This window comes from Diadema setosum, chromosome 19, assembly GCF_964275005.1.
Source record: "Diadema setosum chromosome 19, eeDiaSeto1, whole genome shotgun sequence".
Classification (NCBI taxonomy): Eukaryota; Metazoa; Echinodermata; class Echinoidea; order Diadematoida; family Diadematidae; genus Diadema; species Diadema setosum.
Genome location: NC_092703.1, coordinates 20,934,052 through 21,076,348, shown reverse-complemented (window position 1 = coordinate 21,076,348; position 142,297 = coordinate 20,934,052). Strand labels below are relative to the sequence as shown.

Here is a 142,297-nt window from a genome sequence, read left to right as displayed (position 1 = left end):
AGGATATGACAGAATAAGTATTATTTTTTTTTGAAAAAAAATATACATCAAAATAATAGTTGACCCTTTATTATATATTTTTATTTGTCTATTACGTCCGGTGTGTGCCCAGATTCTTGAAAAATTGCCAGAGTTATACCATTATTAAAAAAGATGACCTTTCGTTGGTATCAAATCATCGCCCCATATCAATTCTGTCTGCTATATCCAAAATTTTAGAAAACATTTTTTTATTCATAATGAATCAAAAGTACATGTATAATGTGTTATCACCTCATAAGTCATCCATTGGTTTTTGCATATGAACATAGTAGTCCAAGAGTATTAGGTCAAAATAGGCTTAAACCTGGACATTTCTGGTAACAAGCCGATTTTTTTTTTTTTTCAGGATAGGTCCAGAAATATGTCTAGAATAATGTACTAAAAGTCCTCATAAATCCTCCTTGAGCGTTTTCTGCAATCCAAGATGGCGTCCAAAATGGTCGCCATTTCCTGAATATCTTTATTACCTTTCAACCAGGCAACCCAATACAGAATTTAAGTGTCTAAACATATCATGTTTTGAAACATGAAGAACTCAATAAAATACATATTAAGAGATGTTGACTCACACAAGTTCCGTAATCCAAGACGGCGTCCAAAATGGCAGCCATTTCCTGAATACCTTTATTACCTTTCAACCAGGTAACCCAAATACAAAATTTACATGTCTGAATATATGTTTTGAAGCATGGAGAACACAATAAGATATATATCAAGCACGCAAGTACCGATAAAACCGCTCGAACTTTTCCTAGCATGCAAAATGGCGTGTAAAATGGCCGGCAATAACAATTTTATCTCACAATTATGTAAATACATATCAGTATATTATGATTAACATATGATTTTTCATCCGAAAAATATTCAAAACCCTTTTTATTGAAAATAGTTCTTATGTGTAAAGTATACAAATTGAAAGATTTGAATGTTAAAATCAACGAGTGTGTCCTTGTCAACATTTCACCATTAGTGTTGTTGCTAAACAGACAGCCTATACTAAAAGGCGATATTTTTTACCAGGTGGTCTATTTTTGTCACCTCAAGCACATGAGATGAACATTTAGTGCTAGCCTCTTTCTTTTTTTTAACCAACGCATTTGATGTCTACCATGAGGTGAGTTCCATTTGAAACTATCAATTATCACTTAGGAAGTAAAAACGATTCTTTTTGGTATCTGTATACTACATACATGTTCAAAATAAGTGTCTACATGTGCTACAAAATAATGTGCAATTTATCACATGACAGTGAATTTCTGTGTTGCAGTCTATTACTCCACCTAAAAACATAGTGATTGAATTATTTCATTCATGTCATGTAGATGAGATAAATAATAGATAGAAATCAGAGAATATGACACTCGTAGTTATTGGTACATGGAGAAGGGATACTCCCCTCCCACACGAGGGATTTTTCTTTTAGACTTGAAGATGAAACATGGTAGTGCACACGTTTGGTAAAATATTGAATTGTTTCCATCAAAGAGTAAGAAAAATATAAAGTGGGGTATTCAGAGAAACGGGCAACGGGAGGGTATGGAAGGGGGATCACCCCCCCCCCCCCCCGCACATGAGGGAGATTTTGCATTTTCAGACTTGATATTCAGACATCTGATGCACCCTACTGGTGAAATATTGGATTTTTGTTTCCATCAGAAAGGAACAAAAATATATATATATATTCATGGATGTGTGCGGTGGTATTGCCCTCTCCCACACAAGGGAGATTTTCGTATTTTCAAACTTGAAATTCAGAGATCTGGTGCACCCCTTTGGTGAAATATTCGATATTTGTTCTCTGTTTTAAAAAGAAAAAGGAAAATAATATTCAGCATAGTGTCGGGGAGGGGGGGGGAATGTGGGAGGAGAATATTCCTTCCCATACGATGGAAATTTTGGCATTTTCCAACTTGAAACTCAAAGATTTAGCGCACTCTTTTGGTGAAATATTTGTTTTGTGTTTATATCATAAAAGTAAGAAAATATATATTAACGGAAATATGCGGGGGTGTAGGAGGTGATGCACCCTCCCACAAGAGGGAGATTTTTTTTTTTTTTCAGACCTGAAAATCTCGGGTTTTATGGTGCACATTGTTGATGAAATACTAGATTTTTGTTTCTATTAAAAGTAGAATAATAAAGACTAGTATATTAAAGGCAATGAGCTGGTGGAAGATGTGGGAGGGGAAACCCCTTTCCACTGGAGGGAGTTCTTGCATTTTTTATGATCGTCATTAAACGGCATGGTGCACCCTTGGTGTTAGATTGACAAAATTCTCCATCCTCAAAGACTAGATAATTCATAGTCTCAGTATCCCCAACCCCTCTAAAACGAGAGAGCTTTTACACTTGAATTGAAATAAAAATGATTACATAATTTTCACATATTTGATGGAATATTTGGGAATTGTTAATCAAAGGGGTACTTACTTATATCGGGAAACTGAGCGGCGGAAGGGTTAGGAAGGGCATATCACCCTCCAGTATGAGGGAACTTTAGCATTTTGTAAGTGAAAGATCTGGTGCACACTTTTTAATGACATATTCGGAAATTTGTCAATCTCAAAAGTGAACAAAGTCTATGGAAAGGGGCCGAGCGAGGGACGTTTTGCATTTTTATGATTGCAATTCAACGATAAAGTGTGTATACTTCAGATTGAATATTTGGTCAATAAGGATTGTACAGGCCACCCCCTCCCTTCCCCAAGAGCGGGGTGGGGGGGGGGGGGGATAAATCCAACTCAACCCATACCCATGTTGTGCACATTTAAGGTTAAGATTCCGTTGGACCTTCTGAGTTTTTGAATCTCTAACATTATATTGATTTTATTTGTCTTTTGAAACAGGCTAAAAACAGCAATGTGTTGATTAAAAAAAATGGCGGCCATTTTGGAAACTATTTGGTTTTCGGGAAGAACTCGCGTGGTTTTATTGGTACTTACGTGCTTCGTGAGCTCTGAATAAGTATTTTATTGGGTTCCTTAATGTCTCAAAATATAATTAGACATTTAAGTGAGTATTAGGGATATTTAGTTGCAGGGTTATGAGAACAACAGGAAATGGCCGCCATTTTGGACACCATTTTGGATTTCTGAAAGTGCTTAAGCGCTTTATGTGTGTTTCAAAATCTCTGAAAAAGTATTCTATTTGGTTCCTTGTGACTCAAAACGTATATTTCGACATCTGAAGTGTGTACAGGTGAAATCTTCTTGCAAAGTTCTGAGAAAAAAAAAGGGGAATGGCGGCCATTTTGGACACCATCTTGGCTTGCAGAAAACGCTCAAAGAGGATTTATGAGGACTTTAAGTATGTTATTCTAGACACATTCCTGAGCTATCCTGAAAAAAAAAAAAAATCAGCTTGTTACCAGAAATGTCAAGGTTAAAACTAATACTCTTGGCCTATAGTTTCCGTGTATAATATCGATATTATCATACTGTTGTATTGTAATGTATCAATAGGCAATAAGGTCTGACATTGCCACTAAAATCGATTCATCAACCAATTATTCCATTTAAGGTGAAAATTTGTGTTATTTTGTTGCAACCCGTAATCTCAGTATTGTAATTATTTTCTTATAGCCCTTATCTGGATAATGCAACCATGCATGTGCTTCCTGGATTGTCGTAATTATTCGCCCACATATATGCCAATACACTTTACAGAGTTCAAGTGAATACAATATATCATAGAACTAGCATAAAACAATCAACGAAAGTGCTTTGCGTTATCGCACTAATTTAGATGTGATGATGACATAATATTACGATCAAGAATGTAAGATAGAAACAAGGAAAGATTCACATTTAGCTGTAGGTGACAAAAAAAAAACCCAACAACACCCGAGTATAGAATGATGCAGAAATGCATCGTAGGTAGGTAGATCATTATAGGTTCCAATTTCAATGCACAAGACTCAAATTTACGAACATATTGTGCAATCGATGAGTCCATCATCGCCACCTTGTTTAGTACATTAAACTTTAGATCTTTTTCTCTCAGTATATTACGCAATTGATTCCGTAGTTTCTGGTCACATTAACAAGGCAATAATATCCCCGTCCTATAGGACCACGCGGAGTGCACCACGGCTGTAAGACACAGAAATGTGATCAACAGAATTTTTTGAATTTTTCATATTGTGTACTTCCCTCTATAATCACTTGAGTTTTATGACAATGTATAATCATCGTAAGGTCATGCAATTATTGTACACTCTTTTCATCTTACGTATAGTTTTACCAACCTTATTTTTTTTGTTACCAAAAAAGTGATGTCTATCTATGCTTTTGTTGAAAAATGAACATAAATTGAATTGAATTGATCAGAAGCTGTAAATTGCATCAGATCCTCATCCTGCCTGTTTCCTGTGACCTTCCAGAGACGTCTACGTATTACCACAAAGGTACATATATTTTTTTTTACAATACCACGCATTTACATATCTTGTATAATACCACAAATTTACATATCGTGTATAAATATATACATGGAGAAATATAGACATCTTGATAATGTACAATATTGACACCGGGTCATGGTTTGGTGAACGCTGTGCCACTGTCCCATCGACGATGATGATGGCCGCTTCAACGTCGCGTGCTTTTGCAGACGACATGATGGCGGGAAGACAGGCGAAGGATATGAATATTGTTTGACGCCACGTATAGGCCTACCTGTCGTTAGTCTAATTACATATGGAATAACAATATGTAACGGTGATTAATAAGCCACTTTTCCTTCTTGACAACACGAATTAAGGTGAGCTCGAGGTATAGTAATATCTGTATAGAATATTGTTTCATGAAGGTCAAGATTATGTATTGCCATGTTCAGGCCGATGACGTTCGTTATTCCGAAGGTTCGTTAATCGAAAGATGAAATAAGTTTCGTTTTTCCGAAGGTTGTTTTTCCCGAATCACACAAATTCCGTATACCTGTAGGTTTTCGTTAATCCGAAAATAGAGTTCGTTTATCCGAACATTAAACTTGTAATGTACTTCCAAAGGAAAATGAATAAAAGTACTTACTAAGGTACCATCGGAATTACGAACCTCATTTCTTTTTCGGATTATAGAAACCTTCGGAATAACGAACATTATTTAATGTTCGGAGTTACGATCTTCGTCACAACAAACCTTCAGAATGACAAATAAATATAACCGTTGAGGCTGGTCCTTTCTAAGAGTAGAGTCAGTCGCAATGTTCACCACTCCTTGTAACTTATAAACAGTAAATTTACAAATTAGGTCTCATAATTAGCTTTTTTTTTTTGGCATTGGTGCTGAATCTTCCGATAAGATGGGGTGAAATATTCTCAATCATTAATCGAGAGTTTTGTCGTTCTCAAGCGCCTCATAATTATGAACTTAAAAACCGATTCTTGAATGTATACTGACATGACATTTTAGAACTGTATGCCTCCTGTTTCTCTCTGAAATTAGAAAATTATCGAAAGTCCAATGATTCTGTTCACATGTGATAGATGCAATTAGTTCCATCTAGCCTTTCTCCACTGTAACAAGATATGGAGTGAAAGTGACCATATGTGAGAATAATTATCTGCAGCAAAAATTTCCCAACGACTTGATGGGTTAGGCATTACAAATCCATTTCTTGGCTGTCCATTAGTGAAACATGCCGGGGAAACATGTTCCTGCCAAGAGGTATATAGTGAAAGTACAGTTGGAGGGAAACACAAATAGTCCCTTTCAAGCAGAATGGGGTGAATGGATCTACGACTGTACATGCAAAAACACAAGGTGGTATCACACGGCACAAATATTATAATTCTCCTCTTGTAAAGCAAACAAATATAGAAGAAAAAAAAGATCTTGTGATTAAAAAAAAAAGAAGAATATATGTGAACAGACAGTCTTGTAATTATCCTAAGCAGCTGTGGTGAAATTCATTTTGTGTTCAGTTTGTTTTACAACATTCAGTAGTTCAAAAGACGATCAATGTATTCATGTGCACCAGGCGATAAAATGCGTGGTATAATCTAGGCTAAGTCAACGGTGGCGCTATTCATGTAGATTTATCATTGATTGGCTGTCTTTCACTTCAATTCAATTCAAAGCTTTTATTTTCACTTCTTTCAACAGAATGTACAAAAAGTATAAATTCGACATGCATTTGAAGGAATGATACATAGATAGCAAAGAATAACATGTACTTGTCAGTAGTCATTACAAAGTGAGGCATTTTTCATACAAACATATTTATACATTCTGCGAAAAAAGTGGAGGTACCCACTCAAAAGACTGTGCTTGTACTATGTGGGCACCTCACAGGGAAAAAGTAGGTGGTATAGCTTGACTACATGCGTGCGGGAAATGAGAAAAGAAGGGGGAGGGAGAAAGAGGGAACAGAAATAGAAGGAATTAAAAGAGACGAGACAACTAAAAATAAAAAGCGTATAATCGATACATTAAAGATCAAGCCCACAGAGACTATTAGCCATAGTAGAAGTGTATAGAGCGTTGAAAGCGACGGAGAAAGTGACAAAATGGAATTGCTGATAGCGGAACTTATTATCTGTTCTGTGAAGGCACGTATAAAAGTATACAAATTCGCAATAAAAGAAGCATGGGATGTGATGTGGAATGCCCCGAAAGATGCGACCTAACATGCCTAAGAAGAATCAATAGCATCGTGCTTACAAAATAAGACCTACATACTTCAAAAAGCAACAAACAAACAAACAAACAAACAAACAAACAAACAAACAAACTTAAATAGTTTCTTTCTGTTACATTATAAGACTTAAGGAGGAACGATTTCAATTAAACGAATGCTGTGACGGAGCATTTTTTATATGTGGACTGAGGGAGTTCCATGAATCTTGGACCTGTATAGATAAATGTCTGCTGAGCTAACACAATTCTAAGCAGGGGCAAATGAAATTCATTTGACTGTCTAGTTGGATAACTATGGTATGTCAGGTTACGAGGAAACATGGAATCAAATATAAGCGGGAGACAGTTATTATTATAACTATACATAAATTGTCCTAAATGAAATAAAAACAAATCTTTAATTTTCAAAATCTTATTTTCAAAAAACAAAGAAGCTGTATGAGAGCAAGGACCGGCATTACAAATGATTCGAAGTGCCTTCTTTTGTAACAGTAAACCCTATCCAATAGTCTTTTATGCGTGTTTCCCCATGCTAAAATTCCGTAATTTAGATAAGGTAATATCAAAGACAAATACAGTATGAATTATGAGTGTTGGGGAAGAAACAACTAAGCTTATTGTTAACGCCTATAGTGTATTACGTGAAATGATTTTACAAACATTATCTCTGTGAAATTTCCAGGAAAGTTTATTATCTTCTGTAATTCCAAGAAATTTTGTATATGAAACACTTTCTAAAGCAGTGTCATCAAAATAAATATCCATATTCAAATTATCTAGATTGTTACTAAAAACATATACTTGGTTTTATTGATATTCAGGGACAGCTTATTAGCTCGTATCCAATCACGTAAATTTTGTAACTCAGAATTTACTGTGTGCACAACATTTATTTGGGTCTTCATGTGAAAAAAAAAAAAACATATTTGAGTCATCGGCGAAAAGTATGAATGAAAACACTTGGGAGGAAGCACAAAAATAATTAATATAAACAATAAACAACAGCGGGCCCAATAAACTACCTTGTGGCACGCCACAATTAAATTCTTTCATATCAGAGTTATAATTGTTTATAGAAACATATTGTTTACGATCAGTTAGATACCACTCCAAGGCCTTCCCATGTATACCAAAGTGGGACAACTTATAGAGCAATATATTATGATTTAGAGTGTCGAAGACCTTGGAGAAGTCCAGGAAGATACCAATCAAATGAGAGTGATTATCTAAAGCATGTGCTACTTTATCAACAAAATTCAAAATGCATGAGAGGTGCTATGCTTTTCTCGGAAACCAAACTGGGAGTTTGTTAGAACACAATGCGTCTTCAAAAAATTCGTTGTTCTTTTATATATAATTTTCTCTAGGATCTTTGATAAACAAGATAATAAAGAAATAGGTCTATAATTACTTAAGTTATCTCCATTCTAAAATATAGGAATAACTTTGGCTATTTTCATTTGCTCCGGAAACTGACCATCTAACATTGACAAATTAAAGATATATACCAAAGGATCCACAATAGAATATATATCTTGGGTTTAATTATGACATTACGGTGTATTCTTTACATAATAATAAACAAGCATACCGCTGTCCATATTGTTACAAACGATATTTCCAGATTACTGATAACAGACCAATCCTCGTCATTTGTCCCTCGGGATTTCAGTGCATGATGATGGGTACATAACGTGGCTAAATTATCCCTCCGAAATGGACTACTGACTTATCACAACAGACTGTCCTTTGCCACGTATAAGCAAACATAAGGTTTGAATATTTTCACGATATAGGTAGACTTATCACTTTGCTACTGTAAAAATTCTTTTTAACCCACAACACCGAAAACGGCGAGTCAACTTCCACAGCTCGGCGCGCACGCGTCGATTCATGCAGGAGTACACCAAGGGATCTAGAACAGCGTTGCAGTATCCCAGCCACATGGTGAACACGCCAAACCAGTGATCTTTGCTGACCCGGATGTAATCTAAGTGGAACAGGAGGTATGGCGTCCAGCATAGGATGTTAGTGAAGACGAGGACAGCCCCTGTAGGGATGACGGTATTATCAACGAATAGTTGGACCTCTTATCGTGTAGACTTTTTAGAGACGTAAAATTTACGTTGAGTAAAATCTCAATAGCTTAACATTTTTTTTTCACATTCGTCCATGCCGAACTTATGAAAAAACAGGAAACAAGTAAACTGGGTGTCTGAAGCTGACCCTTCTTAATGTAGTCATAGCAGAATGAACATGAAAAGATATATTTTAAAAAAGAAGAAGTTTGCTAAAGATAAATGTGATTCCCGATGGGAGGGGAGCACTGCGTGATAATGTTCGTTGACCAATTTCCTGTCGTTATAATAGTTATTTGTCTTTGAAGCTCTTATATGCAGAACACCGCAAACCCCCCCCCCACCAAAACAAACAAACAAACAAACAGATGGTGGGTATATACAAATTGTATATATTCCCTCATCTTTACTTCATTTCATCTACGTTGCGCTCATTCGTCTTGCTTATAATTATTCTCACCCACTCTTGCAACCCGACTATGAGCCCGGTGGCGTCGACGTTGGATCCTCCTTGAATCTGCTTTTCTCTTTGCTGTGACGTGTGGCACAGGAACATCTTCCTCTTTGTTGCCATGGTGATCTGCCTCAACATCGTCGAAGGATGGATCATCTTTGGATGCACGCGTTGGCGTTTCCATCTGATCAATTGTCTGTGAGACATAAACAGATACAACATGTGACAAAATCATAAAGAGCACTTGGCAAACGGTATTGTAGTCACCAAAGTACGATACTGACGATCGAGATAAGCTTAAGAAAGAGATGCGAAGAAGAGAACGCGAGACTCGGGAGTCGGGTGGTTTTGACCCTCTATTTCATAACCCAGGGAGCAGAGGAAAAGGAAGACATTAACATAAGTGTACATGCTCAAGAGTTATGTTCAGTAAATAAGCATCGTTTAGATTTGGACATGTTCTGACACTACCCTTGTCATATAGCTAATAGCAATCATGCTCATGTGAGATTAGAATGACAGTCCTGAGAACATTTAATGAACCGAAACTTGTACTGACTGAATTCCCATGCATAACTTGATCCCTGGATTGTTACTGAAGTGGGGGTCATAATTTAGGTTAAGGATTTTATTATCATATCGGCCTTGTAAAGGAAGCAAGTACGCTGCGCTCTTTCATAACGCTGTAGAAAGTGAAAATACAGTGTATTTTATATTTTCTTTATATTTTCCTTTTTCTTTCCACTATTGTGACATCACGAACTGTTGCGGTCTTATCCAGCGATGGCGTTGCGTGTAGTTAGCCGAAACTTCACATGACACAACTTCTGGACAGTTTGTCTGATTGTCCTCAAACATCACTAATGTGTTGTTTATCAGTATTTTCTGCATTCCCTGTATTCATTTGGGGTAAATTTAGCCTTAACTCTGCCAGGATTTACTAAAGAATTCATGTAGGTTATACCTGACTGCGTGACCGGTCTACATCAGCGGAAGGAACGCTAGAATTTAGAGTGAAAGTGGACCTTGTAACATCGTGGCTGTTGAGACGTATCCCCTCTCTCCTCAAGTGAATGGTGATAACGGCATAGAAAACGATGAGTGAGGGAACGATTATGCCATAATTCAGCACCACGCAGCCGATTTGAAATCCCTTGTTAGTCCAGATTGGCGTACAGTGTTTGGTGTACATGTTGTATCTAAACTCGCTTAGCCAGCCCGTTATTGGTATGGTAGCCACGAGAAAGCCCACTGCCCACGACATGCCGATCATGATGCCGATGCGAAGTCGTTTTGGCGGGGATCGACGCGACGAACAGACGATAATGAGGAATCGATCGAAGGCGATAGAGAATATCAGTGGGAAATTGGTGAATGAAAATCCAGTCGAGAGAAAACCATTAGCCTGCAGAATATAAGCGACAATGACATCGGTAAACGTATTTATGAGCGATACTCTTATGTTCTTACATTTATCAACAGGTTATAGTAACAGACAATTTCCCCTTGGTCTTCAGATCGACAAAGACTCATGTAGGACACGCCGAAAAGTTGTCCTTTTTGTAATTGATGGAGGGTGGATAGACAGCAAAATGAAAGAAAAATGGACAGAGGTTGCTTACAATTGGTTATCGTTGAAGAGGGGAAAGAATGAACGTGGTTTCAATTTGTCGGGAGTGTGTGGATAAAAGCAAAGACAAAACAAAACAAAAACGAAACAAAATCAAAACAAGGTGGAAGACATTACAAGGTGGAAGACAAACTTTCAGGCTATGAAAGGGCACAATCCTCGATGTCAGTATACAAAATTGGCAAACTTACCGAACTATCTGAAGTATTGAATATAACGGATAAACAAATCGTTGACTAACTCCCTAAAAAGATTGAGGGAACTTTCTATCTGGATAGACTGGTGGTTATGGTCTGTTGCGACATGGATTGTCGCCCCTACACGGATTGTCGCCTCCTGCTCGGGGCGACAATCCGTGACGGGCGTTGGCGGCACGGATTGTCGCCTGGCGACAATCCGTGTAGGGGGCTGGCGGCACAGATTGTCGCCCGCCCTCGAAGCACATTTTGCTGGGTAATATCGTTCTGGACATAATCATTGAAATACTAACACATAACTTACATGGCTACATCCATGCAAACATGCCATGTAAAAAGTCATGGTGAGGTTTCAAGGAAGTGTGTATGTGCGCGTGCACATGATAATTTAGTGTCCGTTTGTGCGTGTGTGTGTGTGTGTGTGATATGGAAGAATGTGTTTATTATGTCAGTTTTTTTGCGTATGTGTTTTTTAGCTGCGCGTGGGGAGGGATAACTAGTAAGCTGTTGCTGGCATAAACGTTGATATTGATTTTATCAGCAGCTTTGAATTTGATGAGTTTGTTTGGCAGATTTGTATAATTATGAATTCGGAGTGGAGCTTGCGTGCGGGCAGATGCTGCTTTTCTGCATACGGTCCATTATGTCTTATTTATCAACATTGGGAAATCGTTTCATCAGGAAGGAATGTGGTATCGGTTCGGGTGTGCGTCGGTATGTGGGAAGGGGGTTACATTTCGTTACTGCAAAAGTTTGTTACTCTGAAGGCTCATTCGTCCGAAGGCTCATTCGTCCGAAGGCTCATTATTCCGAAGGTTCGTTATTCCGAATTTCATTTTTGGATCAACGAACCTCTAGGTATAGGGAATTGTGTGTTTCGGATATTAAAATGAAGCCTCGGAAAAAACGAAACTTCGGAATAACGGAACCTTCGTGTGTGTGTGTGTGTGTGTGTGTGTGTGTGTGTGTGTGTGTGTGTGTATGTATTTGGGTTGGTGAATGTGGGTGTGGGATGATTTAGGTTTTGTTTAATCAGGGGTTGGTGGGTTGGGGATTGGATTTGAAGAAGGATAGTTATAAATGGTATGACAGATGTCGGTAGGATTTAATATTTAGGATACATGTAGGCCCTAGATTTGTTTCGGATGGGGAGGGGAAGGGGTGGTCGGGTTTTTTATGACTGATTTCATTCTAGATTCGTGTAATGTATCTGTGTTTTTTTTATGTATATGCCCTTGTAAGTAAGAAGGTGTTACATGATCCAAACCAATGTATTCAAGGAATATAGGTTTGGTAGGGCCCTACATGTCAAAACTTTCTCGTGAAGAAATTGTTAGTAGGGTTGGTCTATAATCGAGTTATCTATGTTGAAGTGAGATTATTTGTGGTATAAATTGACACATGGATTTGCTTTTGTTTCGAATTGCCATTTGTAACTTTTTTTGTTCATGTTGCACCCAGAATGGGTCGATTTATGAATGATTTGAATGAAATCAATAAATATCAAGGAAAAAAGTGTTGAGTTGGAGTAGCGCCGCTATATTCCACATACACACGTAAGCATACAGGCACACGTATACACACAGACAAACAAACCACTCCCACTATGACCACCACACATGCACAGTTTCTACATATTGTATTATTATACTCCACACACACACACATACACACACACACTTACACACACACACACACACACACACACACACACACAACAAATCATACACATCACATATCATGCAGCTCACACACACCCACACACGCACACACACACACACACACACACACACACACACACATACGCATAACTTACCAGTCATACCCATCCCACCAAAGCTTAACACCGGAGGAACCACCCCGAGCCCGGGGCGACAATCTGTGACGGGGCGACAATCCGTGTCGCAACAATTTTTTTGCCAACACGGATTGTCGCCTTCGAGGTCAAAAACTGGGAACTGCACAAGCGTCACGGATTGTCGCCAGGCGACAATCCGTGTAGGGGGCGACAATCCGTGCCGCCAGCGCCCGTCACGGATTGTCGCCCCGAGCAGGAGGCGACAATCCGTGTAGGGGCGACAATCCGTGTCGCAACAACGTATGTATTAGCGGTGTGCAATGGCAGTTCGTTTGTGCTAATTAATCAAGTAACGATTGACAATTTTTTACGGCGTGTGGAAATTATTCGCTCATACATAAAGCATGCCAAACCTATTCTGGGACAAAGAATAGTGGTATGGACGTTCTAGTTTATAAGACTGATGGAAGAAAATGACTGCAGGGAAAAATGAACAAAGACAAATAACATTTGGGGAGGGTACCTCCCTCGTATGTATTTTCTCTCGGTCTCTCTCTCGCCTAGCCCGCCTCACCGCTGATATCTGGTTGACACACCCATACTATTTTTAGATCAACGCTGGTGTGAATTCTTTAAACACGTGCTCATACACTCTGAAGGCGTTTGTATTGCCACATACATACGTGTAGGGGGCGACAATCCGTGCCGCCAGCGCCCGTCACGGATTGTCGCCCCGAGCAGGATCATGAGGCGACAATCCGTGTCGCAACATGGTCACTAAAAAGGAAAATGCTCATATAGGTCGGGAAAATGGCTTGATATTTCCTTTTCTCTGGATTTGCATTGTTTTGTTTTGGTGCCATTATGTTGAGACGCAAAAACCACTCTCGGTAAGCGATGACAGAAGAAAAGGATGTTGCATTGATGGAGAACAGTAGCAAACGAACCTCTTTACGCCATAATAATACAATAGATTTTATAGACCAACATAGTAGGTCCTGTACATTGAAAAAGCTTGGATAAGATGTGCACTTATCGATGGGTTTCGATACGAGGGTATCTCAAAACTAGTCATCATTTCCACTTCAAATGCAATCCGTCAAAAAAAAAAAAAAAAAAAACAAAAAAAACAAACATTTCCGAGTAATGGAACATACGGCGCGGGAAATATCCAAAGAACGATATATCACACATGAGACCTTTATGATTATGAAATTGTATTTCCTGAGTTTCCTGTGCGGGTTGACTGACAACACCATGTTACGACACATTTTGGTACATGGCACATTTTGGTAAATTACCAAAATGTGCAGTTACCAAAATGTGCCGTAACTATGTTACGGCACCAAAATGTGCAGGACATTGACGTCACATTTTGGTAACTTTCTGCCCCTCCACAATCATCACAAAAACAAATTGTAAGTGCAGTTGGTTTTTGTCCCCGGCACCGAATGAGTTCGACAGCCTAAAGGCCGTGTCACACCTTTCCAGGAAAGCTAAGCGGGCTTGTTACGAGTAAGGTTTTCCCAGCACGCAGGAAAATATATCTCACCCGTAGTTGCCCGGAGCTGCGCACACAAGTCCGATTTACCCGCAGCCAAATTTTGAGCAGCACCTCGCAGGCAACTCCCACGAAGGTACTTCGCAGTCCCCGTATGCGGTCAGCGCGGCCAAGATAATGACATTCTATCATTTCTGTTGGACTTCTGCCATTCCTTCAGATGAATTTCTGAGTTGTCAGCCCCCACGCGCCTGGCACGCAGGTCACACAGAATACCCACAAGAAGAACATAAGTAGCACGCATCCAGCAAGTAAGACACATATGTACAACTCGCGCAAATCCTTGTCCGCCCTCAGAAATTGTCCGGTATGCTGGAAAATCCTCACACGCAACAAGCCCGCGTAGCTTGCCCGGAAAGGCTACGGGTGAAAAAAGAAAGGATTTGCGTGCGCATCTCCGGGCGACTACGGGTGAGATACGTGCTAGGCACTGTTACGTGCAGGTCATCTGTGGGGACCTCTGGGTAGTAAAAATTATTCTTCGCAAGTCGCACGCAAGGCTTGCCCGGAAAGATGTGACACGGCCTGTAAGGCGAGATACGCGCCTGTAATGCCGTGTCACACCTTTCTGATCGAGCTACGCGGGCTAGTTGCGAGTAGGGATTTTTTTCAGCACGCAGGAAAATTTTCTGCGGGCGGACAAGAATGTTTACGAGTTTCGCACTTGTGTCTTATTTGTTAGACGCGTGCTACTTACCTTCTACTTGCGTGTATTCCGATTGACCTGCGTGAGAACTTTGAAACCGATCCGTTTTCTGTTACGAGCGACTTACGGGTACTGCGAAGTACCTGCGTTGGAGTTGCCTGCAAGGTGCTGCCGGTAAGGGTCTCCTACTGGTGTTCTGCGTGTACCCCCGCAACTCACTCGGAACATATTTTGAACATGCCCAAGGCCTTGTCATACCGTATCTGGGGAAGTTTGACTTGCGGGGAAGCAAATTTGCTACTCGGAGTTATCCGCAGTTGGTCCGCACCTGACAGCACCTAGCGCGTATCTCGCCTGTATTTGCCCGGTGGAGCGCACGCAAGTCCGATTTACCCGCAGATAAGTTTACAGCATGACCAAAACTTTTTCCGGGTGAGTCGTGGGAATTGCCCGCAGAGGTACACCCAGAACGCCAGTATGGTAAAGGAGGCCCTTAGCGGCAGCACCTCGCAGGCAACTCCACGCATGTATTTCGCAGTCCCCGTATGCGGCCAAATTAATGACATTCGGTGGTACCTCTGTCATTCCATCAGAGGAATTCCTTCACTGAGTTGTCAGCCCCTCGCACCTTCCACGCAGGTCACACAGCATACCCGCGTGAAAAAGAATCGCAATAGCTTACTCGAGCCTTCAGTTCGGTGAGCTAAATAAGTGTCTTGCCTATCTTTACTGCTGCAGCAGGACCATATCACCTTAACTCCTTTGAACGTATTATCAATCTCAAGCCCATCCATGGGTTTTTAGTTCAGTTACCAAAATGTGCAGATTGTCCAAAATGTGCAGGCAAATCCACTTTAACTGCACATTTTGGTAACAGTTGATCCCGTCAGGTATATGTGCACTATCGGCACATTTTGGTAATTTACCAAAATGTGCCGATTTACCAAAATGTGCCGTAACACACCACCGTAATTTACACTGACACTCCATCATGGTACGTGGTGCAGTCTTACAGTCTTTGGAACGCCCCGACATCGTGTTGTTCAAACTCTAAAGATTGTTTACAATGTTGAATGTCATTCTGTCGAAGCAAGACAGTCCTTATGTTTATAATGCTGATAATTATGATTATATTAAAACAACATGCCTCGTTCAGCGTAGTTCAAATGTTTGTGACAATTAAATTTGTTACATGCAAGGCAGAGCTTTCCTTTTCGTCCTCACACGTTTGTACCAGAAATTGGTTTTGGTCTCCATAATACACGCATTTACCTCTAGAGTGAATGAGCTTTGCTGCTTTATCGCCGTTATTATTCCATTATTATGATTATGAACTGTGTACCCAGCAATTGCACGTACCAAATATGCGATCTTGGTTGACTGTTTATGTCGGCTCAAAGCACATGCATTAAGTACACGCTGTCAAAACAACCCATATGCAATGACATGAATGCCATCAAAACAGACACAGACGTAAACGCTCAGATACAGAGTCACAGTCAACAAACACACTTGTTTACATTGAGCTGTATAATCATATAACTCGACACCTTATGACTCGTAAGGGTTTTATAGTGCGGGAAGTACAGTCAGAAATATATATATATATATATATCATGTAGTGTACTCGTGAGGGAATGCAATTTGAGTTTTGATGTCCATATATTTTGAGCAACATTTGTATTGCAGTGTATCTACACAGTGATTGAAAGGATCCGGATAACTCTCTCCTTTTTCTATCATCGATCGTCCACCAACTTAAAAATTAGGATACAGTTTCGTTTCATTCTTCGGAATACGCTAACCACTTCTTCCAATAACATTTCCCATGCACGTTCGTTAAAGGGAAAATCAGTCCAAATATAAGTTAGTCTGATAAGAAGGAGTAAAATATTATACGAATTCAACGGTATAATTTTTATCGAAATTGGATGAAAAATAAGGAAGTTATGACATTTTAAAGTTTCGCTATTTTTCCGGGAAACAGTTCTAGAACGGTCCATATGAATACGCAAATGGAAAGGTGAGCATGTCATCGCCCCACAACTTACCATATACTTAGTAGTTTGTACATAAAATTGTGAAATTTCCAGTTTTTCATTCGAACGCAATCCACACCCGAGGCTCAAATTCTCGTACATCTTACTGATCACTATTCTGAAGTTATTCGACCAGGAATAACAATCATATTTCAGACTTCAGTGACAGAAACATTGAATTATCGTCATTTCTTTCTCTTTTTTTTTTTTTTTTTTTTTTTTGGTACACGATCGATGGAAAATTGTAAGGGTGTGACATGGTTAGCTCACACATTTGCATATTCATATACACTGTACAAGAGCTGTTTTGCAGAAATTAGTAAAACTTCAAAATGTCATAACTTTCTTATTTTTCACTCGATTTCAGTCAAATTTTTACCAATGAACTCGTAAGATTTTACTCTTTTTTATTAGACTAACTTATATTTGGACTGGATTTCCCCTTTAAAGTTGCAGTGCGCACGCGATCCCCCATTCAGTTAACCCTGTCTGTGTCAGAGAATTGCTTTGGACTGTGTGTACAATGCCATTAGTTGGTGTTTGTTTTTTTCTGTGCCATTTTATACGGCATTCAAAGCACACAGCGGGTTAATAAGCCGGGTGTTTCTGAAGTTAACGCAAATGTTGCAAATGATTGCAAACCCCTTGCCTGAAAATATTTCAGCTGCTGCTTTTCAAATCTTTCTTGCATGGACGTATAGATCGGACATTAATTTCTGCTGTTCTAAGTGAGCGAAATCCGCTGGTTCATCAGGTCATTTTGTAAAAGTGTTTTCCATGCAATACATGTACAGTTCTATAAGTCATTCTGAATGCAGCTAGATTTGATGATACAAGTATAACACATCCATATCCGATATCTCCCTTGTAATCGCTTATGCAAAAATGGTTACCGGGGTTCAACTCCTAAAAGGAACGATACAACTCCTCAATGTGTGCCGTTGAGTCAAAGACACCACCACCCTCGTTTGTAGTGTGTTGAGCCTGCATGCTTATAGGAGACATACTTAGTAATTAGTGGGAAGTGTAATGTCAACATAATTATAGTAAATAATGTACCATGCAAAGGCTAGATAATCAATGGTAAACTACTATGTTCAGCAACAAAGTGTTTTGAATTGTGATGCAACAGCTGATGCATGCCTATTTGTATTGATGCGCACAAACATTCTATATCTTCTACTCCAACAATCATGCGGTTACCATGACTACGCCACCTGAAATCGTGTCTGATAAACGCCAGTTGTTGTCGCCAATTACATGTAGATGCTGATCATTTTCTTGCCTTAAAGTGAACATGCGATTATTGTGCATTTGCGTTTGTTGCATTTTATTTTGTTTCGTTTCAGTTTTTGCCAACCTACAAAAACATTGCCTTTGGAGCTTGTAAGCAAGCCATCGAAAATTAACACACACACACACACACGCACGCACACGCGCGCAAACACACACACACATACACACACATCCATCCATTCAAATGACGAGCTGCCTATCCTATCATGACAAATTACTACTTCACCTAATTGCACCCCTTTGAAGAGAAATACTTTTTGTTTATAATACATGTACATCATCAAAACAAACTGAAGGCGATGTTATAAGTTTTCTCGGAAACTCTTCTGAAGAGGAAAAGTATTTCCGCCAAAAGAGATTTGAAGAGGACAATAACCATGAGGTCATCTTGTGGTCAGTCGGACCAGTACAAAGCCCTATGGAGTAAATTATTGTATATGACTGAATATACAAGGCACGTATGTTGTCATGATAGCTATCATTGTACCAAAACAAAAATCAAGCAAATACTTTCCAAGGTATACAACACGTTCACATTTTACTTTTACAAATTGAGTAAGGGCACGTGTCATCTCATTTTCCATTCCCCTAAGGGTATACAGCGGAGTGTGTTATTTAAGTGATAACTTTGTAGTTGTTCTTGTTGTTATTACCTGGCATACTGCCCTGTGTGACTTCAGGAATCTTCCTTCGTCGAAGATAGACGCCATGGAGAACGTCATGCTTGCCAGAGCCACGCCCAGATCCGCCACGGCGAGGTTTAACATCAGCAGATTGTGCAGGTTTTGTCTCAGGCTGCGCGTGCGCAGTATGACGAAGATCGTCACGGAATTGAAGAACAGCGCACAGAGAATGATTACTGATAAACTGTGAAAGAAATTGTAATAATGCAACGTGATTAGACTCTAGTCGGTTTCCGGACAAAAACGTCACTGAGGCTTTCGTATACAACATGTGAATGCGTCTTACTTTCCTTTCTTGATCGAGAGGAACTCAAATACTTTCGATACGAGGAGTTTACAATTGTTTATTGCAATGCATAAAAATCTCCAATGTCTTGAACTGGTCATCGAAACATCTAGCATTACGGAGACGTATCACTGTAGGAAAAGAGAGACTGAGGATTAAAGGGTATAGGAAATGGGGAGCGGGATGGTGATGGAGAGGGAAGGGTGGAAATTAATGGATATGAATATACGATATTATAATATTCATGCTTGTTACCGATCTATCGTGAAAATCAGGACACGGCTAGACAGCACTTACAGATCGACGCGAGAAGTTACAGTGGAGAGGCGACATAGAACGAGCAGGAGTAGTTAATTGTTAAATAAAATAAATCTATTCAAAGCCAGCCTCACATCCCATCGAAATTGTCGATTTTGCCACAATGCATTCTGTCTAAAGGTAACTTTAGCAATGAAACATGTTCCACTCTGGATGGGCAGTTAGTGAATCAATCTTAATAAAAATTCAGGGTATGAGACTATAACTCATTGCCCACGTCTTACAGAAAACCTCATTCGATTTGCTTCAGTGGTCAAAGAGAAATACGGAATTTTGTAGAGGATATCGGGAATCTCTTCTGTCCAAGTTCTGTCTATTGTTCACAAACAAGATCATCGAAATGCTAAACTCGGAAGAATCCGATTCGTGACATGCTTTACAACAATCCACATTTCTCTGTGACCGCTTAACCAAATTGAATGAGGTTTTCTGCAAAATAGAACTAAGATGTTATACCTTAAGACTCTGAAGTAGCACGTACACAGGTTGATCATAATAGGTGTTATTAATTCGAAAATCTGATTGTAATTTTGGGGGCGACTTACTGCAGTATGTCCCCCAAAAATTACAATAAGATTTTCGCATTGATAATGCCCAATATGATTAAATTTTTCAAATGCGACTTCAGGGTCTTGAAATATAACATTTTAGCTCTATTTTGCAGAAATCCCCATTCGATTTGGTTAAGCGGTCACAGAGAAATGTGGATTGTTGTAAAGGATGTCATGAATCAGATTCTTCCGAGTTTAGCATTTCGATGATCTTGTGTGTGAACAATAGACAGAACTTGGACAGAAGAGATTCCCGACATCCTCTACAAAATTCAGTATTTCTCTTTGACCACTGAAGCAAATCGAATGGGGTTTTCTGTAAGATGTGGGCAATGAGTTATAGTTTCATACCCTGAATTTTTATTAGGTGATCCGAGAATCCTCTCGGATCACCTTCTGTATCTGTACGGATTCTTTGTTGGTTCTTCTTCTTCTTCTTCTTCTTCTTTATTTCTGGACAAAATTTGTGTAGAGGTTAGCTCAGAAAGTCCTCTTCCTATCAATTTCAAAATTATACCATATATGTATCATGTCCCAAAGACGACAGATCTAATGTATAATAGTGATCAGTCGACCGTGACGTCACTGTGACGTCATTATATGAAAACACATTCTCAATCATATCTCACTAATGGAATAGAGTTTTTCAATGAAATTTACGTCACATATATTTCAAGTTATGTGCATTCTACTCATATTCTCAAAATTGATATTTTCTCTTAAAACGTGCGCGTACGCGCGCGTTGAAATATTTGTATGCTCAAATCGAGCTCAAATTCTTTTTGCACACGTTTCAGACCATTTGCAGCATTTTTTGAAAAATTGAAAAAATTGGACGGACGCGTACGCGCGCGCACATATACGCACGTACAGCTCATATGCAACAGAAATTTCCCGATTTTTTACATTTATCGGATGTCTGAAAAGTCAAGGAACATTTCTAGCAAGTTTCAAGTCAATCCGACTCAATATGACGTCATACGGGACTGTCAAAGTTGAAATTCCGCGCGCGCGTCAATGGCGATATACAGTACAACAATGCCCAAAAACCGCCAATTTTAAATCCGATTTTACTCGTCAGGATGGACGGTGACCCCCCATTTTCTTTACATATTCTGAAAGCTGATGAGTTGTACATGTCAGTTTATGGGTTGGCGATACTGAAAAAGTGATTAAAAGATATCAAATTTCTTAATAAAGTAAAAAAAGTAAATTTTCAAAATGACGTCATCAATTTTCAAGTTTACTTGGGCGTATCTCACTTATCCTCTGCCAATTTTCACTCAGATTTCAGTATGTTGTAGCTTATTAAATGTTCTTTCATTAATGTAATAACAACATTTTGATTGGATGGCGGCATCACCTCGTAAAAATGGATTAAAAGTAATCTTGTCAAATTTGACCAGTTTACGTGTTATCTCTATGGGAGAGCAGTTTTTCTGGCAGTGAAAATTGACATGACTATCTTTTTCGAGCATTAGCTCACTTATGCTTCGGTGAATTTTTCCCAGATTTTAGTATGTTGTAGCTGAGACTTTGGGCTATCGTAAGTGTGCTCTCCATTTTTTCATACGAGGCCGGCATCACGTCGAAAAACTTGGTTGAAAATGGCACGTGGCTTCGATGCAGCGTCATTTTGCTTCATACACAGGGCCTATGGAGCATGAAATAGGTCATTGCATAGCGCATCCGACTCGTAATCCTAAGGTCCCTGGTTCGAGCCTCACCCTTGCCAATATTTTTTTATTTTTTTTTCCAAACTCTTTTTTCTTCTTTTTCTTTATTTAGTCTTAATCTCCCTTCCTAACTTTATCTTTTTCTGATTTTTTAATGCTTCTCCTTCAAATTTCTATAAAATAACATAATTTTTTCTTTATTTTTCTTTCTTTCTACTACATTCTGTATAATAGATGAAGAACAACAATGGTTATCAATCCCATTTTTTGCACATGTTTAGTTCATGTCACGTACATTATTTCATAAAATAACAACTTCTTGATCGGACACCATCTTGGGTATGTAAATTAGGGTCAAAGGTCATAAATGTTTCATCCTGTATCTTGGTGAATACATGTCCTATCTTTACCATATTTTGCACACGTAAAGACCATGTTACAAGGATCATTTCACAAAATAACCACTTTTTGCTCAGATGCCATCTTGGCTGTGCAAAGTGGGGTCAAAGGTCATATGTACTTCTTCCTGTATCTTCGTTATGACGTGTTATCTGTATGGGAGGGAATTTTTCTAGATGTGAAAATTGACATGATTGTCTTTATCGACGACTAGCTCACTTACCCTTCGGTGAATTTCTTCCAGATTTTAGTATGTTGTAGCCAATTTAATACTCTTTAAGTTTTGTTCATCAAAATTTTAATCGGATGATGTCTTCACCTCGTGAAAATGGATATAATGTAACCTTGTCAAATTTAACCAGTTTACGTGTTATCTCTATGGGAGGGAATTTTTCTGGAAATGAAAATTGACATGACGGTCTTTATCGAGCACTAGCTCACTTACTCCTCGGTGAATTTCTCCCAGATTTTAATATGTTGTAGCTGAGACTTTGGGCTATCGTCGGTATTCGCTCAATCTTTTCATACGACGCCGAGATCACGTCAAAAAACTTGGTTGAAATCAAACTTATCTTCGATGTATTGAGATATTTCTTTCTTTCTGCAACTTTCTTTGCAATAACTCTAGAAAAACAGCCCCTATCACCCCCATATTTTACACATGTTTAGTTTATGTCACGTACATTATTTCATAAAATAATAACTACTTGATCAGACACCATCTTGGGTATGTAAATTAGGGTCAAAGGTCATAAATGTTTCAACCTGTATCTTGGTGAATACATGTCCTATCTTTCCAATATTTTGCACACGCAAAGACCATGTTACAAGAATCATTTCACAAAATAACCACTTTTTGCTCAGATGCCATCTTGGCTGTGCAAAGTTGGGTCAATGGTCAAATGTACTTCATTCTGTATCTTCGTTATAGTTTATACCAGGGAGGTACCTCCCTGGTTTATACCGAATTTGGTACCAAAGATGGTAGACCTGACTCTCTTTTGTAAATGAGAATCCAAATATCACACGGCCAATGTCTCTAAACACAGATGAAACCTATATGGTCATGCCTATTGCGATCAGGACTCGAATCATTGATTAAAAAAAAAAAAAAATCGGATCACCTAATTTGTCAGTCTTGACAAATTCCGAGTCTAGTTAAGATTGATTCACTATTTTTAAAGATATCATTGCGGAGGGCCCCGTTGTATTTTTTTTTGGGACATACTGTACAGTATCACAAGATTTTTTTTTTTATTATTTTTTATAATTTGATTTTATTTATTGGTTCCTGCATTATCGAATTGTACATGCACATGTACATGTGTACACTGTACACACATTTACCATACAACATTATTTACAAAAGTACTTTTGTCTCCACTGGCTTACAATGTGTATCCACAAGACGTATCAGATATACAAATAATACGAAGGGCTTGATTTGCTTGCTGCTCTTATACATAATGCATGTAGAAAAAAAAAAAAGAAAGGAAGGAGGGATTGATTGCCTATAAGAGAAAAGGGAAAGAGAGGTCGGTTTGCTTTCGGTTTACACAAAGTTATATCGCCTGGATCACTGATCAGCAACGCATGGCAACATATTTTCTCACCCGGGTATAACAATGAACAGCATTGTGTGCCAGCATGATCGTGGTTGGTTACATACTTACGTATTAAAAGATTAATTGTGGCGATATTTCCACGAAAGAATTTCATGTACAGCACACTTACAATATAGAAATCGCTGATATCCAAAGAGCAACATCGCTTTTACAGCTTTCTTGACAAAGCACGTCGACTTTATATTTCGAATATCACATGGAAGCGAGTTCCAAACATCGAGTCCGGTGTGCCTGTATTTCAGAGCCATCACCGTTTTAGGATTATCATGTAAATGAAATTTATCAGATTGTCTTGTTGGATAAGAGTGTATGTCATTGTTTAAATGAAACAGTGAGAAGGAAAATGAGGAGGACAACTGGCCGTTGCGTAAGCGAAACATGAAAAGTGAGTTTTGCAATAATGATGATAATAATAATAATAATAATAATAATAATAATAATAATAATAATAATATAATAATAATAGTAATAATAATAATAATAATAATAATAATAATAATAATAATAATAATAAAATAATAATAATAATAATATTAATAATATTAATGTCACTTACCTTGAGTGTGTTTAATTCTGTGAACAAAGGATCTGAGTCGTCCTGATAACCTGAGCTAGTGCATTTACGGCGTATGGCTTTCTTTTGTAGAATATACTGTCAATATATGACTTTTTGTCGCAATAAATTTGTTGCAATATGAGATGTATACGACAATATCAAGGAGTAGAGCACAACTTCTTCTTTTGACCAGAAATCTATCATATATCTATATCAGCATCAACGCTCTAAAATGTCTGGGGCCAATCTAGATCATGGTATAGATACATTTCGATGATAAATTAATGTGCTCAGCAGGCTAAAATCTATTAATATTTATTTGAATCTGCGTGATTTCACTCCAGTAAACCAAATTGAACAGTTGTATCTGGAATTCTAGACCAGCAACGATAATATATCATTATGAGTTTTTATCTCTCTGACAGTATTATATACTTTTAATAATCCGAACACGATGTTACGTGTTGTCAAGCCAATTAACATTCGAATATACGGGTTGCATTTTGTGAAGAGATCTTACCTCAGTGCCTGTAAGAGTTTATTGGTCTCATCACCCTCACCAGAAGTCGGCATACCGAGTGTGACTACAGCCATTGAACTAAGCATGTTTCTTTCTAGAAACACGATCGCGTTATGAAAGAGGAAAGTCCGAGGACAATGAAAGCACGCAGATTGATATCAGAGATACGACATGCCATAAAACATATAGGCCAACACTTGAAAATGAGTGATGTTGTGGTTATAGAATAGAATCATATACTAGTACTGGTTTCAGGGACTCATGTGCGTGATAACGCAGTGCCTTGGCATATCGTAGAACAGGGGGAGCGGCAGCGGGTGGGGGGAGGGCTGCCCTTCTCCCCCACCCATTCCCCACCCCCCCCCCCAAAAAAAAAGAAAGAAAGAAAGAAAGAAAGAAAACTACACGCACATACAAACGTTTTGGCCAAAGTGATATTTGAAATGAAAATACAACACAAGAGGGATACTAAAACAAAAATCCACAATTAAAGCAAAGATTTCCCTGAAGTTCTGTACATAATACCTCTGTGGAACTCACCAACCCGTGCTAGAGGTTTTTGTACTCTTACTGAAGATACTATATTACAAACCTAGTGCATATTAATATATAGGAAAATAAAATGATTGGCCATCACATTACTTTTTTTTCTAGAGGTTCTATGTGCAAATTAAGCAGTGACGAGTTGTGATACCTGATGAGAATGGTATCAGCACAGCTGATGATGATTCTGTAACATCTATAAGTAGTTCGTCATACATTACACAAGTATAATAGTGAATGGTCACGAGTGCAATGGTACGAGATTTCGCACGAGGCGCTCTATTCAACGAGGCGAAGCCGAGTTGAATGTGCGCCTCATCTTTCACCGAGTGCGAAATCTCGTTCCATTGCACGAGTAAAGACCATACACTATTTGATTTATACAACGTCCAAGTAGATCTTTTTGGTCTAAGTAGGCCTAGAAGTCTATATATGTATGAAAAATATAGCTATACTTACATGTGTATCCACTGCGATTCTCTTTCTGGCTTGTGCAATCAGTGTAGATACAGGTCACAGCTATACTAGCGCTCATACACGTACACTAGCACTACGTAGGCCTACGTACGCGCATGCATGTACCGCACACGGTCTGCGCTAGCTGCACAATAATTTCTCGAACCGTGGAATAGAACGAAAAAATCGAACCAAGTTGCACGCAAAAATAGAACCAAAATTGCACGGCGCGTTGAATGGAGTACTTATTTAATATCACGTCACCAACAATCCTCCAATCAAATTACAAGGATCTACTTGGACGTTGTGTAAAAACATTTATGTGGTTTGATGACAGTTTCTTTATAAAACCTTTCATTTTCATTTCCGCACATATCTGGCTATTCATGAGGGCAAAAATAAGCATTCAGGCTTAGTATAATGGCATTGGTTTAGTGGATGCACTGGTTGCACGACATCATGATATTCTTGACGGAGCCATTATATATATATATATAATCTTCCTCTATAGAGGAAATATACGTCTGAAAACGAGATATCTTATAAGGGGAATTTGTTCCAAAGGGAAAATTTTTTATTCCCCTTAAGGTTTTGACAATGTTTTTCAAAGCCTTATATATCACTGATCTGGGTCCTCAGGAATACTCCACAGCAGGGAACAGATGGCATGATTGAGGGTTGTACCATCGATACAATTTAGGGGAGATTGACAGGGATGAAATACAATGTATGCACAAATTTTCCCGAGTGTATGTGTTTGTGTGAGGAAGAGGGAACACCCCTCCCCAACCTCATATTGATACACCCCACCCCACTCCCATTAAACTTTAGTTCTAGGCCTGTTGAAGCAGAAAGGGAAACCATGAGGAAAAGAGAATATTTTATGGATACCGAGGTTCACCGATCGGGTCTTTTACTTTGCCGCGCATGCGTGCCTACAGACGTCAAAACCCGCCGAATTTGGTGGTGCTACGAGTGTGGGCGCTGTTCATTTCGCCGGAGGGTCGCTCGCGCTCCGAGGTACTCAGGTGCCATACAGGTGACAGGTGCGGTACGGCGCGGTGGTGCTCGATACAAAATTGCCACACTCAACAACATGTGCTTTGATTTTACTGCCGTTTTCACGTACGTAGGGCCTACACTGTACATTCGTCGTCCACTACAAACGGCTTAGCTGTACCAACTAGCGGCTGTCAAGGTGTAAACGCGTTTAGGGTAAGAGCTTTTACGTTATTTCGCTAACAGAGGTGTAGATCTATTTATGATGTTTCAATATGATGCTGTGGGATTGCAAATACTATGTTTACTATCCCATCTTGAGTGTAATTAGACCTACATTCGAGAAATGCATTTTTCGTGTATACCCAAGGTGACGTTAGTCCCACACGTAGAGAATTATAGTAGTTGTCATTTATCGAGTTTACTCTATTTGGGCAACAAACTCCAACGCAACTGAACAAGATCTCCAAAGAACGGTGGTAGATGTACGACTGGCTTTTTTATGTAATTTTAGACGTGTGGTCTTGATGAAATTGAAAATGGAGTGGTAGGGTCCTACATGATTATGTGCATGCATGCTAGAATTTCTGCAATTCTCTGTTTTGCAGCCTTCCACAAAAAGAACTCGGTAAACTGCAACGTCTTCAGAATTGTACCGCTACTAGGCGCTAGATTACATACTTTCAAGAAGATTTACTACCCCAATACTTCGGTCCCTACACTGGCTTCCTGTAGAAAAACGTATTAACTTCAAGATTCTTCTTCTTGTTTACCGTACATTGCACAAATTTGCCCCTGTCTAGGCTACTTTCAAAATACTCTTCATCTTTACCAACCACCACGTAATCTCCGTTCATCAAACTCGCTAAAATTACAGGTACCTCAAATCAAGCATGATTGTGGGGGGGGGGGGGTTGGGCTTTTTCATATATGGACCCAAAACTTTGGAATGGCCTACCAAAATCTCTTAGAGAAGCATCTTCCATTGATGGTTTCAAAAGGAATCTCAAGACACATATTTTCAATTTAAATTGACAATATTGTACAGTAGGGGAGCAGAGACAAAATCGCAGGTTCCTGCGTATTCGCAGAAACCTGCATATATGCAGGCGATTTTAGAGGTTTTTCGCTCTAAAAACCTGCGAATTCGCAGGTTGCGTTCCGATTACAGCCTCTTGCGGCCAGGCGTTTCATCAGAGGTTTCCGAAAATGGCACCATCCGAAGCAGCGCCTAACGTTGCCTTAGATGCGAAATTTATAGAAAATTCTGGTGTTGCGTTTTCTTTTAAATCGCCGATAAGTGAAAAATGTGTAATCGATCGAAAATGACGTCATCGTAATACAAGCCCAGTCATGTGACCAGAGCACGTGACACACAAAACCTGCGAATTCGCAGGTCGACCTCATGGAGGGGAATGTTATTACCGCCAGTGATCAGACTGCAATGGGGGTATACATTTCAACTCCCCCAGGAAGGTTATCTTGTCTTCTGTGGTCTGGGCTGTCTGAGGATTTAAATACGTGAAAGCTGTTTCTGCTTATATAGATCTTGGTGAAAAAGTTAACTTAAGCGACTATGCGACCTTCAGACCTTGGCGTTGATTGTGTAGCACCCTGCAATGTTATGACTGCCGTTTTACATGTATTATACTGAGTAGGTCATGTAATCTACTAGTAGATGCGTCAAAGCGACCATCCGCATGCAGGTGTACTATACCATGGAGTAGCTCCATGACTGTACACAGATTCTCCATGTAGTTTTAGCAGACCATGGAGGTAAACAAACACTGTCTCGCTATGCATCATGGAGCTCCATGCGTGCGTGATGAACACCATGTAATTTCATACTCTGCAGCTCCATGTCTGTATAATAGTATGCTGATACTTGATGTACATTGTATATACAATGAGTTAAAAATCGATTCAAGAAACCGAGTCGATTATTGCTCATTAAATTGCTTGAAACTTTGATGATTTGCGCTCATATTAGCTGTAAAAGCTAATTTTTATTGTAATGTTATCATTTTGCCCTGAGCTTGGGATTGTTTTATATTTATATTTTTGTATGTAGATGTATTATATCATTCCTATAAATTATGTAACTATGTTTGCGTGAAAGGGACATAGCTTATGTACTAGGCCTACTGTTTTGGATCACTTATGTTGTATATCATTTTCATTATGTATTGTTTCATGATATATCTACATTTTGTTTGTGAATATATTTAACATAAACAAGTTGCCCAAAAATTGCATGTTACATCAACACCGAACTTGAACTCATGATTCCCAATCTAACTGCCCCCCCCCCCTGCATACGGCCATGCTCACAAATATGTTCTTATTATAGCAACACAAAAATGAACATACACTGACAGTATACAGTGACACGGCACAAACACGTATATTATCCATATTCCACACACACACCCACCCATACACAAAGCGTCTGTACAAAAATGGAAATGAAGACGATGTAAAACGGCAAGATGAGAATAACAGTAGTAAGAACAATAAAAACAGAACATGAAGAAGGAAACGAGGAAGAGGAGGAAGATGACGGTGAAAAGACGGGAAGTTCGAATAATAATAGAACACCACTCTTAGAAAAAACAACAACAAAAAACTCCCTGAACCGTTGGGGGGGGGGGGGGCGGATGATTGTACATGCCATCCCCCACTCTGTCAGTTGGGGGATTCATCCCCCATCCCTCTCCTGTCTACGCGCCTGATATTACGATAACAATGTCTAGTCAGTCACACAGATTCAATACGTCATTATAATCTACAGAGAATGCAGGCACATTTAAACAATCGGTAACTAGAAACATGCAGCATATTTATTTATCAAATAATACAAAGTCACATTTCAGAGATACAAACAAGACATTGGGAATGGCCTCCATTTATGCATATCCACCCCTAAAGCCAATATAGGGCCTACGCTTATTTAAAAAATGAACCTCTTTGTCCTTTGACAAAATTCCTCCGAAAACCATGCATTTGATTTCTCAATTTATCAATATTAAGTGATAATTTATTATTCTTAAACCAATTTGATACATTTGGTAACTCTGCATTAAGTGTGGATACTAACGTTTCTATATTATCGTGGGAATAAAAAATATTCGTGTCATCGGCATATAATATAAATCATAATATAGACGACGAATTAACAATAATTATTGATATATAACAAAAAGAGAAGGGGACCTAATATTGAGCCCTGGGGCACACCACATTTTATCGGTAAAAAATTTGACGACATGTCATTATGTACAACATATTGCTGTCTACATGATAAATAATCCCTAAACCACGAGAGTGCAACACCGCGAACACCATAAAACTGTAACTTTTTAAGTAAAATATCATGTTGTAACGTATCAAACGCCTTAGATAAATCCATAAAAACTCCTATAACATGTTTTCCATTTGCCATTGCGTTTGTAATTTGATCATACAACTGGACCAAAGCCAAATCTGTAGAATAATTCTTTCGGAAACCATATTGATGTAAATTCAAAACTGCTACTGTTACTGTGTCACATGCTGTCAAACATCATCGAACACACTTGCTGTATCCTCAGGAAATAGACCCCCTAGGTCCTGAATAATAATAAAAAAAAAATATATATATGTATTCCTTATTTCAGTTAAATACACCTTAATCACAATTTCAGGACTGCCCTGATTCCGCCAATTAGAAAAACATCACAGTTTCATGTATGAACAGAGAAAGCCTCCTTCAATGACTTTCTCTTTGATTTCCAAGAGAAACTATGACTCACTCAAAATATTTCCCAACACCCCGAAAGAGAGGAAGCAGTGTTCAAGACACACGACACCAGATCCAATTTTGATGCCATGCAGAACAGTCATCTTGAACATCTCCTTCTATGTATTCATTTCCAGGTAAGAAATTACAATTTCTACCCCATTTCTCATTTATCTTTTGTTGTAACTATTAACCAATGATGTTATCATATATCTATGTTGAGGTGAATGAGTACCGGTATTCGGCAAATGGATATATTGCCAATTTATTGATATTTGATTGAGTGTGTTTAATTCTATATACCAGCATCTCTGGAATGTTCATTATTACTAATATATGTACACTCCTTCTGTTAAATAATAATTGTTTTACTGTTGCTAGTGTTCATTATCAATATCATACTGATATATGTAAGTGATAATTGTGGTGTTGATAGTTTGATAATTAGATATTATGTGAAATTAATTAATATAATGTAAGTGGAATGAGATTCAATATGCGAGTGGGAACACAGCCTAGATTGCTATTTGTAACTAGATGTATTACAAGGCCGAGTTCACATTGTAGTTCACATCCTGGGAGAAGTGAGAGAAATGATGAGTAATGGCCTGTCGGCCATGAAGTGAGTTGTGGTCAAGCACTCCTGGCTGAGCAACAAGGGACCGCCTCAGAATGCTTTACTGTGTAGAGTGGAGAAGTGTCCAGTTAGCGCATTTACATGTTAGTTTCACTTTTGCCTGAAAGAAGGGACCTTCTCATATGATCTGGCAGCCGGTCCAGAGAATGGAATGTGTGTGGTTGCTGTGGCCTAGGATGTTATCAAGACTACGGAGAAGAAAATGAGAGAGAGAGAACCTTTAGTGTAGTAGGCATTATGAAGCTTGTATACGTCCAGTTCTCTCCTCTTACCCTCTCTCTCCTTTTCTCTTTCTCTTCTTTGTATCCCTCGCCCTCCTTTTCTCTTCCTCTTCTCCCACTCCATCGATATCTCCCTCTTTCGCACTCTCTCTTTTCCTCTCCCCCTTTCTCTCCTTTTCTCTCTATACATCTCCCTTGGCACTCTTCCCATAACGACCGCTGTGACTACGTACGTGTATTTGTTTAGGATAGTAGAAATCGTGTATAATATCACTCATCTAAAGTTTAGTATATTATTTGGAGTGCATAGATACAGCTGACATGTAGGCACGGATGATAAAATCAGGACATTATTATGTTTTCCTCTGATCATGTAAAGGTCGATGTAAACTGTTTTGATGCATCAGTTATCAAAGTAAAGTGTTATTTCATTATTATCATCATCATCAATGAGTTATATAAGATAAGCAGTGAATATGAAGGAGAGTTATGGTGTATGTTGTCAGTTATATTGCAAAGGATCATTAGATTAACGATAAGTAATTTTGATAATTTATGATACAAGGTACAAAGCCAAATCGGAATATAGGCATACAGTTTGCCCCGATCACAACTTAGTGTTAATATTACAATGAGTTGTTACATAACGAATTTAGCTTGAGTGACAACTAATTATGCCGTTCCCACGAGTTTGTGTAATGACTATCAAGGTATTAGTGTTATAAATGCAATTAGGCGTTAAAAGTTCAAGCTATGACGACATTCAGTTAGTTTAGGAATATATGTGTTTCAAATCTTGAATTAGAACTACCCTGTTGCATATTAATGGATATTATATATTATGTCATTCCTTCAGTTGATTTTAATAAACCAGATCCAATTTTGATGCCATGCAGACCAGTCGTCTTGACCATCTCCTTCTATTAATTTCCAGATCTGGCAATTCAAGCCCATCCACGGCCGGGCGGGCGTAACACAATCCTAATGAGAAGTGCGAGCAGTGAAGTACAGTTGTACTTTCATTGGCATAGAACGTGCAAAAATGGGAGTTTGAGCCTGTCACCTTCATCTGTGTGATGCAAGTTTGAAATTCGAGGGGGGGGGGGGGGCATGGTCCCCCCCCCCCCAATCGCCGCCAATGGACATCAATATTTACATTAACATTTTTCACAATTTTATGGAGGGGGCCTATACATTACCCAATCTATAGCTAATAGTACTTGTCGGCCTGCAGAGACACACAAGCTGCAATATGGAAAACTCTTGTAGTGGTAGTAAATCCACACACATACATGTAGCAGAAACAATACCAAATGCGAACCGTTATGTTTAAAAATGCTGACGTAACACTGGCACTACATCAAAACAGCAAATTTGGTAATATTTGCTTGATTTGGTAACAAACTGACATAAACTGACATAACTGATCTTTGTTGTGGTGACTTTTGCGCCCTCTCAGTACACAAAATCATTTTGACAAATTCATACTGTAAATGTTTGAAAAACATGAATTTGTGAAATTTGACGTAACAATGACATCGTGTCAATGTCACGTCAAACGAAGCATGTTACAATAGTCCGACAAGACACATGCGCATGTCAAAAAAAAAAAAATAAAAAAAAAATGAAATTTCTTGCACACCCAAAGGTGCTTCGTACATGAAATAAGTGATACTTTCAGGGTTCTTGCCAGGAATTTCTTCACGCTTGTCGGCACTAATTCGCGCTGTTCTGGGGGTGGGCGGAAGCCTTCGCTAATGCTCGATACAACATAGATAAATCGCCGCTAAAATGCCACTAAATGCGACATTTTCACGGAGATGTAATGAACGTTGTGAGGGGCATATTCTCACAGAAACAATGCAGAAACTCCATACCTTTTGTTGGCGGCAGTTCCTAAATAATAAATGAAAGAGAAGTAGGTGCCGATGGTGAAGGTTCCGATTTCTTTTAGGCCTTTCCTGATTCACTGTCTCTGCATCGCAACAACGCGCGCCGTGTATATCCGTAGGCCCGAATTCTCAAAGCTGGAATAACTATTCCATGGAATAGTTATTCCGGGGAATAAGTTATTCCACCTTTGACAATAGATTCCGGGGATTAATCGCGTCATTTTACGTCACGAGGGCCTGATTTGCATAAGAGGCGTAATAAATCGGCGGAATAAGGGTGTAATAAAGTTATTCCACCTTTGAGAATTTGGGCCGTAGTGTTTTTGCTTTCTCGCTCGCCGTCTGCTCGACCACGTGGTAGGCCTATTGCATGCAGATGCGCGAGAAGCGATCGAGAACTTTCGGGACATCGTTGCCCTTTCCTTTCTGGGTATACTGCGGTAGTTTGGCCGTGACATCAAAGAGATACCATACAAAAATGTAATGATGGTCATTATTCCGAAGGTTTGTTTGATCATAAAATGAAACGATTCATTACTGAGTACTTCGAAGGTTTGTAATCGAAAACAACAACAACACCAAGGGTCGGTACTACAGATGAATGTTCAAAATAAACAAAACTGATTTCGTTCGGAGTTTAACAAATATTTTTTCTTAATTATTTTCCGATCAACGAACCTTCAGAAAGGAATCTATCATCTATCATCGTTACTGTTTCGGAATAACAAACCTTCAGAGTAAGAAAACTAACCGTTTTGGCCGTTGTTGTATTCCGAAATTATACTGGCAGAACGTTCGAAATAACAAAACTGATATCGTTTGGATATAAACGAATATTATTTTCTCCTTTATCATTTTTCGATTAACGATCATTCAGAATTAAGAATGTAGAGTATTATTTTACCATTATTCTTTCGGAGTAACAAACCCTCAGAGAACGAAAATTGTAACCGTTTTGGGGCCGTCGTTTTATTCCGTAATTATACTGGCAGAACGTTCGAAATAACAAAACTGATTTCGTTTGAAAATAAACGAAAATTTCTTCTTTATAGTTTTCCGATTAACGGTCGTTCAGAATAAGAATCTAAAGTATTTTATCATCATTATTCTTTTGGAGGAACGAACCTTCAGAGTAAAAGAAAACTGTAACCGTTTTGGGGCCGTCGTTTTATTCCGAAATTTCACTGGCAGAACGTTCGAAATAACTTAAACTGATTTCGTTATGAAATGAACGGCCGTTTTTTCTTAATCATTTTTGGATGAACGAACCTTCAGAATAAAGAATCTAGCATCATTTTATCATTAATCTGTCGGAGTAACGAACCCTCAGAGTAAGAAAACTGCAACTGTTTTTGGGCATGATTTTCTTAATCATTTTTGGATTAACGAACCTTCAGAATAAAGAATCTACAATGTATTATTTCATCATTGCTATTTCTGTCGGAGTAACAGACCCTTAGAGTACGAAAACACGCTGTTTTGTGCCGTCGTTTTATTCCGAAATTTCACTGGTAGAACGTTCGAAATAACAAAACCGATTTCGTTGTGAAATGAACGGACATTTTTTCTCAATCATTTTTGGATTATCGAACCTTCAGAATAAAGAATCTATAGTATTATTTTATCATTAATCTGTCGGAGTAACGAACCCTCAGAGTAAGAATACTGCAACTGTTTTTGGGCAGTCGTTTTATTCCGAAATTTCACTGGCAAAACGCTCGAAATGACGCACTGACTTCGTTTTGAAATTTACGGACATTTTTCTTTATTTAATTGTCGGTTAACGAACCTTCAGAATAAAGAATCTACGATGTATTATTTTATCATTGCTATTTCTGTCGGATTAACAGACCCTTAGAGTACGAAAACACGCTGTTTTGTGCCGTCATTTTATTCCGAAATTTCACTGACAGAACGTTCGAAATGACAACTGATTTCGTTTTGAAATTTAAGGACATATTTTTTTTCTTTATTTTCTTTCGGTTAACGATCCTTCAGAATATAGAATCTAGTACTATTTCATTACTATTTTTTTTTTTTTTCCTGTCGGAGTAACGAACCCTCAGAGTAAGAAAACTGTTACTGTTTCATTCCGAAATTTCACTGGCAGAACGTTCGAAACAACAAAACTGATTTTGTTTGGAAATTAACGGACATTGTTTCTTTATTATTGTCCGATTAACGAACCTTCAGAATAATAAGGAATGTAGTATTATTCTATTACTATTTCGGAACAAACCCTCAGGGTAAACCCGTTTGGGGCATCGCTTTATTTAGAAATTTCACTGGCAGCGAACTGAACACAGGCTAACCAAACTGCTTTTGTGAATGTGAAAAACATTGTTAACTTTCACTAAACCAAGAACTGATCTGGAAAGAGAAAAATTCACGTGTTCACGAAAATCAAAACTGCGTCACAATATATGATATACATGTATATATGCCTATGTAGGCCGTCATTGCTAAACGGGAGAAGAACATTTCGCTCTCTCCCGCAAAAGAAAAAAAAAAATTTAAAAGAAATGCTCGGCAGTTAAGAGCATGAAGAGTCAAAATAATATTTTTTTACATTACTTGAAAAACCAAACATTCTTTATTTTAAATTAAAAAAAAAAAAACTATTATATATAGATAAAGAATGTATGGTTCTTCACGTCAAAGCGTGGGCCTCTGCGTGCGGTATCCATTATTAATTTTACGCGGGAAAAGCGTAGCTCCTTGAAGCAAGAGCATGATAAAAAAAAAAAAGAATAAACGCAGACACACACTGATGCTGGTGTAGAGAAAAACAAAGACAGCTTGCTCAAAAGATGCTTCCTTTTTTCATTTTATTTTCTCCCCAGTCATTCCTATCGTTCTACTCCCATGAACCCCTGCCACGCACGGACGATGAACAAAACAAAATATTACCGACGCTGCACTAAAAAAAAAAAGAAAGAAACACGTGTTCGAAGCAAATTATCTACACTTTTCAAGTTGAACAAATTGATGTTCGTAATGAAGAATTAAAAAAAAAACACACACGACCACAGGCAGTGGGGAAACTTGATATCATAGCTTGTAGAAATTTCCACGAGATTTCCACGAAAGCAAGGTGTCAGATAAAGGAATGCCGCGCGTACTTGGCCACCTTGCTTCAGTGGTCGTAAATATAGCGTGTAAATAGCATGTAAACCAACTGGGAACATTGATGAATAATTTATCCATTTATTTTCTGCCCATGAAGGCCCCCTATAGGACCCACCTGTTCAAGCCAGAAGCACGTGGAGCATTGCGTGCGTTGAACTTGAAAGACCATTATGACAGAATTACTATAAATGTCGACCCGGAGAAGGAAAATGGAATATTCACGAATGACGTTTACAAATCCATGGAAAGTGAAAAGGCTCAAATGGAACGCATGGCTTTTTAAATAAATAATGATAATAAAAAAATAACCCGCTGAAACTACCAAAAAAAAAATAACAATTTGCATTTGCTTACTCCAACGCACGTTCTTTTTTTTGACGAAAGATGGAGTTAATTTTCTCTCTGCGGCAATGCTTTGAACGCATCTAATTTTGCGTCATTGCCGATGGCCAGCTTCCTAAAGAATTGATACGAATTCTTTCAAATATACAAAACAAAGTCTAAAAATCTTGGATCCTGGCGGTGAATTCCGGTGGTATTATAAATCCTGCTCACTATCAAAATTTAATCATATTCTGTTTTACCTACCAATTTACTGTTCCTGAAAATTTCATCCTAATCTGTTCCCAAATGTTCACATATTTTGCGAATAGAGAGACAGACCAGGCAGATAAACGAACAAACAAACCAAAGCAGTAAAAAAAAAAAAAAAAAAAAAAAAAAAAAAAAAAAAATACAACCTTTGGCGGAGGGGGGCGTGCATTTCTATTATCGTTTGTTTTTGCGTAACCCGACAACAAGCGTGACAACAAGCGAGCACGTGTCAGCCTTCCTCTAGCCTCCCTCGGCCTCCGACCCTCTTTCCGTCCTCTCTCTCCCTCTCACAATACCGTCGTACACACAGGCGGCTGTGCTGAAGAAGAAGATGTTGAAAGGAGCAGCAGTTTACAAGCGTAACAAGCGTCAACATCTAGCTTCTTTTCTAGCCAGATTATAAAAGAGTAAAAAAGGCGAGAAATTGGTCCGAACTTAGCTCGTCAAGCAAGTTCACACGTGCATGGTGTTACCCTTGTCGGCAAGTTTTACCCTTGTCGGCAATTATTTCTTCAAACCGCACGCTTGTCGGCGCCGACAAGGGTGATATGTACTATGTACAGTGTACGCTGGTGAGATCCCTGACTTTTGATGATACAGTGTCATTTCACACCTTTGACTCCTCGATCGTGTGTCCCAACCTGACGAAATGACCCATATACTATGTACACTCTAGTTCTCTAGGCATTATCTATACAGGGAGGTGGAAACCTCCCTGATCTATATAAGCAGAAACAGCTTTCACAGACAGCCAATAAAAATAGATTACATGACCAGACCACAGAAGACAAGATAAACGGTGTCAATCAATTAACCTTCCTGGGGGAGTTGAAATGTATACCCCCATTGCAGTCTGATCGCTGGCGGTAATAACATTCCCCTCCATGAGGTCGACCTGCGAATTCGCAGGTTTTGTGTGTCACGTGCTCTGGTCACATGACTGGGCTTGTCTTACGATGACGTTATTTTCGATCGATTACACATTTTTCACTTATCGGCGATTTAAAAGAAAACGCAACACCAGAATTTTCTATAAATTTCGCATCTAAGGCAACGTTAGGCGCTGCTTCGGATGGTGCCATTTTCGGAAACCTCTGATGAAACGCCTGGCCGCAAGAGGCTGTAATCGGAACGCAACCTGCGAATTCGCAGGTTTTTAGAGCGAAAAACCTCTAAAATCGCCTGCATATATGCAGGTTTCTGCGAATACGCAGGAACCTGCGATTTTGTCTCTGCTCCCCTACTGTTGTATACCTGTATGTAGTATGTGTACGTGTATAGGCCTATTGTTTGTTGGTTTATTGTCTTATTATTTTTTTGTGATACTGTTGTAACGTGACACAATATGTACTCTGTTCTATAGCGCCTTGAGTATCTTTTTTAGATAGAAATGTGCACTTTATAAGAGTCTCACTATTATTATTATTAATTGTCTAGAATTTTATAGAATTAAAATACTATAGAGTTTTCTATTCTAGATATCTCTAAGATCTAATTAGCGATTTAGTAATTTACATGTTATGAACTTACGTGATCTGTCTAACCCTACATGTATTTTGTTCATTTCCGTTTTTGGGTAGGGCTGGGGAGAGGTGAGGGGGTCTACAATTACAAAAGCGAGTGAGGTAATTTATCAAATTAATAGAGGTCTATTCGCACGTAGATGCGTGTGTGGAATTTCAACTTGGACAGAGGGGCATTACCTTGTTATTTGTCAAGCTTGCAATGGATATCATCACTGGATGTATCAAGAATCCAAATCAATCCCAAAAAGTGCATATTCATGATGCTTACACGCTGTGCGGATGAAAACAAGCAGACGGATGCGCACGCACAGAAATTTTTGAAGCACTTAAATAGTTTGAAACGTATAGATCTAGTCTACAGAAAATCGGTCAGGAAAATTTGGATGCGTATGCTTGCGTCATGATAGCCTGACCGATAAGCTCTGTACGAAAAGATCAGATGACATTTGAACTTTATCACATGGCCACTGGAAATTATAAAGTTATGAAATTTTAATAGTCATGAAGATATGATCATTTGACGTTATGCAATATCACATAATGGCACCTAGATGATGCCACAGCAAAGTTAACGTTACGAAAAGTTTCCTTTATCTGGATGTTGATATGAGACGATGACTGAAAATTTCAGGTTAATTTGTGAAGTCATTCTTGAGATATAGCATTCACAAAATCTGTAAGAAAGAAAGAAGATTTAAAAAAAAAAGACATTGGTACTGCACAGATAAAAAAGATGATACACTGATAGCGTAGTACCTGATAATAGATCTATACACTGTAAACATACATGTAAAGTCAGGGTCAAGGCTGCCAACTTTGATTGAGAGTTTACAGTGAGATGCTGTGAGGGAGCAATGTGACCACAGTGAGAGCTTTTACAGTTTTGTGTATTAAATGGTGCATATATAGTGCATGCTTTCTAGTTCGAGGGCGAGATTGGATGAGCAACAGCATTAATTTCATGCTGATTGCTTTAGAGTGGCAGCACTGCCAAGTAATTGTGTAAAGTAACATTTACAAAGACACTTCCACCTTGTGTTGGACATACACTTTGAATTCTTGATCATAGCCCCATCCTGGGTAAAAATGGAAAACTGTAGATTTGTGGTTCACTAATGATTTGAAGATCAGGGGATTATACCAACATCTTTGATGTGTTTGAAGTAAAGAAACTTGTACCATTTCAGATTGTGCACCTTGGTGAATTTCCGCCATGAGCGACAAAGTCCTTGTGATTGGAAGCGGAGGGCGTGAGCACTGCCTGGCATGGAAGTTGGCTCAGTCTGCATCGGTCGCCCAGGTGATGGTCGCCCCTGGCAATGCCGGAACAGCCAACTGTGGCAAGATTAGCAGCATGGGTAAATGTTGATGTTGCTGTACTTTGCTTTGCTGTAAACTTGTGATGACCTCATCCTTGAGCCACTGACTGCAAGTTGATGTCAGCCTCAGATGAAACTGAAAGCATTCTCTCTTTTTTTTTTAATGTATACTGTATTTTTTGAGAAGATACAGAAATATGAGTGAAAATTTGTATTTAGAGAGTGACTGTCCCTTTTCAGGTAAATGTGGATGTGATCATCAAATCAATGATAATACTCTTACACAACTCGGAAGGGAAGTCTCAAATTCTCCGTCTTTGACATTGTCGGCTCAATTCACCCTTCTGGATTGTGATTTTGTAAGATGTAGCTAATTGCTTCAAAAACGGTACAGTCAGAATGGCATAATGTCAGTAAAACAGGATGTTCCAGATGAGTCTAGAATGAGCAGCACAGGTCGGTGTATTGAACCACTTTGCATTGTATGTTATCTTCATGATATGTCATTTTCACCATGTTTGTGTCGGTCAATACAATGCTTGGTCGGTACTTTCAATGCCCTGTTATACCTGGTATGATGTACATTTGCAACTCCTAATCTGTAATCTTATTGCTTTCCTGTGCGACTTCCTCAGGCACTGATGTACCTGTTAGCGACTTCCCGGCGCTGGCTGAGTGGTGCAAGAAGCAAGGTGTCAACCTGGTTGTGGTGGGGCCTGAGGCTCCCCTCGCTGCTGGTATAGCCGATGCCCTGGGAGAGGCGGGCGTGGCCTGCTTCGGACCGTCGAGGGCAGCAGCAGAGATAGAGTCCAGTAAGGTCTTTGCCAAGGGCTTCATGGACAGGTATAAGATCCCCACAGCAAGATGGGAAAGCTTCACTGAGGTTGAACAGGCCTGTCAACACATCAACACGTGAGTCAGTTTTGTTAAACACATGAGTCAGTTTTGGTGGCTGTTCTTCCTCCTCTGAGTCTTGAGTGGCGAGTGTGAATACTGCTTTTAAGTTCTTAATTGTACTGTACCATATGTCCCAAAAAAAAATTTCAACGGGACCCTCCGCAATGATAACTTTAAAGGACAAGTCCACCTTCATATACATAAGGATTGAGAGAATGCAGCAATATTAGTAGAACACATCAGTGAAAGTTTGAGGAAAATTGGACAATCCGTTCAAAAGTTACGAATATTTGAAGTATCTGCGTAGTCACTACTGGAAGAGAAGACTACTACAGTGTATGATGTCACATGCGTACAACTATATAAGGAATATAAAAAGAGAATTTCACAAAACTTTACTTTTTGAATAAAGTGCACATTTCTTCGACTTGCTACTGACGTATGTTAAGGGTAATATTATTCCCCCTGCCTTCTGAAAGAGAGAAGTCGAGTGTTCTTTTGTTATGCGAGAAAAATGGAAATATGTTGAATTTTCTTTATTCTTTCTTTGTATCGTTGTACTCATGTGACATCACCAGTTATAGTAGTCTTTTCATCCAGCCGTGACTGAGCAGAAACTTCAAAAATTCATAGCTTTTTAACGGATTGTCTAATTTTGCTCAAACTCTCACTGAAGTGTTCTACTAATATTGCTGCATTCACTCAACCCACATGTCTATGAAGGTGAACTTGTCCTTTAAAAATAGTGAATCATTCCAAATACAATTTCAGGGTACGAAACTGTAACTCATTGCCCGCACCTTACAGAAAACCCCATTCGATTTGCTTCAGTGGTCAAAGAGAAATAAGGAATTTTGGAGAGCATGTCAGGAATCTCTTCCCTCCAAGTTCTGTCTATTGTGTTCACACACAAGAGCATCCAAGTGCTAAACTTGGAAGAATCAGACTCATTCGACATGCTTTACAACAATCCACATTTCTTTTTGACTGCTTAACCAAACTGAATGGGGCTTTCTGCAAAATAGAGCTAAGATGTTATATTTCAAGACCCTGAAGTAGCATTTAGACAATTTAATCACATTGGATGTTATCAATGCGAAAATCTGATTGTAATTTTTTGGGGGACATACTGTATAGTGGTAACAAATTGTGCTGAAATTAATGCAATAAAGATAAGATGCCCTTGTGAATCAATACAGACTCCCTGTGTTCTAGGAATCTGGTCCTACGTGAGCTGATGTTTGTTCATTTTTCTTGCCCTTGACTATCTCATTCTAGAGCACCCTACAAGGCATTTGTGGTAAAAGCTAGTGGGCTGGCAGCAGGGAAGGGTGTGGTGGTAGCCACCTGCCAGGAAGAAGCCTGTGAAGCTGTGAAGAACATCCTCCAGGTGAGTTATTTCAACAACAACAACAACAACAACAACAACAACAACAACAACAACAACAACAACAACAACAACAACAACAACAACAACAACAACAACAACAGCAACAGCAACAGCAGCAACAACAACAACAACAACAACAACAACAACAACAACAATGCAGAACATAGCAAAACAAAAATGTGCATAGAATGTGTGACAGGAAGACCTGAGGTTTTTTCACTGTGCGCGATAGATTCTCCACAGTGTTCCAGATTTCTTTACACAAAAGGGACTCGAGAGAGAGTGATAGTAATATCAGATGTAAAGAAGATGTGTAGTATTTCTGTTTTTAATTGGAAGAAACTTCCGTGTTGTGCTAGTATCTCATTCATTGGGGAATCATGACACTCATGTAGTTGAATGGAAATTTGCTTTGTTATATTCTTTGACGTATGCATTTCCACTTCATAACTTTTTGTTTGTTTTGACTAAATGTCATGCTTCTCTGTAAGAATTTATTGTATGTTTAGTGTCTTGGAATCTATGCCCTGTGAGCAGTGCTTCTATGTAGATTCCTCATATTCGTATTCACATGTAGTCATTCTCTTATTTGAATATTGACAGTTTGTACATCCAATTCTTGATATGTGTTTAAGTTACTTGTTAAATTTGGTATATGGAGCCATAAAAACAAACAAAGAAAACCAAACATTTCTGTTGACCTTGAAACCATTCTGCTTCCCAACTTGAGGTTACTTACTTCCTCACTTAGTCTCGAGTCAAAGTTTGAAATCAAGACCTTGACTATCAAAAAAAAAAAGTTTTTTTGTCATGCGTGGTCGCATAGTGAAACATTCATGGATGTTGTCATCAGACGTGAACTTGGAGGGCATCAGCTGTAGTGCCGTATTAGAATAATCATTTAAATTTGATGCAAGTTTGCAAGGCATGATGTTTTTGGTGATACTCCAACAAATGCCAGTAGGGAGAGGAAAGTAGGGTTGTGTGTTGTAATAAATTTTTCAGTTCAGTGCTTATGAATTGTACGCTCTTCTATGCATTCCAGATCTGTTTATTATGAATATGTGTGACATGTCCATTACCGGTTAAACTCATCAATCGTATATCTTCTTCTTTTTTTTTTTTCTGCTCAGGACAAAGTATTTGGGACAGCTGGTGAAAGTGTGGTCATTGAGGAACTCTTGGAAGGAGAAGAAGTTTCTGTGAGTATGCAGTTTAAAGGGAAAATGCAGTCCAAATATAAGGTAATCTGATTTTTAAAAAAAAAAAAAAAAAAGTAAAATCTTAACAAGTTCGATGGTAAAAATTTGACTGAAATCGGATGAAAAATAAGGAAGTTATGACATTTTGAAGTTTTGCTAATTTCTGCAAAACAGTTCTTGTACAGTGGATATGAATATTCAAATGAGTGAGCTAACCTTGTCATAACCTCACAATTTTCCATTGATCATGTACAAAAAAAAAATAAAATAAATAAATAAATGACGAAAATTCAATGGACTTGTCATGGAAGTCTGAAACATGATGTTATTCCTGGTTGAATAACTTCAGAATAGTGATGAGTTAGATATACGAGGATTTGAGCCTTGCATTTTTGAGCCTTGCATAATTGCATTTGAATGAAAACCTGGAAATTTCAGAATTTATGTACAAACTATACGGCAAGTTGTAAGGGGATGACATACTCAATTTGCCATTTGCATATTCATACTTGACCATTCAAGAACTGTTTCCCGAAAAATTTGTGAAACTTCAAAATGTCATAACTTCCTTATTTTCATCTGATTTCAATCCAAGTTATACTGTTGAACTCGTAATATTTTACTCTTTTTTTATCAGACTAACTTATATTTGGACTGGATTTCCCCTTTAATTTCTTCTTTTCTTTTTGTAACCTGCAGAGATGGCAACAATCTCTCATTACACTTTAACCTCTGAAAATGTTAGTTTATGAGAAGTGATCTTCAAAACAAATAGGGCACCACAATTTTAGCACCACACAGCTTCTTTTTTTTTTGACATTTCAAAGCTTTTTGTCGTTTGATCTGCCTATTTTTGAATGTGATTGTGTTTTGAACGTTATTCCAATATAATAGAGTTTGATTGCAAAATCTGTGCTCCAGATGCTCTCTTTCTGCAGAAGAACATTTCTTGCAGTAAATGTGTTACTTTAATGTGCCAAAATGAGAGGGTAGAGTACATGGAGGGGTAAAAGAGAAGCTAGTGGATTGGAAATGGTGTTGTTAAAGTTTGATGGGGCAAATTGTATTACGTGTCCTTGCCCTTGGTGCCACTCCCATTCTTTGTCGTTCAGTTTTCCACTCGAAATGTTCTTAACAACAGGTGCTGGCATTCTGCGATGGGACCAACTTTGAGCCCATGCTGCCTGCCCAGGACCACAAGCGGGTACACGACGGAGACCAGGGACCAAACACCGGTGGTATGGGGGCCTACTCTCCCTGCCCTCAGGTACTTTTCCCACCCCATCACCTCAAGAATCCCCCCCCCCCACACACACACACACACATGCACAGAGACGCAGACACATACCGCTTGCCTTGTAGAATTATTGGCTGGTTAGTGATGGGACCAAACTCTGATGGTGTGAGGGCCATACTCGGGTACTTCCCTGTTTTACCAGACCCCTTTTCTAAAAGTTGCTATTCCATGCCTTTTCCCTTCAACCATGAGGTTAAAAAGAAAGTACTCAACCTTTGGCTGGCTCAGGTGAGAGAGCTGCTGCTTGTGACTGCTAAACTTCGTGAATCTTGATTCGATGCATGATAGGCATACACACTATAGGAAAAATACGGTTTCTTATGATCTTTACTCAGAAGGAATTGCAATATATATGTTTGTCAATTTTTCAGAAATAATGCTGTCCCCTTGGTAGGTTTAGGTAGCTTTTGGGTTACAATTCACACTGCAATCTCTTGAAAGTGTTTAGCCAAATTGCCATGTTAATGCATCATGTTCTCTTTCTCCCTCAGATCTCGAAGAAAATCTTGCAACAGATAAACGAAGAAGTCCTCCAGAGGGCGGTAAATGGCATGAAAGCAGATGGACGACCATACAAAGGTGAGCTATGTGTTAGGAACGTTAGGCCAAACTAAAATATATTTTTGTTTCTGGTAACCCGACCGACCCGACCAAAAGGTGCCGACCCAGTAAATTTTATCCTCATAGAGAAAAATAAAATTGTCAGAAGTCTGTCCGTGTAAGAAATCCTCATAGAGAAAAAATAAAATTTTCAGTAGTCCGTCCGTGTAAGCAATCTATCTCCAAGACTTTCAACAGAAATGTTATGATCCATACGAAGAATGACAGAAGAAATTGCACCAGCGCGCACAAGTACAACCAAGGAGGTACTAGGCGAGCCTAGTACCTCCTTGGTACAACTACATTACAACGTTGTACTGCACGCAATTTTCTGCGAAGTACCGTATATAGCGTACCGATACATTTTTTTTTTTTTTTTTGCACAATGCAATGCATGTGTGTACGGTATAAAATGCGTTTGGATGACTGTGTGTGCATTGCAATATTGTGCGACTTGCATACGTTCCTGTAACATATGCTGCAGAGCTAGGTCTAATGGAAGCTTCCACTATCTAGCAAGGGAGGGGGGATGCTTTCATCTTCTCAAGAGAGCTTCTGTGTGAGCAAATGCAAAACTCTGTTCGGTGTTTCCAATTATTGTTTACTATAAAACATAATCATGCGTTGTTTTCAGGCTTTTTCATTTTATTGGATTTTAAACATCAGTATTTTCTGAAGTATTCCAATTCCTTTCCCCCCTGAATGGAATCGGAAAGTCTGCTATAACGCTGATCGCAAAATGCCGCGCTGTGTGTGGAATTGAAGCACCGATATGCAAGCACGTGGTTTCACTTTCAAGTTTAAAGGAATGCGCCATGTGCTCCTGATCCTGCCTCAGAGGTTACTAGTACTGCAAGTTCAATGGATCGAATGCGCCATAAGCTGAGCTGAATGGCTTGTTTACGGTAAACATGCAGTTTACGTTTGATACGAAGAAACCATTTACATCTTTCACGAGGGAAGAACATACAAAACAAACAAACATAAAAAAACCCACGAACGAATGTTGATAGCCAAAACTTTGAAAAGTAATAAGCAGTTTGATGAGCGTGAACTGAAATTAATTGCCATTATTTTGCTGTCTAACCAGGTGATGACTGCATCTCATTGGACCTACTCGTAGTGAATTTGTCTGGGCGTAAGAGACCTTTCATGTATTTCTGTGATTGCATTTTTAATTGACTGAATAATCAATCCTTTTTCTTTATTGTCAGGGAACATAAGATATTCGATTTAGTACACTATAATCGACTGTTCGATGTTTCCTACTTTGCGCCAAAAGAAAGGCTATAGAATCATGATATCTTTGCAATTATTCCTTTAATTCAACTAATGAGCTGGTTCTTCGATCGATATTTCCAGGATATTTACACGCTGTTTATTCCAGTGCGCGCATTCTTTCGTCTGGCACTCACCTGGGTGTGGCACCTGCTTTTGTGGAAATTTCCACAAGGGGAGAGGGATGGGGTGTCAAGTTTCTTCGAGCCGAAAGAGACTTCATACACAATCTCTTCGCTTTTATTTATTGTCATTCGTGTTTCCCTTGTATATTCTTTGCCGATATTGAACAGTTAGATTTAACTTTACGAAGGTTGCTAGCACGTGGTTCTTTTTGTTGTGAGGTGTATGGTATGTAATTTCTTTTTTATCATTCTTGGGAGGGGAAAGAAGAGTTAGGAGGGAAAGTGAAATAAAACGAACGGCACGTACGCTCAGCATTCACAGCAAGCCGTCTATTTACACCAGCATCATCACCATCAGACATCACTCAGATCATTTTAGCCTTTTCCTATCAACATTAAGAAACACGCATAGTTCCTCGAAATAAACACCTAGGAAAATAAATAACAAATAGGACCTACAAAGTATCAACACCTCCCAACAACACAAGCATTTAGAAAAGACAACACAAAGGACTCCATCATTCCGATTCGAAAAAGTATTGCAGCAAAGCGAAAAAATCGCCGTTACAAAAATAACAGTGAATACACTTGAAAGAATTAGATTTGAATACTTCAAAATATAAAGGGAACGGATAAAGCGATATAAGATGGAAGAAATCGTACCAAACGAGGTGTGAGAAACGACAGAAATAAAACAAAGTTTAGTAGTAAGCTTAGGCAAGTTTGCAGCACCGAAAGCTACGCGAAATTAAATACACTTTGGAAACTCGATTGCGACGAGATCCTTTGGGATCAAGTCAATAAACGATACAAAACAAAGGAAATTAATTCATTTTGACCGGAAAAACAGTTTGTTATAAGTATTCTGTTATATGAGATCTCCTTTAATAGGCCTAGAAATGCATCGAGTTCCCACGATACTTGGGAAAGAAAGTTCGAACGCTTTTCACCTGCACATAATTTTACTGCAGTGCACATCAATACACGAACAGAAACTCACCTCTTCCTTGCAGAAAAATGATGCAATAACGTTATAAAAAAAACACCACACTCTAAAAATCATTTCATACTTGGGAGGCAAGGGAAAAGCGGATGAAGAAGAAGAGAAAAAGAAGCAGACATTGCACAACGGAACGCCGTCTACCCCGCTTCAAAACGAAATAGGATACTGTAGATGTAGTGGCAGGTGTGGTTACAGTGTACGCGCTCTCCAGCCGGCCACACATGGGGATACCACGGCGATCGATGTAAACGTCCAGGGTCCGTTGGCGATAGGGATTCACGCGCGCAAAGTTCCACTCGGTGTACACAGTACACGAGCAGCGACTTGCGTGTGCGCACACTTTTCTATTCAGTGCTTTCCACGCGTACGCGTTGCATCGATATCCCAGCCGAGTTCAGATAACATGGCACATTCCGTTATGCGATGTGCGTTTGCCATTTTTTTACCCATTATTTTTTCCCACTGTGAATTCATTTTTTCGTATTCCCTTCAATTTTTCGTAACAAATACGAATTTTTCGGAACGGTTGGCAGCTATAAGTCCCTTTTTTCGGATTTCCTATCCTACAGATTTTAGTTGTGCTTCAGGAAGCAAATACAGACAAGATAAAATATAGGGTAAAATTTTTTTGGAAAATAAAAATTTTTCCCTACCTTCCGACCCACTATTCTAGGGGTTTGGTTACTAAAGGGTAAAATTTTTTGGAAAAATAAAATTTGTTCCCTACCTTCCGACCCACTGTTCTTGAGGTCATGTTACCAGAAACCAACATATTATTTATTTTGGCCTTAGGATCATTTAAAGACCTGGAAGCCTGAGTAGGTACACGTGGGTGGCCCAATTGAATTGATTTTCATTTGTTGCCCACCTGCCCACCGGGGTACATTCAAAAGCTATGAATACGCGCCCATCAGTAAATATGTGCATCAATGCATGCACTTATTTGTAATTGTCTTCTGTGTGTACTTATTAAATTTAGAGATAAAGCTTTATACAGTTCGTTACGGGGATTCTCTAATATAAACAGGCCAGGACATCCTTCCCACTCAATGGTATTCCCATGCTACCTGGTCTTTTAATATTAGGCTGTGCATAGTGTCAGAAAAAATTCAGCAGAATGGGATACAGGACACACTGTGTTCCACATTTATCTTTTGGTGTGCCTTTCTTCGTGGTAAGAGTAGCTAGCTAAATTTGGTAGCCCTTTGTTTTAGAGAGCCACAAACAGTTAATTCTTGAGATCTTTCTTTGCTTCAGTAGAGGGCACAGGTATGGCATTGATGGGGTTAATTAATATGTGTGCGTATACACACAGACATAGAATTTTTTACACAACACCTAAAAAGAATGTAGCTAATCCAATTGGTCGATTGGCCATCACGAGACATTCAGTGAAAAGTTCCATCGCACGCTGTGGCTGTCAGCCATGCAATTTTGTTTGAGCAAAAATGGATAGCGCAGGGCTGACGTCACCAATTTCCATTGACTCCCATGTTAAACTCACAATTGACTCAAAGGTTTTGTTCCATTGCACGGCTCTGAGGTCACAATAAACAAACATTTGCTGCGCGCACTCAACTACAACCATACGTCACAAATGCGGACCTTTGTCACTCATTTTTGTAAACAACTACAGTGAAACCCCGTTATAACGAGTTCGGTTATAACGAGGTACCGCTTATAACGAGGTGATCGCGTCGGTCCCGTTTTCCTTTGCGTGCAAACCTATTGCAGAATGAATCGGTTATAACGAGTTCGGTTATAACGAGATTCCGGTTATAACGAGGACAATTTCGGTGCATCATGATAAAGAAAAACATAAGCAATTTGATCGGATATAACGAGGTTCCATTTCTTGACTTGCCGCTTTCAAACACGCGAGAAACGAAACACGGAAAACCGAATTCACGCTACCCATGTGTTTTTCCCGCTTTGCAGAGAACCGTTCCTTCCATGTTTTCTTCTAAACCACGTGATAAGACACAGGAATACCTTCCGATGTTCCTACTAAATTATTAAACATAATCATTCGATTCTCTTTTTCGCGAGATACGCGTGCGTGATATTAGGTCAGACCACAGCGCAACGAGAAAAAAAAAAGATAACGCATTCAAAAACTTTTCATGTAGCAGTACTTGTGGCCAAAAATGGAAAATTGGAATGCGTGTGCAACTTATCATTATATCCTTTCCATTTTTAGTTCCGACGTCCAGTTCTTTTGCTGGTTAGCAAATATGAGTGTGTATGATTATAGCCGAAATAATTAATAACATCGCGACCTCACCGGGTGACAGTAACGTAAAAATGATTTAACCTACCCAATCGGTGTTCAGGAAAAGAAACAATCGCATTTAACAATATTTGAATAGATCTGGGTTTGTTCATTATCACAATTTTAACACTACATTTCACAATGAAGTTATACGAGGCACAGATTTGCGCAAAAAGGATCACAACCTTCCAAATTCAATCCTGTCGCAGTTTTTCAAAAACGGATAGAATGCATTTTTAATTCCTTCTTGCGCAATGATTTTACATTACATACGATTATAGCCGAAATAATTCATGAAATCATTGCATTCCCGCTGGGCGCCAACAGCGTAAAGTACCTCGCAAGTTACGGTAAACGACGTATGTAATATATGTTGCTCTGAAATCATCGCGATCTCGCCGGTTGACAGTAGTGTGAAAATAATAGTTGAAAAACGCATGTTAAACTACTTAATCGGTGTTCAGGAAAGAAACAAACGCATTTAACAATTTGAATAGATCTGGGTTTCTTCATCATCACAATTTTAACAGTGCATTTCCGAATGGTCTACGAGGTACAGATTTGCGTAAAAATGTATATAAGGATCACAACCTTCCAAATTCAATCCTGCCGCTTATTTTTCAAAAACGGATGTACAAAACGTGAAGAGATTTTCGGAAGAAATTAAAGAACGCATATTTTATCCCTTCGGGCGCAACGATCATAGTACTACAATGTAAAAGATTACAGGCAAAATGATTCATGAAATCATCGCATTACCGCTGGGCACCAACAGCGTAAAATACCTTGCAAGTTACGGTAAACGACGTACGTATGTTACTCTAAAATCATCGCGATCTCGCCAGTTGACAGTAGCGTAAAAATAGTTGAATAACGCATGTTAAGCTACTTAATTGGTGTTCAGAAAAAGAAACAAACGCATTTAACAATTTGAATAGATCTGGGTTTGTTAATCATCACAATTTTAACACTGCATTTCGTAATGAAGACTTTTCTTTATTTCAGAATGGTCTACGAGGTACAGATTTGCGTAAAAAGGATCACAACCTTCCAAATTCAATCCTGTCACATATCTTTCAAGAACGGATGTCCAAAAGGCGAAGAGACTTCGGAAGAAATTAAAGAACGCATTTTTAATCCCTTCGGGCGCAACGATTATACACTGCATAAGATTAGAGCCGAAATGATTCATGAAAATATTGATAGGGCCTAATCATCGCATTCCCGCTGGGCACTAACAGCGTAAAATACCTCGCAAGTTACGGTAAACGACGCATGTATGTTACTCTAACTATTTGCGCTTGTGTTTAGAAAAACTTAACAAACGCATTTTATACAATCTGATTTCGTTCTTTATCATTTCGTCTAATTCACAAATAATGTCCCTTTATTCTCTCAATAATAATGATCTATAATTGTGTAATAACAAGACAAAGGATGTTCGTAAGTTTCATTGATGGTTATATGACGTCATGCTTATGTTTTTCTTTGTTTTTTTATGCATACGGTTATAACGAAGTACCGGTTATAACGAGGTAATATCGCCGGTCCCACGGACCTCGTTATAACGGGGTTTCACTGTACAACCGATCGGTTTCTCGCACATACGTACACAGTGACTGACTGTGCAGCTACTCAGTCGTCTTTCACGGAAAATGGTTGTCTTTTCTGTGCTGAATTAAAGAATTTGTGTGGACCACAACTGTTGACGTTCGAGGTGTTGTATAAAACAAATAGTGTATGGTCTTAACTCATGAAATGGAACAAGATTTTGCACTCTGTGAAAGATTAGGTGCAGTATTCAACTTGGCTTCACCTCGTTGAATAGAACGCCTCTGTCTTTCACCTCGTGCGAAATTTTGTACCATCGCACTAATGACCATTCACTATTTGTATAATGTGCATAGACTGTCAGCATGCATTTCTCTGTAATTCTCTTTGTTGACTTTCCAGGAGTTCTGTATGCTGGTCTGATGCTAACAGCAGACGGCCCTCGTGTCCTTGAGTTCAACTGCCGTTTTGGTGACCCGGAAACTCAGGTCGTGCTTCCACTCCTGCGGAGTGACCTCTTTGCCACCATGAAGGCCTGTGTTGACGGCAACCTGCCCAGCGCACCTCCCAGCTTCCATGACGACAGACATGCGGTGGCCATAGTCCTCGCCAGCGGTGGCTATCCAGGGTCGTACGCAAAAGGCCGCGAAATAACAGGTGGGAGAATAGGGTGTGAATGAAGTACTCTCTGTGTTTTCTTTGCTTTGTTTGTTTGTTTGTTTGTTTGTTTTGTTTTGTTTTGTTTTTACATTTTGACCTTTCTCCGTTTTTGTTGTTTCTTTGGGGGATGCTGCTGAAGAAAAAAGTTGTTTTAGATGAAATGATGGACAACAAATTAAACAAGGGAAGATTGTATTTGATATGTGTCATATTTATTCTGCTGATGTCTGAGTGTCTTTGATCAAGATTGGTCAATGAGTGTGTCTCATAAACTTTCTCACCCCCTCCCCCTCCCTCTTCCCCCAAATCATTCAAGGGCTGGATGCGGTGGCCAGCCAACAGGACACGATGGTCATCCACGCAGGAACGGCCAGCAAGGACGGGAAGCTGGTCACCTCTGGTGGGCGCGTCCTGGCCGTCGTGGCCACGGCAGCTGATTTACCGACCGCGGCCCTCCTGGCCAACGAGGGCGCCAGGAAGGTCCAGTTCGAGGGATGCTTCCACCGAACAGACATAGCAAAAAGAGCGTGCAATTTTCTAAGTCAAAACAGGTGTGTCTGAATTCCGCTAACATAAATCCTTCCATACTTTCACATTGTTCACTTTCTTTCGTGTCCGATTGCACAAATATGTCTTTCTTTTCGATTCATTCCAAGAAAGGTTGCAATTGTAAGAATCAGTTGTGGCAGTTGTGAAGAAGCCTACGACTTCCTCTATGCTCTTCCAAAGTGTCAGAAGCACGAAGGACTTTCTTGAGGAGACAATAACTGAAAGAATAAAAGGGAGAATTCACCCCAAATATTATGTGGATTCTGATTATGCAGATCCACATTAGTACAAGTCATCAGTGAAGTTTGAGAAAAATCAGATTGTCCATTAAAAAGTTATTGATTTTTACAGTTTTAGTTAAATCTTAGTTGAATATGCTATCATAGTTGCATGAGAAGGCTGCCAATTTGTAATGTCACAGAAGGATAATGCTATAAAGAAAATATAAAAGAATTCCACATAATTTATTATTATTTTATTTTTTTTAGCCCAATGACATAAAACTTGACAAGCATCCTTCAAATTGCATGGCAGTGTGATATTACCCCTTAACATAAACTCTGTTTTTAACTCAAATTGTCAGTAACAAGTAGAGGGAGTGTGTACCTTTCCTTGAAAATGACATTTTGGCGAATCCTTTTTGTTGTTGTTTGTTTTTTTTTTTTGTATTATTTTTCTACTGTGACATTACAAATTTTTGTTGCCTTCTTATCCAGTGATGAGGGCACATAGATTTCACCAAAAACTTTGAAAAATCATAGTTTCTGAATGTCTTGTCTGATATTCCTCAAACTTCTGTTTGGTTCCTCTAAAAAATTCTGCATTTTTTGAATCCACATATACATTCTGTTGAATTATGCTTTGAGCTTTTAAAGCTGTGGTTTGGTTTATTTGCAGCGAACTTGGGCCATCAGTGTTGCGCTTAAATTTTATGTGTGCGTGCATTTGTGGTTGGGGTGAAACCGCCCTAGATTCTTTGTATGAGGTGTTTCAATCACGAGAAGCGAAAACATCATCATTGGTATGTAAGACTGCTTTGTGTATTTTCTAGCAAGGAGTATTTTCATGCATTAAAGGGATCGTATAGTTTTGGTTGAGACCTAATTTTAGATTTCTAACATTTTTTGGTGAGATAATGAGAAACCTCTTATGAAATATGAAAGAGCATGTAATTCTATGAGGAATTCAACGTTTATTTGATGAAAATTGGTTTTGAAATGGCTGAGATATCCAAAAAAGAGTAATTCTTATAAAGTGTGGGACCCACACTTTATTATGATCGCTTTGTTTTACTTTGTTTTTGGATGTTTCAGTCATTCCAAACCCGATTTTCATCAAATAAACTTTGAATTCCTCTTAAAATGGTATGCTCTGTACTATATCATAAGTGTTTTCTTGGTATCTTGCAAAAATTTAAAAGCCCAATTTTCATCTCCACCAATACTGTACTATCCCTTTAAAGGCACTGTTCAGAAATGTGTCCAGTTTAAAAAAATCCAAGTTGGTTGGTTGTACCATTTCCCAGTATCTCTGACAGTGGTAGCATTAACCGGTTCCATACAGGAACCTGGTAGCCTGTGTATTAAGTCTATGGGGATTTCAGAATTCAGTATGGAACGAGTTAATGAAGCCACACCTGCTATCATTCTGCAGATGTCAGAAAATTATGATGGTCAGAGAATAAGGTGATTGTTCGTATTGCAATTTCATTAGCGCTGCATTTGCATAACCCACAACAATGTATACAAGAGCACTGTAGTCGTGGCATAAGTTTTGCATTCAGAGTAGGTATGTTTTATGTAGGATTCAAAGATAAGGGGATATTTTAGCATTATGCATTCTATTTCAAACCACCTGCTATAAACACTATCATCTCATATATTAAATCTTTGTGTACCACGTTTGTACACCCAAATTGTTCTACGGCTTGCCAGCTTTGCATATTTTACTCGAACTCACAGCTGCACACAAACCAGTTAATGAAATGTAATATGGCACAGGACAATGAAGGCATCAAAGCCATAGCTTGGTCGTAAGATTTACATCACAGCAAAGCTCACAAATTTCTCTGCAACTTTACTGTGTTGCATTTCTAACAAACACTTCTACATGAAGTTACAGTGCACTTCCGCTATAATGAACACGGTTATAACAAAATTCCGGTTACAACGAAGTAAAAATTCAGGCTGCAACATTTTCCGCTCTGTGTTTTTATTGTTTATTTGTTCAGATTAAACAAAATTTTGATATAATAAAAGAAAATTGCTGGTCCCAAGGACTTTGTTATATGGGAGTCCACCGTATATGGTTTTGAAAGATACAATGTTTTCTTTAAGTGCTTATGCACTGTGGTCTCAGAATAATACTGTACGAGCTGAAATTTTGGCGTACAGATATTTTCGCGAATTGCTACTTGGAGGACATTTTCATGTGTTGTTAATTTCGCTGTTGCGAGGGTCTAACTGAACTTAGTTATTTGCGTGTTATTATTTTCGCGTGTTGTTATTTTCGTGGTTCAAAGGCGATTCGCGAAAATAAAACCACCGCGAAAATTTCAGCTGGTACAGTATTGCACACATGGCCAAATACAGTGTTTAAAATATAATTCAAGTTTCCCATGTCATCTTCTCTGTACTAATGACCATTCAGCTACAGGGAGTATCCGTTTGAAGCGAGGAAAATGGGCAGTCCTGACATTGTCTTTAAAACTGGATTTCAGGCTAGTGGCATTTTTGGTTGCCATGGAAATGCGGAAGGCAGCAGAACACATACGAATCCATGTGATTTCTCAGCTAGATGTAGTGATCCCTGGGAGCCTCTGTTGTGCATGCACAAAATTTAGGTGCCAGTGTTGTGAGGGTATTTTACAGTCTTTCCGAGAATATCGGGTATGTACAACGCGTATGTCCGAACAGTTGGATGGGTTTTTAAATGTCTGCTGGTCTTTCCAGACGTGTAGACATTTGGTAGTGAGTTCTGTATAGATGCCAGAAAAAAGATATATAACTAAAGTAATGAAATAGACTGACCAGGCCTCTTCCTTATTGTGCAGGCTGCACATGAAATAATGCACAGAAACCAGAGTACTTGCCAGTACCTTTCATGTGGGCTGAATTTGACATTTTTTGTCTTGAGAGACCAATGCCATTGAGTTTTGTCTAAGTCAGACAACATTGGCTTTTCATGTTGTGTTCAAACTGGTTAATGTTGGAGGATAGGGGCACTTGAGGTGAAGATATTGTTGTGTATGTTGCAATTTCTGTATGTCTGTGACTGTATATTTCTGTTTAGGATCAGTAGAGCCTGTACTGCTGTTATTAGTGTCTATGCAAAGAGCTGAAATCATTAAAGCATTTATTTCCTTTTGACCCCAACATCAAGATGTGTCACAGTGCCTCCTTCAGCATGTCCTGTCTCTCTATCCCTTCTTATCTGACCTTCAATACAGTCCCTCCCTCCCCTGCCCCCTCCCCCTAGAAAGACAGATATATAATATGATATAATGACAGATATTAGTGGACTGAAAATTGTATCAGTTTAAATCTGTAAAAAGGTTAAGTAGGAGCAAAGTGCATGGTACAGTGCTAGGGTTATAGTTGTAGAATGGTCAGGTGTGTAACTTGATATTTCATGAAAAGTCTGGACGATTCTGATGTATGCCAAACAATTACTTACAATGATAACAGCAAGAAATTCAAAAGTACATGTACTGTGAAACGAGGAATGTTTGTGTGCATTTTAATTAAGCGAATTTCGCGAGAGCCGAAATTTGCGAAATTAAGATGCACACGAAAGTTCGTGTCTACACTAAATGCATTGAATATTCGAGGCAACTCGCGAAAATTTCATGCCGCAAAAAAGGCTGTCGGCTCCCATTCGCGAAATTTTCATGCCGCGAAAATATTGTGTTGTACAGTATATCAAAAGTGCAGTTATTTACTGGTACTGGAATTGTAGAATGTCATTGATTTGTTCAAACCAACTACCGGCATGAATCTCAAACAGAATATTTACATTTTACATATATGAAGACACTGTTTTCTTTTCGTGTATCAGCAACTCGACATGGAGGCTATCCAATCATACATGCATGCTGTTAGAATAATGCACATATGCACACATACATCGGTTCACATACTATGACAAATCTGTTGGACACAGTGACTTGCTAAGCACATGCAATCTTGTCACATTATTATTGTGCTAATTGGACAAAATGTGAAAGGAAGGAGAATTGTTGGTGAAGAAATACCAGAAATGTTTACAAACTGTTCTGTTGATGGAGATAGTTTGCTTGACATCACCATCAATTAATTAATCACAATTAGACAAGCAATACAGAAAATCCGGTCATTTCAAGGTGGCTAGAACCACTGATTTTACCTCGTAACTGTACTAGAACAGAGACCAGCTAAATACAATTATGGAAAATGGTGACCACCAAATTCACCTTGTTACAAAAAGGAGCTCATTATAACCAGCGCATACATACTGTAAAATGAGGAATGTTTGCGTGCATTTTAAGTTCATGAGAGCCAAGATTCACGAAATTAAAATGCACTCAATGGCTCTTGCCTACACTATATGCATTGAATGCCAGAGGCACTTCACAAAAATTTCATGCCATGAAAAAGGCTGTTGTTTCCAATTCGCAAAAATTTCAGGCCGCTAAAATATCATGTTTTACTGTAGACATCTAAGCCCAAAATTTACTAGGGGTAAAACACAAACAAACAAGCAAGCAAGCAAAACGCACAAATCCTCTACATAGATTGTGATGCATAAGTGATACCAGAGGTACATCAATGTAAATGAGTCAAAATAGGATGATCATGAAGACAGGATATCCTATGCCTATATCCTATGCCTATGTTCATGAGCGCTCAGAGAAACAGCAAATTTTGATTGTTTCCTGATGTTACTCTTGTCCATCGCCCAGAGTACCAGGACTGACGTATAGTTCCAGCGGCGTGGACATCACAGCAGGCAACTCCCTGGTAGCAGCCATAAAGCCCCTTGCTAAGGCTACAGCCAGGGCGGGGTGTGATGCAGCCCTGGGGGGCTTTGGGGGTCTGTTTGATGTCCGGGCAGCAGGCTACAAGGACCCCATCTTGGTATCGGGCACTGATGGAGTGGGGACAAAATTGAAGGTATGTGAGGAAGTTGTTTTTAAAGGACAAGTTCACCTTCATTAACATAAGGATTGAGAGAATGTAGCAATATTAGTAGAACACATCATTGAAAGTTTGAGGAAAATCGGACAATCCGTTCAAAAGTTATGAATTTTTGAAGTTTTTGTGCAGGCACCGCTGGATGAGAAGACTACTGCAGTGTATGATGTCACATGCGTACAACAGCATAAGGAAAATATAAAGAGAATTTCACAAATTTCATCTTCTGAAAAAAGTACACATTCCCTTGACTCGTTACTGACATATGTTATGGGTGATATTATTCTCATTGCCTTTAGAAAGAGGCAAGTCAAGTGCTCTTTTATTATGCGAAAAAAATGAAAATATGTTGATTTTTCTTTACATTTTCTTTATGCTGTTGTACTCGTATGACATCACAAGCCTTAGTAGTCTCCTCATCCAGCGGTTCCAACACAAAAATTTTAAAAATTCATAACAATTGCATCGATTGTCCAATTTTCCTCAAACTTTCACTGATGTGTTCTACTAATATTGCTGCATACTCTCAATCCTTATGTTTATGAAGGTGAACTTGTCTTTTAATACATGATTTATCATCAGTAATGTACAAACTTTATGGGGTTTTTTGTGTGTGTTTTTTTTTTTTTTTTTTTGGTTATAATGTGTCTCCATCAGTGGTAAAAGGGGCATTCTACTTTTATCTTCTCCATCTGTCAATCTGTCTAGGTGTACATTACGTAAGATGGCTGCATACTAACCCATTGTTTCTATCGATCTGACTTTTCTGTCGGACCAGTATGTACCCAGTTTTTCCTTTTTTACTGGTCTATTCCTGGGAAAGTTACTGGTCCGACAGTGATTTTGACTGGTCAGGGACCATTGGACCAGTGCCAGTGTGCAGCGTTGAGTAAGGTTTCTTAGATAGAAGGATTATGATTTTCATTGAGCATTAAGCTAATTAAAGGAAAGAATTGTGATGAAGGAGATTCATTAAAGTGTGAATGGAATTCAATTTGGATTGTTCTCTTTTTTTTCCCCTGTGAGTTCAAGAAGTGTGTGTAGCTGATATAGCAATCTTAATCATGCTTGTCCAGATTTATTGCATTACAGGGTTTTTCTTTACCACATAGTCATACTTTGGGCAAAGCAAAGTAAACATCAAGTGTGTCATACACTCCTTATAGCTACCTCACTCAAACACAAGTCAATACTCCATGGTTGTTATGAGGCCACATCATGATTTCATACCATCATACACCTCTTGCTTTACTGAAAGATACAAGAGCAAGAGAACAATTTTGTATTGCATTTTCATAGTGTCATTGGAATATTGTCTGTCTTCTGTCTGTCTATATCTGTCTCTTTTTCTCATCGACCACCACTGTGACATCACAATATCTGAGTCTTTGTGAATGTTAGTCATGATTTGAGCCCAATTTGTATGCTGTATGTAATAGATAGCCCAGATTTGCAGTCTCCATGGGACAATTGGCCAGGACCTGGTGGCCATGTGTGTCAATGACATCCTGGCCCACGGGGCGGAGTCCCTCTTCTTCCTGGACTACTTCTCATGCGGCAAGCTGGATGTGGGCGTGGCAGCAGACATCGTGGGCGGAGTCGCAGAGGGATGCAAAATGGCTGGCTGTGCCCTATTAGGTGAGATGCCAACTCTTGTGTTACCCATACTCCTTTTACCATCATACCGAGCAAGTAAACAAAAACAAAACAAAACACCTCAAGAAAAGTGACTTAATGACTGGCAGAATATAACTTGTCAATCAAAAATTCCCAGTATCTTATCACATTAGGATAAAAGAACTACAATGGAACCATGAGGGTATATAGACAATGAGCGGTAGCACTTGGTATGTGAATGAATTATAAACCTCACGGGAGGCCTTTTTGCAGTTTTACCAGTCCTTAACCCTAAAAGGGCCGGGGGGGGGGGCGGAATCCGCCCCCCCCCCCCCAACGTTTCGCGCTATAATTCTGTAACGCGAGAAGGCCTCATCGCGAGGCTTCTTGACTTTCTTCGTTCAAGTCTCGCGCAACTTTTGAGATCAAATTTGCAACGTCCGCGCATACTTTTGCGAAGCCACGCCCATTTTTGTAACGGAATGTCGCTCCAAAACGGGCACAATTTTGTGATTTTGTGTACATTTCCTATGGAAAACGGTGCTCTGTCATGAAAGGCATAAAAACCTGATTATTTTTACAATTAATCACTTTCATTGATTAATTTTGTGCTAATTATGGTAGAAAAGTGGTCAGTGACAATTTCCAATGAAAAAACAAAGAAAAAACAAAAGTTGAAAAACAAAGAAATACATAAGAAATTCTGAAAACAATAAAATACATAAGAATTGAAATGAGTTTTGGAAGTTTTTGTGATGTACAATTGTTGAATATGCTAAAACAGATTTACAGATCAAAAATTAGACTCTCAATGCTTTTAATTAAGCTAAAATATCACCTTGAGCTTAATTTGCATAATTAATTAATTAAAATTAGAAATTGATTGTTTCAAAAAATCTTATGACACAATCTTGTAGATTATGACGCGGGTCTCACGCATGCAAAATTTCATCGCGATCGCACCACCGATGGCCGAGATCTCAGGGGGGGGCGGAATCCGCCCCCCCCCCCCCGGTCTGAGCATAGCCAAAAAAGCCCGGCCCCTTTAGGGTTAAAGGACAAATTCACCTTCATTAACATAAGGATTGAGAGAATGTAGCAATATAAGTAGAACACATCAGTGAAAGTTTGAGGAAAATTGGACAATCGATGCAAAAGTTATGAATTATTAAAATTTTTGTGTTGGAACCGCTGGATGAGGAGACTACTAAGGCTTGTGATGACATATGAGTACAACAGTATAAAGAAAATGTAAAGAAAATTCAACATATTTTCACTTTTTTCGCATAATAAAAGAGCACTTGACTTGCCCCTTTCTAAAGGCAATGGGAATAATATTACCCATAACATATGTCAGTAACGAGTCGAGGGAATGTGTACTTTTTTCAAAAGATGAAATTTTGTGAAATTTTCTTTATATTTTCCTTATATTGTTGTACGCATGTGACATCATACACTGCACTGGTCTTCTTATCCAGCGGTGACTGCACAACAACTTCAAAAATTCATAACTTTTGAATGGATTGTCCGATTTTCCTCAAATTTTCAATGATGTGTTCTACTAATATTGCTACATTCTCTCAATCCTTATGTAAATGAAGGTGAACTTGTCCTTTAACCACATTAGAGTATAGAACTACAATGCAGCCATGATAATGTCTTGACAGTTAGCAATGGCATCTAGTGTGTGAATGAACAATGGAATCCATGGGAGGGTTTATCGGTGTTATACCAGCCCTTGAAACCACACCCATCTTGAGACCGGTCTCGCCATCTGACTCTTACAATTGCAGGGGGAGAGACGGCTGAGATGCCAGGGATGTATCCACCCAATGAGTACGACTTGGCAGGCTTTGCCGTGGGTGCGGTGGAGCGAGGCCAGATGCTGCCGCGGGTGGAGGACATCCGGGAGGGTGATGTAGTCCTGGGAGTGGCCTCATCTGGTATCCATAGCAACGGCTACAGCCTGGTACGACGTCTGGTGGAGCAGGAGGGGCTGAGCTATGGAGACAGTTGCCCTTTCCAGCCTGGGATGACTTTAGGTATGCCATGTCAAAAGACACCTCTTTCTTTTCATTACCCTTTGTATTTTGATCAAATTTTGTCCAGGAAAGGCACAAAGTATCAGAACATGATACTGATGTTGGAGACTTCACATCAACAAGGCAAAATTATATCTTACACTGTAAAAGTGGAATGTAATCCCCAGAGAATCATATAGAAGATAGCCATGCTAATAGATATCAACTCTTAAGGATAATTCTACCAGACATTCAAGTTTAGCTGAAATGAATATAGACAACTGTCGAGGGTTCATAAAAAATCTCAGATTAAGAAACATGGTGTAAAATTGCACCTAAACAAAGTATTTCCCATATGCATTGCATGGTAAGTTTTGAAAAAGAGAAAGTAAAACTGATTTTTTTAGTGTCCTCTATTCAAATAATGTGCATGCTTTGTAACGAGCAGAGGAGAGCAGCGGTGAGAAAACTATGTGTTCACTGTCTCTTATCATTCATATAGGGGAGGCTCTTCTGACGCCAACGAAGATTTATGCCAAGACTCTCCTTCCAGCCATCCGCTCCGGGAAGGTCAAGGCCTTTGCTCACATCACGGGCGGTGGCCTCGTGGAGAACATCCCCCGGATACTGCCGCAGTCCCTGGCCGTCCAGCTGGACGCGACGCGTTGGAGCGTTCCACCGGTCTTCGGGTGGATCGCCCGCCACGGAGGGGTGGAGGAGGCCGAGATGGCCCGCACCTTCAACTGCGGGGTGGGCGGGGTCCTGGTGACGGGATCGGAGGACGAGGCGGAAGTGAGGAGGATGGTGGCGGAGAGGGGAGAGACTGTCTGGAGGATAGGACAGGTGGTGGCAAAGTGTGGAGGTAGGTGTAATCCTCAAACCACCCTCCTCCAGTCTCTGGAATGTTTTTCTTTGTGGAAGGAAAGTTTAAAAGAATATGAACCTGCATTACCAACCCAAAAGAAAGTTACCAGTTTTTAGTTAATCTTTGATTAAAAACCAGACTCACTGCTTTGAATTGATCTTTAACTCATCAGAACAAAAAATGCCTAATTCGCTGGTATAGAGCAAATCCAGCCTTTATGAAAGTTCCTTTTGAGAAATGGGGCTGTGTAGTTAGGGTCTATAGAGACGCTCACACCTTATTGTTAGCAGAACAAGCAGGGCTTTAAAAACTCCATAACATTCACTGTGAAGAATGTTCACATTGTGCTGAAAATGGACATTTTTATCGATCTCATTCTATTTATGGTTATTTCATGGTATCAATGCAACTGCTTGCTGTTATCATGCACCACTTTCATGCCCCTCCCAACTGGAAAATGAATATGATAAAGTCAGAACACTGAACTAATATGGTATTACAAATACTTAAAAAACAAAACTTACACTTACTGCATGCTTTCAAGTTTCAGCTGTAGATGAAAGAAATGTTGATCTTTTAAAGATACTGAAAATACCCCCAAAATCATCCTTGTTGACCCCGAGCATATACTTTCAGGCCTCCTGGATACCCACCCTCTGTGAGGTTTCTAGGGTTTTATGATTCTTGGTCAGGTCATATATTGTTAATAATGCCATTGTTCCATAAGCATACTTATTGCTAAACAATAATGGTGCATGAATGTTTCTCTGTACTTGTGGTTTAGAAAAAAAAAAAAAAAGCAAGAGGTTGATTAACAACATTTAGTCTTAAGATCTGAGACATGAAAATATTTATGAGTTCATTTAAAACCTTTCCATTGTACCCTTAAAGAAGTGTGAATTTTACCTTCTTGACTTAGTGCTCTACCACCAGTGTTCCTTTGTTGATTGGATTTCCTAGATGGACCTTCTGTGTCGGTCAGTGGTCTGTCATCTGCCCTGTCTCGCTGCTACACCTCTGCAGTCAACGGCAGGCCTGAGAACTCTGAAAAGAAGCTGAAAGTAGCCGTTCTCATTTCAGGCACAGGTAGGAAAGAAGTTGGCTTTTGCTTTTGTGTATCCATGTTTCTTTCTCTCTCTGTCTCTCTCCATTTCTTTGTGGGTGAATTAGGATCATATCTTTAATGTCAGTATCTATTTAAAAGTAATTGCATAAGACTATTGTCGGGGACTAGAATGACTCCTATCACATACAGACTGGAATGAATTCATATTCCTTTTCAATTCCATGAAGTCATATAAAGTGTTTGAGGTATCTCATTCCTGCGTCATGACTGAAAGCAAAGTGGAGAAATTGTGAGTTCCTGTTTCAGATGTTACACTGTGACATCAAGTAATTCACCGTAGTGTCACCTGAAACTTTTCAGTATTTTAAACCATGTTACATCAAGCTACGTGTATATGTTTATTTCCTGAGGGATTCTCCCTTTAAGTTGGTAGGACCTTTCGTCGTTGACTTGAAACTTAACACTATTTCTTTCTTTTGACTGGCAGGCACCAACCTGCAAGCCCTCATCAACCACACCAAAGACCCCAAGGTGAAGTCAAAAGCAGAGATTGTCCTTGTCATCTCCAACATCCCTGATGTCCTAGGGCTGGAGAGGGCCAGGAAGGCCGGTATCCCAACCCAGGTGAGATGATTCGGGTTAAACCAGAGTCTAGTGATCCTGCTGATTCAAGCTGTATTTGTTCCCTGGCAACGTGAAAGTCAAGGTAAAAGTTTCCCAGATGAGGGATTACTGCCATGGGATGTATGTGTCGTATCATATGATGCTACTGACCTTAACCATATCGGGGTGGGGGTGGGTGGGGGGGGGGGGGGACAGGGTTAAGCCTTTATGTGCTTTGACTGCCAATTGGCACTGAAAACCCCGTAGTGTTGTACGTACTGTCACAAGCCCCTGAGCCCCTGGCACAGAAGGGTTTAATCCAGCTGTCTCCACATGATTTAGTGTGGATAAAAGTGAAAGTATTGCTAGATATCCTTTGAGCACCACGGAGATAAACAAGAGGTTGTCATTTACTGTGTTGTACCATGTAACAATTGTGAGCAACTTAGGAGCACTTCCAAAGACATGCAAGCTGTGCTCTTCCTATGATTCTGACTGAGAGATATGGGGTGATGTAAGTAAATCTATTTGGTAATGCCATGATGCCAAGTGCTAAAGGCCATTAATACATAATACAGTATTCATCGCATAATCGGGACAGGTTGGGAGTAGCAAACACGGCCCCTTTAAGCGGGGTGCCCGATTTCGCGATGAGCACTCACCATACACTAACGGCATACGACATGTACATGTAGTGCACACACACGCACACACACACACACACACACACACACACATGCATATACTGACGTACTGTACATGTACATGAATACACAACCACGCTTCCCCTCGGCGCGACCCTCTAGCTCTCCCTGCATTCTCGCAATGATGTAGAGTAATCGCAACCGGGTTCTTCTTCTGTCACCTCTCTTCGAACACAAAATATCTGGATTAAAAGCTAGCACTTTCTTATATTCGTAGAATTCTTGGACACGTAGGGCGTTCCGTATAAATACATATCCACAACCATGGGAAATGATTACGCAGAACTGATGTGGGAACGTCAATGAAAAGTCCTTCAATCATTCAATCATCACGGCTTCATTGTTTACTTTACATACCGCGATCACTGCACTGTACATGTGTTGTCAATATGTAGCGATCTAGCTCGCCATATATACACATGTACAGAAAAGCGAAGGCGGGCAGCGAGCTGAAATGTATGTGTACTGGATGGATGGAGGTCAAAACACACCAGTCCGAAGCTTGCTTTGTAAGTTTGATGTAAACGACAACTGATAGGGAATCTTTGAAATATTGTTGTGGTATTTTGGTAGATTTTTTGTGTAAAATATCAACAAAATCAAAGATCGCTTGAAGAAAAATTGTCCCGTTTATCAGAGGTCCCCGCCCGATTATCCAGTGAAAATAACGTGCATTGGAAATGTTTCTGGGAAGTGTATGTCATTTAAGCGAGGTTCCCGATTATCAGATGCCCGATTATGCGATGAATACTGTATAGGAACCTATCCATGCCAAGTAAATACAGCCACATCTCATTCCAATCCAAAAACCGTGCGCCGTCTACTTTGTATGATTGATTTTATCCCACTGCATTTGTCATCACAGGTTACTGTGTGTATCATGATGAGCCCTGAATCCACAAGCAGATATAATCAGGCAAATCCTGTTATGACAGAGTCCTTGGGACTGGCAGTTTTGTTTCACTGTATCAATATTTCATTATATCTGAACATTAAATTATATAAAGATATATACATGTAGACGATAAGCTGAACATTAATGTATATAAACACATAGATGATAAGTTTGAGACATCATTTTTTTTTTATTGCAACTGATTGACAAATTGCCCTACATTGATGTAAATAAGCACTGAATTGATAGTGTTTTAGTAGTAGCCATGATAAAAAAAATCATGGGCATACGTGCTCGAGCAGGATTCGAACCTATGACCTCCTGATCTCCGGACAGGCGTCATCTCCACTAAACCACCGAGCTTCCGCCAGACAGCAAGTGTTGGTTCTAATCCTTATAGCATGCAGCGGGTACTGCGTAATTATTCAAATTCATGAAATTCTTCCGTCAAGATGTTTTCATTGCAATTGATTGACAAATTGCCCTACATCGACATAGCCATTATCATGGCTACTACTAAAACACTGATCAATTCAATGCTTATTTACGTCGATGTAGGGCAATTTGTCAATCAGTTGCAATGTTAACATCTCAACAAAAGAATTTCATAAATTTGAATGATTTCTTTACTTCGTTGTAACAAAAAATTTGATATAACCATGTTTTTTATAATGGGAGTGCACTGTATTGAGACATGGTTTTTCTCTGTTGGAAAACAATACAGGTGATAAGCCACAAGGGTCTGAAGAGGGTAGACTTCGACATGAGGGTGCACGCAGCCCTGGAGGCAGCCGGCATCGAGTTCGTCTGTCTGGCTGGCTTCATGCGCATCCTGAGCGGGGAGTTTGTCACCCGCTGGCACGGCCGCCTCATCAACATCCACCCCTCCCTGCTCCCGTCCTTCAGGGGGATGAACGCCCACCAGCTGGTGCTGGAAGCTGGCGTCAGGCTGACCGGCTGCACCGTCCACTACGTCGTGGTGAGTGGTCAGATCTTGGGGCAGGGCAACCCTCACCATAACAAATATCAAACTGATGTATTTTCACTGGCATGGAAATGCAGCGCTATTTACTCGTATGCTTTTACCATACTTTGGAGGTTTATTCTTAATTTTAAAAAGTAAACATAGTATTTAAAGCAGTTTGATTAAACTGATACAAGTAGTCTACCCATCCTTATAACTTAAATGCTTTTGGCTTTTAGGATATGTCTCTTACTGTGAATCTGCATGTTTTTGTCTTTGTTCTTTGTCTGCGAGTTTGGCAGTCATGGAAATGACTTCATTCTTTTCTTCTTCTTTTTTACACAAATGTCTATTCTGATGAATTTATTTTAAAAATAATTTGCACATTTGGCTTAAAGGTGGTAGATCTCTTTCGCTATCCTTTCAATTTCCACCAATTTAAGTCAGTAGGCATCACTTGATGTGAAATAAGTACAAGCAAAGGTACAACCAACACATTGAGCTCTAAGAAATTTAGAAATGACTAGTCCATAGATGGATAATTTCTCTACACCTAAACTTGCTCTGAACAAAAAAACTACAGTGCACTCTCATTAAAACTGATACAGAAATAACAAAACTTTGTTACGACGCAACAGTTCAGGTCCCAAAATTATTGTCTGTATTTCTTTGTACACTTTATTTGTTTGGCTATAACAAAATTTTGTATAACAAAAGACAACTACCAGCCCCAGAGGACTTTGTTAAAACAGGAGTAGCCCATATTCATGCAAAAGTCTTCACTCTTGCAGTAATGGTCCATCCATCCTTTCATCCTTTCACAACCTGACAGGAAGAGGTTGATGCGGGAGCCATCCTGGTCCAAGAATCCGTTCCCGTGCTGCCCGGAGACACGGTGGAGACCCTACAGGAGAGGGTTAAGACAGCAGAGCACGTGGCCTACCCCAGGGCCCTGGAGCTCATCGCTAGAGGACAGGGGAGGCTGGGGGACGATGGCAAGATCGCCTGGAAAGCAGACTCGTAGCGGGAGGCCGCAGCGAACTTCCCCATCATTCCAAAATGTGAGAGCAAGATATGCACAGTTGAATGAATGGACAATCAGAGAAGTTTTTTTAGGTGTCGTGTTTTTTTTTTTTATGCATTCCTCATCACATGTTCTTTCACATGAGGTGAAAATTTCTGTTGTTTTTCATACGGTTCTCTAATGAATTTAAGCATTGTATTTATTTTTCAAGAGCAGTATTGAAAACGCAGTCCACTGGAGCATGTATGCAGGTGTGATATGCTTTTCATTTACATATTCATCTAAGTTTAGACTTGTTGGATTACCCAAAAGGGTTTCTTGAAGGTGGCATTGTATGTGGACTGTTCTTACATGAAAGCCCTGTTATAGCGAGCTTTCTTGCGTGGTAATCCTTTTACTGGGATGAATTCGGCAGTCCCAATTTTCCATTTCTTCATTTAGGTGTTCCTTTTTTTCTTTTTTTTTCCTTTTTTCTTTTTGTTACGTTTACAACCAGTTACTGGTTATAGCAAGGTATAAACTGTGGTTCTAATGATCTTGTCATAACAGGGTTTCCCTGTACGAAAAACAGAAGTATAACAGTAACTTTTGTATAAGGAAATAATACCTCTGCTCCCATATCTTCTTTCCTTTTATAAATCTTATCGTGGTTTTGCAACCCTGATGTCAAGAAATTGCATCATAAAGAAGATTTTTGTTTGTCCAAAGGACTTTGTTAAGACAACAGTCAAATGTACTGTCAAATGCTCAACTGTGTGTTTTTCTATCTTGTATGTGTCAAAAACCTTAGAAGAAGCACAACTGCCATAAGAGTGTGTAATTCTTTTTGATATTGTGTGCTGTTGAGTCTGAGTGAAGATGTAATGTAAAAAGTCCATTCTGTTGAAATGGAATATTTTGGTATTGAGAGGAAAAAATGTAACTACAATGCCTTTGTACTTGAGCGATGCTGATGCTGTAAAATTTGTGAATAGATTGTCAATTCATCTTTCTACTCTTACTTCTTAATAATTCCAGAACTGGGATATGTGGGGGGCCTGATGTGAACTTGTTTTTCTCTGTAAAGGCCCGGTCCCACTGGCCGGCGGACACAAAGCGTATGCAGAAAGGACAGAGCGGACGAGCAAAATTTCGGGGATGGCTTCATCCGCTTTCATCCGCTCCAGAAATTGACAAAATTGGCGAAAATTGGCGGTAACAGAACGGAAATAGAACGGACATGGGTAGTATGTAGCGGGGATGTTAAACGGATGTTCATCGGAAGCCTAGCGGATGAAAGCGGATGGAAGGGGATGACAGCTCCGAAGGGGCTACCGGAGATAATTGCGAAACGGACGCATAGCAGAAAAAGCGGATGTAGAGTGGATGCAGAGCGGATGCAGAGGGGATGCTTTCGAAATGCTTTATATACGAGATGCATACGCTTACATCCTTTCTATTAACGTGCTATTAACGATGTAAAGACGTTCCACGTACCATATCTTTCCTCCCTCTTTCCGTTTTTAGCTGCAGCGGATGTGAGTTGCGAGGATGCCCAGAGGATGCAGAGAGGATGCAGCGGACGTTTAAGGGATGCCGCACGGACATACAACGTTTGTTGCTCGTATGTCGCGGATTTACATCGTACACAGCGGAAAGTTCATCCGTTCTAAAAGTTTTAAGCAGCTTAAAACTTTTTGCGCAGATGAAATCACAGTGGACGGATGCTCGATGGATAGAGCGGATGAAACACGTATGCGATGGGTACACAGCGGATTCGTAGCGTTTTCCAGCGGATGGCAAGATTTTTTGTACGCTTTACATCCTCTTTGCATCCGTAAGTGCAGTGGGACCGGGCCTTAAGGCTTCACCAGGAAGATGTGATTAGTTTTGCTAAGTAATGAGGTCACAGGTCAAGGTCAAAGTCTGAATTTTCACATGCAATTTACAAGCATTGATTTGATGTGTGATTTGGTGTATAGAAAATGTCTTTATTTGATGAAGGTTACATATGAAGTTCCAACCTTACCTTGAATCTTAACATGGGAAAAGCCCATAAAGTCAGTAATTTGTTTCATACTTTAAATCATGTAAGAAAAGATATTGGATTAATTTGGAGCTAGGTATGCTTAAAACACAGGGGTCAGGAATCTTTGTCATATTTCCAGATTATAAAGTCAATACAATGTAGTACGAGAAACAGAGCTAACATCAAACTTACAGTCAATTTGGTACAAAGTGTATGATGATTTTTATTACATGTGTGCGAAGTATCAATGATTTCCTTAAAGAATTTTCAGTGTTTCTGCCTAGCACAAAATTCTGGCATTTGTTTTTCAGTGTGGATGCTCTGAAATATTAGTTTTATGTCTCAACCATTTTTTTTTTTTTATTTGTTTCATTTGTATACTCTTGAGTGAACCAGCAAGAGAAAACTGAAATGTACAAAGATTTGTGGCTGAACCAGAAAATAAAATTAAAAAGTGTACATTGTCTTTGAAAGAACATTATGCTGTACACTGTGTACTATGTTGTTGCCTTTGTGTGTGTGTGTGTGTGTGTTTGTGTGTGTGTGTGTGTGTGTGTGTGTGTGTGTGAGAGAGAGAGAGCTTGTATGAAGTAAGTCATCTTCTCTTTCTTTTTTCCTGAATAGAATTTCAATGATGAATTGCTATAATGAGACTTTATCAAAGCTACCAATTGCAATTGCAAAGGGTTATCAAATACATGTCCCTGAATTGAGATGGGTGCAAATGTGTTATGTAGTTTGCATTTTTCTGAGTGCTTATCTGTCATATAGCAAAAATGAATCTTTGCCTAGTGATACCCGTTAAAAGTAAACCATACATATACTTAGGGAAGGTACAGTTTCTATTGAGATGGGTTTTGAGGTTTCCAACATTTTGTGATGACGATTTTTTTTAGATAATGAGAAACCTCCTATGAAACATGAAAGAGCATATAATTCTAAGAGGAACTCAAAGTTTATTTGATGAAAACTGGTTTTGAAATGGCCAAGATATCCAAAATAAAGTGATCCCAATAAAAGGCAGGACCCACCTTTTATTAGGATTGCTTTGTTTTACTGTTTTTTGATATATCAAACATTTTAAAATCGATTTTCAGCAAATAAACTTAAAATTTCTTTTAGAATTGAATGCCTTTTGTCGTTTCATAAAGTGGTTTTTAACTATCATATAAAAAGGTGAAAGTTGAATTCTCACCTCAACCAATACTATACATCCCTTTAATAGTAGCTCTGGGAAGGGATCAGAATTCATCTTCAACCATGTGGAATTTGTTGCAATAATTTTTGTCACAAGGGTCTGGATGACACCATTTGTCAGATTAATGAATCGTTTTGAAATATTTTAAAATCAAGTGTACAGTAGTTTATATCTTAGTACACTACTTTTAGCCCTGAATGACTTAGCGCCCTCCCTGTTCAACAGTGGGTAAGTAGAATGTCACATGATGATCGATTATGCTTAGCACTATTCCCCTACAACTCCATGCAATTCACTCTCACACTGTTGATGGAAACCGCTAGAGTCTGATTTGTGATTGATCATAAAAGCATTTTGTAGCAACCACAATCAGGTATGCTCCGAGAATGCAATACTGTTGGTATACCTTCTTGGCTAATATTTTGTTGCCCAACTGGAACCTTTGGCTAATTTTTCGATACCCTACTGAAATTGTGATACGACTGTATGAAAGCATAATTTCACACATTTCTCAAGAGTATGTGTCCACTTTAGAGCAATAATCTAGTTTCTGCAGGCATATGGGAACTATCTTTTATCTTTTAAAGGGATCATATTGTTTTGGTTGAGACTAACTCAGGTTTCTAACATTTTTGGTGAGATAATGAGAAACCTCTTATGAAATATGAGAGCATGTAATTCCATGGGGAAGTCTACGTTTATTTGATGATAACTGGATTTGAAATGGCCGAGATATCCAAAACTGAGCGATCCTACTAAAATGTGGGACCCACCTTTTATTACTATCACTTTGTTTTATTTTGATTTTGAATGATTCAACCATTCCAAATCCGATTTTCACCAAATAAACTTTTAATTCCTCTTAAAATGGTATGCTCTGTACTACTTCATAAGTGTTTTCTTGGTACCTTGCAAAAAATTATAAAGCGCGATCCTCATCTCCACCAATACTGTACCATCCCTTTAAGCTGCAACAGCCAGTATCTTTTGGTCTTGCAAGCAATTCACACTTGAACAAATCTTCCACAATCTAGCATCAACAACTCGGCACAATCAATTCAACATCACTCGGCCACTCATTGCAAGTGAAAGGAGCCAGAAAACTAATGCCTCCAGTGACGCTTTGTGGCGGAGGCACAAAAAAAAAAAAAGAATGTTCAGGTTAAGAATTATTTTCTGCGATTCATGTTCTGGAGACTAACTACAATTGTTGAATCACGATGTTTGGCTTCTAGTTTGTACCAAGTATACTCTAGCTACCTCTATACTCTGTAAACATGGGAATGCTACGAACGAACTAGACATTCATTAGCTTTCATGCACCAACACATACCAACAATACCAATCCCAATCAACCTCGATACACAAAACCAAAGATTGAATTTCATGCACAGTGGATTCCTGTTATAACGAAGTCCTCAGGACCGGCAGTTTTCTTTCATTATATCAAAATTTTGTTACAACGGAACAAATAAACAATAAAATACATAAAGTGGATAATGTTGCCGCCTGAATATTTACTTCGACATAACCGGAATTTCGTTATAACCATGTCCGTTATAACAGGAGTGCACTGTATACCAGTCGAGAGAGGGTAGTCACTCCATCAGAGCAGTATGTACAAAAGAAATGACAGGTCATTGTCCTGTGGGAGGTTTTTTTTTCCGTGATATTTACAATTTTATTTCATGTTGACGTATAAACTTGTGTATCTTGTTACAGGCAATGTACAGAAACAGAAAATGTACTGTATATTTCATCAGCCTATACAATATTCATTCTCCTTTGACACGTCCTGTCAAGGAAATTACACAGCTTAAATCAAATTCCTGTTGTTTTTCTTGTCTTTTAATATATATCATAAAGAGAATCCATGTCTCGAAAAAAAAAAGAGAAAGAGAGAGAGAAAATACACATCCAAAAATGATCTCTAAAGCTAACTCTTTGACTACACAAATGAAATGAAAAGTGTCATCTGTAAAAGGTTTTTTTGACAGTTGCACATTGGACCAACAAAACAATTTACACTGAACTAAACTATTCTCATAGTGAACATATACACGGAACAGAAGAAAACATATCGATGCCAGTACACAAATGAACAGGATTGATTCCACAAAATTACTTTTTTTTTTCCTTTTCCACTTTTCACTACATAAAACATATATTACATATCTGCCTGGAGTATAAACTGACACCATCTTGTAGTACGGTTTTCCCTTCTTTACATTGAATTACACTTGTATCATCAAAAGGCATTGTTTTGTCCTCTTTTTCTCTCCTGGCTACATAGCGATCGTCCGTCACAGACCCTTTGTAAGCACAGATAAAGAAAAACTTGAAAATGGAATCTTTAAGCCTGTTGCACCTTGGCAACCTTGAAGGACACAACCTTGTGTGCTTCTTCATCGAAGCGGATATACAGTACGTGGCACACCGTTGCCACCTTCTTTCTACACTCCTGCAACTTTGCACAAGTTTTTTCGTCATCAGAAAATGTACAACAAAAGTTTGATGAGTTCAAAATATACCAACAGAGTGTTGTTGTTGTTTGGATTCCTTAGGTTACAGAAGACTACAGCAAGTGTTACTTCTCACAAACGAACAAAAAAAGTAGAAGAAAAAAACAAAAACAGTTCACTCATCGGAATTGAAAGCACCATGACACCTTTCCCTTACACGTTACTGGAGTAAATTCATCATCAATCACATTTGTTTTCTTCTTCGTTCACGCTTTACAAAAATAGTCCTATGAACAAATTCATCTACAAACCGCCCCTCACAATCCCGTCACCTCGCCGTCCTAAGCCTTGCTACCTCTTACTTCCCTCCAGTTTGTCACAACCAGTGAAAGGCAGTCTTGTTCTCATGCCCACCACACATTTACACATCACCCTCTCCACATGCACAAAAGTTCCTGTTGATATGTAATTGATTTTGCTTTCCTTCCCATCTCATTCTTGTCATTTTTAAATCAGAGTGCAGCTGAAATAAATAGATATACGGGTAAATCAAGCCTCTCCGTTTAGTTATTCTGTCAATTACCTTTGTCATGATTCTATTGCTTTTCGTGCAGCAGATATTAAGTACAAGTCAAAACAATCGCATATCTACCATCTTCAATAACTATCATAAATACTTCATTTGCGGGGCAAGTCTCATCCCGCGAAACTAAAACATAAAAATAAAACTTATCTTGAGATGTCTGAAAACATGAAATTTTTCATAAACCGACAACATCATCATTTATGGTGATGAGCAGAGTTTCTTTCACATGACATTGCAAAAAATTAATCTTCCCTCTAAAAATAAAATAGCTGTATCTACAAAATGCACTAGCACAATTGAGTCAGGACTAGAACTGTGGCAATCTGTTCTCTTAGGCTGGCCACTCTGTGTCCTTAAAACAAAACACAAAAATCTTTACACATTTTGTTGCCTTTTGATGTAATCTTCTTCAACACTGTCTCTTCTTGTTCCGACTAGAAATCCTCCTGAACTGACTCAACAAGCAGGAAGGCAATATTTTCCCCTTCATCTCAGATCTCCCATAGCTCTAAATGTGACATCTCTTCAAATAAAAGAATAAACCCTCTGATACACACATCAATTGATCATATTAATTTGACTCAGAGTCTTTCTCATTCTCTGTAGCCAACAACTCTCCTTCATTCTTGGCGAAGTGTATTCCTTGATCTCAGCTACTCTGGCACCCATGACTTTTACTACGCCCCTCCCACCATCTGGGTCAATCTCCGCCAGAGCATCCACGGCGGCGACATATGAGACACTTTCCTACCTCTCTTACCAAATGCCACAGGCACTCCATCCTATGTCCATCCCGCTACACGTTCCGTAGCTTTTCTCGTAACTCTCGACCACCAAACACTGTCCATTATCATCACACCTGGATGTCAAAACTCTCACATTGTTAGAGACGATTTGTTTTCTTTCTTTCTTTCTTTTGTTTGTTTGTTTGTTACAGAGGGGATTTTTCTTCTTCTTGGCAGGCACTTGTATTATTGCAGTTCTCCACCAATCTCCACCAGGTCACATATGGAGTTGATGATAACCAAACCCTTTGTAGTTCCAAGTTCATAAAAATGTATTACACTAACAACTACAAAATTGGCTTCTACAGGGAGAGGTGTGTCTAGTTGACACGTTTCAGTGCCCATTCCCATGTTGTCTCACACACAGGGCGAGTTTCCCACATCGACTGCTACACCATGTGAACTACTTTATTTCCCCGTTCCCCAGTGGCGCAAAAAAAAAGAAAAAAGAAGAGAGAATCACACCCAAAAAACAATGTACATGCAAACCAAATTGGATGGAATGAAATGAAGTCCCAGCAGAGGACGTATAATCTGCACAAAGGCTCTGGCACTCAAGGTCTGTTCGATAATGCAAGCATGGCATGTGAGCCTACAAAGCAGCCGGTCCCCGGTCCCTCCAAGCTCTTTGGACATTCATTCGGCAGACATACACTAGCAAAACACAACAACAGAGTAACCGAGACCCAAAATTGCACTTGCTTATTCATGGAACCACGTTGGCTGGTCTATGAGCAGCACCAGTGCTTTGTCATCTACAGGATAGTTCAAACAATAATGAACAGAAAAAAACACAAAACATTGCAAATTATCATCAAATCCCAGGGGAAAAAATATGGTTTCCAATTAATCCAAGGTGTCACCAAGGAACCAAGGTCAAGTGTTCATATATTATAATGGGGGAAAAAATACATGCTGGTAAAAACCCAATGCAACAAGTTACAATCCACACAATGACTTTTGCAATGTCTGAATAAACAAGGACCAAGACTTTGGACTGGTGGTACTGGGGCACACTTTGTTCCATCTTTGATGCAATTCAAAACAGCCAGAAGAGAATGTCATTCGGAATGTTGCATTTACACAAAAAATGCCTGCTAATACGACCCACAAGCGGTTTCATGAAACATCTCCGATTATTTCCCCCTACACAAACTCCCTAATGTAACCAAACACTTGCAAAAATTTCTGCATCTCTCCTTGGTGTTCCCACATTGATCACACACAAGTTCTCCGCTGCATGTCTCTGGGAAACTTCTCTCAAGGGGCGGTATACTTGAGAGGGGGCCAAAAGGGGGAACAAGGATGCAACGCAAGCATTACGATAGATCAGATCCAAACAGTTTGTCAGCAGTCTTAGTTTGGTCAAAGCGATAATTCAAATAATGCACTTGCGATCCTCTCCTTCACCTCTGAATCTAGAAGCGGCGACATGGAGAGGTTGAGAAGTCTGTTCTGGTGCTGGATGAAGAGGTTCCTGTTGGCGGGAACCCTGGCCAGGCTGGCAAGGGCATCTGCAGCCCGGCGAATCATGTCCGTACTGGGCTTCTGGATGTCAGGGTTCATTACGTGCCCCGGGTTCTTCTCGCAGGACATGGCGTACTCGCTATCCTCAATGTAGCGGAGGAAAAATGATGTGGCTGAGTTCTTGGTAGCGATCGCCCTGCAGGCTGTGAGGTCTGATCTGGCGATGTTGCTCAACAAGACGAGGGAGAGCTCCCGCATGACTGGATCCGACCTCTCACCCAGGTACTGGATCAGCGTGCCAAAGAGCCGTTCAAGTCTGTGGAATGGAGGAGTGGCAAGGATCATGTCCACATTGTTTTCTTGGATGCTGAGCTTGGCCAAAGCCTCAATGGCCAGTCGCTGGGGGGTGAGTGGTGATTCACTAGACATAGAGGCAAAGGGGTCCAGGGCGCAGGCCGACAGGCACACGGCCCAGTGCAGAAGGCCATCCAGCATGGGGAGTGTCACACTCTCTACGTACCGAGACATGTCCAAGACACCACCCAGGTTGGTGATGGTCACCAGCGCATTCTCCCGCATGCACTCTAAGTGGTCCGACCACCACCTGTGGCTGTTGGTCACAGGGCAGTCCATGTCAAGGTCGTCGTGGTCGTCGCGGTCATACGTCTGCGGGAGGTCTTTCCGGCGAGGATGCGTGTGATATAGGAGGAGGATGCGACTGAGGACAGTCAAGAGGCCCGGATGCTTGGCCATCTGGGCATCGTTTCCCGGGATGAAGGATAGACTGCGCACAATATTTGACAGGCACACACAACGCTGCCCAATGGCATTCTGGACGTCCGAGGTGGTCACAAGAGAAGGCGTATCATTCACAAACTGCTCCTCATCCTCAAGCACCAACTCTCCACTTTTCTTCTTTGACTCCGACACATATATGACATGCTTGTCTTTCTCTGCCACACTCTGGTCCCTGATGGCTTTCAGCTCCTCGCTGCAGTGTCTTAACCACTCAATGGTGGTTCCGTTTTCCTCACTACACCATTCATTATCCTCCAAAACTCGCTGGAAAACATGAAGAATGTGTTTGGTCATTTCTCCTCCTCCCTCCTGCCAATGCTGTGAGCTGGAATCAAATCCTTCATGCACATCCCAATCCTTCAGATTGGAAAAATAGCCACTGAGGACTCCGTCCAGCTTGATCGGCTTGGTTTTGTCCACTCCGCGCAGCCGGTCCAAAACCGGTGCACCAGCTGCCTCTTTGATGAATTCTGCTTCGGTTTTCTCCCTCTCCCTCTCTTTCTCCTTTTCCTCTTCCCCTTTCTCCTCCTCCTCCTCCTCCTCCTCCTCCTTCCCATCCTCCACTTTGCTTTTCACAGGGCATAACCTCCCAAGATTGCGCTTCGTGCTATCGTTAGTCCTAATTTCGAGGTCTTCAAAGCACCCAAACACTTCTATGAGCAGCGCACGGTAATGTTCACAGACAATCTCCAGCAGTCCCTTCATCTGCTTGAGATCAAAGTACATGACGGTGCTGTTGTCGAAGAGGAGGACACTAAGGACTTCCAGAGCCCAAGTGCTTTCAGCAAGCAGACCTGACTTCAATGACATCATCAGCCGCCACGCCTCCACAGCGCCTGTACAGGGGAGGGATACAAAAATGGTTTGTGAGAAACAAATCACACAACACGACTGGGGTAGGGTAGATTCAAAGTGACCTTTTCCCATGTCTGAATAGGTCAAGAAAATCCTGACTAGAGTTATTATGGATGCCCTTTTATTAACAACATTCAACATTTATCATTCTACTTTGAATTGACTATGTACTACAGGAGCAGTCTGTAACAGATGTTCCACAGCTGGGAAATGTCTGATATTAATCAAAGCATATCTTAAAGGTAGGGGATACCTTTTACAGAACTCCCAAAATGCAGCAAAACATTAAATATGAACCTCAGGGGACTTGTTTAGGCCACTGCTTAGAAATTTGGAAGTCAACAGTTATCTACAATTTGAATAATGGACAAAACTCAACTACTCAGTAGTTCTGTGTGTCAGCCACACTTAAGCCTTTTTGTTGCAGTCTTCTGTATTTTTTATCTATAAACACAAATCTAAAAGTATAAGAGCTGATGTAATAACATATAGAGTGTGTGGCAAGAATGTATATAGAAATGTTTGTAAGTTTTGATGAACTTTATTCACAAAATATACATGATGGACACACATGCAGTGCATGGGTCTGCAAAGGTAGCCTAGTAATGTACTGGAATTTACGGTGAGCCCCGAAAAGAATTCAATTCAAAATCTAACGGTCAATAAAAATGTACCAAATGTTACCTTCCACTTTACTCTCTTCAACATACCACTGTGTTTATACAACTCTTCATTTAAGGCATGCAAATGGGATTCCCTACCTTTAAATACCACATAGTCTCTATGATGTCCTTTCATTCTTTATGAACATCAAGCATAAACAAGAAATGAGAGATGTCTTCTGATCAGATTATCCTGGCTACAGAGGACATTTCATACCACTCACCTATTTCTTTGCTGGTCTTCCGCTTTGTCTTGGTGACAACAGGCTGTGTTGCTTCAACGGAGTCTGGAGGAAACACAATCTCCTTCTTTGGTTGCGCAGATCCCAGGAGCTGCTGAGGGGGCTTGTGCGCCTTCAAGCTTTGAGGGTGAGGCATGGGATGGGGGTGGGGCCCGCCCCGCGGCGGCATTCCCTGAGTGAGGACGGAGTGTAGAGTACGCGCTCCACCGTACGGCACCTGCTGGTTCATCATGCTGCCAGATGAGTAAGGTGGGCGGGGCATGTCCCTGGTCTGGACTGACCCCCAGGAAGGCGACGGGCCGAGCCCAGAGTGGGTGGTGGATGATGACGGAGGCGGAGGCATGCCCTTGCCGAACTGGTCCGGTGAGATCCCGTCTCGTTTAGCACCTTGATCAGATTGAAAGGGATAGTTAGAATCAAGCCAGCCAGGATCCCGCATGGGGCCCGGGCTGGGAAAATTGCGTGGTGCAGGGGTGGGGGCGTTGCGGTGGTACATGTCCATGAGGCCGGGACCTTCCATGCTGCTGCCGCCGTGGGGCCACGGTCGGGTGTCATTGAACAATGACGGATGGTGGAAATCCCCATAACTACCTAGGGCTGTACAATCAAGTGAGGCAAGCAAGGAAACAAAATGGAAATAAGGGCACATTACGATCTTGAGTCTCACTTCATACACTATTCACCTACATACTATGGTTATAAAAAGATAGTTTACCTTGTCCTTTTTAAGCTTGATTAGTATGAATATGATTTTGGATTGGTAAATGTCAGCTCAAAGGAAAAATAATTAGATGAAGTGCCACACGTAATATGTCACTGGAAGAATCAGTGCAAATGAACCGTCAGTGTCTAGTCGACCATAACACTGTCATGTACCGTAAAAGATGAAGCATATGATTCAAAGTGCTGTCACTTTTGCCCAGTGTTACATTTTAAGTGTCTGCATCACACTCTGGTTATTGTCTTCTATGTTTTTTTTCTTTGTTTTTTTGTTTTTTTGAAGGGGGTTATGAAAGAATAACTTGATAGCTACAAGAATTATGAGGCAGATTTGCATGAAATATGTTGTTTTCCACTTCAAACTATTATAATGGCTACATGAATAGTGTGTAAGGGAAGAGATTAGTGACCATCAACCTTAATGTGCCTTTATATCCACACAAGAGAGAGAGAGAGAGAGAGAGAGAGAGAGAGAGAGAGAAGGGTTGTGCACCAGATAGTGAAGGAAAGAGGATGACTTGTAAGCAGAATTTCACACCAACACACATGTTAGAGATGAGGAGAATATACCATAAGGCAGTCAGTTGAACTGGCAATGCGGCACTTCTGACAGGAAGAATTGCCAAGTAGCTTTTCTATCCAGACCTTTCAGTATACTGTAAAAAGTGATATTTCCACGGCATGAAATTTCGGGAATTGGAGCCGATGGTCTTTTTCGTGGCATGAAATATTCACGAGTTGCCTCTAACATTCGATGCATATAGTGTCAACAAGAACATTCGCGTGCATTTTAATTTCGCAAATCTTGGCTCTCGCGAAATTCGTGAAATTAAAATGCACGCGAAGATTCCTCGTTTTACAGTATAGCATATATTTGGCAATCTTCCTTCTGAGAGGTGCTACACTACCCTTCTCTCTGATCACAATGAGGAGAGCACACTTCAAAAGGAGAAAAATATACATGGATAGTGCAGAAAAACATTCCGGAAGAGGTACTGCAACTAATTCATGTTTGCCTCCTCCAAAGACAATGACATCTATGAGACAGGCAATCATGAACTAATTGCTGATGTGCGATACATGAAGAGGAGGAGGAGTAATTGAGGAGGTTAGCGTCACTCGGCTGCGGCTACATGAAGTCATGAACACTGGGCCAATGTTTGAGCTGATAGGAGGCGAATGGTACTGGGATAGAGAAATACATGATTAGTGAATCAAGTCAAGAGGAAGGGAAATATCACACATCAGAATGGTTAGCATAAAAATCTAGGGGGCCCCATGATATGAGGAGTTGCAACTGACAAAGAGAGCTATATGCGGTGCCTGACTGTCTGGTTATTCATGTGGGCATCTGACTCGCAATCTATTGCAACTCCTCATAATACAGGGCCCAAAGTTCATCAATTACTGTACAAGTGGATATTTTCACGCAAGTGATTTCTTTTGCACTCGACTGGGTGGATGCATTTCATGTGTTTTTAATTTTGTGGAATCAAAATATTAATTAGTGGTACATATAGCAAGCAAGATTATTTGCATGCTTTTATTTTTGCACTAGTTTCTGGTCACATAAAATGAGTAAAAATTTCCACTTTTACAGCAGAACCATAAAACCTTTGCTGACTACCGAAATTCAGTGATGGAAGATAACAACTGGTATGAAGCTAAATGGTTGTGTGACATTTCACCACCACACATGTTATCATACGAGTGTGGGTGCAGGTATTTGCAGGTACCGATGTTTTAAGGATCACTGACATAAACACAGGATGCAGGATTGTCACTGGAAGCATTGGTAAACATGCTCTGAAATGTCCATGATTTATGTTTCTATCCCTTCATGGCAAACAATGCCATCTATGGTCATAATGCATGTGAACACTAAAGAAAACTTGTACAACTGTAGCATTGATTCAATACATCCCACTGATCCAGAAAGATTGAAAAAAAAAAATCACCTGTATGGTTTCATAATTCTCATATTCTAATTTTACCATGTTCCCTGTCCCGAGTTGTGATCTTGGCCATCAATTCATTTCTACAAATACCTACACCCATTTTAAACATGAAATTTTATGCATACACATTTGCTCATAAGAAACACAATTTCATGGTTACAAAATTTACAGGCAGTAGCTCTTAATTACAAAAACAACAAACATCTCAAATGCACTGAACACAACAGTTGACCCACAGAGGAAATTAATTAGTAATATTTGCACGACTCTGTTAAAATATCCACTTATCTGTAGAAATACTTTTTAAATCACAACCTTTCATAGCATAGCAGGTCATCTAACATGGTGTCAGCCAGGAACATTGAAATGGCATATCTTTGTCATTTACTGTAAACGTGGAATACTTGCGGTGTGCAAATTTTCATGAATTTTGCGCCTGAGTAAAGTATCTTGGAAAAAATATACACACAGTATGCATGTCTTTTCATGAATTCAACTGTGTACGCATACACTCTCCTGTACGATATCATGAAGTAAGCAATATTCACTGAAATTGGACAAACTTAAAAAAATTGTCCTGTGATTTCTTCCACATTTACAGTATGTATGTTTACTTTAAAAAAAAAAAGTTCTCTTCCATCCCCTACCCCCTGAAGGAGAATTCTAGATGATTTTCATAATTTCATATCATGTAGTACATAAATCGATAGTGCCATGTATAGATTTGTGGATCATGATCACTATAAATTCTGAAACTCTGTACCCAGTATTATCAATTTCTAGTTGTTCAATTGCTAAAGTCTGAAATCATCCAGAAGTCTCCTTCAATATCAAGTTTGAGTTAGGGGTATGAGTTACTCACCAGGGCCATGGGAGGGATGGGGGGGTTGTTGTCTTTCGTTGTACACGGGCGGGAACGAGCTTGGGCCCATGGGCCTGTCGCTGCTGCCGTACCCGCCCTGGTTGAAGTTTCCCTGCTGGCTGCTGTAAGGAGGCATGCCAGGGAAACCAGGACTCCCGTGACCCGGCTCACCGTGCTGGTTCATGTAGTCGGGTCTCTTCGGGGGAGGAGGAAAGACATCACTCTGCACACACCAGGGAGAGAGAGCAAACAGGAAAAAACAGCAGTAAGAGGTATGCAGCGCAGACACCCGACATCTCTCCTTCTGTAACATGTATGTGTGCCACCATGTGTTTTCTAAATTTGCACGATTTAAAAAAAACAAAATAATGCCTCCGGCACCACTTCGTGGCGGAGGCATGACAAAAAATCTTTAGGCAGTGAAAGAAATACAGACCAGTCTAATGGCGAGTTCTTACAACTCAATACTTTATATGCCATATATTTAGCTAGCGTATATCTTTGCGAATCGGTGCTTCCAGACAATTTTGCGAGTGGTTGATTTTGCCATCTTCGAGTACAGTACGAAACAAAGAAACATATGCATGCAGGTCACATTCATGTCTGGATCAGAGTTGACATTTTCGCATGTCTTCAAATTTGCAAATAGCACCCAACTCACTAAATTCCCGAAAATGAAATAAAAACTTGTTAAATATACATGGCGTATGCAGAAACCCTATGAATATGCACACATATTCTTACAGTACACTCCTGTTAAAACAAAGTCCTCAGGACAGGCGGTTTTCTTTCTTTATATCAATATTTTGTTATAGCTGAACACGGAAGTATATAACGATACATAGATGGTAATTTTGGGACCTAAGTTTTTATTTCATTGTTACAAGAATTTTGTAACAACCGTGTTCACTGTAACAAGAATGCACTGTAATACTCGGGTGTTTGTTGTTTCCCTTTTCACAGAGTGACCTATTGTCTGGTTTCATAGAGCCAAAAACTGGAGTTTTGTCTCAAACATAACATCAAGGAAGAACCGGGGCGACTTACTGGTCTCTTCTGAGGAAACTGTGGCCGCATGGTATCACTGCTGAACGGCGGTTGAGGCTGATGCTGGGACGTGGGGGCCTGAGTGCCTGGCTGCTGCTGAGCCTGCGACTGGGGCGGAGGCACCTGCTGCTGTGGCTGGATGGCCTGAGGCGAGGGCTGAGGGGGCGTCTGGCCCTTGGGTGGTGTCGGAGTGGGTGTGGGGCGAGGTGGCAGCTGCTGCTGCTGCCCTGCTGTGCTCGACAGCGGGGGCTGGGACTTGGCCGGCGACGGGCCGGTGCTGGAGTAGGGGGGAGGGAGGAATGGGGACGAGGAAGCCGAGGTGTGCGAATCGCTGGGCGTGGTCGGCCGAGAGCTGCCTGACTGGCCAAACCGGTTTGGGAAGGGGGGCTGCTGCTGGGTCTGCTGCTGCTCAGGGGTGGAGGCCGTGGAGAAAGGAGGCATCATGGCTTGACTGGAGGGTGGACCTTGGTTGGGACTTGGTGCCATATGTGTCGTCGGCGATGCACTGAACCTATATGTGACAAGGTAACATTATGGCATTACAACTTGTTGGCGGCTACTCCGCACATTCATGGACGTTCTACCCAGCAACACACTCCCATATCCCACACCTTTGTTTAGCTCATTAGACAGAGTCATATTTGTCTTATCATTCTAAAAACATCTTTATCTAAACAAAGTTGATTCTTGAACACTTACAAAGAAATGTTGAGCAAATAAACAGCTCATTCTGCATTGATTATAAACTCCTGAAAATTCTTGGATACCAGGATAAATAGGAGTAATTCAACACATATATCTTTACAAAAAATATTTTATTTTCATTAATACTTCATATATCAGAAAACAACCACGCAAAAGGAGAGCCTATCAAAGAATACTCAAAGTGTTGACAATCAAAGCTATACCTGTTTTGGTCAAAGTTTGGGGCTCCGGGTGGATGGGAGGTGGCAGGGTATTGGCCAGCATTCGCTTGGCTCATCATGCCTGCTCCACCCCCACCCCCTCCACCAAATGGATCCATGTTGTTCCGCCGAGGGGTGTAGCTGTTCATTGCATACGGGTCATTGCAAGGCATGTTGCGATTTGCCATGGCATAGGGATCTGACTCCCCGGGCCCTGGTGGACCAAATGGGGCATTGCCCGAGGCCCCAGTGGCCGGGCTACTCCCCGCCATATTGTTCCTGAACTGGTGATTCATGCCACCATGGCCGGTGGGGAAAGCCCCATTGATTGCATTCTGTCCCGAGTACGGTCCCTGCGAATTCTGTTGGTAGTCCACATCCGCGAACGGGTCGCACACCATCACGCTGTTGGCCGACATGTCCCCGCCGGGCCCGCTGTGCATATTGCCAGGCATGTTGCTGTTGGGCATGTTGGGTCGAGGTCCCATGGGACCCATTGGGCCCATGTTGTTGTACATGGATGGCGGACCATACGTGTGCATCTGGCTTGGCATGGATGGGAAGCCGGGCTTAGCGCCTTGTGGTCCAAACTGATTGTACGGGTCATTGGGGTGTGGATGGTGATTTACCGCAGCTGTAAACAAATAACAATATCACAGATTTAAGTCATAATTACTTTTGCTACAAAATTCTTCGTTATCTACATGAATGAATGGACATGCTATATGGGTTTTGGCATTGCAACGACAGATTACCAGAACTTTATGTTTTCAAGCAATCACATTATATAAAGAGGTACTGTCTATCATTCCAAACACTTAAAATTTTGCAGAGAACTGTTGACGTGTAAACCCAGCAGCACTATCTACATGAATGAATGGAGATGCTATATGGTATTTGGCATTCCAAGTAAGCACAACCATTATGGTGTTGGACATTCTAAGGACTGGTAAATACCAGAACTCTCTATTTTCAAGCAATCACACTTCAAAAAGAGGATCTGTCCATCATTGAGAAAAAAAAAAATAAGTGTCAGTGCATTATAACATGGGCAATGTGCCTACACATGAGTATGTCTTTTACCCACCCCACCTCTACTACACCATCTCTACTACATCATGATTTATGACAACATTATCTCAGCTCCTTTTCATAAACAATCCAGTCCTAAGAAACCTTATAGAACAGAACTCTAAGGCGTCAATTCTCATCAGTTTCCACAGTCATAAACAGTCACTGTGACAACACTGGCCATGATCTTCATCACACTTGGGTGGGAGACCAAACACAATCAATCATACAAAGAGCTTCACAGGAAACCACATTTTGGACTTAGGGGTTCACTCTTGTACTTCTAAGAACACACAACACTCCAATACCAGATGTGAACCAAAAGCAAGAGCTAGGGGCCCCCTTACATTGGTTATGCTTGTCCTTCTTGTTGCTGGCTGTGTCAATCTTAGCCAGGATCTGCTGGGGGTCGATGCCGCCCAGGTCAAACAGGCACTCGTAGGCCAGGAGGTGGCGGATGTAGTTCTTCTTCAGGGTGAAGGCTGCACTGTTGGAGTTGCCCACAGCAATTTCAATGGCAATCTGCTTCCACTGCTTGCTCTTCGACACCTGGAGTTGAGTAAGACACAGAACACAAGGTCTACTATTAAAAAAAAATGTCCGTTCTCTCTAGATCTGAAGAGGCCACAGTTTTGCATGTACAATCTTCACTACGATCAGCACCGCCACCATCAGTGTTGATCACCTCTGCAGTCGTTCATCATTTCCATATACAGTTCACATCCCACCTCAAACTACTACACTGAGTTCAGTGGGTTTAATCAGCAGTGCAACTAGCCTCTCTTTCTCATTTCTTCTGAAGATAATGGCATTGCATTTTAGAGCGACCTAGGAAATAAAGATCACACAAATTCAACATAATTTTTGTTTTGTTTTTAAATCCATCTTTATTGACGCAAGTGCTACAGATTAAGTATATCTTGTGGTGGTTTTTTTTTTTTTTTTTTGGTCATCTTGTAGCTTTCTTGCATGCAGAATTTATAAGAGGAGAAAAGTTCACTTCTGATACAATAATATTTTGCATCTGGAGTTGAAGGTGTGTACAGATATTCACTGGTTATGGCTGTGGTTGAGTATTTCATCAAACATACAGTTATCATCATCCATTATCACAGTAAAGCATTGCTCTCCACCTTATGAGGTTACAGGATCACACTGGTACAATAATGGCTATCCCACCAGTCCCACAGCTACCGAAAAGAACCTCCTCCCCCCCCCCATAAATATAAAGCAGCATGAAACCACACAATAAGCAACATCTTTGACTTGACCCAACATCCTCCTGTGCCATTACAGAGAGGAGAGAAATGTTGTTTCCATAAGATTCACTCCCCCCCCCCCCCCCCCCTTTACACTCTCCCCATAAATAGCTAACAGCGGGGCAAATATGTGGCTTCATCCCACAGACCAAGGCGACAGAGAAATTAGCTTACGTTGACGACACCTCCACGCCTCTTGACGGAGTTGTAGAGTTTGAAGAGGTCCAGGACGTGGCTGCTGATCTGGGGCATGGTACGGATCGGCTGGCCCCTGTCCTCCATCAGCTTGAAGAGGCGATCCAGGAATGGCCTTCTCTCGGGGTCTGTGCACAGCTCATATAATTTATAAAGCTGTAGGAGCAAAGATTCAAAAGAGAGACAAATAAATTCACCACTGTCATGAGCCTGCACAATTCCATCAACTGGAAGCCACTTTAGCGTGAGTAAATCGCAATGACACTACATTATCTCTGCACTGTCCTAGCTCTGAACATCCAAAGCGCGTCATCTGCTACAAATGTTTGGCTTCACAGGATACATCTATAGCTAAATTTCAGATCACATTTATTGGGGCCTTGAAGGGATACACTGAGATCTAAATTACAACTGATTCCATTAGAAACAAAAGCCATCCACATGAAATCCTACCTTCCACTCAGCCTGGATCTCAGTTCTGGATATTTTCTCTTTGAAATCATAAAGCACTGATCACAAGCCACAAATGCAACAGGCTTGTCTGGCTTCGGGATATAAATGAACTTTGACGGTACAAATAACGAACACTTGTATGTCATCTTTTCCAGTGAGCATAAAACTACTGATTCACAGAGAATTTAGATCACACAGCCACAGTGAAGCAGAAGATATAAAGACTAGAGATTCAATGATGAATTCACTCAAAATAGATCCTGGTAATTTGTGTGTTCTATTTCTGAATAATAGCAACATGGACTTCCCTAACAAGTAAAATGAACCATATGGCCATGAGCATTTTTTGCCAGCATCTTCAACAGGACAAAGCAGTGCAGCTTTGGGATTACAGTCACAAAACAACAAATGATCAAACAATACATGTCAAAGAATGTAGTGATCAAAATGAAAATCAAATCTTTTAAAAACCAAGACATCCTCCACAAAGAAATAAACAAACTACTCAAGACTTTTCTGATCATCTAGCAATCAAATTTTCCTGTACACATACACACAACCACATACAACTGAATCACATCATACTGCAGCCAATATCATATGGGGACCCCCACCTTCTTGGGCAAATTGAGGTTGGTCAGCTTGCTGGCCGGCTCCTGTGACTGCGATTTCTTGCTTGACTTCGTGCTAGTGGTGGTGGGAGTTGGCGGCTGAGGAGGGGTCTGTTGAGGAGGGGTCTGTTGAGGAGGGGTCTGCTGAGGCTGCTGTGGCGGATGTTGTGTTTGTGATTGAGGTGGATGATGCTGCTGCTGCTGCTGCTGCTGGGGTTGTTGCTGCTGGGGTTGCTGTGGGTGCTGACTGTGTGGTAGCTGCTGCTGTGGCTGCTGATGATGGGAGTGTTGCTGATGAGGTTGCTGCTGCTGCTGATGTGGTTGCTGCTGCATATGAGGTTGCTGCTGCTGCTGCTGTTGCTGGGGATACTGATGTGGGTGAGGTGGATGCTGCGGGTGAGGATGATGCTGCTGTGGTGGTGCATGCTGCTGATGTTGATGATGCTGCTGGTACATCCCTGGGTAGGGTGGCGGAGGCTGGTGTTGCAGGCCCATCCCAGGGCTGGGGGTGTTGGCCATGTCCTCTTGGGAGGACTTGCTCATGGCGCCTGGCGAGGCCAGCGGTGAAGGCCTGGAATGGACTGATGGAGGTCTTGACGATACACTATCCTCCTACAAAGAGATAGTGACAGAGAAAGAGAAGCGAAAGGGGCAGAGGTCAGAAATATAACATTAAATGGAAAAAGTTCACAGGTATATGACTTAAGTTACAGTCAATATAAATCACAATCGAGAACCACAGGAACAGAATGAGAAATATGTTTTCAAGCATAAATATTCACACAATTCCCTACATTGGAGATGATATACCCCACATCTGTATTAAAGGATGCAATGTCTTTAGCTCGTTGAGGATGGGCTAATTCTGCTACAGTACTCATTTCCCACAGACCCTTGCCCAAGTTTACTTGTGACTCATTCTCAACAGGTTACTCTTGCAAATATCAGTGGACTCGAGAAAGTCATATAAATCAAAGCCATTATGAAATATCTGTCATGTCATATTAACATACTATAATATCAATCATCATCCTTGATATTTTCTGTACAAAGGTGACTGACGTTCAGCTTACCCCGAGCAAAGCTAAACGTTAATTATCCTTCATGTATCAATCTTCACACGTGGCTATTCCAACCTTGACACAGAAAATGATAAGGCTGAGATAAAGCCAGTGTGTGGAGAAACTTTCCAGGGGACCCAAATAATGAAGATGGCTTCCACAAATCTTAGACACATCAACCACTGTTTGTGAAACACTAACGTGATACCAGTCATAAGCGATACTATTAAGCACAGGCACATGACATGCTAAGACAGGATTTATGGTTTTGTGTTCAAACCTCTATACCCTCGATAACAGATACTCAGAGAATCTAGAGGGAACATTCTCTACGTCTGTTCTGTTGGAAAATTCTTTGTGTTTTTCCTTACAGCTAACTTGGTGGTCTACCAGTCCCCACATCATAGTCCGTCCCAATCAAAAACATCCTGGTCGTATCAAGTCAAACCTACGGTGAAATACGTTCCAAGCATCTCCGTCGAAAGTCAATTCATGTGGAGTCAACTGTTTCAAAGTTCCACAAATCTGGCAAACAAAAATTTTAAAGAACTATCATGCTGTTCTTGAGCCAAGCCCGCTGAAGGTGCATGTTTTCCAACTTTCAAGTTTTTCAGGCTCCTGTCGGAAGTACAGCCAGATCTTGCCAAATAAGCATGCATACCATCTGTGGCACAAATCAAGGACATTCCTTAAGTAGACATATACGGAAGCCTTATCAAAGGATATTACAGTGAATGTTCTTTTTGTTTGTTTTGTTTTGTTTTTTTAATAGGGGGATGTCCCCGCTTCTCTTTACTTGGGGGATGTACCAAATTAAACAAAAGAAAAAAAAATACACATAAATGAGTCTAAGCTTATCACCCCGCAAAAACCACAGAGACCACAAGGTTTGAGCCGCAGCAAAGCCTGTTACCACTGAAGCTAATATTCAAGTGAATCTGCGGCTAGATAAAATATCCTATAATATGCAATGTGCTTGCCACTCTGGCAATGAGTCACACACGCACTACCCTGACCAGGATGCTTGCCTTCATGGGTAGCGAGTGAGGTGTTCCCGGTGTCGGGGCATCTCGGCTGGACTCGCTGGCCGTGCTGGAGGTCAGGGAGCTAACCGAAGACGCGACAGGAGTTGTAATGCTCTGAGTGACCGTTGTGCTGTTCGTTCCTGCACACGAGAGCGGAGAAGGGAAAAGGGCCATACATATACTGTACATCACCTTCAGCAAAGTACAGCAGTCATGGGATAGCAAGATTTAAATATTCCTAAGGAAATATCCCCACGGATATGAATCACATTCTTTATCATGGTCAAACTTTTGGAGAATTTGTATTTGCTTACATTTTATAGAAAATTATAAATGACTAATGAAAAAGAGGTTTTTTAGTGATACAGACTTTTTAGAAAGAATTCATGTAAAACCAGTGGCACATAAACTGTGCATCACAACACAATTATTACAAAGTGCTTTGTTTACATAATGTAAAATGAACAGAATTTGATTTAAGTCAAAAAATGTTGCAAACTGCTCAAGTTGTAGTGAGGTTAGATTTTTGCAAAGGTGTATGCACGATAAGTGTTAAATCAGATTTTATCAAATTACATCAAAATTAGAGCTGTGAACACCTGTACAATTCCATTCAATTTCATCTTATCTGAAAATTTCATTTTTTTTTTAACCCTTGTCAAAAAGGATTTTTCCAGATTCATTTGGAATTAGGACCTCTAGGCTATGATCTAAAAATTTCAGGAGAGCAAGACGTGAAGACGATGCCTACCAACTGATAACTAAGAATCAAATTGTCGCTAGGGTGATAAGACCTTGTATCTGCAATTTTGGTGAAAATGAGTTTTTTGGATTAATGGTCAAATAATGGGTTGAGTGATGTCCTGTCCAAATCCCAACTGTCTTACTCCAAAAATGAAGCCATCACGGCATGTCAAAGGAAAGGCTATCCCATTCAGTGCTTTGGCCGCCATGTTTTTGACATTTGACATTTGACATTTGACATTTGACATTTTGTAGATACGAGGTCTTATCGCCCCAGCGACGAAATGTTATAGGATTAGTCATTGATATCAGTTTTATACATCACTAACTGTGGATTAAATTAAGGGCAGTGTGATGAGCAGCTTTGCCACATGTTATTTTGTACAACCAACATACCAGACAAGCTATTGGCAATTGTTGTTGCAGCAGTGTGAGGTGGCATTTGGTTCCCCGAACTGCCATGCATGTACCCATGCATGGCATCGTTGGGCACTGATGAAGGCATTTGGTTAAAGTTTGTTTGGTCTCCACTCGTCGGTACTCCTCCCGGGAACTGGGGGCCGTTGCCCTGCTGATCAAAGTGATGCTGGGGTGGGTGCCCCTGCTGGTTCCACTGCTGCTGCTGCTGCTGCTGCTGCTGCTGGGGAAAGGACTGGGGATAGTGTCCGTGTTGGGAAGAGGGTTGCTGAGGGGGCTGCTGGCCTTGCATCTGCTGGTTCAGTGGGTACTGGTTCCGCTGACCAAAGGGCTTGGGTTGATGGGCAGAGTTGGCTGCAGCGGCAACAGCCGCGGCGGCTGCCGCTTGCGCACCGTGTATAACACCACCTGCAGCATTGGTTACACCACCGGCACCACCGCTACCGCCCGCACTACTGTTACCACTGGCACCACCACCACTACTACCACCACTGGCGGGCCCTCCAGGGGGCGCAGAGGCAATGCCATCTGTCCTTTGCATCAGGGCTTGTGCTTGCGCACCGGGTCCATAGCCATACGTGGGGCTCATTCCCGGTCCACGCCCAGCGTTTGCACTCATACTGTTGGGCCCCGCCTGGCTGGGTCCCATACTGTGGCTAGTATTGGGCATGCTGCTTGAGTTGTATCCACCATACTGCGAGTTGTGGTCCATCTTCATGGCGCCACTGCTGCTGTTGTTGCGCAATCTTTGCTCGTAGCTCATATTGCCAGGGTTGTTCGCGCCAGAGCTGGGTGTGTTTCCATGATGACTCCCATATCCTGGCATCCCTGTTTGTCTCCCGTAATTGCCTGCACAGAACATCACAAAAATGGGATAGGATGAAGATTAAAAAAAGAACAGTGGAGAAAGGGTGGTAACACTAGACTCCTTCAACATTCTCTGCTATAATTACACTTTTATCAACAAACCCTTAATTTCACCAAACAAGTATGACATTTTGTTTGTTTACCACTCTTTAAGGCAAATCAAATACTGATGCCACTCAACAACTGCTTGAAGAGCGGAAGTACACAACTTTCTTTAATGAAATAAACAAGGGGTGCAAAAGGGGGTTGTTACTGTTGAAAATCCACTGCACTCTTAGTATGATGTCATTCAGTGTTATCACAAAGCCACAGTCACTGATCAGATATACTCAAGATAGCTAGGATGTTTATCAAAGCATGATGTATCAAACACAAATTGCCTTGACATACAGCTATTTATGTCAGATATACCCTGTGGTACAACCAATTTTTATAAACACAAATTCACTCATTAATTCACTTCAAAGAAGCACAGCAAAGCCTATATCTAGATGTTCACGTAAACACCAAAGAAACCAAAAGAAATGATTACTTGGGGGTATCTATGCTTTTAACAGCTTGCATTCTCTTTACTAAAGCACTCCTAAGAAATCCATACAACCATCAAAGCAGCCACCAAAATATGGCACTACCAATACAATTTTATTCACACTGAAGCCATACCTAAGGTTGTTCTATTATCAAAAGTTTTTTGTTTTTTGTTTGTTTTGGGGTTTTTTTAGGTTTTCTTATATTCTTCTGTGTTTTTGTATGTCTGCATAAGTGCAATGGAGTCTGAAATTCGAAGACTACAGACAGAGGCTTTCACTTCTTGTGACCTCTGTTCACAGAGCCTGAAATCACAGGGGGTGTTTGGAGTGTAAGAGAAGTACTGTTTTGATGCCAAGTCCTTGAATAGGTCAAGACATAGGCCCTCGCCTACACTACACAATTCCCCCATGTGGGAGTTTTGACGGCAGCATTAGAAATAAATATAAGAACTCTGGTAGGAATTTACAAACATACGAAGTCACATGAATATTTGTTTAGTTAGCAGATTTATTAATACTATTTCATGCTATCATTAATCAAAAGATGAGTAAAATTCTCATGGCACTTTTTGTACATCCAAATACTTCTCTAGTCACTTTGGACTACATTTGAAGCATCATGCAAGTAAATAATTTGACTGAGATAAGAATGTTCCAATTCAATATACACTGCTTTTTTCCCCATTTCAAAACATTCACACTAGTTACTTTGGCAAACTCGTACTGGGTTGTTGTTGGGTTTTTGTTTTTTTTCCGCTTCTTCTTCTTCTTCTTCTTCTTCTTCTTCTTTTTTTTTTTTGGGGGGGGGGGGAAGGGTTTGGGAGATATAAACTTGGCAGGTACTTCAAAAGCAAAGAATAGACCCATCTATTAATAGTATTCAATTGAAAAAAAAAAAAAAAAGAGGAGTACTAAACTCTGGCAAAGCATGTAGCTGCTGATTCTTTGCCATTTGTGCAAATTAATGACCTCAACCATGATGGGTGCACATGTCTCATTTCTGTCTCACAGAAACACTTCAAACATACAGTAGTCAGTCAATATTCTAATGGCACGAATAATAATCTGCATCACTCGGCGCCTCAAATGCACACTATGATTGCCAGAGAGCAAAATGAAACACAGATACATGTTCAGATGTTTGAACCATGCACTTGACAAAATGCAATGAGCAAGCATGGTAAATGTTCATGCCAAGTGAAGTCCCAAATCCATAGAGGGATAATTCCACGTCTTTCTACTTTTTTGCATCTTCAAAAGTTTCAGGGATGAATGTTGTTTGACATTCAGTCAAGAAAAATAAAAACGCACACAACAGAGGCACAACAAGTATGCAGCAAGACAGAGATAACAGAAACTGTGGCAAATGAACAGTGACTGAACTCATAAGGTCCATAATGAAAAGGGTGTTACCAACTAAAAAAGTCTCAATAGAAGCATTGCACACAAACTCCAGATGAGCAAAAAAACAATAAGGGCTGAGAAAGCACACAATCTGCAAAAATCAAGTGCAGTATTAACGTTGAATGATGTAAAAAGAGAACAGACGAGTATTAAAAATCAGGCATGACTTTGACTGATGAGGGAAAACGAAAAATCAAAGCAGCGTTGATAACGTAGAGCAAAAGTTAAGTAGACAGAGAGCAGTTTTGAAAAGGGGAGTAGAGGATGGGCAACACTCATCTAGCGAGTCTCACCTTGATGGCTATAGTGGCCCACATTGTGACCGTAGTAGCCACTACTACCACCACCACCACCACCACCAGTACCGGCACCGCCTGGGTATCCCCCGTACTGATGATGGCCCCCAGACCCTCCCATCCCACCTGAGTACACGGATGACCCACCTGTCGGAGGGGAAGAACGAAACAAACTTGTGTCACGTTAACAGTCTCCCACTTGCTCCCGCGGTTCAAAGCTACTCCTTTTTTCTTTTCTTTCTCTATTTCCGACATTTTGGAAGGTACTACGTATTCACCTCTTGGGCACTTGGAGTCGTACCAACATTTCATGGTAGACTCTTCAACAGGTAGCACAAAAATTCTGTGCATCTAAGACAAACTCAGAGTCACTAAAAAGTATATGTACCTGGACCGGGACTCACTTCTAGTCTATTAAGTTGGCCGAAGGACTAAGCATTTGCCATATTGAAGCACTTTGCCAAATCACCACTGTAGAATGTGTACCTTTGGCTCAATGTCAAGTGCCCAGAAGATTAGAAATCTAGAGTTTATTCACACATTTGGAACTATTACTATTGTAACATTTGAAACATTAAGCTATTTTCAAACTAGAAGTTCTGCTGCATGACATTTCTGGCTTACATCTCCCATCTGTACATGTGGCATAACACCAAGCATATATCTTTCATATCTTGAACATGTCATTGTAAAACTCCTACTTACAAATCTCTACAACATGAAACTGAATAACCGTTTTCTTGTTTGTTTTCTGTCAAGTAGTATGTTTTGCGCTTTGCTTAAAAATACACTTGCAATATAGAAAGACGAAAGTATGGGTGGATCATGCACATTCACATGTTTAATGTAATTCATATTACATACTGCATTATTAATTGTATCACATCTACGCCAGCATGAATCTGTGTCAAAGAATGACAGAAACTGTTGTCCATAATACAGTGTCTCTTGCTGCTCATAATGCAAGCACTATCAGTAATCATGTTTAATAATAGATTTTTTTTTTTAAATAATAAATATGACAATAAAATTCACTTGTACCTGCCCCCTCTCATTGCTGTGCAGTGTTTCTAAGAAAACAAATACTCAAAGCAATACAAAAGGCCATAAGGGTTGTTCATTTGTTGTTGGATTGTTGTTATTGTTTTTTTCAAAATAAACTACATCTAGATTATAAACACAACAGTCTACTTCTGGATTAAGCCACACTGGCTTGTGCCAGAGACTGATCAACATTTGTGTTCAGTCATGTACTTTTATGTACAGCTGTTCATGATTTTGACTGGCACATCACAGGGGTGGGAATCAACTGTGAGTTCTAACTATGGAAAAGTAGTTCAGCAAGAAACTCCTTTCTCTATCCTGCACAGTGCTTGCCACAATGTAGGGCCTTAACCAGTACTAGGAGCATGTTTCAGCCATTCAGCACTAGACATTTCATATTCCAAAATGCAAAAACACGCTGCAAATACATTTACTACTTTTTTTTTTTTTTGTTTTTTAGAGTGTGCAATACACACTTTGAATCATTCTCGACCCCAGATTTTTCAATCTTTACCTATAGACGATGTACATAATTGTAACTCAGATTGATAGAAGCATCCCAATATGTACTACTGTAAAAGTGGAAATTTTCGGTGTTTGAAATTCGATGTCTCGATTCAGCAGAATCAAAAACATGCAAAACTTATGTTACCCGGCCAAATGCAAGAAATTACTTGCACCAAAATATCCATCTAAATACAGTATTGTACTAAGCATGACTGTTCCTACAAAGAACAAGTCACACTCATATGAGCCAGGTAGTTTGCAGGTTATAGTATCACAGTACCTGGACTGTGCTGCTCTTGTGTGGGGCTCAACCACAGTATAAACCTTAGCATCCAACTTATAGCTTTGGGACACTGGCACTTGCAAGACTCCAGTTTGAAGATATCTATATGCATTTGATTGAGGCCATTGGCTAACAAAGCTTGCATCGGTGAGAGATTACAATGTACAAACAATATCAAACATGCATTTCTTTAAGATGCTGCTCTTTAAGTTTCTGTCCCTTAAGAAAATATGCAAAGACACAGAGGGTCATAAAGCAATTGCTGATTATCAAATGAAGATTTTTCAATGGGATCATGCCACTGTGCTTCATTTAATAACATGGCATCTCACAGGCTATTGCTTTCCAGCTGCATTACGTGATGTGAAGCACAAACTCAGTAATCTTTAGCAAATAGTTATGAAAGAAACACAAAAGGTACAACTGAATAAAAATTTCTAGGTTAAATACTATCTCCAGACAGTAACACCTATTTCAGGGCTAAAGTTTTTAAAGGACAAGTTCATCTTCATAGACATGTGGATTGAGTGAATGCAGCAATATTAGTAGAACGAATCAGTAAGAGTTTGAGGAAAATCGGACAATCTGTTGAAAAGTTATGAATTTTTGAAGTGTCTGCTCAGTCACTGCTGGATGAGAAGACTACTACAGCTGATGATGTCACATGCGTACAACAGTATAAGCAAAATATAAAGAGAATTTCACAAAATGTTACTTTTTGAAAAAAGTGCACATTTCCTCGACTTGTCACTGATGTATGTTAAGGATAATATCATTCCCCCTGCCTTCTGAAAGAGGGAAGTCAAGCATTCTCTTATTATGCGAGTAAAGTGAAAATATGTTGAATTTTCTTTATATTTTCTTTATATCTTTGTACACATATGACATCACAAGCTGTAGTAATCTTTTCATCCAGCAGTGACTAAGCAGAAACTGAAAAAATTCATAACTTTTAAATGGATTGTCCGATTTTCCTCAAACTGTTGCTGATGTGTTCTATTAATATTGCTGCATTCACTCAATCCACATGTCTATGAAGGTGAACTTATCCTTTAAGGTGTACTTGGCCTAAAATCCTTGGAAAATGGTACTTTTGAGAAAAGTAGTATTTCCATGAAATCTGTAGTATTTTTTTGGAAAAAAAATAAAAAGATACAGAATACTGCAAAAGACACAGTGGGCATCTCTGGATATTTGATCCGGTCATAGTGCTCTAAGCAGAAATGGTCTAACAATTTCAGTGCAGTTTATCATTCTTCAGTCCACACAACAAAAATGCAGGGACTCTGCAAATCACATGCACAACTGTAGGAAAGACCGCCCTGGGATTTAGCAAGAGAAATCTTGAAAGTTCATTTCACCCTCAAATGTCCAGAAGCTAATGAAAACTGTCATATGATAATAATGCAATCCTCCATCCATTACAGATCAGTATATGCTTATCAAGTAACTCATTCTCAAAATGAATACCATCATCTTTGTCCCCCATTTGTACAGATATACTTTTAAGGTCATATGATAGAACCGTTCGTAGAGGAGGCTGTATACAAAAGGCCAACTTCCATTTCCTCACGATAGCCTATATTGATATAATCATTCTACCATTTGAAAATGCTGCTTTAGAAAGAACGTTTTCAGCCATTATGTGCATGATATAACATCAATGCTGGCCTTTACAATCATGAGAAAATCAAACTGTGAGAAGATACTCGGAGGGTACCAAATACATCCTAGTGCTACGTTCACACGATGTTCCCGGCCGCCATGGCAGCCCCGTTGGGCCAAAACGAAATGCGCCGTGGGTAGATGAGACATTCTCCCATTTTCCCCTCTTTGTATTTAGTTTGTATTCAGTTTAAAATCTGACACAGCATCCACGGCAATAACGGTCTGTCACGTTTGTTTATCCCGTCTCACCACGTTGTCTCGAGAACGTCAATCCCGTTTTGTCCATGGTGGCCTGAAACGTGACTGCCGTGGCCACCAGGAACATGGTGTAAATGCAGCATAACAAGGCAACTATGCAATATTGACTGTTACACAAACAACTGCATCTCATCTCCTGATTTCCCTAATTCAGTCAAGTCTACATGCACCTAGACTACATTCGAACGTTAAAAAAAAAAACAAAAAAAACTGTGTATAAACATAAAATACATGTATTACCTAAATCAAGTGCATATCAAATATTCATGCACATGGAGTTCACTCTCTTTCTACTGGAGAGTTCGGCATAGATGAGGAATGGAAGATTAACCTTGGACTGTTCAACAAGGCAAAACTTGACAACTTGAGACAACTTGAAATGATTCTATGGTCTTATAAACAAACATGAGACATCCCCTGCCCATCCCAACCCCCCCCCAAAAAAAAAAAAAATATATATACATATGATAATAAATAATAATTTGTAATACTGTTCATCTTTCATAGCACACATCTTCATAGGCTTTGGAAGCATAACCAGGCATAACTGAGCTATCTTCTGGACTTTAATCTCTTTACATATGAAATATTCAGATGAATACTTTAATTTCTTCCAAGACACATAAACAAAGACAAAGAAATACTCATTGCAGCTGGATCCAGGAGTAAGTAAGGAGTGGAGGCGATGAAAAAGGGGTATTAGGGTTCTGCATTGCTGGGGAATTTGAAGAAATTTGAGGTACAATGTAAGCATTCACAGTTAATAGAAAAGGGCCGCAGGTTTCTCGAGTACCAGGGTTGAAAGGGTTACGGGTAAAAGGGGAACGGGGGTAGAGATAGAGAAGGAGTGGGGTACTTTTTGGTGGCCAGTCTACCTGAAGCATTCTGGAATGGCATTTTGGACGAAGGTCCTTGTTGGTTATTGTAAGGAGGGGGCATTTGTGCCCCTGCACCGGCACCACTGCTATTACCACTGTTCATTCCATGCTGGTGATTGAACCCTTTAAAAAGGAACACACAAAACGAATCAAAGGAGAGTTAATGCAACAGCCTGGTATTCACCAACTGGCATTCCCTCAATAACACACTGCAGATTGATTAAACATGCAACTAACTGCCCCCACCCTCCACACACACACACACACACACACACACACACACACACACACACATAAACACACAACATCATGCTTCCAATAAGGATATGCCATATTAGACACCAAAGTTACGATAACCTATCCCTTGCGGCACACATGCTGGTGCTGTGAACTGGTATGATTTCTCGTTTCCTTCCTCGACCCCCCCACCCCAGTTCTCCCCGAGTCCTGTTTACCATCAAGCCAGCACCACATTCCCCCCAGAGCTGCAGTGATTGCCACTAAATGCACACACCACCATGTCCAATACACTACCCATGTGATTGTGACAATTAGCGGCTATTCTTTCCACGTATGAAACATTCATTATTTCTTTCACTGCAACTTCATTATCATAATGACATATTTAATTCATCAGTGTCTTTTGCATTTTCTAAACAATGCATCTCAGTCCCTCAAACAAAAGAAATCTCTGGCTTTTATCATTAATTGATCCTTGCAAAGCCATACTTTTTTTTCAATGACAAGCCTCATCACATTTTCATATTCATCTCCATCTAATTTTTGTGAACACCACAATTCTGGAGAGCATTTGTTCATGAGGGCTGATTTTTCAATTTCCTATTTTTGAGGTGTCATAATACAAAACCATCAAAATACTTGATTGAGTGATACTATTTGAACCTTCTAGCAAAATCCTCATAGTCTAGCATTCTTCACACATGGGATGTATTTCACTCACATTAAAAAAACAATAAAATGATAACAAAAACTAGCACTGCATGCAAACAACAAGGGGAGAGCAAGAGATGAATGTAAGAGACACATTCCCCACAGAAGAAATGTTTCTACAGCTCTGAAAATCCCTAACTCCTTGAATTAGTTTCATACAGCTTTGCAAATAAAGTCCATCCCCTTTAAAAGCCTCCTTCTCTGCCCCTCCCCATTCTTTTTTAATCGATGCCCTAAGAATTTCACATTAATTTCCTCCTAAACTCACCTTGCATATCTATGTCAATGAAATACCATGAGCTGTTATAATTGCAAGCTTAGTGCCAAAAGCATTGATCATTCAAATTGTGACTCACTAGCATTTTGCAATTATGAAGCTTCTAGTGCTACCAAGAAAAAATTTATATTTTTCCTCCACTTACAATGAAGTGAATACGAAAATGCAATCAAATGATATCAGCACCTTCAACTGAGGCTGATGTCAATTAGTCATTAAGTGTGCAATGTGCAAACTTTCTTGAATAAACTTTCCTCATGCAATGTTGTTTTTGTTACAGAAATTAGACTGTGCAACATGGCACAACTATCAAGATATAATCTACCAATGCAATACTTCACTTAACATGATTCTCAACATTCCATTGATAAAATGACTAAAATGATGACAATATAATCTTTTAATCACTCTGTACTTTCATACTGAGGGTAAATGTGTGCAAGGGGTACAAGTTTGTCTGTTTGTGTGTGTGTGTGTGTGTGTGTGTGTGTGTGTGGTGGGTTTTTTTATGAGTATGTAATCTTTGAATTCTAGGCATAGATCAGCAGGAAAGGTATTTCTCTTTTTATTATTATTTTTTTTTTTACTATATGTGTAGGCTATATTTGTGGTAAAAACATTGCAGCAGCAAGGGAGTGAAAATACAAATGTGAACAGGGCTCCACAAAATCATTTACCCTGGTCAGGATTTCTTTCCCCTACAAATATCCAGAGCTGCTGTACTGACATGACCAAATAATGACTTTTGTGAACCTTTTTTCTCTACTGAAATCATGTAGTTTTCACTTTAGTGAAGGCTGCATTAATTTGATATTGTTAATAACCTAAATTACTTGAATAAGCATTTGTAAATAAATAACTAAAAAATACAGTTTCAGCATGAGCAAGTCCAACATGTCTAATAAGGACCTTAACAGAGAGAAAAACAAAAAAATCTTCCAGTGAGCACGGCCATGAATTTGCTTTAACTATTATAAACTCACATTCACATCAAATGAGGACATAACATCTTCATATCATCATGGAAAATGTAAAGATGAATATGTCTCTCCAGAAAGTATAAGAGTAGGGCAAATTCACTGCTATAACATATGGTTGTCAGCCTTAAATCTGCCTAGGCTATTAGAGCCTTGGCGTCAACAAACAGAATGCAGAGACCAACACTTGAAAGCGCAAGCATGTGATTTAAAATGTTCCCATACACCCTTTGCTGAAGGTATCCAACATGGTACGATGTGTCATTTTTGCCGTGTGTGGTTGAGTGATTTGATGACCATCAAGTTTCACACATAAACCAGGAAGGAGGTACAGAAGTGACCAAAGAGAGGCAAATATAACAGCTCATATGGTACATCACACCCTTGAAAAGAGCAAAATAGTAATAAACAACAATACATAGATCATGCAGATGCACCTCGGCCAAAGCCAAGTCTTACCTCAAATGAACCCATTTCTGTTTTGATTTGTTTTGTTTTCTGGAAGATTTTTTGGGTGGGGTGTGTGTGTGTGTGTGTGTGTGTGTGTGTCTTTTTTTTTAAACATTAGAAACAGCTGACAAACAAATATAACAGAGAATGAAGAGAGCTTACCCCTACTTTCAGTTGGTGTTGAAGTTGGCGTTTGCGGTGTCGGAGCATCAGACTGGTTTGGTAACGTCTGGTTCTGTGAAGGTTGCGGAGTCATAGGACCACCTACATCACACACACACACACACAAACAAACACAAACACACACACAACAACAAAGAAGCAAAAAAGTTGTAACATATTACAAATAATTTCCCACAAGTACTGACAGCATAGGAACCACCATCATGAACATGTTTACCAATATCATTCCATTCGTCAGGAGTGTACAGTAGTTGCCATAAGGAGTCTCCAGGCTATTACAGTAACTCCTTTCCGGTCAGACATTGTTTGCACATTGGGAGATTCATCAGTGAAGTCTTCATTTACTTTGGACAGGTTAGTTGTCCCACTGCTCAGCCCGCCGTTCAAACATGGGGGAGTTCCCTCTTGCAATTTCTCTTACGCCCCCCTCCTCCATGCACTCCAATCTATCAACTGGTCTCGCACGGGTTTCCTTTTTTGTTTTTCCTGCAGGTCCCCGCGGTCTGTTTCGGTTACCATTCATAACCAGGTGAGCTTCCCATGGAAGTGATGAAATCACCATTCCTCGAGTATTCACTCCCGTGCCATGTGCTCGATAAAACTGAACTACAACTTATACACATGAAACTGCCATTACTTATGAAATGCATCCTGTACCAACCAATATTGCTCATGAGAAGGTACACTGCAATGACAACAAAAAAACAACAAATCTTACTGAGTTATGATTTTACTTTGTACTAGAACACATTTCCGCCATTTATTCTTGGATAATTGCCAATCCACTGTGTACACTAAATGACAAAATTCAGCTAGCAGTGAAATGTAAGCAATCAGTGTAATAAATGTGGGTGTAACAAAGGAAGTGAAAAAATATCTTCATGTGAGGTACACAATGAAATGTAAAATGACAGTTAAAGGTTTATATGATTTACTTGCAAGTGTTCATTTCAATATCATCAAAGATGTAAAGATTCAGTACTCATTAACATGTGTGCAATAATGATTACAAAACAAATGGAATGATAAATACAGCAAAGCATTACGTCATTTTAAAAGCTTTCCAATTTTTCTGGTCCACATTCTTTTCTTTTTCCTTGCAGAGAAATTGAAACTGGACTTCACATCAGGCACTCTGTCTGTTCCAGATTCATTCTGCTCGACTGAATATTACACACAGTAGCTATCAGCAGAAATATCAGTTTAACTTGGGCTTCATTAATGCAGGAATATTAAGTATCTAACACTCACTGACAAATCACACTGTGGTTTGTCTAAAAAACAAAACAGTGACCACAGACTGTTTGACAAGGCAATACTTTGATGAGAGAGGTTGAAGAGATTCTATGATCACCAATCAGCTCTTACAAAACTTTAAAAAATAATAACGTTTAAAAAAGTGCTTTCATAGGACAGTAGAATCTGGGGAGAAAATTTGGCAAAATAAGAAACATGAGGACTTGTGTTGGTGCATTGGGGGCATCATCTTTTACAGGTTTTGCTACTATTTGTCTCTGGCATATAGTTTTGCAAAGGTTCACTGTACGTTGTATGATACGAGTTTTCCAGTTGTTTCAAAAAGAGATGGGGGAGGGTAAGAACACCAGCGAAAACTTACCATGAACACTGGCTGGAGATAGTGATGAGCGTGATATATGACTCGCTGGTGAGCCCACAGGTGAAGGGGAGGGTCTGAGGGCTGTAACTGACGGGTGGACGTGAGGGGAGTGTACTGAGGTGGCTGGGGAGAGGGGTGGAGCCGTGGAAGCCGATGAACCACTCTGGCTGTTTGAGCTGCTGGTGTTTGGGGCGGCGTGGCTACTCGAATTGCCCACAGCTCCTGCTGCGCCTGCCGTGGATGATGACTGGCTGTTGAAGTCACATCCTGTAGGAAGATCGTCTAATGATCCCGACAAGTCCTGCAGAAAGGAGGCAAAAATAGGAGAATTAGATTTGGGCAGCTATCCCTTGTACGGACATCACATCCCAATCTTCATGCACGCAGACTTTTGGCATTGTATCTACATCACCCTCTCTCCCTGTAACACTCTTACTTTGCTGTGGTCTTCCTTTATACCCACCCCTTCCACGCCTTTATTACTCGCCCATCAGAAGCGTAACTTCTACCTTCACAGTAAGTCTACTGATCATCTTTCACACAGACATACGCACAAATGCCACTTTTGTATGGCGGTAAACCAATCAGTTTCATACGGATTCAAATACAAACCCATGTGTCTCTTTATAGTACCACGCATTCTCGTGCCGGCTTGCCTCAAGCATTCAAAACTCATTGTTTTACAAGTAGAACGTATTGGATTCCTGCCTGATTGCCAAATCAGGCCAGCAGGTATAATGTTTCTCTTCAAGCCCTGATCACACTGAACACAAGTGGTCTGCGAGCACAGTAAAATATTTTTAAAAAGCAGTACCACAGGAAAATACCCTGGCATCGTCACCTGAAAACATACAAGAAAACCAAAAATCAAATGATCTTGATGATAAACAATCACGTACAATTGTTGGCATGCATCTGCAAAGTAAATCATATTCTCAAATCTCACATATTTTCTTTGCCACACCTTTAAAAAGCCACATATTCCCTACCAGATACAGATTAATCCTTTCATAATCTTACAGTACTGTAAAGTTTGCAACAGCATGGGCACACCAACAAACAAGTCTGAGTACCAGAAGAAATCGCATGACATGACATTTGCTCCTGTGACAATTGCTTTGGGCTTATTTTCTCCAAGGACTTACGGTTAGGGTTAAGGTTGTGATATGGTTTTAGGTTTAATTTCAAGTGAAGATTAGGATTAGGGCTAAGGATATGTTTTGGAGTAGAATTTATGTGTGGCTTAGCATGCAAATATTTCATGGGAGCAATTGTTGGAGGAGCAAATGTCACGGAACCAAAGAAAACATTCCACCTCCCCGTGCAAAGAGGCAATGCACAAGTTGCACAAGGTAGAAAAGCGAGCCATGCTGTGCTGACAAAAGTGTGAATGTATATACACTACAGTAATAGGAAAATAAACTAGATTTTTTTTCTTCAGCTGACATTTGCCCATCCTTGATTCATGTGAATGCTACTAAATCCAACCATATTCACAACATAGACACAGTGCTTCTGATCACAATACACCAATTTAGGGGGAAATTGCAGTTGATAGATAACACTCTAACATTAAATGATTATGACGAAAACTTGAGCCTACTATTCTTGCCTTTTGGTTCCATAATTAGAATCTTGGCAGCACTACATAGGGGGTTTGACCTAGGAACAGTTTCAGCTGGAACTTATGACAAACTGCTGGCCTGAAATCATGGAGATGTTTATAATTAAAACTGTAATTCAAACCAATGTCATTCAGTGTGTGTAAAAATCCTTACAGTAGCTGAGATAGGCTCAATTTTTTCTCCTTTTTCATTCATTAGTTTTGGGGGAGGGTGAAACTGTCAACAGTTAACTCAGAAATGGTTTACCCACTATGCAGTATACATACCATCATACAGTGTGGGATGTGGTACAACATTACACAAATACTTTGCCTCAAGAATTTCTGGTTAAAACTATGGGCAGAGATGACTCCAGAGTGGTACTATTCAGCGAGGGGTGCAGGCCCGAAGTGAAGAGCACTTTTGGAGGCACCTAGGCCTATAGTTTTAGCCAGTAATTAGAACTTAGGCAGAGTATATATATTTGTTTTATATTTTGGATTAAAATGTAAACAAAAGAAGGGGAAACTGAGAGGCATGAAGTCATGTGGTGGATCCTACACTGACCATACGAAGCAGAATAATGTACGATGTCAGAATTGTTTCGCAATGACACAATTGTTTTGTCAGAAATTGTTACATCTCACAGTGGTGCTAGGAAGCAGTGTACAATGTTACAATTGCTTTGTGATGTCACAATTGTAAGAAATTGTTACATTTTACGGTACAAGTGGTGACTGATATCAGAATTGCTTGTGATGTCACAATTGTTTTGTCAGAAATTGTTACATTTCAGAATGACAGTAGGAAGCAGCACATGATATCACAATTTCTTTGTGACATCATTTCACAAAAAGTATTTGGAAAATGTCACCATAACAAAAGATGTCATTTTGCAAAGTAAGCCATGGAGTGTCAAGCATGCCAACATTCTGGTAGCAGAAAATACCTGTAATCACGTGAAGCTCTTTCAACCAATCAATTAAGGATGAATTTTTTATCCAATATATAATAGCAATTAATCTAACAAGGGAAACCTACAATAGCTCAGGCAACCAAATCAGTGCACATGGTACACAATTGTTGCTAAGTTCTCAGGCGTAGCACAATTTCCATTTGTGATGCTCATTCAAGTGACTATCTGGGTATCAAATTATCAACTAAGAAAGGGAGGTGTCAATCTCTCATTCTGATTTGTGTCTCAAACAATGTCTACTTCGAGACCACTGTAAAATGAAGGGGGGGGGGTATCTAATAATTTGTCCTCACAGTAATATAATGTATTAAATAGGTACTGTCCAGAGCTTGAAATCATGGTCATAAATATCACTTCAAAAAGAGTTTGTGCCAAGAAGTGAACCAAAATTATACTCAACGCATTGGTACCTTCAGTTTACAAAAGGACCCGTAGTCTGAGAGAATGCAAACATTCTTTCATGCAGATTGTAGCAGAAAGATACAACAGCAGAGTTGGATACACACACTTTTCCTTGTGTGCATCGAGAGCTTTGTCTACAGTTTCATTCACCAGCTTCCTGTTCATATTATATCCAGTAAGTGGCTTACAATTGGCAGAGAGAGACAGTAAGAGAGGGGAAGAGAGAGAGAGAGAAGGAGAGAGATATGAAAAGAAAAGTAAAATGGCAATGGGCGTTGCAAATGAAAACAAAACATGCTTCATGCTCACTGATACAGTAAAACGCCTTTGAATATTATTACATGTGTGACCATATCATTTTTCTTCTGTTGAATCAAGGGCTGGTTTTCTTATAATACAACATGAACTGCACAAGGTTGAATTCTTTAATTAAAAAAAAGCATACTAAGGCATCACTACAGGTAACTATTTTACCCCCTCTAATTACTTTGACAAACATTTCAAACACCTTTGAACAAAAGTACCTATGCATAGTGTATTTACTTATAAATACCAAATGTACATTATTTGGTACCTTAATTTTCATGGAATTCACTAGTAAACTGACATTTGTAAAATCAATCACACACAAAAATACTAACCACAAAATTACAAATACATAGTGTATTGTATTCAAGGTGAAAATCACTAGTCTCACAAGTACTGTACAGTCCCTTTAAGCAGGCAGGAATATCAGTTGTTATAATACATACATACACACAAATAAATTTGTTCCTATATATCTATTCAGAGTTGTGCTTGTGTGTGTGTTGGTGTCAATAAATGTTGTACATGCCATAAAATTCTAGCATATTTTGTAAATTTGAACATTTCATTGATAAATCTATAGTGGCTAGATTCCCTGTAGAGGAAAAAAAAAATAATCAAAAAATGCAATATTTTTTTTTTTTTTCCTCTACAGGAAATCTAGCCACTATAGATTTATCAATGAAATGTTCAAATTTACAAAATATGCTAGAATTTTATGGCATGTACAAGATTTATTGACACCAACACACACACAAGCACAACTCTGAATAGATATATAGGAACAAATTTATTTGTGTGTATGTATGTATTATAACAACTGATATTCCTGCCTGCTTAAAGGGACTGTACAGTACTGGTTGAGCTGAGAATTCAACTTGTAACGTTTTGTGAGACATTTAGAAACCACTATATGAAATGTTCAAAAGCTTACAATTCTAAGGGGAATCAAAAGTTTATTTGAAGAAAATCGGTTTTGAAATAGCTGTTAAAACAAGGTAAAACAAGGGGATCCTAATAAAAGTTATGGCATGTCAATTTTATCATGATCACTTTTTTGGATATGTCAACCTTTTCAAGGTCAATTTTTATCAAATAAACGTTGAATCCTTCTTGAAATTACAAGCTCTTTCATTTTTCATACGAGGTTTTTCATTATCTCACCAAAAAAAAATTATAAACCTAAATCCTCACCTCAACCAGTACTGTACAGTTCCTTTAAAATGTGAATCCTTGGACCTGTTTCTAAAGAGGTTACTACACTCTCACTTCCATAAACTTTAAATATTCAAGGTCACTAGACTTAATATATAGACTAAATATTTCATAGTAAGATAATGCCTCTGGTACCCTTATGGGTGGAGGTATAAAAGTTAGATATTTAACCTTCTGATAAAAACATAAAGAGTATTGCATCCATACATGTAGGCCTAGGTCCATCCATTTACATCTTACACATTAGCAAGGATTACAAATGTTTACCACAAAGCATTAAATACTGATTGGCAGACTGCTCCAGAATATTGTTAAACATGCCTGGTATCATATTAAAACATGACCTGATGCTAATAAAATTATACCATATTATTTGGAACGGAGGCCCTCTTGTCTATATCCAGTAAACTACTGTATGCGCTACATATTCAGCAAGTCTAAATTTTCGCGAATCGGGACTTCAGGACAATTTCTGGAGTGGCTAAATTTGTGATCGTGGATTACTGTACTGAATGGAGGAATGTGTGTGCTACATTCATATCGCGATCAGAGTCATTATTTGTGTCTTTTTTTTTTTCAAATAGCACCTGACTCGCGAAATTCACGAAAATTAGAAACCTCGCAAAATATTTGGCATATACAGTAGACCTATATCAGTCAGTTGACACCCTACATGCAAAAGTCAAGTAATAGAGCAGATTAAAATTATCTTAGGTTTACTATTACTACAAGAGTCATGGTTGAAAATTATTGTCAAAGAGCACTTAACCTGTTCCATACTAAATTCTGAAATCCCCATAGACTTAATACACAGGCTACCCAGTTCCCATATGGAACGGGTTAACAACATGTCATCACATTTTATTGCAAATCAATGAATGCCATACTGTACATGCCATAATCAGGACTTCCTGACAATATCGCTTGCTGTGAATTTACAATCATGAAGTACGGCAATGGAAGGAGAAATGTAAGCGTGCACATCACATTCATGCCAGGATCCGACTTGATACAATCATGCAAAATTGCCCCCCACCCCAACAAAAAAAAACAACAATAAAATAATAACAATAAATTAAAATAAATAAATAATAAAAATCGTAAACTTGCAATCTTACCGCACTATAACAATTTGCAAGTTTAGGCCACCACGAAGCACATGCGCAATGTGTTTGCAAACTGCATGCAACAACAGATTTCACATAATGATAAACAATAATATATAGCCTTGCTGGATAGCTGCAAGTCAGACTTTGTGTGTAGCTGTGGCTTTGGGGAGTGAGCCAAACACCAAGTAGAAGTCACATGAGAAAAATCACAAGTTTTCTGCAGCGAGGGTTTTCATTCCTAAATAACTGTCACAGCAAACTTCACATGAAGACCAAAGAGTGAAACTCCACGGTGTAATTTTTCTTTCTGGTTACGCTTCAGCTGGCCCTTGTCTCAGTTGCCAAGCAACTTGCAGCATAATGTCACAAGTTTTCTAGCGTTCATTGTCAGAGTGAATGGGCCCTTTTGTTAACCCATTGAGGACGAGTCCCGAGTATACCCGGACAAGTGTCTATGGGAAAATTTGTGTTGTAGCAAAATTAGCCCGTCTTCAACGGGTTAACCAGATTCTCAACAGTCCTACCAATCAAGCTGATCTCCTTAAAATATTTCATTCTCTCCGTTGGTCATCACAGGGTATCCCTATAAAAATTGAAAAACCTGTGGAGTAGGCCTATACTGATAAATATCGTCTTCTTCTTTATTTCTTTTTTTTTTGGAACAATTATATTGATATTTACATGTAGTTCAGTTACTCTAAAATTCCTGGCATTAAAAGTGTTTTTAAGAGTAGGCCAATAAAAAATTCTAATCTGCAACTTTTTCAGGTATAAAAATGAACTTGTCAACACTTTACTCAGAGGCAATACAACATGAAAAGGTAATTTGAATTGTAATGACTTTTATCTTTTACATAAATTTCATCCTCTTTACTCTAATGTGGTGGAAATTGAGCTTAAAAATAGGGTCAAGCATTAATCATAACTGTGGAAGAAATTTCAGATTAAAATTCCCTTTAAAAAAAAAGGTAAATAAGTCTTATCAATTAAAAAGAAAAAAATTAATGTAGCATTACCTGCAGAATATAGACCTAATAAAGTAGTAGCTGCCTACGACACAAAGAAATCAAATAATGCCCCGATACCCTTACAACGTAGGCATCGAACATTTAATCCTGTTATGTGCTCTATTTACATTACAAAGGTTACTATATTGTATAGTCTATACCACTACCATTCAACTACTGCATCAATTCTACAGAAGACCAGAGCGACTTTGTATACTTATCATGCTATTATATCTTTGATATTCATGATTCCAACTCTGATTGATATGTGCATTTCTTAAAATAAAAGGGCCTTTACAGTACTTAAACAAGCAACTACAAATTTTATACTCTTACACCATTTTACAAACAAATTTGATACGTGAAAAAGTTTTTTTTCCCACTAGTCAAGACCATTTTCTATACAGTAACATAATCTAACTTCTCCCTACCGAGCAGCACCACATACACCATGTGTAGCTTTACACTACTATACTGCTGTGCCTTGTGCACGCAGAATGTAATAAAAAAAAAAAAAAAGCCTCCAGGTTCAATTATAGAACTCCCAGTACCACCACTAGTTTTGTGTGCCTATGGAGGTTCCACATATGACAAGCCAGCATGGCCAATTTGACTATCAATGATTAACATCTTCCGTGAAAAATATAAACTAAAGCGACCAACTGATCAGGGGAGAAAAATACAAAGTTCACTTGGGAGACTTTCAATGTACTTTTTTACACACAAGTTATAACATGGAAAATATTTGCTGATATCATCTATTTGTAGCAGTACTGGTAAATTGGCAATGCCTTTCCTGGAGGTCTTTGGGTTTGAATAAAAAATACACAGCCTTGTTATCATTCAGGCTCCATGCCATTATGCATCAGTGGATTCACAGAGCCTAACCCTTTTTACAGCCAGCACAATGCCATAGGCTGCATACATGTACCACTGCGCACTGAGCGGACTAGTCTAGTGCAGTGTAGAGGCTGGTGCGGCACAGCACACACTGAAATGTGCTCCAAACACAACATACTCAGTACAACACACTCCACAGCTCTTGCTCGTTCACACATACACACACACACACACACTCCTGATGGCAGTGTACATGTGTGCACAGGCAGTGCATGTAGAATGAGTAATGGCTTATTTATGAGGCCACAACTCATTTGCATGCGAAAGTAGTTCCAGTCTGAAGGGGCCCCATAGGAGAGAATACAGGCGCTAACTCTGTGTGTGCTGTACGGCTCGCCGCATTACACGTAGAGAATATCCATACACTGTGCATACAACTCCATTAACTGAATGAACAAAAACCAAGTGAATCTGCACACCATGTGCAAAGTTTTTTTGTGAAGCACCTCAAATAACGAAAAAGGGGCAAAAAATGTGAATCCACCTGAATTATCTCAGGTTGAGAGAAGCTAAAAAAGTAGCCAAGCAAACGGCCAAGCTTCGCATGTGATCCCTTTGACCCCTAGCGTTTCCCATGCATGACACACTTCTAGGAGGTCAAGATTGGCAAGGTTGGGGATAGCAACAAAGAGCAGGATGAATATATTCAAAATCCCATCATCCAGACTGTCATATTAGGCAGAGTACACATGAAAAGGCAAGGAAGGGGAAAAAAACCCGAGTTGCATCCCGCGAGTTCTGCGCCTTCGTCAAACTTTGTCTCGTGCACAGCAGCCGGTATTGATTATTTTCAGGCGATCCCTAATGTCATTTTTCCACCAAGCAGGCTCTGTACATTACAGTTCCTTCAGGGATTTCTCCATCAAAAAGTTTGGCACCTTGACTGAAACTGAATTGTGGGTGGCATCAAAGTTATCCCTAGCACTCTTGATAATGATCATAAGAGTGGATCTCAGCGGTTTTATGAATGAATGAGTTGTTTTTTACCCCTTCTCACGGGTGCTGTCATATAGTAAAACGTGTAACATTTAACACTTGACTTGGCAATCATTAGATAACAATCAAATTAGGATCCAAGTGTGATGATCCAGAAAGCAGATTTTTGACCCAAGTTTGCTGGCCAAAGATCTATCTGAATTCACTCTTCGATTTCTAATTACCTAAAATTTTCTTCATCTCACACACAATTTCAGGGACCATCTCAACATTTCTTACTGTCTGAAAGTCTATATTTGCAGATTTTTCATGACTGACCATTCTAAACTTTTTTCCATGACATACACGAACCCCTGCACTGCATAATTGCTCGTAATTTACCACTGTTCTTTACTAGACATTGGATTTTGTCTAAATTCTTCAGTATTTCCAATATAATTACAAAGGATACAAGGAGACTGTTGGCCATATAGCAGTGCGTGAACACATGTACCACACACTACTATGTGCATGCATTCTGAACAATGGAGGGAAGAGTGTGTACAACTAGCTTGCTATATGCTGCATCGCTGGATGGCCACTCCTTACTGCAGTTCTGGTGTGTGTGTATTTGCTATATGGTGCTAACATGTGGGTTGTAATCTACTTCTGTTTTTCGATATATTTTCTTTTTATTCCTTCTCCTTTCTTGGGTGGTGGTCTACTGGTGCTAAACTGTGTACCAGGAGAAGAAGCGATACTTCAATGTTTTGTGATGCACTTCGCAAATTGTATTCTTTTCTAAGCTATTTGAGAAAATGTTTCAAAATTATGCAAACGTTGCTGTGTTTTCTTTTTCCACAGACAAACATGGCATCGCAATGGCTCGCTTCTTGCTAGACAAGATGCACCATGCTAGGCAAAAAGGCGTACATATTGAACGTTAAAAATTAACGGATAACAGTCATGCGCTACTCCACAGGTTCATCTCTGCTGGTCACATGATCATGTCAGCAATGGTAAAAGCTGCCCACATCTCTCACACATATCCCATAATTCAGTCTCCTCCACTGGCGTAAACAGAAATATATTCTTGTTTACTACCACTGCCTGCTTATAGGGAAGTCCAATCAGATCACAAAGAGATCTATGCTCTGCCATGTTGAAGTCGATTTGAAATGAGAAGCCACACGACTGCATTGTCTAAGATAGGAAGATCTTCCGTATACATATCTATCTACAAACACATGAATACACATCTGTAGATTATATTCTCAACATCTTTCTACATGTGAACTTTCACAACAATACTGCACAAGCATTCAAAAAAAAAAAAAATCTGTTTCTGAAAGTTTCACATTTTTGCAGCTCTAGCACTTCAATTTGTAAAAAAAAATGGGATGCCAAGAACTCAGTAAAAAATTTCTTCTAGGGTAATGTGTTATAGAAATAATGTTTCTCGATTTTAATGAACACTAATTAATAAGATAAGATATAGAATCACACTAAAATGATACAGCTGACGATCAGGTTTTCTACAGGCACAATATGAGCATGTCAGGGGAGGCAAATTGCAAAAGTCAAGGCCCCAACCCTCCCCATCACGGAAACTTGTAAAATCACGCATAAGTCAACATTTTGCAATCCTTTACCAATATCTTCAAACACACATTTTGGGATTTCATCCTACATGTTATTGTGCATAAAAATGAAGGAATGCATGCATGAAGACTACTGTCGTGGTGTTGACTTACAAATACCGCTTGCGCTTAACTCTCAACTGAAAGTATTAATACCCTTTCACCTAAATGCGCGGCTGGCAGCAATTGCAAAGACACATTGTACGGGATGAATGGCAGAGTCATCACGATATTGGGTACACAAAGATTTACCTACTTCACTCCTACCTGCTACCCATGGACCACAAAAAAAAAAAGGCTTTTGTTATGACATGTGACCACATGGCTCAAATGACAGGTCAATGGCCTTGGTCATGTGACCGTGGGGATTACTGAGCTAATAATAGGTGACCTTAAATGAAAGTACAAACATTGCCGGCTGACAAAAGCCGACTCTGGAATGCGGACTGGCATGCCTCCATGGCCTTTATCAAGGAGTAATTAAGTGGAGTTCTTTCGTAGGGATGGCATAAATCAATACAAGTATACTTGGTGATACACTGGCCAAGGGGAGAAAAAAAAGAAGGGCACTTAGGAAGAGGCCATGACTTTTCTAAAGTCATACAAACACAATTGAAAGCACCGATCCATTTCTTGTCATACATGATTTGACAATTCACGAGACGATTGCTAAGAAACTTTAACATGACCTTTATGTTTTAGGAGCTGCTTTTTGTTGTTTTTAAGTTACTGCATAACAGATGTGGAAACTGCCTTTGAGCGCTCATTCGGTCTGTGTCTCAGATATGCAGTTTTAACTCAGAATACCTCGACCCAAAAGGCATATACATGTACTGCAATTAACAAACCTTTTCATTACTCTTGCAGGACTGCACACCACTCATTTTTTCTACTGTATAGGTACCCAGATTTTCCATCTATTACTGGTCTAAAGTATTCCTGAAAAAGTTACTGGTCCAACAGTGATTTTTACTGGTCAGGGACCATTGGACCAGTGCCATTGTGCAGCATTGTCTTATGAGAATTTGTCTTTTTTTTTTTTTTTTTTTTTTTTGGCTATTGCCAGGAGTGTTGCCATGCCAATTTCTGCTCGAAATCTAAAATTCATCACTTTGTCAAGGCCAATGACAAGTTCCTTATCCAGCATATTATGCTTGATTCTTATAACAAAATTGAGGTAGCTCCCATACAATAATCATTTGCGTATCAAATTCATACATCTCAAAACCCCCAAACACATTGTAATGAGGAATATTTCAACTGCAACAGGATGTCCAGGGCTTCTGTTTTAATGATTTGCAAAACATGCTGGGCTGCAAATGTATTTGATTTTTTATTCTTTTTTTGTTCAATCCCAATATATATTTTACTTAAAATGATACCACATTTCTGTCACATACTTATAACATCTTCTCATTAAGATGGTAGTTCTCTCATCCCTTCCTCAATAGATACACAGTTACCTGCTTAGGATTCACCAGAATGTCACTACAATTTTGTTCATAATGTTTGTTTCACAAATATCCCTTCATGGATGCACATGCATGGTCTCTCTCTGTTTTTTTTTTTTTTTTTGTGGGGTTTTTCTTAGTCCAGTTAAACAAAAATTTTGAAACAACCCATGACAATCTTCCATCTAACTTTTCAAGCAACACAATCATTATCATCATCCCTTTCTGAGCAAATGAGTATGAGATACATTTTTCATGTCAAGTTGTAAAGTTTAGCATGCAATGCACATCATTTATTATCAAGTTAAACATGCAGAAAATGCCAAGGGGGTGAAATTTTGAGAGACAATCATGTAACTTGACTATATTTGAATATTCTGGCTTTTGTTTTCACTTGATAATCTATATTCGCATACATATTATGCCTATTATGGCTACACGTACAGTTACGCTGGGCTCACAAATATTTTTAGGATTTTTAACTTTCTTTTTTTCTTTTAATCCCAGGAAATACCTGGTAGATTGGATCATTATCTAACCAATGTCTCTAATTTGAAAACTGTAAAATCTTTTTTTTTTTTGCTCCTTCCTGTGTTACTTTGCTGCATCTTTCTATTTTGTCTAGGTCAGCACAAGTTGTAATGCTCCACACAGTAGGTTAATGAATGGGACATAGATGTGCATTCAGTATGCACGGAAATCTACTTTGGTAAGAAACCTAGTTTTTCACATCGCATCTTTTTAAACTACCTATACACTTTTTGAAGATTCAAGCCCACGCACACAGATACTAGTAGTGCATTTACAGCAAACTTTTCTGGGTCGAAGTATGGTCTTGAAATCGTGTTTAGTGCTATAGACGGTAGTTTGTGATTACAAACACAGTTTTGAAACATGGTTTTGAAATGCACGGTGGAGGGGTGTTCAAAATGGTGTTTCACTAGAAACAAAGTTTTGAAAGTCTTATAAACACAAACGTGATTTAAAACACAGTTTTGAAACATGGTTTTGAAACGCACTGTGGATGGGTGTTCAAAATGGTGTTTCACTAGAAACAAGGTTTTGAAAGTCTTATAAACACAAACGTGATTTGAAACATGCTTTATACGACGTCATGGTCGCGCATGCCCTATTTGACCAATCTAACTGTCAAGGGACAAGCTACGCATAATGAGATGCACAATGACACAGTCTGAGCATGCCAGAAACACACTCTCCTCTGTCAAACCATGTTACAAAACCATGTTACAAAACCATGTTTCAAAACCATGTTTCAAAAAAGTGTTTCTCGGTAAACAAAACCTTAAAAACGCAGCCACAGACACACATCTAAACTGCCAATGCTTTTTGTGTCAATGGTGTAAACTCTTAGCCCACTGCTAATCGGTAAAAAATTCTGGGTTTATGTGTTTTTCTTTTTTCTTTTTTTTATGGGGGGGGGGGGCATTTGATGACCCAAGGTGCATCTTTGTGTCAAGAATCCATTGTTACTTCCATTCACATCGTAGAGTGTTTGGATATAATGCAACCTACCACATAATCCAATAATAAGTCACTGGTGCAATTCACGGGGGGGGGGGGGGGGGGGGGAACCAAGAACATGAAACAAGATGATGGAGAGCAAGCTCACAAGTTTCTACCAGTGCCAACAGTTGATTTTTATTCATTTATTTTTTTTTTGGGGGGGGGGGGAAGAAACATCAGGTTTTCTCGACGTGGATTCTTGCCAATGTAAACGGGTCTTGCCTCTCTCCCATTAATTTTTATCCCAGATATGATATCTTATGTCACCAGTCTCATGGAATCCACTAATCAAGGACAATGTGGAAAAACATTTTTTTCCCATATTCCCCTTGTACAATATCAAAACTGTCTATTAAAGAATGGAGTAGAGACTGAAACTTTTGCTTGCAAGCATATATTATATGTGCACATTGATGCACATGTGTGTACTGTAGATACATGCAGTGCATTGTTGGTATCTGAGCATGCAATGTGTATGCGTGAATGTGTGGTGTATACGATGTTGTGTGTGTGTGTATCTTCATGTGATACACTCAGAGCCACAGCAATCCTTGAACAGTGCACAAGTCTCAGAGCACTACAGGCAATCAGTTGAATTCAGCATTATGTGTAATCTGTTTGGAGGGCCATGTTCTAGAAAGAAGACCCTAGCACAGGTCACTGGCAGTGTGCATGTGTACAAAGCCATCCTAAAAACAGGTCACAGTAAGAGATCAGTGGTCGTTAGGCATGATGAAGTACTGTAACAAGTGTATGTTACAAAGCATGGCATCTCACTATAAAAAGTTGATACAAATGTATTGCCTGAAGTTAGTGGAATGAATAAATGAACCAAAGTAGATATCTGAATGGTTCTAGTTGGGGGGGGGGGGGGGGGGGGGCCATCAGGTCACACCACCTTTTTTTCTTCTTTTTTTTCCAGCCTTTTGTGCAAGCTAGAGGAATATAAAGAATGCTAAAATGCATAATTTAGCTTAATGATAGAATAAATCCAGACTAAAATCAGTAATATATATATATTTTTCTTTTACTATTCACCAGTTATAAGAATATCAGGAGCTCTCTGCAGAATGCATGGACACAGGTTCCCTGCCTTACACTGTACGAGCTGAAATTTTCGCGTATAGATATTTTCGCGAATTGCTACTTGGAGAATATTTTCACGTGCTGTTTATTTCGCAGTTGCGAGGGTCTAACTGAACTTAGTTATTCGTGCGTTGTTATTTTCGTGTGTTGTTATTTTCGCAGTTCAAAGGCGATTTGCGAAATTCGCGAAAATAAAACCACCGTGAAAATTTCAGCTTGTACAGTAACTTGATACACTATGATTATTAATACATCCACTGATGTAAAGGGTAGAAATTATCAAATAATCACTGTATCCAAAAAAGTATATCAAAGAAGATTGAAAGCAAAGACTCTTATGCCAACTAATATGCTAGTTCTTCATTGTCTGCTATGGAACATTTTCACTAACATTACATTTCATCGACATACTGCAAAACCACAAATTTTCACATGATGTATTTTAATTTTGCAACAGCAAAGATTGGCAAAATCAAAATGCACACGAAAGTTCTTGTCTACACTTTATGAATGGAATGTCAGTGGTAATTTGCAAAAATTTCATGCTGTAAATATTTCTTGCTTTACAGTAGGTGGATGTTATAATGGTGTCTAGGTGTGCAAATAAGTGTAATTGGCTCTGTTTCCCTTCATATCTCAAAATGTTCTGAGCAGCCAATTTGGTTGTCAGTACTGTAAAAGAGGACATTTTCGCAGTGTTGAAATTTTCGCGCATTTCACGCAACCAGAAACTAGCGCGAAAATAAAAGCACGCGAATATTTTTGGCTGCTATGTGTTCCAGTAATTGAGGTCCTGATTCCGTGGAATTAAAAACATGCGAAACTCTTCTTACCCCGCTGAGCGCGAAAAATTAGTCCCGCGAAAATATCCACTTTTACAGTAATTGTTACCATCTATACACAAAAGAAAATTTATGAAATAAAAAGAAAATACCAGGTAAAAGAATGATGGCTCAGACACACTGGCACATCAAACATCACACTCAAACAAAAAGAACAAATATAAGAACAGACAGAAATGTTACCTTCACATGATATCAATAGTACAAAAACTTAAATGACATTTTCTCCAAGAATGTATACTGTACTATACTGATTTGCAGGTATGAATTTTTACCTATAAACATGAAATGTCACATACCACAAATTGGAAAGATGTCAAGCAAGCAAAATAAAAAATGTAGAAAAAGATAATAATGATAATAATAATAATAATAATAAGAATAATAATAATAATAATAATAATAATAATAATAATAATAATAATAATAATAATAATAATAATAATAATAATAATAATAATAAAGAGAGAAATAAGATGTTCAAAAAAATGACCTTGTTATCAACAAGAATGCTGTAAAACCAAACATGTCTCGTAGGTGTTAGCTAATATAAACGCAAAGGATGCTGGACGGTATGTATTCATTGAAATATTTTAATACACTGTTGGCAGTGAAGTACGACTGGCCATCTTTCTTTTTTTTTTCTCTCTCTCTCTCTCTCTCTTTTCAAGATTTTATCATGGAAATATGAATTTATTTCTTTTGAAGCACTAAAAAGAAGACAAACATCACAATGTTTCCTTCCTCTCTTCAAGCTTGATACATACACATCAGCTCAATATTATATCAGGCACAACTACTACAAGGGGGGGGGGGGGGAATCAATTACTTGACACAAAACCATGCCACCAGGGGTCATTAAAACCATTTGAGCACAGCAGATTGACTCAGCAGGTATCCTATAAATAGCACAGCAAGAAAACAGGGGCTTTCCCCCCCACTCAGGTGACTCATACCCCATCAAGTGTGCCACATATGTAAATGAGATTTTGATTCAATGACATTATCTATCATGTGATCGCGGTGGATTGACGTCACTGCAGGAGCATGTCTTCCAGCCCGCTTGACATAGGATATTATGGAGACACAAAAGCTCCCGGAGTCTGGGGATTGACTTTGCAATAAGACGGCGGCAGAAGGTCAATGACATTGCCCTAGTGGCATGGATTTCTATGTCACTCGATCAGATCTGATCGTGAGTGGGCAGAATGTAAACATTTGCCACCAGGGCCACTGCCAAGTGTCCTGTCGGTGCTGTCTTTGCCGGGAAGATTAATTAATAAGCCCCCTACCACCGTCAGCTGACAGCTACCTGTAATAACCACTCAATCTCTTACTCCTCACTAAGACACAGGGGAAAAAGACATAAATGACAGTAATTTGCGCATGCAAATACCATTCCCCTCCCCTTATCCCTGGCCATTCCTTGTGAAAGAAATAAAACCCGTCACCCGTCCTTTGCGCCCCCAGCCACTTTCTTCACAAATGCCATGGTGCACTGGTACATATATTCAGCCCTGTTTTAACAGACCATACCGTGGCAACATAGCGATAACGTCCGAAGAACAAAATTCCACGCTTCAAACAATAAAATAGCAGGAGCGTACCGAAGCAAAAAGCAGAAGTTACTGCGACAACGTCCTGGCAACAACCGTTTTAACAGGCAAGGTGAAAAGAGATTACCCGGATGTTGCCACGGCAACTCTAGTTTGAAAGACTTTGTTAAAACAGGGCTTTCCTACACTGATTAACTTAGCTTATCTCATTTTTTGCATTTGAAGCTTTACTTGATTCACTGTATAAGCAACATACAGTTGTAGTTCATTTTTGGATATCTCAGCCATTTCAAAACCAATTTTCATGAAATAAACTTTTGATACCCCTTAGAATTGCATGCTCTTTGACATCTCAGAGTGGTTTCTGAATATCTCGCAAAACGTTGAAAGCTAAATTCTCACCTTAACCAGAACTGTACACACCCTTTATACATTGGTACCTGTGCTTACCGTAGCTACGGTAAGCACACACCCTGTTTGAGTATATATTCATACTTCAGAATTTCATGAATTTGAATAATTACGCAGTACCCGCTGCATGCTATAAGGATAAGAACCAACACTTGCTGTCGGGGGCAAGCTCGATGGTCTAGTGGAGATGATGCCTGTCTGGTGAGCAGGAGGTCGTGGGTTCGAATTCTGCTCGAGTATGTACGCCCATGATTTTTCATCATTGCTAACCTACTAAAACACTGATCGATTCAGTGCTTATTTACGTCGATGTAGGGCAATTTGCCAATCAGTTGCTATATTCATACTTTTGAACAAGTAAACAAATATACCATGTACTGAGAGGCTACAGTAATAGTAAAGATCTTTGAAATAAAAAACATTTTTTATTTGCATATTGTAACACAAGAGGATCAGTGTTCCCCAGGGGAAATAATTGTCACAGCAGTCTATGAGGCCAATTACTGACAGCCCTTTACAAAAGCTCTTTGAATAAACACTGATTAATTAATGGACATGTTACCTGTGTCAATACCTTCTAGTTCATATCTTGCCAAATATTGCCTAGCAATTATTTCATACAAATGTGAAAAATTATGTGGATGTCTTTCACATATGTATCTGATTTTTCCTTCTAGCATGTTCAATAGATGTTCAATATTTTAGCATTCAATGCTTTTCAACATATCACAGGGAAACTTCTATTAAAGATCTGAAGCTGTCTCTTTCATATTACTGTATAAGCTGTTATTTTCAGAAGGGTTTAATTTTTGCAAATTTCACAAATTACTGTTGGACCGCAAATTTAACAGCACAAAAAATATCTCAAACTGAGAGCCCATTAGTGCATTTATGATAGCCTTGGTGTCAAACTGTGCAAACATCTCCTGAATACGGCTGTGACCCCCTCATTCACAAAAATATCTGCATGCAAAAATAATAGCTTACATAGTACTCACAAGTTGTATTCTGAACAACTGTGCCTCTGTTTGGTAACTCATTTCCTTGCTCATTAATTGCAGATGAATTGAGAGTATAAACTGAAAGTGATTCCTGAAATAATTAACTACCGTGCAGAAGGGGACAAGTTCATATATTTAGCCCATAACCAAAACACCTTCCCTCTACAATGGGCTTCCAATGCCAGTTGACAAGGCTGACTTAGGGTGTGTTTATGCTCAATTTGTGAAGGCAGAATCAGCGTTTTGAAATGCTGATTCAAAACGCCGTTCACAGGAGCACTGTTTATGCTCACTTTCTTCGAGTCTTGGAAAGAGCGTTTGCGATTGCTTCGCTGACCTCAGCAGAGGCAGGTCAAATTGGGGCGCGCACTGCGATCGGTGGCCTGGCCTGGGAGAGCAGCTGGGAAAGACATGCGTATGCACAGTACATGGGAAAACTGCACAGGCAAGGGTAGCTGGCTGGCCGGGCGCGCGCTTTTTCACGTGAACCGGAAAGGCATTTAGATGACGTCACTCTAAACGCATTTAGAAATGCTGTTGCGTTTATGCTTCCCCATTAAACGTGATTAGTCAGAAACGCTGATCGTAAACGCACCTTTTTGTGCGTTTTGGATCGGCATTTTGAATCAGTGTTTCTATCGAAGTGAGCATGAACGCAACAGCGTTTTGTTTTGCACTAATCACGTTTCAAAACGCTGATTCTGGCCCGAAAAGGGGGAGCATAAACACGGCCTTAATCTATTCCATGAACACAAAGTGGAGTGAACACTTTCAGTGCAAGGTACAGAGTTTCACCTAGTCCCAATTTGAAGTGATTTTTGTTTCTTATTCTCGGGCTACCTAAAATCAAAATGCATCCTCTGCTGAGTGGCTTGTACAAAAGGAAGTAAGTACCTCATATGCCCCTCGTACGAAAGTCTCGCCCAGAAGAAAATAGTACCACTGGCGAACTTGTTCACATATCTATAAATATCATGACTGATACAAAGCTTTGGAGTGGATCACGTACACAGAATACTGTATGAATTTTGTATGCTGGTGCTGCTGTCATGTCAAGACCAATGGGTCTGATATATATACATGCATCCTATCCAAAATATAAATTTGCAATGCATCAGGATGGACACAATTTGTTTAAGAAAGAAGAGCAAAACAATAATAAAACATTCATTTGACGTACAATGCTGCACATTAATATTGCTGAAAATAATAAGAAAATAAATTATTGGTATAGCAAGTAGATGGCTGAAAAGTGCTTTGTGATACCTGTTTTCTTATTCTTTGACTCATTACACACAATAACGCCATACTGTAAAAGTGGATGTTTTCAAGCAAAAAATGTTTTCGCCCTCGGCAGGGTAAGAAGAGTTTCGTGTGTTTTTAAAGGGAAGATAAACCCCAAGAGCAATGTGAGTTGAGTGAAAGCAGCAACATTAGTAGAACACATTAGTGAAAGTTTGAAGAAAATCGGACAATCGATGCAAAAGTTATGAATTTTTAAAGTTTTGATGTTGGAACCGCTGGATGAGGAGACTACTAGAGGTTATGACGTATGAGTGGACAACAATACCAAGAAAATATAAAGAAAATTCTGCAAAAATCCATTTTTCTTGAAAATTACAAATTCCATCAACTTGATATTGACATATGTTAAGGGTAGCAATTATTCCCCCTGCTTTCTGAAAGCGGTTGGTCCATTGCTCTTTCATAATTCTAGAAAAGTGAATTTTTGTTGAATTTCCTTTATATTTTCTTTGTATTGTTGTCCACTCATACGTCATATCCTGTAGTAGTCTCCTCATCCAGCGGTTCCAACATCAAAACTTTAAAAATTAATAACTTTTGCATCGCTTGTCCGATTTTCCTCAAACTTTCACTGATGTGTTCTACTAATGTTGCTGCTTTCACTCAATCCACATTGTTCTTTGGGCTTACCTTCCCTTTAATATCGCGGAATCAAGACGTCAACTACTGGAACAGCTAAAATATTCGCGTGCTTTTATTTTCATGCTTGCTTCTGGTTGCACGAAAAGGGCGAAAATTTTAACACCGCAAAAATTTCCACTTTTACAGTAGTAGCTTGCTACTTTCATGTCTTCTGTTTTTGGACCGTCATTTTTTTGCCGAACTGATTCTGTCAAGGCCTCGATAGTCAAGGGTGAACAATAGCAATTTAGTATGAGACCACACGCAATTTGTCCTAGCCCTGGTTGCCTCAATAGTATGGTATTAAATATGCAAGTGAGAAAAGGGGCTAAGGATGGTGCGAGGTTAAGAATAGTAAGGGGCTACAGATAATGCAGGGATAAGAAAACTAAGTGAGAAAAGGGCTTCATAGTGTTAACTTTATCTGTCACATATTCACATCCCTGGCAAGACATACACCACAGCATTGCAAAGTTTGAGGTGTTGTCTTCATGGCTCACAGTCAGTTGCCCTGAGCAACCAGGTAACAACTGATTTTGAGCCAAGAGTTTGACCTGTGATCTGAACGGCAGCTAAACTGCGCTGCAGAAAGCTGGAAGAAAACTCACAGTGAGATGTATCAACCATCCACTTTCAGCACGCTCAGAAATCCATTTGCTGCAACAAAGACATCTTCAAGTTACCTATTAGCTGCATTCACATAAGTACAAAATAGCAGGGGGGCGAGCGCACTCCAAATCTCGAGGTTTTTTTGCAAGCGTTCTCACGCTCTGCACCATCACCGCGGGACAAAGTAACGCACAAATTCAGAAATAAGCACAGGATTTCTTGGGTTTAGCATCACACAGCTGCTGGCACTAATTTGTGGGTTTTTTGTGTCCACACATGCAAAAAATTGCGATCACGCTGCAAAGCCCGAGATTCGTAACCCACTGTAAAATTTGTATACGTATTAATCCCCCTATTGAAAAGCTGCTGCATTCTTGTCACCTTCACATTCTCTGTTTGCTGGATTTTGTTTTTGTTATTATTGAAAGATAAGAATCATCTCCATATCTGCACATTGTTGAACAAAGGCTACACTGCATATCCATTGAATTTTGAGTGTCAGCGTTTCATGCAGAATAGGAAAATCTTGGCCCTGTTTCACAAAACTTGTTATCAGTGACAAGTTGCAATAGTTGTTATAAGCTACTGAAATCCTTACATCTGATTGGCCGAGAGCAAATTGATTTCGTCACAGAAATGTGGCAGTTGTCACTGATAACAAGTTATATGAAATAGGACCCTTGTCTGCCAAAGGCAGCACAATAAAACATCCTTTCATACTCGCCACCTTATCACATACTGTAAAAGAGGAAATTTTTGCAGTGTTGAAATTTCCGCACATTTCATGCAAACAAAAAATAAGCACAAAATAAAAGCGTGCAAAAATTTTTGCTTGCGATATGTTCCAGTAGTTCATGTCTTCGTTCCACGGAATCAAAAACACATGAAACTCATATTACCCGGCTGAGTGGGAAAAATTACTCATGCAAAAATATCCACTTTTACAGTAATTTGTAAGAAAAAAAAAAAAGTCAAATTGTGAAATTACACAACAGTCGGTAATAATGGTTTCCTATAACTAATTAACCACATTAACTGAGAAAAGGTGTGTTTGACTGGATCAATGTAGATAAAGTACAACTGGGCTGCAAGCCTTAAAATTAACACACAAAACAACACATCACACAATCACACTGTAATTGTAACACTTGTATGGCAGAAAACGCCAAGCTCTTCCTCACGATCTTCCAAGATCCGTTCCTATGGAACTTCCCCTCCATGAAAACATTGACCAATGATTAGTGGGACAAATAAGATATTTGTGCTGCAATTTTCGGAATCATGACCTCCACAGGAAATATGCAGCGGCTAATGAAAGAACCAGAAAGCAGAAACACATGCCAAATGAAAGCCAAGAGGCCTACCAGTATACATTAAAATCTGAAAGGGAATGCGAGAGGTGGCGTGAGGTGATGGAAAGTAAAGAGCCGTGAAGCAGTCATCTCCTGACAGTCTGTTTTTGCATAGATCTGTTCCTGTCACCACTTTTATTTCTCAATTGGTTTCTCTCTCTGACTCCCTCAGAGGAATCTTTATACCCATTTTTTGCACGACAAAAGTATGTACATGAAGGCAGTGATAATAACAATGTTCTTTGATGATAATGATAATGATGATGATGATGATGATGATGACAATGATGATGATGACGATGATGATGATGGTAATTGTAATACAAATAAAAACAGGAGAGCACAACCACATCTATAGAAAGGCTTAACCTTCACACATGAATACATACCCAAGTACATTGTATATGCACACACACAAGACACACACACACACACACACACAGACACATGCAGAAAGATTCGTATCTTTTGTTTTCATTTTTGTGGGACCGGGGATTATACCTTTTCCTCGCTGGCTGTCTGGCACTATTTTTACAAGATCATCAATAACTTTCATTTTCTATGATATGTCTGGGTCTGGGGTTTTGTTCTATTGTTGGGGTGTTCTTTGTAATTGAAAGGAAGAAGAAAATTATCAGCCTTACAATTACTCAAAATATTTTTGAAATAGTCTCTATTGAGTTTCAGCACAATTTCATAGATGCTCATGGGTATCCCACATCAATGGCATAACATTAAACAACACACAATACTTGATCCCTTCATACTTCTGCAAGATTATTAAAATTCCGGAGTTTTCATGTAAAAAGTATTGAATTTGAATATAAAGTCGATGATGGTCTGATCACCAAGACTTCAATTATGCTGTACCAAGAGGTTGCTATGTTACATAATTTTCCTTCAAAACCGTCTTAAATTCAGCCCACTTTGCTCAGACTTTCCCTGATCTGGAACTTTGTCTTTATAGATTTCATCAAATATCTCTTTGAATCAATCCAAAGTCTCTTTCAAAAAGATAAAAGTCCTAAATTGACAAAATTGGGAAAGGGGAATAGGGTCCTAGCAAAGAACAAGCTCAGTCACACTCAAAATAACAAGTTATTAAGTCACCATATTCCAATTTGAAGAATACAGTAAATATAAGACATGTGATATAAAGGTCCTGAAGGCAAGTGGTACACATGAAAGGGAAAGGAGAAAAACTCAACTTTTGATTCCATTCCTCATTTCATATGAAATGCAGTTTGATCAAATAATCATATGGCCAATTTTCTCTTTCAAATAATATCTGTGGAACTGGAAATGGTTGCCATTGAATTCCTAACCACTTCCATCCAATACACCTATCTGGATCTGACAGATCATTTTACTGTGAATTAACGATGTCCTGAAAATCGTGCTTTAAAATTAGTTTGAACTAATGTATCTTTTGCTATGGTTTCATGGTTTTTTTTTAGGGGGGTGGGGTGGAAGATCACCTGAACTTTACAGTAAACAATGCCTCTATCTTGAGTGACAAAGCATCCAAATAAATGTAAAGAAAAATAGACAGGTTCAAAACAAGCCAGAAATTACCTAACTGAAAGGTGTATACCTCGAACACATAAATTGTCAGCTGAAAACTAGAATGCTCAGTTAATTCAATGAAATGTGCCGTTTTGCTTCTGGACCTTTGAATGTTGATTACTGAAACCCAAGCACATTTCATCCCTCATATTCTCATGCATTAACACATTCATATACATGCACATATCGATATTGGACACGGCAGCTGAAAACCATGTGTACATTCATGTACACACACTTTGTGTATACCATCACACTGGAACATACCTTTTCCATTTTGTATGTTTGATGTTGGATTTTTTTTTTTTTTTTTTTTTTGGTTGTTGTTGGTAGGTTGGTTTAATTCTTACTTTCTAGGGGACAGAAGGGGTTATCTATAAAATGGGTAATCCAGGGCAAGATATTTTCCAAGAGACTATGAGCCTCATATACATCAAGTCCATGATTCTTGCACTCGCACGCATAGCCCTACAATCATGGAACCACCTCAAATACATCCAGGTGTGCTTCATGTCATAGTCCACATTAGATGAAATACGTGCCCACACCCATACAGTATTATACACCACACAGAGTCATGTACACATTCATGCAGAAATTTATGCACTTACTGGCAAACTGGGCGGTCTATTCATGGATCCATCCTGTTGCTGTGAGGCAGATTTGCTGGATGAATTTGGAGCCCCAGCTGCCTGTTGGCTGCCACTTCTGCCACCAGAGAAGTTTTGCTGTTGCTGTTGTTGTTGCTGCTGCTGAGTTTGCTGCTGCTGCTGCTGCTGGGTTGATGGTGGCTGGTTCTGGTTCTGCTGCGGCTGAGTTTGAGCTTGAGCAGATTGCTGCTGCTGTTGCTGCTGCTGCTGCTGTTGTTGCTGCTGTTGCTGTTGTTGCTGCTGTTGCTGCTGCTGCTGCTGCTGCTGCTGCTGCTGCTGCACAGGTGGAGTTTGCTGGGGCTGAGCAGGTCCAGATGCAGAATGTGGTGGTTGGCTGCCCTGGGAAGGTTGTGACTGTGGGGTGCCATGTGGCTGCTGTTGTGGATGAGGTGAATGACCCATGCCTGCTTGTTGCTGATGCTGCATCACAATAGAAGTGGTGAAGTGGTGAGTAGCATGGTACAATGGCATTTATCAAAATGATTTCATCAACTTCTGTTGCATCAGCTCTGCTATGCAACAACCTTACTATGCTGTAGGGGACATTCATACATTTTAGTTAGTTTAATCGAGACTTCCTAGGATGTATTAGTCATCAACTACATTCCTACAAAAACAAGAAACTTTGAGAGAAAGAGTTACAATAACAAAATAAAGGCATTGGAACAGTAAATATTTGGGCAATGTCAGGTGACAAGAAAGCTTAAAACAGGAATTCAATGACTATCCCCACATCCTTGTTAATATAGAAATTTGCAATTATTCCAGGCTACTATACATTGTAAATGCACATGGTATGACAATGCGAATTTTGGTAGGATGCGTTCATACCATGAGTGGCGAGGCATTTTACAGGCACAGAACATTGGAAAGGGCATTTTGCCACTGGCAGCACCACAGGTCTCAAAACAGAGACACTGGTTGCAAAACAGCTGTGCACATGGTTGCAACTGCCGGCAAAAGACAGATCCAATGTTGGCACATAACAGGCTGCCACTTGCTATGGCTGTAGCCACACACATCTCTTTAGATATTGCATGAGTCATATTGGTTTCTCCTGTTCTTAATAGATGTGTAACATTTCTCTGACATTTAAATCTTTAGACATCCAAAATTTTACACACATGCCTCACCAAAACACATTATTTGGCTTTTATTGAGTCATCAACGACCAGGTTCAGCGGCTCAAATATGAAGGAATACGCTATTAATTGCACTAATAGAAAATGATTTTTAAAAAGTCATACAGAGCTCTCAAGGGCATGAAAAGGGAGGGCTCGGCATTCGTTCAAAAATTAATGATTTGTCTGCAGTGCCACACAGATTGCACATGGTTGCATAAATGCACTGCTTGAGAGACAAGAAATTATCAAGATGATGAAAGACACAATACTATTTATAAAGAATATTGCTGCATATTGTGATCTGTGCTGGAAAATGATTTTTGCAACTGGAAGTTTGTCCAGTTCATCAAAGAGAAATATCCCAATGTTCACAATATAAAATTCCACAACAAATACCTATGAAATAGAATGAAATATGTGTAGGAACCTGCTCTCATCAAAATGAAAAAAAAAAAAAAGTGTACAACACTACCTAACATATGGTCTTAGAACACAAAGATGAGATTGTTGTTACAAAGTCTTCAACTCTTTCACTCTTTGAATGCTTATGAACTGTTCTCTAAGGTTATGTCAAAGCTCGCTCTTGGCAACCCTGCTCTGCCAGAAAACATTTCCAGCTTCAGACGTTATTTATCAGCAAAGATACTGCATGAAGCATGGACACCATATCATTTACTATGCATTACAACCGCAAATGGGCACAAAATTGAATTTGCAAAAATTGCAATGCTTACATGCATTCATTACTTTATCACATTCATGTTTTACATGAATGTGACTGATATGATGTGAAGCTAAATATTGAGTTCATTTCCTGGTTGCTCAGTTGGGTAATGCATTACCATTTCGCATGTCCTGGCTGCCCAAAATCAACCTTCAGTTCCACAGGTAAAAAAAAAAAAGAAGTAAAGTAATGATTTGCATTGTATGCACGCATGCATATTTAAGTCATTTACTATTCTACGTGTGTAGCTTATGGCTACTAAATCATTATGAGATTCCCTTTCATTCCTTTACATTTTACAAAAAAAAAATTTAGCACATTCACTGTGCTGCATAATTTTTTTTTTTTTTTTTTTCATTTCAATCTACAATGTTTCGCTGAACAATCATACATAGACAATTGTGCAGCATAAGAAAGATTTGGACAAAGTAAAAATACACTTGAATACATGTAAAACACATGCACACTTGGTCCTGGGGCCCGTTTTTCATAAAACTTGTCATCAGTGACAAGTTGTCATAGATGTGACAAGCTACTGAAATCCTTGCATCTGATTGGCTGAGAGCAAATCTGTCATAAGAAATGTGGCAGTCGTCACTGATGACAAGTTTTACGAAACGGGCCCCTGGTTTCACACTGCAATCTTCTCAAATCTAAAATTTATTGAGACTGAAATAGCTGTAGAAGGCGTGTCTTCATCAGCCCGAAGTTTCAAGATAGCGCGCTATCTTGCGGTTACCAAACTAGTCCGATGTCAAAATAGCGCGCTATCTGTGTAGTGAAGACGCAGATAGCGCGCTATTTGATCGGGAAAATTTCCCCCAAAATCTTGGTCTAGTTCGTCAACTAGAGCGCTAATTCGTGAAATAGCGCGCTATCTTGGGTGCGTCTCCATCAGCCCGAAATTTGCTCGATCCCTCCACGCTTCTGGTTAGCCAGCTGGCAATGGAAAGCGCATGTACAAGCAGCTAGTGATTGTGTATAGTACATTACACGCACGGTGTATTCAAGGATCACATGTGTGTACTATAGGCCTACTGTTGTTGTCATCTTTAAAACCAGGGAGGTTATTTCTCTCACCTCCCTATTAAAACTCAGTGCCGTGCATGCTAGCTGTTTTTTTTTTTGTGTGTGTGTGTGTGTGTAAACTTCTTCTTCTGGTCCACTCTATTCATACCTTAGCAGAAGATTCTTGCAGATTGTGTGCATTTTGGATTTGTTTAAACATTGCAATTCGTTAATTTCATATAAGATGCCTCACTGGACAGAAGAAAGAGTAGCGTTATTAATATCCCTTTGGAGAGAATTTGCTGTACTGCTCACCTCCCTGGTTGTAGAATCGTACATACGGTGATATAGGAGATTTTGAGCGGGGAAATCCACTTTCGAACCCCGAGCCAGGCAGAGTAAAATTGCAAAGTGCGCATGCGTCAATTTTCGGACTAATTTCCCGAAGCAGGCTGTTCGAGCTGATGAAGACGCACATTCGCTGTATCGGGCTATTTTCTAAGACCGCAAAATGTCCCGCTAGTTTGAACTTCGGGCTGATGAAGACACGCCTAGAGAGATGGGAGGGAAAGACGTCAATGTTTTCACTCGCTATTGATGGGCTCACCCTCTCATACTGCACCTGCTTTTTGCATTCTACTGATGTTCCATCATTTTGGGTCAAACAAAAATAAAAAAAAAATATGCCCTCAAATGTTAATGTACCAAAGAGCAACTAAACATTCCTGCTCTTTACCTGCTGATTCCACATTTGTGACTGTGGCCCTTGGTGCTGTTGCATGGACTGGGATGGCGGCCCCCCAGCACTGTTGGCGCTGCCTCCCTGTGGCATGAAGCCTGACGGAGGGCCGTAGCTCATGCCTTGTGACTGGCCTGTCTGACCATAGTGGGGGGACATCTACATCAGGATACAATATTCAGAATGATTCAACTCACGGTCCATACAGAGTCTGCACTATCTTGGCTGATATACACCACACAAGCAATGAAATTTACTCTCCACGAAGCACTCGGACCAAATAACTAGATGAAGTAGCAAGCTACTTTGTATACGAGGCATAACTTGCTGTTACGAACTCATCCACTCTTAAACTTGTCTTACAAGTCCAAATTTTCAAAATATCATACTCACAAAAAAAAAAAAAAAAAAAAAATATGGTGCATACAGTGATGCATAATTTTGCTGACAAATTTACAATTGTAGATTTTTTTTTTTTTTTTTTTTTTTGGGGGGGGGGGGGGAGGAACAAAATACGAAATGTCCGTAGCAACATACACAAAAATTGATGACCATACTTATTTATCATTAAACATCATAACTCAAATCAAAATTCCTGCTTCAAAGATTGCATAATACTGCTAATAATAATAACAATAATACTGAATAATAATAATAATAATAATAATAATAAGAATAATAAGAATAATAATAAGAATAATAATAATAATAATAATAATAATAATAATAATAATAATAATAATAATAATAATAATAATGTGCCAGCTCCACTACGTAAATTGCTCAAGCAGCTGACATCATATTAGAATAAGTATAAAAGTAAAACAGACACAAAATAAATCAAACTGATTAGAAATCTTTACAATTAGGGTGCTCTAATAATGTACTATGCAAGCCCGCAAGAAATGCAATAATGGTCCTGGAATTAACAAGTTATTTATATTCACGACTGACCTTCTGACCACATTTTTCACCTTCAAGATTTTATATAGCAATGTTTGTCAACTCGTTACATAACTTAGCAATTTATCATGCATTTATGACTCTGAAATCAATGATTTCGTAGCTTTGTCTTACACTTCGGAAGCATGATCTTTGAATCAGTGTTACACTGTTGTGTACCAGTACACACCATGTATGATATGCACATTGATACCCTGTATGGTCATGTCTGTGCATAAACATATCTCATGTATCTCTGTACTAATGAAGAAATGCGGCATACAGCTGCATTTAATAGGTGTAGACTAAACACAATCATCCCACATTTTTTTCCAACACAGGCAAGTGAAGAAGAGCTGCTTGCAACATGCAACCACTTTTACATATCACATGCTCATCATTCATACAATTTGTGTGAGATCAAGGCTGAATAGAGCAGTTTATGAATGAGAGACATATGAATTACATGTAAAGTTGAAATATTCCAGCTGCCAAGGTGAATGACCTATCTATATGAAAATAAAAAATAAAAATTATGGATACTCTAGAGAGTCATTGAACACTGTTCAAGTCTAGGACTTAAATCACTGACCAACTACACAGAATATTAGTTCCACTGAAATGCAAACTAGGTCACAGCAAAGAGTAAAAGATGTTTGAATCAACCACATCTCAAACGAAGCATATCTAAATGTCTGAACCTCCTTTCGCCAACATCGTCAGTGGAACTATGAAATTTTTCTACCTGAATAAAGAATAGGAATGTCATTATATCGCTATATGGTGAAAGAGGATTTTCAATACGGCATTGGCAGCCATTTGTTTGCAGAGCCAGGTTATGCCGGTTCCATGACATTTGCTCCTGCAACAATTGCTCCCATGAAATACATGTATCTGCATGCTAAGCCAAAATGTAAATTCTACCCGCAAACATAACCTTAATTCTAATCCCAATCCTCACATCAAACTAAACCTAAAACCCTATCACAGCTCTAACCATAACCCCAAGTCCTTGGAGAAAATAAGACTGGAGCAAATGTCATTCATGCCAACGATGTATGCCAAACATTGCACTCATGTTGTACTGTAAATCTATCAAGTACTTTATGTTAGGAACTCAAAATAGCACTCTTGAAAATCAATTTCATACAGAAAAAAAAAAAAACACGAAGAAATCATTGCCAGCAAAAAAAAAAAAAAAAAAAGAAAAGAAAAGAAAAAAAAAAAAAATATATATATATATATATATATGTATATAATATATAGATAGATAGATATCACTGAAGTAATGATTTGAAAATGGTACACACTTACAGAAAGCAAATATAATGCAGTAAATTTGTCAATAACACTTTGTATTATTTCTTTTCAATTATTCTGATGAATGCACACACTCAAAAATATAACAGATACACTCAAAAATATAATAGATACACTCTAATGGACACAAAAAGCAAAACGAAAAAGTAAACATTCCACATTACCAGAGGCCAATAACCCCTCGGTACAGAATGATACAGGGAGGCTTTGATATAACTTGTATCTCAAAGGTCAATGTACATGTAGTTCATTCTCAGCAAAGTTCTCTTGCTTTTTAACACCATTTTTGTTGTTTTCTTCTGAACCAAGTCAAAAGTAGTATGTGAACAGTGCTGTTGCAAGCTAAGTAAGTATAAAAACAGAATCAAACACATCTTAGCCCTCAATTTGCCAGACTAATTGTGGGGCAAATGTTCCAGAACATGTCAATTTGAAGTCAGTTACATTTGTGTATCTACAGTGTATAGGGCCTACAGCTTGTCTGGTGATATTCTTAAAACACAAATAAAATCTTGCATACCTTTGGTACTCATACTGACATCTGACTAAAATTAAATGAATTTAAGCTATTAAGAGGAACAATGCATCTATGAAAATTTAATTTCTTTGATCTCTCTATAAAAGAACTACATAAAATTATACAGCACCAACCGCACTTTAAACAAACAGCTCATGTTGATCAATAATGTATTCGTGAGCAATAAGTTCGCAAGCTGCATCCCATCTTGTTTTCTAAAAAAAAAAAAAAAAAAAAAAAAAATGTACTGGGAATTTTATTGATAAATTCATCATTTTCCTAAATTTTGATAACAAACTTCATTTGTATTTCGGCATGTTGTTGCATGTTTCAAAAGAATTTTGTTGTGTTCAATTCTGAGTCTTACTACATGACGCAAGCTGCATGTTGGGATTTTCAGGACGAATGTATACTATAATGTGAAGAATAATTGAGAGTGTGTATACATGTGAAATGTTGATGTATGAAACTTGAGAATAAAGCTTGTGTGAAAAAGAGTGTGCATATTTGTGTTTTCATTGTAGACGTGTACTGTGTTTTCAATATTATATTTAAAGGTTGTCATTCATACATGCCGTGTAGCTTGCTAGTCATGTTTTGCAGACATAGCTCTACAAACGCTAATGTGTGATGCGTGCAGGGCAGTTAACTGGTATTGTAATTTTTTTTTTTTATTGCAATCGCTGCAATGACTCTGTGAACTTAGGCCAACTAAAAAAAAAAAAGAAAAAAAAAATTAGTTTCTTGTCCTCACAAGCATCTGCTTTTGGCACTGGATCAATTTTTTTGTTTATTTACTATTAACCGTATTCTTTTTTTTTTCTTTTTGAAATTGTTCAAAATTTTGAATATTTTTAAAAATTCTTATTTTCATTTTCAAAACTCTGATGAAAATATTTCTAATATTAAATGCATATCTCTTTTTTTTTAGTTGCCACATCAACTTTTTTCATATTTAATACTTTTGAGTCGCCGAAAAACCATTGGAAATTCACCTACCAATCTAATTTCGTGCACACATAGCATTAGAATCTCTGATTGTGCATATTTACTGTCGTGCCACTAGCCAAGAATCCTGTAAATTAGCCACTGTGCATCAACGTAGGCTTGGACGGAGCATTGTTGAGAACATCAGCTAAACGTTCATCTTGAATGGACAAGTCTCCTCACACACGCTCGTACTTGTGTACATATGGTCATCATTTGGTTTCAAACAGCAGTTATGTTTCAGTACTATTGCACTGCTGCCATCACACTAGGATGTCAGAGCCATTTGGCACCATGAATGATTTTCAAACATCTACTAACCCACCACAAATATTTCACAACCAAAACACACTTGCATTTCAGTCTCCAAAGTCTGGCAGAAGACACTTTGAGCCACTTTTACATATCATAGAATAACCTGATCGCTTGAAACGAAGCTCTCAGGCCGCCCTGTACTCAAGCTTGTCAACTAGATCCGTCCACACCTAGTTGGTCATAGTACGATACGTGCAGTACACAGTACTGCAGCTTTTGATACGTACATAAACCAGTGTATGCACACACCATGCTGTAAAGTCATTTCGAAATGTGAAGAAAGTGTCAAAATTAACAGTAAATGTTCAAATTCTACACGATATTGGAGACTCAAATGCAGGTACTTTAGGTTGTAAAATATTTAGGGTTAGTTAATGCATGTTTATAAATCATTAAACGACATGGTGCAAAACAATGCGAGTGCCTTGCGCTGTGCAGCTGCTTCAGACCAAAAATATTATTAGATATCAAATAGTAAGGACCTCCCACATCGCCTCTCTCTAAAAATCCAGACGATAAAACTTTCATTTCTTACTTGGCCTTACTTGTTCACGCTGTGCTTTACATTTTTAACAGCGCTTATTTGGTGATCAATGACCAAAAAAAAAAAAAAAAAAAGTTGTCACTTAAATGCAGAATGCAGCAATATCTGAACTGTAAATTCATAGGACAATATCAAGTTGCTCAATAGCCCATTGCACAGTCCCATACATGATTATCTGCAATGTACCCGTGTGTTTGTTGAGCAGGTTGATTTGCTGGGTTGGACAGTCCATAAATTGTGCTGGTGTATAGGCCACACGCTAAGATTACTACTTTTCAGTTCAAAATAGTGCAGCTATCGCATACAATAATACAGTTATGGTATTTGAGCTGCAATACCAACTCCCCAAGGGCCAAGAAACAGAAAAATGCCAATATGGTCACACAGGAACTAATTTATGAAAGGAAATGCTGAGAATTCAGCCCCCGGGGAAACTTGTGCTGAATTTTAGCAATAAAACAAAAGAAGCAGATTAATGATTTCTAAAACAAATCCGACATGTATTAAAACAAATTTGGCAAGTGAACATCACAAGTAATCTGGCACAAGGCATAATTATGGGCACTACATATGGATGGTCTTAACCACATGACTATCACATGACCAGTCTGGGATACTCCTTGCTTTCATTCAATCAAAATGTTAATAAATTAAATCTTCCTGGATATAAGTCAAAGGAGGTAATGGGTATGATTTGGTTCACTAAAAGTAGAAAAAGAAAAACTGAATCGATGCACCTCTACTTCAGGGAAATCGATGCTTTTGCCAATCTGAGCACAATACATATATTTAGTTTAAGACATCAACGATGTATGGCCTCTGCAGACAAGTACATTGTACACAGTATTTCAGTAGCCAAAAGGACAGCATATCAAATGGCCTTGTACTGCTAATTCATAAAAATGTTGGTAAAATTTTAACCTGCTGCTTATATGACAAGTTTTTTGTTCTAAAAATGAGTTTATTTTAGATACTTTTCCTCTTTCAACATAATCTTGGCACCTTCTTTTCTTTTCTTTTTTTTTTGAATGGCAGATACTGGCCTAGCTACTACCATTTGTACATTCATCTTTACGACCGACATATGAATGAATAGTACCCCAGCACCCCTGGGGGGGGGGGGGGGGCATATAACAAGAAAGAAAAGAGCTGGAGAAGCTGCTCATTGACTCCCTTACCTGTTGGGGATATTGGCCACCACCACCAGGCCCACTGTAGGGCCTGTTTCCATACATCTGGTTTGGGTATATCTGAGGTGACATGCCCGAGTACTGGCGTCCTCCATACTGGTTCTGGTACGGGCCCGCTGGGGCACCTGGGTATGGTCGTTTCTGCATGGGGCTCTGGCTTTCAGGTATCATACCCATCTACATGGAAATAAATATAAATAAATACACACATAAATAAAATGTAAGAAATCAGATCAATAAAAGCACACAAAAGAACACACCCATTCCATCCCAATATTGAGCAATTACATTGTAACACAGAACACACACTGTCACAGGGTATGTGCAACATTGTATCTTATTAGTCATGTTTTCATGAATGCTTCTCTTACATAACAGGGAGCTTTAGATTTTGACGCGCGGACGTTTGAGACGAGTGCGCTGGACATTCTCCTCTCCCCTGCGTCGCGTTGAAAAGTAGCTTTAGATTGCGCTGGGACGCAACGTATAAAAAATAAAATTGCGCCCCCATATGATCGGTGCATGAAGTAGGTCTCTACGTTGCAAACTGTGCGGACGTAAAAATAGCCCAGGCAGTATGCGTAGTGAAAAACTCAGGCGACGCAAGCTAAAAATAGATCGACTTGACGCGTGCTTCTGCGCACGCTCAGTACATGTTTTTTCCCTCTGAACGTCCACGCGTCTAAAATCTAAAGCTCCCTAACATCATATTGGGGGGGGGGGGGGGGGGTATCTTTTAAATAAAATAGGAAACCAGTGAAGATTCAATAACATACACTAACCAAAATACTTGGAGGAAAAAATGCATTTCCACTCAAGCATGCATGGTCTCTCTTCCATCATAGCACAAAAAAATAATGAATACCTGTTGCTTTCTAAAATGGATGAAAGGCAGCAGAGACTTGGAAAAATAAATCATCAACATCAGGCTTGCGTCAGTGCACATTCTGTGCAAGATGAAGACATTTTCAACTGAGGATGGTTAAAAATAAAAACAACTAAAAAACAAATTTAAAAAAGAACTACCAACTAGTAATCCCCTCCCTTTTCTCCATCAATCAACCTGGGCCATATTATAGATACAACATACATTTTTAAAATTTAAAAACAAATCATTTACACATGCTATAGCTATTACTTTCAGACAGATGAAATTGAGCCATTATTTCAATGAGTCCCTCTACCCAGGCAATAAAGGGCTAATACAGCTGTACACAATTTAAAAAAAATTGTTGCAAGGCACAAAGGAACAGAGGAAATCTTGAAATGGACATTTACATAACTACATATGAAAGCCACTTAACAGCAAAACATTTAAGAACATCAATTCCTTCATTCAGGCAAAAGAAACAGTAAGGACAAAACATTACAGTAAACACTTTGACCGCATCTAAATGAGAAAAAAAAAAAAAAAAACTCGTGAGAAAAGAAAGTCGTGGCACAGAGGCATAAAACTGGCTCCATGCAACCATGTCATTTTCCAATCAAATATGTGCCATTTTGCGAGCACTACGCTCAGCAGGTGGCCCTACTCAGCTGTTTCTGTGATCTTCATAAATATTGGCTGGTCTTCAAAGAACCTGCATCACTTGCTTAATGTGGGGGCTTCCCCTTTTTTCCTCAGGTGGCGGTATTGGAGGAGTCATGCTGCACTCCTGAGGGGATTACTCCTGGAATGGCCACTATGATTCATTTCTACTATGCATGCCTATCGCATTGTTTACATCACGCTGGCTGTTGTAGCTGGTATTGAATACCTTTTGTAATCTGGAGCTCAGGCACACAATAGGACTGATCTTTACCCCAAGTCGACACATACCATGCTCAGTTTAGCACATGTAACAACATGACTTTATGTGATATTATTTATCAATTCAAGAAGAGGGTATACATACATGCACCATATGCGATATCAATTTTCTCTGTTAATTAAAGACAGAACTTTTACAAAATTACATGTATACATATGAACATGTCTTCCTAGCAATCAATAATGAAGAAAGGTCTACAAATGTGAACAAAAGTGAAGCCACCTTTTAAATTGCTTGTTTGTATTCTTCACAAAGATTAGCTTGCTAACAAGGACTCTGGTGCCCTTTTCAGCAGAGAAATAAAAAGGAGGGACTAATGAAAGCATGAGCCATCCTTAAATTGGACCATGTCTGCAAAAAGGACTTCAAAGCTCCCATCACATGTACAATTTCAGATTAAATTCTATGTGCGATATCATATACTTCATAAAATCCACACAACTGTCTTTATTATCTTTTTTTCCCTGATAAACTAAATGCAATACAGTGAGTTTGTCTTCCATTTACTTCACTTGAAATGTAATTTCAACTGAATAGCAAAACCAAAGATTCATGACCCGTTGGCTCATTTTCTTATCTAAAATACAAAATCACATTGAATTTTTCATCTTACTTGGGTAGCCTGAGATCAAAGCTAACTTATACTTGTATGTTTGAGGCAATTAAGGATAAAAATTCTACACAAGATACGGTTACAATGCCCTAAAGGTGGTATAACAATGTCTTGACGTGTAATGTAGGGCATTACAAAATACTTAGGCCTACCTCATATTTGCCAAAATCAACATTTGGGCAAGGGGCCCACAAATAGAAGCAGGAGTGCCTATTTCATATTACTCGCCCTACAGTAAGTCTTTGATGCCCTACAATTGTAAGCTAGCAGATACAGTATCTTGCACTGAATAAAACTGTCTGGAAATCATTCTTATTCATGTACATGTATCTCTCTTATCCTCCCTTCCTCCCCCCCCCCCCCCCTCTTCTCTCTCCCTCTATCTAGAAATGAAGATTCATCAAACTGAACTGTCACAAAAACTTGACAAGTTATGCTACACAGGTGACTAAAAATTTTGTTACATTAGCCTGCAGCATCTGATAAACAATAATTTCATTTCCAGTTCAATAAGCACAGGGTTCATGGCACTGTATTCTCTACACCAAAAGACTCAAAATCCCTAAAACATGTAAATTACAAAACCAAACGTTCTACATGTACATTAAGTTTAGGAAACCGTTCACGTTTACTGCAACTGATTGCAACAAAACTGCATATCAGCAGTAACAAAAAAACAAACAAAACTCACTTTTCAAGTTTGATTCTGTGGAAGCCATACACAATGTACAATTCATCAAACTACCTCATGCATTTCTAATTAGATATTTGACTTTTAGCAATGACATCGTTAAATCTCATGTACATTTCACAGAACTGTACTACCACTGCAATAAACGACCACCATTACAAGTACACAAGCTTCACATGTTTATCAGCAAGCAATACATACAGGTACTGGCAGATAGTGATGGTTTGAGAGATTTTTTTTTTTTTTTTTTTTTTTTTTGGGGGGGGGGGGGGAGGGGCATGGTAACACCACCATGGGGATACCTATTTGCCCGACATGGATCCTGTAGAGGTACAATCTGTATCCTGAAGACATTCAAAGCTTTTTCAAATGTGCAAAGGCATGCCATTCCCAAATTCTATCCCTCTTCTTCATGTAACGTCTTTGGTACTGGTACACACTCGTGCAACTACTACTAGAAATCTATCATTCAACAGATTGAGCTAGACGCACCGCACACACAACCCAACATGATCACTCCCAAATGAAAATATAAGGTACAGTGATGTTGTTTCCTGCACAGACCATCTAAATAACAGTCCGCAGAACATCCCATCTTGTTTATACACACTATCCACCCAGCATGCACAAAGACAGACACATGGAGTGCAATAGTTTGTATACCTTTTACAATTATTCATACAATTACAGAATCAAAATCAGAAGTAAATTTAGATTAGAATACCTGATTACGCTGACCATAGGAACCCATTGGGTGCTGAAGATGGCCACGTCCCGGCCACTGTGACTGATACGGACCTTGCCCCATCATTCCCATACCCCCATCTGGTCCTTTCCCTACTACAGTTACATCTCCTTGTCCAGGATAATTCCCAGAGTAACTGTGACTGGGATGCTTTTGTCCTTGCAGTAATTGAGAGAGTGTTGGTGCAGTGCTTGAAATTCGCTCTCCACCAGGACCAGGACCAGGTCCATATGTTCGGGGGTTGTGTGCCCCATAATTAGAAGCACTGCCTGGTCCCATTGGTGAGCCCATGCCACTTCGGGCCCCCATGTTCATGTTCGACATTGGGTAGCCAGGCCTTGAATTCATAGTGCCTTCATATTGGCTGTATGAGCTCGTTATTTGGTTGGGCCCTCCACCACTGGGAGTTGAGTTTGAGTTTCCTGACGCTGGAGGTCCACCATGTTGATTCATCACGTAGCCGCCATTGTTGCGACTTCCAAAATAAGAAGTTCCGAATCCATCTTGACCATAGTTTGCTTGCTTATTACCGCCAGTGTTTTCCATATATTGGGGTATACCTCCACCTGAAAATGGATCAACGTTCGGATTTGGTCCGCCAAAGGAGCCTGCGTTAGGGCGACCAGGTTGCGGAAGCACGCCGTCTGCCTGGCCTGTCGAGTTGCAGTTAACGTTAGGCGTCTTTGTCATATTCCCATCCTTCGACATACTCATAGATTGTTGACCATGAGAATCAAGAGAATTGTTCATTCTTACTCCTCCTTGCCCGTCAGCTATTGGACCCGGTACTCCTCCGTGTCCTCCACCACTGCTGGGGTCATGAGGTTGCGTTCCCTTCCCTGTTGTGCTGAATTCAGAAGACCTGTCTGTATTTTCCATTGTGTCGTCTCTCGCTTGTTGGACACGGCCCAGTGCTGTAATTTCTTCATCACAATTGACATTTGCGGCAACCTCTGTTGCCATGCTGTTCTACGGAACACAGGGCTTGAATGTACGTCCCATTGGGCGCCAAGCTCAATGTTTCATTTCTAACAAGAAAACATAGATATCAGTTTGTGCGCTTCTTCGATCCGCACACGTGTTTTCTAAGTGCGATTTAGAGAATAACATAGAAAACTTAGTCTACCATCGGGAAGTCCTTATCACGCGCTATTCCCCTATTATAGGCGCTCTATGGAACTGTATTAGGCGAATTTGCAAAAATTTTGTAACGAAAATTCATGCGCCGTCGGGTGAAAATATCCCTAAATATGATGTGTTTCTCATTTTTTGTGGTTCATAGTTTCTTCTTAGTCAATTAAGAAAATCATTAAAAGTCACACAGGTGACAATGGGTGCGTAAGATCGGACTGTTCTCCAATTATTTGAGAACTAATTCCTTTTGCCTCGCTAGGACACTGCATTCCTCGGCGGTAGACAGTCCCAGGCATTCTTTTCATCCTGCTTTAGATGAGCTGTTCCGTTCACTCCCTCTGGAAATACAATGTACCATGCGTTTGAACGCGTCCGTCCACTGTTCTTCTAGTTTCGTTACATAACGTATGTCATTTAATTTA

General features: G+C 39.4%; 3 protein-coding genes across 5 annotated transcripts; 1 reads left to right on the top strand and 2 right to left on the bottom strand.

Moving 5' to 3' along the window:
- Positions 1 to 8,485: 8,485 nt before the first annotated feature.
- LOC140243083 (uncharacterized) lies at positions 8,486 to 10,404 on the bottom strand. The gene is made up of 3 exons (XM_072322818.1): positions 10,177 to 10,404; positions 9,219 to 9,408; positions 8,486 to 8,730 (listed from the first exon to the last, which is right to left on the bottom strand). Exons 1-3 carry the CDS (start codon positions 10,402 to 10,404, stop codon positions 8,486 to 8,488), a joined length of 663 nt encoding a protein of 220 aa, XP_072178919.1.
- A 16,747-nt stretch (positions 10,405 to 27,151) lies between these two features.
- On the top strand, positions 27,152 to 68,284 carry LOC140243117 (trifunctional purine biosynthetic protein adenosine-3-like). Its single transcript, XM_072322846.1, has 17 exons — positions 27,152 to 27,207; positions 39,956 to 40,126; positions 40,723 to 40,999; positions 42,263 to 42,374; positions 43,508 to 43,576; positions 44,718 to 44,843; positions 45,365 to 45,452; positions 52,105 to 52,359; positions 52,679 to 52,913; positions 57,851 to 58,061; positions 59,522 to 59,720; positions 61,493 to 61,741; positions 62,223 to 62,582; positions 63,546 to 63,671; positions 64,139 to 64,275; positions 66,578 to 66,832; positions 67,650 to 68,284. The coding sequence occupies exons 2-17, from the start codon at positions 39,982 to 39,984 to the stop codon at positions 67,839 to 67,841; spliced, it is 3,036 nt and encodes a 1,011-aa protein (XP_072178947.1). The 5' UTR covers positions 27,152 to 27,207; positions 39,956 to 39,981; the 3' UTR covers positions 67,842 to 68,284.
- Positions 68,285 to 72,714: 4,430 nt separating this feature from the next.
- On the bottom strand, positions 72,715 to 141,886 carry LOC140242551 (uncharacterized). 3 transcript variants are annotated; one of them, XM_072322292.1, is made up of 16 exons: positions 140,721 to 141,886; positions 136,870 to 137,058; positions 131,064 to 131,225; positions 127,433 to 127,891; positions 103,424 to 103,724; positions 101,785 to 101,886; positions 91,212 to 92,081; positions 90,075 to 90,211; positions 87,989 to 88,597; positions 86,901 to 87,077; positions 85,815 to 86,016; positions 84,400 to 85,030; positions 83,492 to 84,002; positions 82,445 to 82,667; positions 78,887 to 79,501; positions 72,715 to 77,981 (listed from the first exon to the last, which is right to left on the bottom strand). In XM_072322292.1, exons 1-16 carry the CDS (start codon positions 141,702 to 141,704, stop codon positions 76,246 to 76,248), a joined length of 7,908 nt encoding a protein of 2,635 aa, XP_072178393.1. In that variant the 5' UTR covers positions 141,705 to 141,886; the 3' UTR covers positions 72,715 to 76,245. The 3 variants fall into 3 exon arrangements, with proteins under 3 accessions (XP_072178393.1, XP_072178396.1, XP_072178395.1); XM_072322295.1 differs by having other exon boundaries at positions 78,887 to 79,291; XM_072322294.1 differs by having other exon boundaries at positions 101,791 to 101,886.
- Positions 141,887 to 142,297: the final 411 nt, after the last annotated feature.

Bases quoted from the DNA above. Each gene is read 5' to 3' on its own strand.
- LOC140243083 (XM_072322818.1), bottom strand. From the start codon at position 10,404: ATGTACACCAAACACTGTACGCCAATCTGGACTAACAAGGGATTTCAA. The intron at 9,409-10,176 runs GTATAACCTACA...TATGTCTCACAG, and splicing joins TAGACCGGTCACGCAGTCAG to ACAATTGATCAGATGGAAAC. The intron at 8,731-9,218 runs GTGAGAATAATT...TCATCCCTACAG, and splicing joins TAGTCGGGTTGCAAGAGTGG to GGGCTGTCCTCGTCTTCACT.
- LOC140243117 (XM_072322846.1), top strand. From the start codon at position 39,982: ATGAGCGACAAAGTCCTTGTGATTGGAAGCGGAGGGCGTGAGCACTGC. The intron at 42,375-43,507 runs GTGAGTTATTTC...TTTTCTGCTCAG, and splicing joins CTGTGAAGAACATCCTCCAG to GACAAAGTATTTGGGACAGC. The intron at 52,360-52,678 runs GTGGGAGAATAG...AAATCATTCAAG, and splicing joins AAAAGGCCGCGAAATAACAG to GGCTGGATGCGGTGGCCAGC.
- LOC140242551 (XM_072322292.1), bottom strand. From the start codon at position 141,704: ATGGCAACAGAGGTTGCCGCAAATGTCAATTGTGATGAAGAAATTACA. The intron at 84,003-84,399 runs GTATAGCTTTGA...TGTCACATATAG, and splicing joins CCAAACTTTGACCAAAACAG to GTTCAGTGCATCGCCGACGA. The intron at 79,502-82,444 runs GTGAGTAACTCA...TTGATTGTACAG, and splicing joins CCATCCCTCCCATGGCCCTG to CCCTAGGTAGTTATGGGGAT.